The 117,675-nt window shown below is 37.0% G+C and overlaps 15 protein-coding genes, 1 long non-coding RNA gene and 1 pseudogene across 22 annotated transcripts; 7 read left to right on the forward strand and 10 right to left on the reverse strand.

The window, feature by feature from the left end:
- Positions 1-8,105: 8,105 nt before the first annotated feature.
- On the reverse strand, positions 8,106-9,659 carry LOC103953567 (fasciclin-like arabinogalactan protein 14). Its single transcript, XM_009365325.3, has one exon. The coding sequence runs from the start codon at positions 9,261-9,263 to the stop codon at positions 8,388-8,390; it is 876 nt and encodes a 291-aa protein (XP_009363600.2). The 5' UTR covers positions 9,264-9,659; the 3' UTR covers positions 8,106-8,387.
- A 5,655-nt stretch (positions 9,660-15,314) lies between these two features.
- On the reverse strand, positions 15,315-16,370 carry LOC103953566 (fasciclin-like arabinogalactan protein 14). The gene has a single exon (XM_009365324.3). The coding sequence runs from the start codon at positions 16,278-16,280 to the stop codon at positions 15,492-15,494; it is 789 nt and encodes a 262-aa protein (XP_009363599.1). The 5' UTR covers positions 16,281-16,370; the 3' UTR covers positions 15,315-15,491.
- Positions 16,371-17,466: 1,096 nt separating this feature from the next.
- On the reverse strand, positions 17,467-22,415 carry LOC103953652. 4 transcript variants are annotated; one of them, XR_007257628.1, is made up of 6 exons: positions 21,678-22,415; positions 20,754-20,850; positions 18,697-18,756; positions 18,003-18,262; positions 17,718-17,766; positions 17,467-17,608 (listed from the first exon to the last, which is right to left on the reverse strand). XR_007257628.1 is itself a non-coding variant. In XM_048582315.1 (4 exons), the coding sequence occupies exons 1-4, from the start codon at positions 22,133-22,135 to the stop codon at positions 18,182-18,184; spliced, it is 693 nt and encodes a 230-aa protein (XP_048438272.1). In that variant the 5' UTR covers positions 22,136-22,415; the 3' UTR covers positions 17,906-18,181. The 4 variants fall into 4 exon arrangements, 2 of the variants coding, with proteins under 2 accessions (XP_048438272.1, XP_048438265.1); XR_007257629.1 differs by lacking the exon at positions 17,718-17,766 and having other exon boundaries at positions 17,476-17,608; XM_048582315.1 differs by lacking the exons at positions 17,467-17,608; positions 17,718-17,766 and having other exon boundaries at positions 17,906-18,262; positions 20,754-20,847.
- A 13,827-nt stretch (positions 22,416-36,242) lies between these two features.
- LOC125476351 lies at positions 36,243-39,010 on the reverse strand. Its single transcript, XR_007257633.1, has 5 exons — positions 38,728-39,010; positions 37,991-38,036; positions 37,261-37,408; positions 37,096-37,164; positions 36,243-36,723 (listed from the first exon to the last, which is right to left on the reverse strand). It is a non-coding gene; the product is annotated as an uncharacterized LOC125476351 (long non-coding RNA).
- Positions 39,011-48,884: 9,874 nt separating this feature from the next.
- Positions 48,885-53,294, reverse strand: LOC103953565 (glycosyltransferase BC10-like). 2 transcript variants are annotated; one of them, XM_009365323.3, is made up of 11 exons: positions 53,081-53,294; positions 52,308-52,783; positions 51,400-51,498; positions 51,195-51,295; positions 51,016-51,087; positions 50,790-50,880; positions 50,307-50,387; positions 50,152-50,211; positions 49,918-50,040; positions 49,787-49,825; positions 48,885-49,622 (listed from the first exon to the last, which is right to left on the reverse strand). In XM_009365323.3, the coding sequence occupies exons 2-11, from the start codon at positions 52,719-52,721 to the stop codon at positions 49,494-49,496; spliced, it is 1,209 nt and encodes a 402-aa protein (XP_009363598.3). In that variant the 5' UTR covers positions 52,722-52,783; positions 53,081-53,294; the 3' UTR covers positions 48,885-49,493. The 2 variants fall into 2 exon arrangements, with proteins under 2 accessions (XP_009363598.3, XP_018504509.2); XM_018648993.2 differs by having other exon boundaries at positions 52,308-52,789.
- A 1,526-nt stretch (positions 53,295-54,820) lies between these two features.
- LOC103953564 (probable plastid-lipid-associated protein 8, chloroplastic) lies at positions 54,821-56,878 on the forward strand. The gene is given in 5 exon segments (XM_048582327.1): positions 54,821-55,109; positions 55,650-55,773; positions 56,095-56,172; positions 56,175-56,273; positions 56,460-56,878. Coding segments are annotated over 5 exon segments (741 nt in total). The 5' UTR covers positions 54,821-54,869; the 3' UTR covers positions 56,660-56,878.
- A 66-nt stretch (positions 56,879-56,944) lies between these two features.
- On the reverse strand, positions 56,945-57,806 carry LOC103953563 (protein FAM32A-like). The gene is made up of 2 exons (XM_009365320.3): positions 57,586-57,806; positions 56,945-57,299 (listed from the first exon to the last, which is right to left on the reverse strand). The coding sequence occupies exons 1-2, from the start codon at positions 57,725-57,727 to the stop codon at positions 57,055-57,057; spliced, it is 387 nt and encodes a 128-aa protein (XP_009363595.1). The 5' UTR covers positions 57,728-57,806; the 3' UTR covers positions 56,945-57,054.
- Positions 57,807-58,082: 276 nt separating this feature from the next.
- LOC103953560 (putative RNA methyltransferase At5g10620) lies at positions 58,083-63,507 on the forward strand (the record flags this gene model as incomplete). The annotated part of the gene is made up of 9 exons (XM_018648998.2): positions 58,083-58,205; positions 58,545-58,605; positions 58,714-58,745; positions 59,258-59,400; positions 59,594-59,660; positions 59,775-59,852; positions 60,005-60,150; positions 60,233-60,312; positions 63,371-63,507. Coding segments are annotated over 8 exons (690 nt in total), but the record flags the coding sequence as incomplete, so codon positions are not given.
- On the forward strand, positions 62,424-66,462 carry LOC103953562 (cryptochrome DASH, chloroplastic/mitochondrial). Its single transcript, XM_018648996.2, has 13 exons — positions 62,424-62,984; positions 63,371-63,510; positions 63,613-63,837; positions 63,929-64,054; positions 64,161-64,235; positions 64,383-64,499; positions 64,598-64,644; positions 64,758-64,834; positions 65,042-65,117; positions 65,250-65,319; positions 65,398-65,521; positions 65,774-65,823; positions 65,978-66,462. The coding sequence occupies exons 1-13, from the start codon at positions 62,567-62,569 to the stop codon at positions 66,197-66,199; spliced, it is 1,767 nt and encodes a 588-aa protein (XP_018504512.2). The 5' UTR covers positions 62,424-62,566; the 3' UTR covers positions 66,200-66,462.
- A 70-nt stretch (positions 66,463-66,532) lies between these two features.
- LOC103953559 lies at positions 66,533-70,286 on the forward strand (annotated as a pseudogene).
- A 982-nt stretch (positions 70,287-71,268) lies between these two features.
- On the forward strand, positions 71,269-74,707 carry LOC103953558 (uncharacterized protein At2g24330-like). 2 transcript variants are annotated; one of them, XM_009365313.3, is made up of 6 exons: positions 71,269-71,425; positions 71,549-71,845; positions 72,067-72,211; positions 72,899-73,008; positions 73,435-73,858; positions 74,053-74,707. In XM_009365313.3, the coding sequence occupies exons 2-6, from the start codon at positions 71,579-71,581 to the stop codon at positions 74,334-74,336; spliced, it is 1,230 nt and encodes a 409-aa protein (XP_009363588.2). In that variant the 5' UTR covers positions 71,269-71,425; positions 71,549-71,578; the 3' UTR covers positions 74,337-74,707. The 2 variants fall into 2 exon arrangements, with proteins under 2 accessions (XP_009363588.2, XP_048438278.1); XM_048582321.1 differs by having other exon boundaries at positions 71,269-71,845.
- A 3,638-nt stretch (positions 74,708-78,345) lies between these two features.
- Positions 78,346-85,435, forward strand: LOC103953557 (ubiquitin carboxyl-terminal hydrolase 26). Of its 2 annotated transcripts, none has more exons than XM_009365311.3 (15): positions 78,346-78,528; positions 79,218-79,315; positions 79,410-80,006; positions 80,130-80,385; positions 80,637-81,376; positions 81,493-81,601; positions 81,920-82,098; positions 82,346-82,630; positions 82,705-82,912; positions 83,276-83,347; positions 83,561-83,791; positions 84,148-84,411; positions 84,518-84,659; positions 84,777-84,996; positions 85,088-85,435. In XM_009365311.3, exons 2-14 carry the CDS (start codon positions 79,236-79,238, stop codon positions 84,869-84,871), a joined length of 3,258 nt encoding a protein of 1,085 aa, XP_009363586.2. In that variant the 5' UTR covers positions 78,346-78,528; positions 79,218-79,235; the 3' UTR covers positions 84,872-84,996; positions 85,088-85,435. The 2 variants fall into 2 exon arrangements, with proteins under 2 accessions (XP_009363586.2, XP_009363587.2); XM_009365312.2 differs by having other exon boundaries at positions 85,094-85,435.
- A 196-nt stretch (positions 85,436-85,631) lies between these two features.
- LOC103953556 (guanine nucleotide-binding protein subunit gamma 1) lies at positions 85,632-86,826 on the reverse strand. Its single transcript, XM_009365310.3, has 4 exons — positions 86,453-86,826; positions 86,234-86,286; positions 86,060-86,104; positions 85,632-85,926 (listed from the first exon to the last, which is right to left on the reverse strand). The coding sequence occupies exons 1-4, from the start codon at positions 86,672-86,674 to the stop codon at positions 85,845-85,847; spliced, it is 402 nt and encodes a 133-aa protein (XP_009363585.2). The 5' UTR covers positions 86,675-86,826; the 3' UTR covers positions 85,632-85,844.
- A 1,365-nt stretch (positions 86,827-88,191) lies between these two features.
- On the forward strand, positions 88,192-91,128 carry LOC103953555 (ribosomal RNA small subunit methyltransferase H). Its single transcript, XM_009365309.3, is given in 5 exon segments — positions 88,192-88,713; positions 89,040-89,351; positions 90,174-90,366; positions 90,510-90,568; positions 90,570-91,128. Coding segments are annotated over 5 exon segments (1,284 nt in total). The 5' UTR covers positions 88,192-88,362; the 3' UTR covers positions 90,939-91,128.
- Positions 91,129-91,891: 763 nt separating this feature from the next.
- LOC103953553 (peptidyl-prolyl cis-trans isomerase G) lies at positions 91,892-95,465 on the reverse strand. The gene is made up of 3 exons (XM_009365305.3): positions 94,936-95,465; positions 92,601-94,750; positions 91,892-92,153 (listed from the first exon to the last, which is right to left on the reverse strand). The coding sequence occupies exons 1-2, from the start codon at positions 95,289-95,291 to the stop codon at positions 92,608-92,610; spliced, it is 2,499 nt and encodes an 832-aa protein (XP_009363580.2). The 5' UTR covers positions 95,292-95,465; the 3' UTR covers positions 91,892-92,153; positions 92,601-92,607.
- Positions 95,466-98,916: 3,451 nt separating this feature from the next.
- On the reverse strand, positions 98,917-106,454 carry LOC103953552 (protein arginine N-methyltransferase 1.5). The gene is made up of 23 exons (XM_009365301.3): positions 106,209-106,454; positions 104,950-105,067; positions 104,640-104,749; positions 104,361-104,450; positions 104,194-104,259; positions 103,625-103,704; positions 103,432-103,507; positions 103,245-103,331; positions 102,860-102,944; positions 102,252-102,343; positions 102,110-102,145; positions 101,892-101,960; positions 101,551-101,619; positions 101,384-101,437; positions 101,193-101,267; positions 100,903-100,995; positions 100,721-100,824; positions 100,453-100,501; positions 100,282-100,368; positions 100,069-100,174; positions 99,811-99,898; positions 99,553-99,646; positions 98,917-99,389 (listed from the first exon to the last, which is right to left on the reverse strand). The coding sequence occupies exons 1-23, from the start codon at positions 106,344-106,346 to the stop codon at positions 99,306-99,308; spliced, it is 1,950 nt and encodes a 649-aa protein (XP_009363576.2). The 5' UTR covers positions 106,347-106,454; the 3' UTR covers positions 98,917-99,305.
- Positions 106,455-107,517: 1,063 nt separating this feature from the next.
- LOC103953551 lies at positions 107,518-109,525 on the reverse strand. Its single transcript, XM_009365300.3, has 4 exons — positions 109,348-109,525; positions 109,128-109,238; positions 108,300-108,514; positions 107,518-108,017 (listed from the first exon to the last, which is right to left on the reverse strand). The coding sequence occupies exons 2-4, from the start codon at positions 109,215-109,217 to the stop codon at positions 107,717-107,719; spliced, it is 606 nt and encodes a 201-aa protein (XP_009363575.1). The 5' UTR covers positions 109,218-109,238; positions 109,348-109,525; the 3' UTR covers positions 107,518-107,716.
- Between the last annotated feature and the right edge of the window lie 8,150 nt (positions 109,526-117,675).

The following is a 117,675-nucleotide window of genomic DNA, read 5'->3' on the forward strand; positions in this document are numbered from 1 at the left end:
CGTGATATATACAAAAACCACCAGTTGAATGCCGAGAATCAGGATTACCTGCATAGTCTGCATCTGAGAATGCACTGATTTGAGTAGAACCAGGCTTATATAGAAGCCCATGAGTGTGCGTGGCCTTCAAATACCGTAAAATCCGTTTGACAGCCATCCAATGAGTAGTTTTAGGAGAATGCATGAATTGGCACACTTGGTTGACAGCATAGGACAGATCAGGACGTGTGATGGTGATGTACTGTAGGGCTCCAACAACACTTCGATACACGTCGGGTTTGTCATATGATTCCCCCACATAGGCACTGAGCTTGTGACCAGAGGGGACCGGGGTGGAGATTGGTTTGGCTTCAGTGAAGTTGGTGCGAGAAAGCAAGTCTAATGCATATTTTGATTGACACAAATGCATAGCAGTCCCATTGTATTTAACTTCAACACCCAAAAAATAATGAAGTGGGCCTAAATCTTTCATAGAGAACAGCGTTCCCAATCGAGTAATCAAGCTGGATATTTGATGAGGACTATTGCCAGTAATCAGGATATCGTCGACATAAATTAACAAGATCAGATACACACCTTGTTGTCGAAACACAAATAAGCTGTAGTCACAAGAGGATTCTTGGAACCCTAGTTCGAGCAGAAAATCTGAGAACCTTTGGAACCAGGCCCGGGGTGCTTGTTTTAACCCGTAAATACTACGTTGTAGTTTACACACATGAGATGGAAATTGTTGATCAACAAAGCCCCGTGGTTGTCGCATGTAGACGTCTTCTGTCAGAAACCCATGCAGAAACGCATTTTGCACGTCCAACTGCCTGACAGGCCATCTATGGGACACAGCAAGACTTAAAACAAGCCTGATCGTACTATGCTTAACAACGGGACTGAATGTCTCACCGTAATCCACACCCGCTTGTTGATGAAAACCATTGGCGACAAGGCGAGCTTTATGGCGTTCAACCGAACCATCTGCACGTCGTTTCACCTTGAACACCCATTTATTAGGCAACAGATTCATTTTGGAATGATAAGGAACCAAGGTCCAAGTCCCACATTTTTGCAAGGCATTAAACTCTTGAACCATGGCATTCCTCCACTCCTGATACTTGATAGCTTGACTGAAACACGTGGGTTCAACAGGGAACTTGTCAACAGTTAAATGCATAACATATTTAGGATTGGGTTTGTGGATTCCGGACTTGGAGCGTGTAGTAATCACATGTTGGGAACCACTGGCAGCGACAGGTATCAAGGTTTCAGGAGTGACCCCAACTTGCTCATTGGATGGTGGGGCGGCTGGGGGAATATTAGATGATACTAGCAGGGGAGGGCATGATGAGTCTGCAATAGGAGAAAATGGTGGAGCAGGATGAGATAGGTCGGGGACACGGGGAATTGAGGTAGGGTGGATATCCTGGGTAAGAGATGGCTCGGCCAGAGGAAGGCTTCGAGGGGGAGGGACACTAGAGGTGCTAGGGCAATCAAAATTTAATACTAGGTCTGAGAACTGAGGAATACCTGAAGTGGAGACGTTATCAGAGGCAGATGTGAGTCCCCTAAAGGGGAAACAGTCCTCATCGAATAGGACATGGCGAGACACGTAAATGCGTCTTGTTGACAGATCCAAGCATTTGTAACCTTGGTGGTTCAGTGAATACCCTAAGAAGACACACGGTTTGGATTTCTGATGAAGCTTATTATGAGTATAAGGCACTAGCCAAGGGAAGCAGCGACACCCAAAAACCTTTAAAAAATCATAGTGTGGTTGTTTTTGAAAGAGTTTCTCATAAGGTGAGGCAAAAGACAGAAGTTTAGTTGGCATTCGATTGATCAAGTAAGTAGCCGTGGAGCAGGCATCATACCAAAATTTTTGTGGCATGTGAGATTTGGAAAGCAGGACTATACTTGTTTCAACAATATGTCGATGCTTGCGCTCGGCAATTCCATTTTGTTCAGGGTGTTTAGGACACGAAAAACGTTGGGAAATGCCATGGGCAGTAAGAAATTTGTGAAAGTCATGGTTTTTATATTCACCCCCTTCATCACACTGAAGGGTTTTGATTTTGAAATTAAGCATATTTTCTACATTGGCTTTAAATTTCACAAAGATTTGAAACACTTCACTTTTGTTTTTCATGGGGAAAATCCAAGAGTAGCGAGAGTAATCATCCACAAACAAAACGTAATAACGAAAACCTTCATTCGAAATAATGGGAGAACACCACACATCAGAATGCACTAGTTGCAAAGGAAATTGAGAAACTGACTCAGAAACTTTGAAAGGTAACTTAGTGCTCTTGCCTAAAGGACAAGACGCACAAAAACTTACATCTGAAGAACCACTAATGGGTACTAATTTATTCGAAATTAAGAACTTAATAATATTATTGGCAGGGTGACCTAGCCTTGCATGCCATGTATTCACTGAACACCGAAGTCCTACAAATGCAGATATTGGATGTTTGAATTGTCCAGTGCCACATGGAAATGGATATAATCCATTCTCACATCTCCCTCGGAAAAGCGTCTTCCGGGTCTTGAGGTCCTTGACAAGGAAAAAGTGAGGAAAAATTAGTAGGTAACAATCATTGTCAAGGGTGAATTTATGTGCAGACATAATGTTTTGGGAAGCAGTGGGACAGTGAAGAATGTTAGGCAAAGCAAATGAGCAAGTGGGAGTATGTAATGTAGTCGAACCAGTATGCGAAATAGAGGTGGCAGAACCATTACCTACACCCCCAATAGTGTCATTACCAGTGTACTCCTTAGGGTTAATCAGATTCTGCATGTCCGGAGTGATGTGAGCATTGGCACCCGTATCCAACAGCCAGGTACCAGACTTGTGTTTGTTAAGAGGAATGGGAGAGGACGCCATCGCAGTGAGTTTTGTTGCTGGAATACGGCCTTCAAACGCTGTATTCATGCGATGATAACAATCGAGGGCTGGATGCCCCGGTTTGCCACATATTTGGCACACAATCCGCTCGCCATTAGGACCCAGACGTTCACCACTGCATGGGACGTTGCGAGCGTTGTTGTTGGGACGAGGGCCAGTGCCTCGTTGGTTGACAGAATTCCCTCGATAGGACGAAGACGCACCTCTTCCAGTCCCACGAAAGCGACCACCACCGCGGCCCCTAGATGCAATAAATGCATTAACTGGAGCAGAGTCCACCAACGGAGCAGTGTGCTCAGCCATGCGACGTTCTGTTGTTAACAAAAGAGCCTCCAAGGTAGGATAAGTGATTGGTAAATCACGGGCTTGTGCTGCACTGACTGTCATTTCGAAGGCAGGACCGAGATTGTTCAACACAATCTGGACAAGTTCATCATCACTCACTGGTTGCCCAGCTAGGGCAAGGTTATCAACGATCGCGTTCATGCGATCTAGGTAATCCGCCACACTCAAATCACCTTTCTTGGTCTGCAATAATTCATTGCGTAAAAACAAAATTCTGTTTTGGGAAGTGGAAGCATACCTTTGCTCGAGGGCGTCCCAGGTGGCCCTAGCAGTCCTCTTGCTTGCCACGACAGAGAGGACAGATGCCGTCAAAGATCCATTGATCCAACTGAGGATCATTTGATCCTGTTGAACCCATGCACTGTACGCAGGGTCCAGAGTGGTCGTACCAGACAGATACTTGGAAGGTGGAATCAAGGTACCATCAACATATCCCATCAGATCTCGGCTTTTGAGAATGGGAAGGATTTGGGCCAACCACAGTGGGTAGTTGGTCCTATCAAGTTTGATGTTGACGACTGTAGAGAATGGATGGAAGGGGTGATTCGAAGTGGGGTTGGTGGTAGGGCTGGAAGTGGAGGAGGAAGGGGTGATAGTGTTTTCAGCCATTGGAGCGTGGGAAGGAGAAGGGAAAGGATCGATGTCGTTAGACGAAAAAGGCTCAATACCATGTAAAACTTAATCACTTGTAATATTCACTTCAAATGCATACCCCAACAATCGTGGGATGCATGTATTTATAAGAGTTTCATGATTACAGATTGGGTTTGAAAACCCTAGATATGAGTGAGAAAGTTGCTAAGTTACTAACATCCTTATTCAATTTATAGCCAATCACTTTAAGTTGATGCTTAATTAAAAGCAATTATATCGACTGTATAATATAAGAAATTTAACATACATACGTATGTATATGAGTGTATAGAACTGTTTTACAAGAACTTACGATGGCAAGTACCTTTTGCAATTGCATGCATGCTGGTGGATTAGCAAGTTTAATTCTACGATAAACTCAAGGGTCGTTGTTTTGTCCATAACCCTAAATTAATCCACATGGCCCAAATGGCCCAATATAACCACAACCCTAGATTTAATTCACAATCCTAAATCATAATTATAACCACGAATCTAGTCATGAAGAACGTGTAGAACAAAAACGGATCAGGAAAAAAAAATCAATATCTAATGATCCAATGTGTATATAGTGAGGATTTATTAACTTTGATTTTGCCTTGTAATGTATAATATGTAAAAGTGTTTAACATGCTGAAATTAGGGTTATGACGTTGTGTTGAATATGAAGTGAAATCACTCGAAAAGCCAAATTCTTAACATCTTCCACCTAGTTACCCCAGAGTAGTCAGTAATATGGAGTCATGAAAGTTTTCTTTTTGAATACATCGATATTTTTACACTAGACGAGGGGGAGTTCGGCAATGATACGCATTAGGCATCTTAATTTGGCTGCAAATTCTCTATCCATGAAATTCGAACCTAAGACCTCTCACTTCTAAGCGAAGAGGAATATAACCAGATCGTAGTATCGAGTGGCTAGTCATGAAAGTTATTTACCATGTCTTTGTGATGACTTACGACTTGTGAGAAATTAACCATGACAATATATGTGAAACAGTTATTAATTAAAAGAAGGATCGATTAATATAAAAAATCCAGCATCATAGGGGTTAATTTACAACTTCAACCAATTTAAGTAGAGATTTTTACGTGTGTTTGGAACACAGGCACATACGCCATATATGTCATTATAACAGTGAAGGGACATTTGGAAAAAAAAAAAAAAAAAAAAAAACTTTCCTCCAATTGTATAGTAACATAGGCGTACTACCCCATATTCCGAACGCATTGAAAATCTCTCCCATTTAAGAAACAAAGTCCCTCTTTGAAAAAAAAAAATTTATGAAAAAAATATATATGAAGCATCTTTTTGTGTTTGTTTCTAAAGTAATGCTACTCTTACCACATTTTTATACTACATTTGTACCACCTCTCTAATAGAGGTAGGGTCTACCAAAAACATGTGAGTTACATTTTTAATAGAAAAGTGGTACAATTATGGTATCGAAAATGTAATAAGAGTAACATTTTTGTTTTTCCAGCTTTTCCAAAACAAAACTTCTTGCAAAACTTGTGCCCTCCCAATGTCCCTATTCCCATAATTTTCCTTGAAGGCTATCTCCAGCCCAAATGTGGGAGATCCCAAACTTTAGTCCTGTATTTTCAAATTTTCACTTATACATATAAGGTTATTACCGTTAAAGTTGATTAAATTGAATTTGAATGGTTGGAGTTTAAAAGAAACAGCTAGCACGCTATCCGAATCAAAACCCATAAGGTACTACAGCCATTGGATCTCAACGGCATGACAATCTAGGTCGTAGAACCCTTGCTTGCTGTGCACTCGCTTGCAGAGAATTCCTCTGCCATCTTGTTGCTGTTGTGTAGAGCCTTGTTTCACGTGATGGAGCATAATTGTGCGGAGCGCTCGACCCACTGGAAACCTTATCCTTCTAGGGGGGATAAGACTCCAAATATAAGGGTGGATTGAAAAAATCGAAAATCGCAAAAAAAAGGAACAAAAAATTGAACCGAGGCTTAAAAAATCGAACCGAATTTGTTGAATCGAACCGAATCAAATCTAGTTAGGTCGATTTCGATTTCTAGAGTTCAAAAACTGAACCAAACCAAACTAAACCGAAGTTTTTCAAAACGACGTGGTTTTGTAAGTATTGTATTAATTAATAATCCTATTCTAGAAACGACATCGTTCTACCCCAAGTGTAACCCTAAGGCCTCCACGCGTATGCCTCTCTCACATTTTCCAGTTCTCACAGCCTGAGCCTCCTCTTTCTCTCTGTTTTCAATCACTCTCTCAAACTCTCTGTCTCTCATTCCCAGCGGTGACCCGCGACCCTTCTCACTCTTAATATCTCACACCTCACCGTCAGTCTCTCATCTCGCTGTCAGCTTCTTCTTGCTGTTTCAAGTCTCGCCAGCAAAAGGTTAGTCTCACACTCTCACTTCTTTGTGCTTTATTTTCTGTTCTGTTCAAATTGGTTATGATTGAACAAATAGTGCCTTTACAGATTTCCAATTATTAATTTTCATTTTCTGTCGATAAAGATTAGAGAAGGATTCATACTTTGCATTTTCTATTAATATGATTTTTTGGGTTTCTTTCTGCAACAAATAGTGGCCTTTACAGATTAGAGAAAGATTTGAGATATTTCAATATATTCTAATTTGAGATTTTTTTGGGAGGGTTTTAGTATTTTGCTCATGCATTAGCGAGCAAATTGTCATTCAAAACTTGAAATGGTTGAGCATTGATCTTGAGAACTTGAAGAAGTATGTGCAAGGCATGGAACTTTGAATGTTTACTTGAATTTATGATCTTAGTTGTAATGTTTATTTTAATTTGAATATTTATTTAAAGTTTGGACTTTGGAATGTTTATTTTGGGTGTGGAAGACTTGAACTTTGATGTTTATTTTAAGTTTGGACTTTTGGAAGATTTGAACTTTGATGTTTATTTAACTTTGGACTTTTGGAAGATTTGAACTTTATGTTTATTTAACTTTGGACTTTAGAAGACTTGATTGTAATTGAACTTTGAATGTTTATTTTCCTTGTCTTTGATTCTATTGGAAATTTGGAATGCTTATTTTATTTGAAATGGGACTTTAAATTTTTATTTTCATTGTCTTTAATTCTATTGGAATGCTTATTTTATCAATTATATTGAAATAGGACTTTGAATTTAACCGAACCGGACCGAAACTGAATCGGAAAAAATTGAACCAAACACAAACCAATAGAAAATTGAATCAAACCAAACCGAACAATAATTTCGGTTCGGTTTTCAGTTTTGGCAAAAAACCGAATTGAACGGAACCGAACCCATTCCTATCCAAATATCCACCCCAAACTCGAAATTCTATTTTTCCCACCCCCAGAATACATCCTTAGAGAGGATTTGGACCCAAATTTTGGGTTTTTTTTTTTTTTTTTTTTTGTTTTTTCCCATTCTTCCGTTGGAGACAGCTTAGTGAATTGTGATTGGTACCTCATCATCAATAATTAACAAAAGCTCAATGACTAGGCTCCAACTAAAATACCCGTAATTGAGTTCAAGTTTACAAAATTATATTTTTGAATGCCTAAATTACCCTAATAACATTGACTTTACTCTGTTACTTGTGAAGATGAATACCACTAGACCGTAGTACTAAGTGGTAGTCTGTTACTTGTTATCTACATTTCTTTTAATTATTTCATTCAATTAAATGTTTTCAAATAGCTTATGTGGATTTGCAAAAGAAAATATTTAAAGGTCATGATTCCAATGCATACTAATAACAAAAATTACATGATATTAGAGCTTTAATTCCTTATATATTTGTTTTCATATTTGTGTAAAATTAAGCATTTTTTGGTTTCTTTTCAAACGATGATAACAAATAAATTAGTATATCCTACAAATATAAAAAAATTTATTTCATTCAAAATTTCAAATATTTTACATATAAATATAAGTAAATTATTTTGCACAACATATATATAATAACAATAAAATTTCCTAGTAAATATATGTAATAATACATACATACACAATAAAAAAATATTGTTTGTTCAAAATTAATTAATTTCCTATATTTTGCAAAAAGAAAATATAAGTAAACTACATGCACACACACATATATAATAATAAGTTACCCCTACAACTAAAGGAATGTTGCCATTTGATTCAAAATTAATTAATTACCTATATTTTACATAAAAATTTAGGTAAATTATTCGCACACGTATGTATAGTAATAACAAAATATATCTTATACATACATGCAAAATAATTTACTTACAATGATTGTCAAACAAATAAAAGAAATAGAACAGAAACAGATGATCATAAGAGAGGTATAAAGTGAATACTTTTGTAATAATAAGGCATTTATTTGCCAGAATTATGGTGAGTAATTAAATTCATTAACATAACTAGGTGTTATGTCACAATTGTAAACATTTGGATTTTGACCGTCTATTTGAAATTTGAATTTGATTTGGATGTTTAAAACGAGATGAATTTTTGTCAAAGAAATAAGCGCTTATCTCTCAACAGCCTTTAAATTTAAGCTGCCAAAAGTGAAGCCAAACCCATGAACAGAACCGCGGCACCAACAGCCACGATCCCACGAGTGCGTGAGGCAGCAGATGGAGCAGGTGACGAGGGTGCAGGCGCTGGAGCACTATCTGACGACGAGTCATCATCAGATGGCTTTGGTGGCGAGGATTTTTCGCCTTTGTCGTCTTTGTCATGCTTTTTCTTTGATGGGGCTGGAGCCTTGTCAGATGATGACTCATCGTCTTCCGACGGACTGGGAGCCCCGTCATCACCTCCTTTCTTGGACTTCGAGGGGCTGGGAGCCTTGGCAGACTTTGGTGATTGGGCGGGGGAAGAGTCGGTGTTCTCGATGTCAGGCACGTCGATGATGGACCCGACTTGGAGAACTGAAATGTTGTAGGGTTGGGAAACAACCGACTTAACAAGGTTGACGTGATTGCCGCCATTATTGTTGCCCTTGTATGCGGATGCAAATGAGATATGGTTGTCTTTCACCGAAACGGTGATGAAACCTTGTTGGTGGCGAGCCTGACCGGTTGATTGGAACATTGTGGTGAGAGTTACAGACTTGTTTGATTTGAAGAGCTTTTTAAGCTTGTCCGTGTCGTAGTAATCCAAGACAACGTGAACGCTCAGGATTTTCTTGGTTAGGTCAGAGGATCCTCCGGAGAGGCCTCCAACGCCGCCATTGTCCACGGCGAGGACGGTGATGGTTTTACGTTTGTTGATCTCGTTAGCTAGCTTTGTCTCGGAGAGGAGGCTGTTGAAGTTGGAGAAGTCCGACTGCTTCTCTAAGATCTTGGTGATGTTGAAGGCTGACGAGGTGGAGAAGAGGAGGAAGAGGGCAAGGAAGAAGGAGGAGAAGAGGATGCCATGTTCCATCTTTCTTCTTTGCTTTTCTTTCTCTCTTCGATGCTTCAGTTGAAAGCTTGGTTTGTTGTGGGGAGGGAGTTTGTGGGATTTATATGGGGACTGAGTTTGATTGCTATAATTAGACAAACAACAAAGTAGGATGTTAGAACTCAAAAGGTTGGGAGTGAATTTCTCATTTGCCCGAATTACGTTTTGGATTAGTTCTAAGTCGCACCTAAAAAATTTGCTCAACTTTTTTTTATTTACTCACGAGAAGCAATCCAAATTTAGGGCATAACATTGCATTATTCTTAATACACTTCAACATACTCTCGTAATGTCCGGGCCCGTGGCTCTAATGGTATAGTGCATTTCCCTCAATGAGTCTACATCGATTTATAGTCGTAGTTTTGACTTCTTTTCTTTTGATGACCAGTAAATTTTGTTTCCACGTGTAACATTATTATATGATGTTAGTGATCTACATGTTGTAGAGCTAGAGTACGAGAAATTAAAACTTAAAGTATAGTATTAGATGTTGAGGTACTAGTTTATGAGTATAGAACTTAAATTGCTTTACCAAAATAGCAGCCACTTGCCACACGTGTGCAGCAATTAACTCTTTTATATTTTTCATTTTTTATAATATATTATTTACTGTTTTTATTTTATTTATTTATTTGTTATTATTTTTTATTAAATTATATTTTGAAAATAATGAACTTACTAACCACTCATAGTCACGTGGTTTTTATTTTTTTGTGTGAATCAATTTTTTTTTTTTAAATCCTAATGAGAAAATGATAATTTGGATATTATGAAGGTTTCACCTTGAGACATCGATCCTTTCACCGTTCTCCAACCTTTTAATCTTGTTGCTGGCTTCAGAGCGGTGCAACATTGAGGAGGGAGAGAGCGAGCGGTCAAATTGAATGGGTAAGCGAGTTTGTGTGCTCCGCCCCTGATGATGCCGAAACCGAGCTTTAAAAAAATCGCATGAAAAAATGTATACTTATTCATAAGAACTTATTTATATATATTTTTTACCAAGTCAAATGCAAAGGCGAAATAGGGTTTCTTATTTTGCGAGATGACTCTTCAAGTACTCTATAGCTCTGTCATTAGTTTTTGATTTTTAACTCATTTTCTTTTGCCATACATGCACTTGCACCCTCAAATTCTCCATGGAGTCTTTTCAATATATTATCAAATTCGCACAATTCAAATTCTCAATGCAAGATGAGTACGTAAGCCCTAAATTTCATTCATATAGTTATTACGGGAAAATTACCATATACCTTATGTAATGTGGTGTAACCACGTAAGTGACGACACCACCATGGCTAAATTTATTTACCTCTCCTTTAAAATCATGCGACGTGTCTATTTGCCACTTTGCAGGGTGGTTCTTATTTATGAGACGCTATTGGTCCCGATTTCTTTTTTAATATTCTTGCTAAAGATGTAAACATTGTTAAAAAGGAGGGTAGACTTAATCTCATAAAGGATTAACAAATAACAATAATGTGAGAGGGTGAGTTTAACCTCATAAAAGATTAATAATAATACGGTTCAAATTCACTTTTAGATGCATTTGATTTAATTAAATCTTTATGAAAAAGAATAACAATTAAAAAAAAACTTACCATTTCCAATCAATTGAACAATAAATTGAATTATTATCCTATTCCTCTTTGTCTCTTCTCAGCTACAGCAAAACTTGCCTTTTTATTTTTTTTTTTAACTTTAATGAAAAGTTTCTGGTACTGTTTACTTTAACGAAAAACCTTATTTTTACACTAAAAAGTCAATCATGATATTATTCACTTTACCCTTTATTTTGTCCTTATTGTTAAAACTCAAAATTTTTCAAGTCCTTTTCATTAGTTTTTTTTTTTTTTTTTTTTTTTTGCTGCTATTGGATTAGTGATCTTATTTTTCTTCCTTTCTGTTGGTAAAGCAGTTGGGTCGTTGATGCAATGGCATCAGTTTATCTGTTGGATCAGTTCTTATTTTTCTTCCTTTCTGTTGGTAAAGCAGTTGGTTCGTTGATGCAATGGCATCGGTTTATCTTCCTTTAAATTTTGGACGCACAAGTTTCACTTTCAATATATTTAGTTTTTCTCTGTTGATCAGTTCTTATTTTTCTTATTTCTCTGTTGATCAGTTCTTATTTATCTTCCTTTCTTTGTTGATCAGTTATTATTTTACTTCCTTCTCCCTTAGTGTAGAAGAAGATTTATTCTCTTTTATAAAAGTGGAGTTGTGCTATAGCTAATGTTCTAAAAGACACTAGACATTAGTCGGACGGCAAGCTGGGGCCTAGGCAGACTAGATGGATTTAAGTAAATTTGTTATATATTTGTATCAATAAGTGCCTATTTTACTTAAAAAACACATAATTGTATTGGGATATTGTTTGGGCCCAAAATAATATTGTTGGGCCAAGCAGCAGGATGTGCTCAGCCCAAGGCTATGACAAATACTATGGGCCGAATGATAAATACCGGGCCAAATGGCAGGGTCGGTCAAATCCTATCCTAAGTTGTCCGGATAAATAGAAAAGGTCGAGGAAGTCCTGGTGTGACCAGGATTCTCGACCGGCAAAGAATAGAGCCTCGAAAAGAGGAAAAGTTCAGAATCCCAGTGAGAGTAGGTTTGTTCGAGTTAAAGTTGAAACGGAACAAGGACTCCCAATCCAGATCTGGATGCAAATCGGTCTCAAGGAATGGGGTGCTATAAATACAAGAAATCATGCAACAGAAAAGGACCTTCAATCCAGCATACAATTGCCCTGCGCAAAACCTCTCAACTACCTTGAGATTTTTTCCTTTTCTTTTTCTGCCGATATACCTTCAGTTTGGATAAACAGCACTGTGGAGGCACCCGGCAAGCACCTTCAGTTTGGATAAACAGCACTGCTGCCGCAGAATCAGTCGATCGAGAAGCACCTTCAGTTTGGATAAACAGCACTGCGTCGAAGCCGACCGATTACCTATCTAAGTCTCAGCCGAGGAGGGTTTTCGAACCCTTGTTGGTAGAGGTCACCTTGCTAGCCTTCTCGGCATAGTCAGGTGTTACGAATTGCGTTACTCGGCGCACTGGACGCCGAGTGATTTTATGATTGGATACTCGCAAGTAAGTTTCAGGGTTCGGCATTCCGACGGCCGAACTACATTTACCATCAAGACATACATCACATTTGAGTACCTGTGTCCATATAGTTTGGTCTCGATTCAACGTGCTTATACTCTCACGAATATAATCACAGTGACCGAATCAAGCTCCGACGATTTGTGAACTCCGTAGAATTAGTAGCCTTGTCTTCAGGCTATAGAACCCAGAGACCGAAAGGGTTCCTTCCTCGGTCGCAATCGCAAGATAAAGAAGTCACCGACGCGCTCAACGTGGCATCAACCAACTTTACTCCTCGACCAAGCTCGGCCGACGAGTTGGCACGCCCCGCATTCAACCGAATGACGTAGTTAGCTTATTAGTTACTCTGCCTGCGCGCCACGTAGGTTTTGTAATTTTTAGAGTCAACAGATATATATATTGCATACAATATAACATACACATTGTAAAGTATTAGAATATATTGAAAACATAGGGAACAAGCATACAATGAGTGTTCAACATAGTATCCAACAAGTTTATTATATTTTATTGAAAAATAAAATGTAAAATGAAAGTTATTGATTTTCTGTCTAAGTGGGAGTTGTGACTTAGGTGGCTTTAGGCGGGTTAGGCGGATGCTTAAGTAGGTCTAAGCACTCTTTCTTAATTTTCAAAACGCCTAGGGACTAATTAGGACGGTGGCCAGCCGCCTAGCTCCTAGGCGAAGATAGATGGGGATTTTTAGAACAGTGGCTATAGTCGAGAAGAGAGGAATAAAAATAGGATAGATAATTAGCCACTTAGTACTAGGTATAGTGGTATTTCTCTTCATTTGTAAGTAAGAGGTCTTAGGTTTGATTCTCGCCAAAAGTGAATTTGAATTATATTATTACTAGCACATTGTGAAGCTAAGCTCACCACAGTTAGTGTAAATAATATCGTTTGTTAAAAAAAAATAATTCAATCAATTAATTGTTAATTGATAGGATATCGAGGAAGGAACAAATGGTAATTTTATTATATAAATCATTTAATTGTTTCTTTTTTTTTATGAATATTAATTAAATGCATAAAGTAGTTACGGTTAGTTAAATAAACACGTGACACAATTTTGGAGGGAGGTACCAATTGAGGGTTAGGGGAGGTTTTGAGCAAAAATACACTCAATTTATGTGTTTTATCCTTCCAAAAAAAAGAAGGAATATGACACACCCCGACTCGGAAAGTCCACTAGAACTTCGAATTGAGCTGTGCTGGCCACCACCCGGAATGTGACATCCCACATCGCCCAGGGGAGTGATCCTTATATGTATATTCCCATCCCTACCTAGCACGAGGCCTTTTGGGAGCTCACTGGCTTCGGGTTCCATGGGAACTCCGAAGTTAAGCGAGTAGCGCACGAGAGCATTCCCAGGATGGGTGACCCATCGGGAAGTTCTCGTGTGAGTTCCCAGAAACAAAACCGTGAGGGCGTGGTCGGGGCCTAAAGCGGACAATATCGTGCTACGGTGGTGGAGCGGGCCCGGGAAGTGGTGCCGCCCAGGCCGGGATGTGACACGGAAGGTGACGAAACCATAGAATGTGATGATGTGTGAAGTGTGAAAAATTTAAATCTAAAAGTGCCTATATACACAACTACGCGGTGAGCAGGTATGGATCTATTTCACATGTGATACAGAGCATAAAACAAGTACAGTGAACAAAGATAATAATTATACCATCAATATATGCCACCAAAACTGGGAGTGCCACATGTCCTCGTTGATACAGAACCATGCTACAAGTACCTGGAGGGGTGTGTCAGTTTGGTATTAGAGCCTAACTCTGGCCGTGGTGTGCCGACGAGGACATCGGGCCCCTAAGTGGGGGTGGATTGTAAGATCCCACATCGCCCAGGGGAGTGATCCTTATATGTATATTCTCATCCCTACCCAGCATGAGGCCTTTTGGGAGCTCACTGGCTTCGGGTTCCATGGGAACTCCGAAGTTAAGCGAGTAGCGTGCGAGAGCACTTCCATAATGGGTGACCCATGGGGAAGTTCTCGTGTGAGTTCCCAGAAACAAAACCGTGAGAGTGTGGTCGGGACCTAAAACGGACAATATTGTGCTACGATGATGGAGTGGGCTTGGAATATGATGGATCCCAGGCCGGGATGTGACAGAATATGTATACTTATCACGTAACTTAATCTGCGCAACACCAAGACCTTACTAACATTGATTCTCCCTTCTCTTCCTCCTCATTCTTTATTATTTTCATGCTTTTTTTTTTAAATTTAGTTGGTACGAAAAATTTAATTGATATGGAAAAATATAAGTTACACCTAATTAATTAGGACATAAAGAATAAACAATCCTATAACATATTTCATATGAATTAATCATATTAAGAAACAAGAGTGGTTACGTATGGAAACAATCTGAAAAGAGCTGCAAGCAGTGTCTCGTAAATTGGTTGTACCTTTTTGATCGGTGTCTTTGTCCTTGGACTCATCCTCTCGCCCTTGTCTGATGCCTTTAAGAAGCAAAAGCAACGTTTTATTGTTAAGTTGAGGAGAAGAAATTTGAAGAAGAAAAGTGACTTGATAAAGTTGGGTAAGCGGCAAAAGCAAATTCCAAACGGCAGCAACCCTAACTTCTACTTGGTTGGGCAGCTCTCAGACATATATGGAAATATCCAGGCTTGCTGAGAGAAAGACCGCTCTGACTACGTACAATTGTGACTATTGCTGTACTTTGCTTCCTCGTATTTGTGCTCTATTCCCTTTATTCATTTCATTAATCCCTGAGGAGCCACTCCCTAATCCCAATTCCCATCGCCATTCCCATCCAATTAATTGGACAGAAGCTCGTGTTATTGTGAAGACTCATAGTTTTAGTAGTATGTTTGTTATTCCTCGTTATTTTGTATATTGGTTTTGTGAATACCGAAACCGAGATTCGAAAATATCACATGAAAAGATGTACTTAAAGGGTATCTGATGCATAATAAAAGGAAAACAACAGCTTCTTACATGAATATATGTTCCATACATTTGCCACGCAAAACCACTATTGCGAACTCTTTAAGATAAATATTTTTCGATCCTACGTTCTCTCTCTTTTTTTTTTTTTTTCATTTCCTCAATGATTGACGACTACTTAAGCAAACAAAAGGGAAGCCAAGCTCATGATCACCACTCCGGCGCCAACAGCCATCTCACGGCGTGAACCAGTGGTAGAGCTTGATGATCCGGCTGGTGCATCAGCAGATGGTGAGGATGCAGATGAAGCATCACCAGAAACAGGTGGGGATGAAACCTCGGAGGAAGGACTGGGAGCATCAGAGGATGATTTCTTTGATGGAGAAGGAGCTGGTGAGGCAGAGGACTTTGGTGAGCTGGCAGGGCTCGAGGCAGCAGAAATGTCAGGAATTTCAATCACATTTGAGATTTGAAGAACTGAAATGTTGAAGGGCTGAGAGACAACGGATTTCACGAGCTTGGCGTTGAGCTTGCTGCCCTTGACAGCTGACCCGAAAGCAAGCCCTCCCTCGTCTATCTTTCCGAGGTTGATGAACCCTTGCTGGTCCTTGGCCTGGCCAGTGGACTGGAGCATTGTGGTTAGGGTTGACACCTTGCTGGAAGTAACTAAATTGGTCAGTTTCTTCTGGTCATAGTAATCCAAAACCACGTGTGCGCTCAGGATCTTCTTGATCACATCTTGGGATTTTCCGGAGATGCTTGAGATGCCTCCATTGTCCACTGCCAACACTGTGATGGTGCTGCGCTTGTTGATCTCGTCTCCGAGCTTGGTCTCCTTGAGATAGTTGGTGAAGCTGCTGAAATCCGACTGCTTCTCGAGAAGCTTGACGATGTCAAAGGCCGAAGCCGAAGAGAAGACAAGGAAGAAGGCAAGGCAGAGGATGACGGAGTCCTTTGCGTTCTCCATCTTTATTGTTTATCTTGCTTTGCCTTATTTCTTGCTTTGGAAGCAATGTTTTATTTTTATTTTCAAGCCCTGGTTTGTGAAGTGGGGATTTGGGAGCTTTATATACAGAGATTTATTGGATAATTAGACGGAAAATTTGGATGGTGGAGCCTAAAGGGTGGGAGTGAATTTCTCTTTGCCATACAAAAAAAAAAGCCGAAGTTTTGACTGGTTAATTAGGCATATTCAACAAAATATTATGAAAAAATAAAAAGGATAGAAGAAAAGATACCAAACAATCACGTGGAAATCACACACATAACATGGCATTCGTTTACTCTTAAAATGCATTAATGATAAAAGAAAAATGTATACACGGAGTCACGGGTGAATCACGTGCAGATTGACATTCGCCTAAGTTAAGAAATAAGCAATCAACTTTTTATAAGTTACACTTGTATTTCTTTTCAGAAACATTCAGTTGATTTGAAAGGATCGTAAATGTGGCACATGTAGCGTTAACTTAGAATACATTAAAAAATAAGCATATTATTTAAGAGAGAGTTCTGAGTTGTTATTTGGGGTTTGAGAGTTGAAGCCTAAGTCAGACAGTTGTTTAGTTACAATATAAACAGAAGGGGGTTGTAGAAAAAAAAAAAACAGAGAGGAGGGTTGGAGAAAGACAGTTAAAACCCCAAAAACTGATCCTCCAAACTTAGTATCTCATGGTTGTCTTCTCCAAATATAATCCCTCTGCATAAAAAAAACCCTTCAGAAGGCTCTTTACCTTCATCAAACAGCCTTCACAATATTCAAATCGAAAACCATGACAACTCACAAAGCCTCCCCCCTGCCCGTCCCCGTCCCCGTCTTTGGTCTACTCCTCGTTTTCATCAGTTCGGCTGTCGCAGACGCCTTGGACGTCCCCGCAGATCTCCAATCCAATATCATTAATCAAATTAATGGACAAGCAGGGACAAAGGCAAATGCACCAAAGAGTGGTGATCCTAGTGCATTAGCCAATTCCTTTAACTCTGCTCCGGCCCCTGGTGGTAAAGACAAGTTGGACAAAATGATTAAGCAATTAAATGGACCAGCGCCAGCAGCAGATGCAGCGAAGAATGGAGATGCTTCAGCAATAACCAACATGTTCAAGTCTGCTCCAGGGCCTGCTGGTGCTGCCGCTGGGGCTGGTGATGCCTTGACGAAAATATTCAAGCGTGGTCCGTCCCCTGAAGCTGCTGGGCAGCAGTCAGCACTACCACCTCCTGAGGATTCTGCTTCGACTCCGCTGGCTTCGAGATTCCTATGCATTGGGATGGTAATGGGGTCCCTCTCATTCTTCGTGGCTTTTTAAAGAAAGAAATTAGTATTATAGCATATAGAGAGAAACGGAGAACAGGGAAGTACGTGGATGATTATCAATCGTTATTCGTTAACGGAAGCAGAAGATCTTACAACGTTGTTGGTCATCTTCATTCCCGAAAACTGAAAGACGGAGACATTGCTGTGCAATGATTTGCAGAAAATTTTATTACTTGCAAAACAATAAGACTTTATTTATCTTTTATTAATTTTGGGTGAAATGATAAAAGGATCTAAAGCTCTTTTCAATAATGCACAATGGAGCATAAAATCACAGAAGATTAGAAATTTGAAATCGAAATATTATGCTGTCAAGGAAGTTCTACTCGATTAAATTCAAGCATTAACAAAAACAATATGTTATCATCAGTAACCTACATTCGCTTGTATGCAACGTCTAATCTTTCGAGCCTTTTCAAAATATATCCAGATCGTTGGCCTCACCAGGTGCAACTATACGATCAAATGTAAAACACCAAATGAACTTGGTTACCCCCCAAAAAGACAGTTACCCCTACTAACAAAAAACTCCTCTGGCATGCCATGTATTACATTGTTCATTTGATCTTCTCAATTATATCGGCAATGACGTCCTCCATGTTCAGCTCCTCCATTTCTGAAAATGGTCGTTCCATGTCCTGCAAAACAAAACCCATAAATGACAACTTCGGAAAAAGTGATTACTTTTCAATAAGCTGATAACATGTTAAAACTGATCATCTTATCTCTGCACCAAAACAAACCCGTTTAATGAAGGTCACCCTCTCTTCATCAGAATAAGTGATTCAAATTATCATCGAAAAATCTTACAGAATATGATGTTTCCTTTTTGTGAAAAGGTAAGCATCCTGTTAAGATTCATCATCAATATGGATTTAAACTAATTCCCATAGCAATTATCATCAATCATTTTTAGCCTTTTTTTTTCAAACTGAAACTTACCTTTCTTGAAAAAACAGTGAGCTATTTTGCTCTCCGATCAAATGTCTTTCAGAATGGAAAAGACTTATTGACAAAACATTATTGCAATTTAAATCTTGTAAGAGTAGAGTAACGTTGGTGTAAGAATTACCAGAAGACTGATGAATGTCTCGCCGCCTTCCTCCCGTATCTCAAAGCATCCTTTTCTTGGCTATTCACAATAAAAGAAGGAAATAGTTACTTTCAATATCCTGTAGGAGGACTGCAAGTCTACAAAAAATCAAATATGGATAACTATCTGTTTGGACCCAAAATTAAATCATCAGCTCATGCAATCAAAGTCGTTGAGTGAGCATAGCTTCCAACTGTCGGATGAAAAATGAAGATAATTTTGTTGTTGTTAAAGGATAATATTATGATTTTTATCATAATAATTATCTTTTAATATAAATTATCTTGGTATATTCTTAAGCAGGATAAATAGGATATGAATTATATCCCTAAGCAAGCGGAACAGTTCAAATTGAGTTGGGATGTCTGGTGTGTAGACGTGTAGATTGGAGGATTTGGATCCTCACAGGATCCTTGGGGATTCTAAGGATCAAGGAACACGGACTATTGATAAAAAATCGTGCGGTCATAATTTTTTCCTTTTTTATATTTTTCATGCAAAACGAGATTTTTTTACTTTTAAAAATATAAAAAACATTTAATTAGAGTCCCACTATTTTTTATCAACGGTTCATGTGCGTTGATCCCTAAAATCCCGAGGAGGGGATCCGATCCAAATCCTGGGTAGGATATGCTGCAAACTGATAATCAAGAATGGGGATCAGGATGCATGCATTGATGGGTTTAAAGGTGATGGGATAGAAGCCTAGGTAGGCTAGGCCCTTGGTCATGATGTGATAATTCCACTAAAGGTGATGAGATAAGAAGCCTAGGTACGATAGGCTTTTGGTCATGATGGGATAAGCTTGGCAAGTTTTTATTTCGTTTGAAAAGTCAGTCAGCTGAAAAATAGGCATTAGCCTATTCAGTTTTTCATTCTGCGAGTTTGAGTTTGAGTTGGCTTCTACGAAATTATTAACCTTGCCAAGCAAAAAGTATGGATGCTATAAATACAGAGTCGCGAGCAACGTTTAAGGCCCCCTCAAATCAATACACAAATTGTCATGCACAAAGTTTCTTAATAACTTTTAAGATTTTATCCTCTTTCCCTTTCTTCCTGCCAATACATTTTCAATTTGGATATACAACAATGTGAAGGCAACTGGCAATATCTTCAATTTGGATAAAGATCACTGAAGCCGAAGAATTAGTCGACCAAGGAGCATCTTCAGTTTAGAAAAACAGCACTGCTTCGAAATTGACCGGTTATTTATCCAAGTCTCGATCGACTAAGATTTTCAAGTTCTTGTTGGTAGAGGTCATCTCATCAACATTCTTGACTTAGCCGACCGAGGAGCATTTTCAATTTGGATAAACAGCACTGCTTCGAGATTGACTGGTTATCCAAGTCTCGATTAACAAGGATTTTCGAGTCCTTGTTGATAGAGGTCATCTCATCATCCTTCTTCATGAAGTGAAGTGTTACAAGTTACTAGGCTCGGCATGTTGAACGCCGAGTTGTTTTATGATTGGATATTCACAAGTACACTTTAGAGTTGGGCATTCCGACAACCAAACTACATGTGCCCATATTGTCTGGTGTCAATTCGACGTGCTTATACTCTCATGAATATAATCACCGTGATCGAACCCGACGCCAACGATTTGTGAACTTCGTAGAACTAGCAGCCTTATCTTCAAGCTCTAGAACCCGAAGGCTGAGACATGTTCCTTCCTCGACCGCAGTTGCAAGATCAAGAAGTCAACAGCGCGCCCAACACTACATCAATATATTTTACTACGCGGCCGAACTTGGCCGACGAGTTGGCAAGTTCCGCACACAACCGAATGACGTAGTTAGCTTATTAATTACTCGGTTTGTGCGCCACATTGGCTTAGTAATTTTTAAGGTCAACACTATCAAACAATGTTTATCCCCTTATACTTTATGGTTTCGACGATCACTTGTAAACGTACTCATTTCAAATACATAAAACTAATGTTTTGGGTTTTTCTACTAATTCAGCGTTACTATCATGTTTCCATCCAAATAAGCTCGAATCCATGGAAAACATTAATATCCTTAAATAAGTATACCTTATCAGGGTTTAGTAGAACTTTGATGCCAGGAACACCTTTCTCCAAACTATCTTTCACCTCATCAGCTCTTGTCTTGAATGACTTGCATTGCCTGCTAGAGAAATGAAACAAATCAGTTAATAAGGATGCTATGATGAAACTGCAGGTACGTAGCAAAAGCCAAACTACCAAACAAAGAAAAAAACACCAATATGGCAGCCTAGTACACAGAAATCTTGGTAATGTTGGGGGAATGGGGAATCCATGCGTACACAATAAAAACCAAGGACTAACCGCTTAAAAAACAATCGTCACAATCTTAAAAAACAAAAAAGGCGGCGGATTGCGCAAGACTTTAACTAATGTGGGATTTGGGAGAGCAAGACTTGCACGATAATAACACTGTTTCTAAAAGAGGCTGTTTTCGCAATCCAAACCTGCGACTAACGAGTCGCTTGGGCCACTTCATAACCAACAAATAGTTTTCATTTTCCAAATGGGAGCAAAGGTTCCATAAACTTTTATCCAGCAATGAAACTACTCCAACAATATAAAATGTAACGGCTGGATTGTGATACATATACCAAAAGCCTCTCTCAAAACTACAATCACTTATTCCAGAAACTGATGGAATCAAAAGCCTCTCTCAAAAGAATGTACTATAGTTTGATTCAATCACAAAGAATCCACTACACTCCTGCAACACCAGTTCATGCTTTCTAGATACAAAGTTAAACCACTCGCCCCTCGAATAGCTATTATAACAGAAAGTCAAAATGCTCCAAGGCTCAAAGCCAATATCATAATCTGAACGAAAAAAAAAATATATAAATAAATAAACAAGAAGCACAATTATGCGAAACAATATTTTCTTGCATATCCCAAAAGTTTCTCGGCAAACAAACAGGATCAAAGAAAGATAGAGGGATAAAATTGGCTCACCAGTGCTCAATCACAATGGTCCTCTTGTCCCACTCGTTGCCAGTATGCTTCGTTGCTTCTCCGTCGTCCTCCACTTTCTCTTTCCCTTTCGCGTTCTTGTCCTCCAGTTTCTCTTTCCCTTTCTCGTTCTTGTTCTCCGCTTCGGCCTCTGCCTCGCTCTCGACGGAGTTCTCCTTCTCTTCCTTCACAGCCTCCCCTTCCGCTTCTTCCGCCGCCGGCTTCACTTTCTTGGCCGGCTCCTTCTTCTTCTGAGCTCCCTTGGCCTTCTTCCTCGCCGGCGCCACTGGCCGGGGCTCAGCCGAGCTCCCACTGGCAGCTGTCTGAGTCAAACTCCGGGTCACTCGCTGAGCGGATCCCCCCCGAGCGGTGTCCCTAGCCACCAGCGCCTCCAACTGGGCCCCGACCCTTGCCACCTGCTCTTTCTCTTGCGCAGTCAGCTTGCGTTTCCTCGGGGCCATTCCAACAAAATCCAGAAACCTTAGCACGCTAAGGTAGCTCCGATCGAGAGAGAGAGAGAGAGAAAGAGAGAGAGAGGGAGAGAGATGAAACGCTGCGTCTTAGCTTCTCGCACGAGCAACGAAACGCGAAAACTGACTGAGTGAATCGCTCTGGCTCAGCCTGGTGCCGTTTTGTACTTCTTGGTTCGGAGATAATATTTCAGTTTCCCGCGCTTTTGCTGATCGTGGATTTTAACAGACGGTGGGGAAGTGTTTATGGGGTAATGGATGAGTATGGGCCGTCGATTGAAGAGCGAGTACGGCGTCGCACTGGGTTGTGACTTTGTGATGGGAATTGACAAGGCCTTTCCAGGTCAACCACGTGTACACAATTCCTCGCTCTCCCGGACAGTTAAGGCCATTTCCATCCAATTCGGCCTTAGAAGGCCGTTGCCGTATGATGGAAAATAACCTGAAATGATACGAAAACCATATCCAATTGATGGCTAGATCAAATGATTTGTGGGCACCATCTGGTCAAAAAACGGAGAAAAGGGCCAATTGGCTGGCCCAACCTAGCCAGCCCGGGGGGAGCATTTGTTGACGTCAGCTAATCGTTATATTTGATTTTTTTTTTTTTACAAAATTAAAAAAAAAAATTTAAAAATTCTTTTTTTTTTTCTATAACTTCCTAAGCCATTAAACAATATTAACAACATTAAACAATATTAAACAACAATAAATAACATTAAGTAACATTAAACAACATAACATCCAAGACGTAAAGTTATTGAGATTCCATCTCGAAAAATTATTGACAATCCATAACGTAAAATTATTGAGGTAATTTAATTTAAATAACCATAGTAATTCAATTAAAATAATAAATTATGTTTGGCCCTTTGGCCCCTTCGGTTGGAGATGGTTTTTTGTCATAGGGCTATGTTTGGCCTATGGCCCTCTGGTCCCTCAATTGAAGATGTTAAGAAAAATGGTTTGATACTATTAATTAAAATATTAATTTCTTAGAGGGTTATAGGGCCATAAACTCTCTTTGGCCCTTTTTCGGTTAGAGATGGTCAATGTGACTAGCACACGGAATGGTACACTACTTGTCACTATACAAATAGTGGGATATGTGTGTTAAAAATTTAATAACTTTAAAAATAAAATTTCACACCACTTACATAAAAACATGTGGTTTACCACTCGTTTTCTTGTCACAATAAAAAATTCTTAGTTAAGTGGGGTCGTCCTCGCACAATACGAATATGCTTACGGCTCACCAAGAGATTATTGTTTTTCTTAAAAAAAAATTTATAATTAGCAAGAATATACATATTTTGATTTTTTATTTATAAATAATTCGTTTTTATTATGTCGTTATTATATTATTGTTGTGTTTGTTTAGTGCTATCTTTTGTGGACAATACATGATAAATATGTTGTCATTATTGAAAATGATATTTTTGTAAACCAAATGACAAAATATACTTATGTAGCTATTTTCCCTAAAATTTATTGCATTTTGGTTCTTAGTCGTCGGTATGGCATTTTTTTTATAAGCTTTTGAGAATTTTTTTATATTCGTTTGCTTGCAAAGGGTGTAAGTAGGCGAGTATCAAGCATTACAACAGACAGAACGACTACAAACCCAAAAAAAAAAAGTCACCACTATTAGCCTATTGGTCTGTCTTTTCGTGGACTATGGGTGGAGATAACTGGGGAGAGAGAAATGTGTGTCGAAGTCAGTCTCTGTTTTTAAGTGCAAAGGCTAATTGGATTATTGGAATTATGACTTCGAATCATAGCTTCGAAAATCAGGTGAAAAATGTACTTAAGGTGTCTGATGCATTCTGAAAAGAATAATGTTAAGGAAATCAACTCATTTGTGTCCTTAATAAGGAATAAACATATTAGTTAATACTCACGTGATAGTTCAATAATCAACAATTACATCATTTTGTTTATAAAATTTATTTTAGAATTTTGATCTTACTAACATTACCCTTTTGAAAAAACAAAAAAATTAAGAAAAAACAGTCATGGTCATTCACGAGAATGGGAAGGAAAAAAATGTTACCTCTATTAGCCTATTAGTCTATCTTATTGTTTGGTCAAAGCCTGTTTTTTTTCTTTTGAACAATCGATATTATCTACATTAAGAGGAAGGGTATGGGCTTAGCCTCACAATGGACTAGCAATAATGTAGTTCAAATTCGCTTTGACGAGAATCGAACTTATAATCTCTCATTTACAAATTTTCAAATCCTCTATCAGTCAAAATGTTGTGCGGAAGCGTCAAGTATGAAACCAATAAGCTAATTTGGCAAAATATGACAAGACAAATAATCTAAAATGACATAAGGATTTATAATTGATCAGCGTAAGCCTACGTCCAATTCATAGACGACAAGAAAATTCCACTAATATCAAAATGAAAATTACAAATAGAGTTCAACTCTCAGACCTCAAATTCCACATACACACAATAACCTTCACTCGTACAAAGAACAAATAGAGAAGATAAAAACTTATACGAATTCACTTCTTTCCCAAAAGCACAAATTGTAGCACCGTTATCTTTGATTGAGTGATTACTAACGAAGGAGGAGAGCAGCGGCTCTTCTTCAAATGGGAGAGCTGAATGCTCTCTCCTCTGCTCTCTGCACCGAGAAAAAAATAGGCTACACTCTCTCTCCTTCTCCCCGTTTCTCTCTCTGCTTCCTCAATCAGAAGGTAACCTATTCCCCAAAACAAGGAAGAGGCATATCATGATGTCCCTAGCCTATACCTTTTCCCCAAAAGAAGAAAGAGGCATCATCATTTGCTAACAAACATCATCATTGCTGCCTTTTACTATTAGCCACAAAAGCCATGCCAACTATACTAAAACTACACCTCTCTCTGACTCTCACTCAGCCTTTCTTGGTCTCCCTCATGTAATTATCTCTTTCTTTCTCACCACAAATTATTGGTAGTTTTTCTTTAATGAACACTTATTTGTACATTCATTGTGAATAAGCCATATCGGCCACATCGTAGTTTTATTGTGGGCCAGGAGACCTCTAATCATGGTAGACTACCATATATGGTTAAATAGCAATTAGAGCCAAGGATGGTTAACTAGGTATCAGGACTTTTGAGGAAGCATGGCAAAAGGAGTTTGAAGGATTACCATCTTCATACAGGCCAATGAGATTTTAAGTTAGAATAATTTTGTTGATATAGATAACTTTTCTTTATTAGGTCCAGATTTGTATGTTTAATTTAGTGGTTACGTTGAATTGAGTAGTGAATCTAAATATCTCATTTTGATTTAATGGCTCTGACTATATGATCATCTGGTGATGATGATTAATATTATGATGGACGTACATGTTAAAAAAAATTATGAATTTAACATGATTCAGTTACAACTTTTTCTTACGTATATACGGTCTCACTTCAGATTGCTGAAGCAGCTAAGAATCATTCCATGCACTTTTCTGAGATCGGGCAAATCATGGTGGACACAAAGGCGCTACTTTCAACAATTACTTAGGCTACTCTATCCCATACCCATCGCCAAGCAAACAATATCGCACGTAGGGCTTGCCCGTTTTGGTCTCTTGGTGAGTCATGCGTGTGATTGGGATGATCACCCTCCAACTTTAATTTTGGATTTAATTATTGATGAGAGTATGGAGCCAATGGCCTTGTAACAAACCAATGTAATGACTCTATCAATGAATTTGTAATACTTTGAAATTTTTAAAATATGTGATTATGTGGAATTTTTTTTCAGAAAGTGAAACGACTAAAATGTCCCTCGTTGACTAAATGTAATTATACAAGGACGTATTTTAACCTTATATATTTTATCGTATTTATTGGCATATTTGAATAGAGCTCAATCTCACGAACACGTAAGCACAAACCGTTTGTGAAACGAAGTTATAACAAATAAGATATGAACAAGTGAAGTTAGGGTTGAAATGGTCATTGGATTTCTCCAGATAATTATGAGGTGCCACGTGTGTGGCATTAGCTAGGAGAGAGAGAGAGCACTGCCCAATCAGAAAACAAGGAAGGAGGGAAAGGAGAGAACAAGGAAATGAGGGAGAGAACCGGGTCCTCCCTTTGACTCGCGTGACCCAACCCGTTTCCTTTCTTCTCTGGTGGTTTTCGTCGGTTTTTCGGCGAACCACATCAATCAAACCTTGGGAAATCACTGCATGGCCTTCCCTCTACCTAATCCACCCCAAATTTCATACAAAATTGGCCTTGAAACTTCCGGAGTTGTCGTTCGTGCACCTGTCCCCAATGGAAGAATGAGGACTCCATTTTTTTCTCCCTCCATAGAGCGTATGAATTTCCTGAAATGTATATAGACCAAAAGAGGGAATGCAAGGATAGGAATAGGAATTATAGTACCATTGGAAGAAGAGGCGCCTGTGGGAACATCTCTACTGACAAACCATTTCAATAGTGCGGGTGCTACCGTGCCACAAGGCATGACCATGGAAATAATTAAAAAGAGAAAGTTATGTAGTAATAGATGCGGAACCCTAGTTTCGCCTGCTTGTTCCCCCGGGGATGGAATGGCATAATCACAAGATGGGAGGGAAAATGCGGGTGCATTAGATGCTTCATTTGTTTCTGTTCGCTCGCCCACAGATGAATTCGGAGATGCGGATCGCCTTCCTTTAGTCAGTCTTAACAAGTCAATGGGAAGGAGATGGGTTGCCAGTAGCTTCCCTTGCCGGTTCAGGAACGACGAAACGCCCGTTAGCCTGCAAAAAGATGGAAAGCCTTTCGATTGCTTTGGGTAGCTCGGATCTCATTCATAAGACTCAAAATAGGTTGACTCGCCAACACATGCGTTCTCCTTCTTGTTGAAAGGGAAGATGATCCTTATATGCGTGGAGACCGATACACCGTCAACTCCAGCTCGGCGCTTATAATAAGAGAAATAAATCACGCAGACTCAAGCTATCAAACAAAAGACTTTTTATAATATATTTTAGGTCGATCATGGATTCAAACTATAACAAAGAAGACTTATAGTCAATCTGATCCGGGACTGAGATGCAAAGACAAAGGAATACGGTAGAAGGAGTACAACAAGTAATCAAAGGAATGCAGGCGTTGGTAAGCGTATAGGGGCTAGAAAGAGAAGCTAAGGTCGGTAGACAGAACATGCGGCGGGTTTAAGAACGGCGATCGGCCAATTTCGAAAGCCTCACCGTCAACCACCGCCACAAATAGACTCTCCTCAACCTCAGGAACAAAGCCCATGCATTGGTTAGGGCGTCGGAGCTGTTTTGGAGTCGAATCAAGAACACCCAATTTCAAGGGTTTTCGGCGAGTTTGAGTGAAATTGGGGGTTTTCCCGGCCAAATTGGACTTCGGCCCAGGTATAAAAATAGCTCCACTCGTTGGGATCTTCTTTTCTGTAAATTTTGAGAATTTTTTTGAAATAGTTGAATTTTCAAGCTAGCCGGGACGGCCAACCATCAACAGGGGCGGCGTGTGCGGCGGCGTGTGGCCAGAATGTCGTCATTGTTATGTTTAAGCTAAATTAGATGCCTTGAAGTCAGTCTCGATATTTGTATGATGTAGGTTAATCGTTCGAACCTAAATTCATTACGATACCGTACTTGATCAATTTGTGAATCAACGATCCAACTGTTGGATCATCACCAAACTTTGATACACTGTAATACGTAATATTTGAGGATCTTAGGAACTTACGGATCAGAAATCCGATGTACGAATCTTCCTGAATTAGAATTGTAAGTTCGTAAAATAAAATGTCGACTGCCACTTGATTTCGTAATTGGCCGAGATCTGACCGTTTGATCATAATGAAATTTTAGTATGTTGTTCTAGAAGCGTAAGACGAACTACAAATGACTTGATCCATTCGTTTATGGTACGTAGGCAATCTAATCAGGATGTTAGATGTATCCATAAACTAAACAAAATGATTTTTTTTTTGGTGTGGTTAGTTAGAATTATAATTAACCATTATTTTTATTGTGGCCTACTTGTGTGTTTGGCTTCCGAATTAAAAATTTTGGGATGTTACAGAATCTACTATCGTTTCTTTGAAAAAAAAAAGGTTTAGGGTTTTTTTTTGTTTAGATGACGCAATATTGTTCAACTTATTTTCATTGTTATCATCAATAGTTCAAATCACATAGATTTTTTGTTCTCTCACTTCCACTAAAATTGTCATTTATTATTTACTTTTAAAAACTTCCATTTTTCCAATTTGTAACAGCAAAATGAAAACGCCTACATATGAGGGAAAAAAGGGGAAGTTTTGAAGCGCCGCTTAATAAAGAAGGAAGTTCTACAGCTAATTAGTATATAAGGACTTAGAAATTTTGGACAATGAGCAGTTTATACTACTGTTAACTTGCAAAATTTATCACCCTTTGACATATATTTTGTTCCTTAATTATTGTAAATAAAGTTGTAAATAAATTTCTAAATGTATGTAAATAGTATTGTCTATGGTATATATATTTTTAGAACTTTCAACATATTTTTTGCAGTTTGAAAATCTGCACCATTGCGAGGGCAACTTTTGCTAATGAAAGCTATATTTTTCCTAAGCTAATTTACATAATTGTCACATTATCCAAATCTTCTCATATCAAAGTTTGGTGAAAAGATTAACAAATTGGGACAAAGCATTATCCATTATCCAATGAAAACGTGTCTCTGTGTTTATGTGTGAGAGAGAACAACTTATCCAATCAGAGAACGCAAGCACTGTTACAACCGTTTGATTGGTTTTGATTGGAAATGAGTGACATGAGGAGGTCCCCCACGTGAGGGGGAGAAAGATCAAAACCGCAAGATGTGAAGGGGTTCGCGCGGACATGGGACAGTAAGATGTCACATGCCACGTGTCATAATGGGATTGTTGATTCACTTGAGCTTTTCATTTGACATGGTGCGTGTGCACGTGCATGCATGGCACTGCCTTTTCATCCAAGAAACGAATTTGATGTTTGTGTGGTTTACTGGGAAATTAAACGAAAAGAAAATTATATCCTGTCCATAGAGCTAGCAGCCTGACCACACCGCTTTTATAGAGACTAAAAAACCGTACCAGTAGGAAACAAGATATGACGGAACCAAAAATACAAGGAAACAAGAAATGGCATTTTCCCAGCACCGTGTGCAACAACGAATGAGGAGATCAAACTTACTATATAGTGTGGTTTGTTGGAAAATTATGTAGTCAGATTTTGCCCTCACAATTTCCTTACAAGGAGGTATCTTCAAATGCTGGAGGGAGTTCTCATAATAACAACAATCAAGTCTTATCCTACTAAGTGGGGAGGGAGTAATAATTCTAATATTGTAAATAAGTCTACTCAAGATAGTTGAGTTTGTTATGAGACAATTGTAACAGTTTTGTAATTAGTTAGTGATTAGTTAGACAAGATGTCATTAGTTGTTAATACAAGTAAGTTAGTCACTAGTGTATACACACACACACACACACACCAACATGTAATCTTATTCCTTATGAAATGAAATCATAATTTTCCTATTATGGTATCTCTCACCCATGTCTAACAATCTTCGATCCTCTTTCTTCTATTTCCCACTCATCTTCTTCTTCGAAGCTGCAACCCTAGAAATCTAGCAATGGCGACTTCTGGATCTCCTTCCTTTGAATCTGCCTCTCAAATTCATCTTGCTTCTATGAATTATTGCCTTAATTCCTCAAATCCTTTGACAATTTCTTTGATTACGATCCATAACATTGGATCTATGGTTCCAATCAAGCTCACCACAACGAATTATCTCACCTAGAATGCTTCGCTATGATCTTCCGCCGATACAACATCACCGGAATAATTGATGGAACGATGACTGCTCCGCCCAAATTTCCTCTTGATTTGTCTGGAAATCGCACATCTACTCTAAATCCTCATTATGTAACCAAGTTTGAGAGTAATCAGAACATTCTGATTTGGATCAATTTTACACTCTCATATTCTCTCATTCCCTGCACTGTTGGAGTCAATTCGGCTCGTGAGCTATGGTCAAAACTGGAATCAAGACTTGCGATTGCTTCGCGATCACACATTCATGAGCTTCATTCTCGTCTTCACAACATCACTAAGGGTGACTCTACGGATGTGGTCTATCTTCAACAAATTGAAGAAATTGCTAATGCTCTTGCCTGCGTCGGTGATCTGGTTGAGGTAACTGAGTTGATCTTTGTCACTTTACATGATTTTCCCTCTGAGTATAAATCTTTCATTGATGCAATTCAATTTCGGCTCGATTCCACTACCATTGATGAACTTCATGGTTTTTTTCTAAGCAATAAACTTCAGTTGAATTGAATAATCGTAAGAAAACCACTCCTTCGGCGCCGATTCAAGCCTTTAATTCTTCTGTTGGACTAGGTAATATTGTAAATAATTACACACACACACACATACATATATACACCAACATGTAATCATATTCCTTATGAAATGAAATCATATATATATATATATATATATATGTATGTATATACTCATATATGTGTGTATACACACACACACACACACACACCAACATGTAATCATATTCCTTATGAGATGAAATCATAATTTTCCTATTACGGAGTTCTCTTAATCAATAAGATAAAATCTCGGATCTTAATCAACTAAGTCACAAGCGTGGTTAGCTACAAATTGAGGGGAATGGATTAACAAAAAATCACCATCCAAGTGAAATGCTTACGTTACTAATGTGTTAGTAATTATGATATTACGATCATTCGTGGCTAAGTGAACCCTCATGATCCGACTCCAAAAACGAAGCCAAGGAACCAAAATCAAATTAAACGTTTCAACCACGTTCATTCAAAAGAAAATAGTGTTATAATCACCAATTTTGTCATCAAATTTATTTATTATGAGCTCAGATTTAAAAATATAAAAAAAAGGTCACATTTTATACATATTTCATTTTGAACTAGTCTAAACCCCATACCTCGATAAAACATTACACCAATAATTTGATGTGAAAGCCAACTAGTTTGGTATTTGACGTGGAAGCTTACTAGTTTGGTTTAGGCCTAGTACAGAGATACACGCATAAATAAACATACTTGTCAAGGGCATTTGACAATCTTTCCCTTTAAATCAAAAGATACTACTAATATCATATGAACAATTTATTTTTGGTTCCAAGTTTAGGTACCCACACTTTGGCATCTGGATGCATATAAAACTTTTGCACATTTTGCATAACAGCAGAAAGTAATTACAAGTTAAATATAGAATATAAAGCTATAAAAGACATGAGAATATATATATATATATATTTTACCCATTGGTTGACCGAAATGAAATTTACTTTAACTGATCACAATCCTTGCAACACAAGTTTTCCAGATGCTCGTGTTCCTTTTATTGTTGTCGTTTGTCTTTCCTTTTATTGGACCGCCTTCTTAGTGACGGATGAAGAAGAATAAGGACTCTATAAAATGATTTTTCATGCTTTATGTTTTGTAAATTTGTTCTCTGAAAATAAAACACCTTATTTTTAACTTCAATAATTTAGTTTTAATTTTTAAATACAAAACAAAACATAGCAGTACAAATAAACATAATTAATTAAAAATAAAAGGCAAATCAAGAAGATGGTTAAACCTTGTAAGTTGTTAGGTGTGTTTAATTTTAAGTATGTTTTTAAATTTTAAGTATGTTGAAAAAAAAACACTTGTAGTATTTTAGATTTATTTAGATTCAAATTAACTCAGGCTGTTGATTTACTAAATTTTATTCAAATCAGATTCACTAGATTTTGCCACATAGACAAGCTTTAATTTTTAATTTTTTTAAATGTTGAAATCCAACGGTCACTTGGGTGACCCTCACCGGTGCAGTTGGACAGCTGCAATGGCACAAGCTAAGGATATTCTTGCAAGAGCAAATGAAAGGGCACAAGTCCTTTGCCCAGTTGCCTTCCATTTTTTTGCACCGTTGCACTATCATTATTTTGGACCAAGGATAGTTCAACCCAATTGTCCTAGCAATTGGACTATGGGTGAAAATGCTCTAAGGAGAAAGAAAATGTGTGTGGAGGTCTTTTTGTTTTTTAAGTGCAAATGCTAATTGGATAATTGGAATTATAACAGTCGAATCAAAGCTTGGAAAAATCATGTGAAAAATGTACTTCCTTCGCTATTGGAACTAGGACTCCCGCTCCGTAAACTACACTCGCTGCCCCCCGGGGTCTCGTCTCAAGGGGTCTGTTGCATTCTGAAAAAACAAAATGGTTAACGAAAAAAAAAATCATAATTATTCATGAAAAATGGAAGGAAAAAAAAAACGTCACCACTGTTGGCCTATTAGTCTGTTTTTTTTTTTTTTTTTTTGCATGGTCAAAGCCTATTAGACTGCCTAATTTCTCTTCAAGTTCTCTATCGGTCAAAAGCCTCTCTGACCCTACGCAACGATGTCTTTCTTTCTTACCACAAGTTATAATAAAAATAAAGAAGAAAATAATAAATAAAATACAAACTGACTACTCACTTCCTTTATCATTGCTTTTCACGACTGCGATTATAAAGCGTCATCTGCAAAAGTTTTTTCTTTTCTATTTCTTGTCTTCTACTAAAGTTGTTTACTCTAATCGTCGTGTTGTATAATTAAGGTGAATTGTGGAAATTGGTTAAAATGTATTTTGACGACGAGGGCATGGATGGGCGGCTCGGGATTATGCATGTATTTTCAAGGGTGGTGGCGGCGTTGGAAACTTTCCATGCGAGTCCAGCTTAATGGCGGAAGCGGTACGCGCATATTTATTGGCTTGTACTGACAAGGTTTTGATGAGATTCAGGAAGAATACTCAAAATATCTCGCGTGGATGTGATTAATGGCAAAATTCAACCATATTTTTAAACACTTTTGTACATTGTTTTGAGTCAGAATGATTGTTTAACACTTTAATTTCTGATGTGAACATTGTTATTCAAATTTGATGAAATTTTCTTTTCCCTTACGCTAAAAGTTTTGCTTCTACAGTAAGGTCATAATTTACTAGTCTAGTCCAAACCCCTCTCATCAGACTTTGTCACATATCATTTTCAAACATGGTAAACCGAGTAAATTTAGTAGTCTAGTCCTAACCTATCTCCTCACACTTTGTGACATATCATTTTCAAACATGGTAAAAGTTCTTCTTTATCAAATGGTTTTTATTTATTTTTAGATAGATATTGATCGGTAGGCTTCTTTTATACATCACGACATGCCATCCTCGTACCAATGGCTATAAGTAAAAAGTCGTATGCAATATTTTTTGACATTGTTGCAAGGAAAGGAAACTAAATCAACCTTAACTTATTAGCAAGAAAAGGAGCCTAAATGTTTTCTAGGAAAGAGAAAACTAAGACTAGTTGCATTTTTATATTTATTGCACTTATCCTATTAGGCTTAGGAAAACATAAACATTGTCCAAATATTTTTATTTTTTGTTACTTATTTTTTCATCAAATATGAATACCAAATGACATTTGTGGCATGTACCATGTCATTAAAACTTCACTACTTAATTCCATCTTTGATTTAATTACTTTAGTTTGGGAAGAAAAAATGCAAAAGAAAACTTAAAACTTAATTATATTGAATGGCAATTCAAAACTATAATTCAAGTCACGAAAGATTGTCAAATCAGTCCAAATCAAGCTCGATGCACAACTACGCAAAATTCCAGTAGCAGGCGTCTTCGAAATTGCACCAAAATCTCATGTGAACTGTAATGTACTCAAAATCAGTTTTAACGTGTTTATTTTGATGTGAGAGAAAACTAAATTTAATCAGCTCATACTTGAAATTAAAACCGAAGGAAATTTTTTAAACAATGTGACATTTCAATTACACTGATATCAGTTAGATCAAAGAGGGGATGTATTTTGTTTAGCTTCAATACTCTTTCGTTATTGCTCAAATTCAACTATCAACTATGCTTTCACAAAAAAAGCAAAAAAAGAAACCATGACCTATGCACCCATCATCATTACTTAATTTGTATCCGAATGAGCACTGCACGTTGATTCAAAATAAGACTAAATAATGAATCAAATTTGGGATTATTTTTCACAGGAACTAGGAAGTGGCTTTTGGGAAAATTATCGAGTAGGTTTTCGAAGGGTACTTTTGGGATTTAAGAAAAATGCTACTATAAATTGGCATGCAATGCCATGCATCAGACATCAGCGAAGAGTTTGAAACCCAAAACTACAGACACAAGTTTTCTCTCTCTTTCTCCATTTTCATCTACGTACCGGCTCAAATCAAGGTATCTCTCCTTTAGCAATGGGTTAAGTTATATTCAAAGTCATTGATCTTTTTTCTTGAAACTTTTCCTCTAGTACTAAAGATGTCATTTTTAGGGTTAGGAAAAATTTATGGATTTGTTGCTTTTGTTAATGTTTTGTTTTTCATTTATTTCCTTTTTTTTATATTTAGTTGTATTGATTTATCTTGTACTTTTGTGCTTTGAATGAACTTGTGAAATATGGAGATGGATCAGCTGCTGCTGCCGCCGCGTATCGATCATGAAGTTGCTGACCACAAGATGGAAAAGATTGAAAAAAAGCTTGAGTATCTCATGAAGCAGCGTGAAAGGTTAGTTGAGTCAATGCAACACTCTTTAAATTTAGCGGCCACGGCGTGCGCCATTTTTGTGGCCATCTTGGGGTTTGTGGTACGTCACGGTAACAAATCGGAAAGGATAAAATGCCGTCTCCTGTACTTAGGCGTTGTCTTTGTAACCTGTGGCGTTGCCCTTGCATTTGTGCTCCTACATTTGTCTGCCATTTACTTTAAAAAACATCAAAAGCTTTTATTGTGAAATTGAAGAGAAACAATTTGAAGAAAAAAAGAGATCTACTAAAGTTGGGCAAGAGGCAAGGGAAAATTCCGAACGACGATCCAAAATTTTACCTGATTGGGCAACTCTCAAAAATGGAGATAATCAGGCTTGCTGAGAGAAACACAGCTCGAGCTAGCAGATTTGTGATGTGTTTCCTATTTTACCTCCTCCTAGTTTTTATCGGCTTTATTTTCATGTTCACTGATCCCTGTAAATCCGCACCTCCAAACTCATACATCCCACAAGCATCTGGAATTCCATTCCCACCCCCATTCCCATACAATTAGTTAGACTTGAGTAGTATGTTTGTCCTTCTTGCAGAATATATATAAGTTGGGTGTTTGTATAGGTTATTAGGTTGGGATCCTTTTTCTTATCATGAATGATTATTTATGCAGAGGAATTGAAGTGTAATGTGGTTGAAACAAGTTAATTGATTGATGTTCGTGTTCCTTTGATGGTTGCTGTTTTTCTTTTTATCATGGATGATTATATATCCGAGATGTTCGTGTTCCTTTTATTGTTGCTGTTTTTCTTTCACTTGTGTCATGCGTATGTTGGGCCACCTTCACAGTGACGGATGAAGAAGAATAAGGATTCTATAACTCTGTCATTAGTTTTAGATTTTATCTCTCTCATTTTCTTTAGCCATCCACTAACCTCGAATTTTCAATTAATGGAGTCCTATTAGTGTTATTATATTATATCAAATTCCAAGAAAATAACCAGACTTTAAACAAAATAAAATAATAATAATTAACCAGATGTTACACTACAAAAAAAATGAGCACTGCACACAAAAAATTATATGTGCCTTTTGAGGCCAAAAAGCACCAACATTTGTGCTCATAGACCAATAGCAACAGTGCAGCAACTAAGTTTGTATATGTGCCCTCTATGGGCGTCACCATTACTTATAGCACACAATATGATGTTTTGTGCCCAAAGCTAAGCACAAATACAACCCTTATTGTGTCTTACCTCTAATAAAGGCTACTGAATGTATGGTGTAAGATGGGCACAATTGCTATTTTAAAGGCTTAGATTGCTGTATAAATGTTAAAGCAAGGGCACAACTTTAAAATTGTGCCACTACTATATTTTAATAAATACAATAAAACTCCAGCACAATTAAAAATTTGTGGCATAATTGGATATTTTTATTTAAACATGGAAATCATCAGGTTGCTCATAGAACCTAATTTCCACCTAAATTTAGAAACTTACAAATCATCCATTACAAACTAAACATAAATCAACATTAGCACTAAAATAGTGAAGTTAATATATTACATAACCCATGTTCTCGGCTAAGACCGATTCATGCAACCTAACAATACAACCCATCCAAATGTTAAACCAAAAAATACATGTTATCCTATGCTGGACATACCCGGGATTCTCTATATACAACAAAATATAACATATCCAAGCTTGTATCCCCAAGTCAAACGTACTAATGGTTAAACTAGCAATATATAAACAAAATACACATCTACAAGGGCTGCTTGATGACAACTAACCAGTATTCTCACTTTGGCAGTCCTCATGCATCATAGCACTAGAAATTGGAAGTCCACACTGCACATTCTTGTCATTTCCACCTTCGAAACGCGTTGAAATCTGAGCGTGTGAGCTTCCACACCCTTGCTGCTGATATATATATCTTAGAATGACATTCCACCCCCTCCTGCCAATATCCTTTTAGAATGACATTCCTACCCATTTGCAAAACAAATTACAAACAAATCATAAGAGTATCTTCATTCAGAAAACCTGACTTCTAAACATGTCAATGTCCAAAATTCTCCCATTTTCAACATGCATTTTTCAAGAAGAGACATACACTGGCACACATACAATGAAAATCATATGAAAAAAAGAGCCAAGAAATCACATAAAAGTATCAATCTTTGAAATTTTATTTTCCTTTCCCCCATCACAGCCAAAAAATAAAGGGTAAGTCTACAAATATCAATTTTCATGCCTGTGATACATTACAATCTAAAATCACACACATACATCATGCATATACATACATCAGAGGAAAGGAAGCAAATATTTTCAACAAACGCGATGTAATTCCTTACCTGAGAAAGGTTTGGCCCGGTGATGTGTACTATCCAAACTTTGCACATCCAGAAAGTGAAAAATATGACCTACCAAGGAAATCAGAGCATGCATGTGTTAGGTTTATCATTTGTCTGTCAAACTGTGCAGTAGAGACCAAAATCAAAGATATTGGTGTGTTTTACCTTTGAATTTTCCAGTTTCCAGACTGATTTGCAGTGGCGGACTGCATACGAAGTTGCAGGCCTCCTTGATTTTCTTTTGCTTAGCAGGAGAAAATGAGGCTCTGGGTTTATTGGGGAGATGATCGAAGCCTATGGAAAACTTATACAACTACAAAATGGAAAAATTAAGAATAACAAACAGTATTAGGCATAAAAAAAGACTAAAATGTAGAATCAATCCAGAAACTGGTAATGCCTTATTCAAGGGTTAAAAGGGGAGTTAAACTGATTGAAATACAAATAGACACTACTCGTGACATGATTAGGGCTAACGAATATGATCAATCATTCTAACATTCTTCCTAGGTTATCCAATCTAGATGACGAAAATGGCTAATTTTGTTGACCAATTAATCGGATTAGCTAACACTTCCTAAAGAGATATTCTTCATGCTTCACATCTCTTAACTGGACCTGTAATAGAATTCTAGCATAGTATCCCAAATGGTATTGAATTGGATGACGAAAATGTCGAACTTCTAAATAGCTCATCATATACTTGTGATTTGTGAATGAAGGTTTTGGATTGTTTTGTATTCATGAATAACGATCACATGCTTGATAGTTATCATGGTGAGAAATTACCAATCACATATTTAAAATCTAGGCACAAAAGTTTTAGAAAGATAAATAAAAAATCCATATAACTAAATAGGCTTTGAATATGCTATCAGGGCACATGATTATATACCTAAAAATGGCAACGAACCAGCTTCTTCCTCCCACGACCCAACTTTCTGAAATTTCAAAAGAAAATAAATCCATTAGCAATTGAGAGAAATTTGACATATATACAAATCAAAAAGCAGAGGAGCAGAAGGTTCAAATCCTAATTTCAGAAGCATGTTACCTAGGAACATAACATACTAAGCAGCAAACTATTAGCAAAGTTAACTTGTTTAGGGTAATAACAGATTATTCATTAAAAGAAATCCTTTTTCGTAGACATGTAACTATAATATTAACAACGATCACAAATACGAATGAAATGTTTACTTTGTTTGAATTAATCCAAAAGACACGATTTTATCATGTCAGACATGCTAATGAAAACCCCTTTTAAAGAAGTCAAAATGAAATGCAATCAACTATAAATCCGTGATCAATGTGAACTGAAAAATGAGTAAACCTAGTGACATGCAGGACAGAGACCTAATACTGTTAAATACACTGCAGAAAGTCCGAAAAAAATCTTGTTGCAGGCACAAATCAGTTAAAGAGTTCAAAGATAAGCGAGCTTGCTTAGAAGAGAATTATCTTTACACCCCGAGTACAAAACAAAAGCAAACCAGAATTGTTTTGCTTCTTCAAGCAGTACATAGAAATGCATTTAAGTTAGACCAAATCCAGATTAAAGCAAGTGTTACAGCAAAAGGATTCTAAAAGATTATTAATATGACTATAGAATGGAGAAATAATAATACATACTATTCCATTGCCAATGGCTGACGTATTTGATATTAACAGATCTTGGTTTCTTTGAACAGATTTGCAGCTTGCTTGTAAGAGTTTTTGTCCAATGACAATACTTTCTGTAATCAGAACCATATAAATCCACAGAAACTAAAATCAAGAAACGACAACATAAACAAAAAAATAAATTCAAAGAGTAAATAGAAGTACAGTTTATAAACTAAACTTTACAAACAAAATGACATTTACAATAAGAAAGAACAAAACAATAAACTCGATCACAATCGAAAGGGGGCAAAGAGTGGCAACCTTGCACAATTCCAAATGTGACTCTTATCTGGGTTTGGTTATGCTTCTATCAACTGCTGCCCTTAACTAACGAAATAAGCAATCTCTTAACGTAGCACATTTAGTCATCAATCCCTTACACACACACACACACACACACACACACAAAGATATTATGTATTACATTCTAATTTTTCTTTACTTACATTTTCATTCTATTTCTTCAAGTGTGTAAATTTACACTAATTCTCCATAATTTTCAGTCAATTCCATTTTAATTAAAATAAATATTGAGTATATACGCACTTATAAACACACAAAATTCAGTTTTCCATACGAAAACACATACGTCAAATCAATGTTCCTACTGTATTCATTTAATCAAATGACGCATCAAATATAATAATTAAATTATACCTCTAATTTATAACCTTTTTATTTCGCTTCATCTGCAGCTAAACCCAAAATTTAGACAGTCCCCAATATAATTCTATCAAATACCAGATAGCAACACCATGTAAAAGTTATATTGGGTGTCCACACCCACACTTATACTTTACAAATAAATTTGAACTTTGAATCACTTGGGCTTCAAAAATATTTGCACATAAATTTGAAAGAAGACGAATAAATTAAACAAAAATCACAAATTTAAAGCCAAATAAGCAATCATTTACTGAAAATCTTCACAAATAAGCATCTAAGGTACAATATTAAAGATCATAGAAAATAAGAACTTACAGAGATTATCAGGCAGTTTCTGGTTTTTGAATTTGGGATTAAATGATTCAAATAAGCACTTGAAAGAATGATTGATAACAAAAATCTAAAGTCAACACAACATGCAGTCATCTACAGAGCTCAAATACACATTCACTAAACATAGTCCACCATCAATCCACACATATTTGGTTAAAGGAAAAAAGCGAGTTTAACCTGTTGTGTCACCACAACATCTTGAGGATCATCCGTGAGGAGCAGAATGCAAAGTTTGTACAAAAAGAAGTGTTGTTTTCAATGTTAGGGTGCCTTCAACATATGAGATACATACACCAAAAAAACATTATTAGTGATCCCTATGCATATTGTTTCTCTGAGCATTCCAATTCAGCAGTCCTAGAATCTTAACACAGTGGCACTTGGCTGTTTCTCTTACTCTATGAACTGTTTTTTCTTTAAAGCACATTCTGCTGATAAATAGATTATTCACAAAAATTGTGAAATACAATTGTACATTAAGTGCTAATAATTTTCATAAATTGGCTAGTTACATTTCCTTACAACTTGAGTGATGTCTAAATGATGGATGAGGTTATAGTTTATAAGTTTCACAGTTACATTTACCCACAATTTAAGTGGTATGTTTAAACTCCAAATGATGCACAGGTTATCAACCAGTTACATCATTATTTTAAAAATTCACATCCAATAAGAGTATAAATACACCTAATTGGTAATATCTTAAGAGAGAGATACCTAGCAATGGGTTGACTTGCAATGAATGGCAATGGGTCGACTTGCAATGAACTAAGAACTCAACTTTTTCTTATGATTACGTCACTACCTTCAAGAAATACATTAATCAGTAAAATCAGAAGTGACAACACAAAAGAAAATCCCAAGTAAAGTTCTCATTAGCAGTGAAATTATTAGTACTGCACTAAAAGATTTAGAGATAAGGAGATAATGATTTAAACAATATTATCTTAATCATCGTTCTGATAAAGAGAATACGTTACTTGTCCAAAACTACCAATCAGGACCACGGATCAAAACTAATAGTCAAAACCTTTCATAATACTAAATTATTGTTCTTTCTTAAGATTCCAAATACTTGGATACACAATCCCTTTATAGTTGATATGGACACTTGACCCTCATCAGTCTTATATACTCCCCTCGTGGCCATGGGACTTTTTTATGAGAGCATTAGATAGAAGGGCATGCTTTGAGTATTCAAAATTTTCAATTTCTCAGTTTTCTCTAAATATCATGATATGCCGATAATAGTTAAAGATGAATGAACAAAATTAAAAAAAAAAAAAAAGAAAAAAAAAAGGGGGTTAAAACCAAAGGAGAACCGAAATAGAGTAACGAAGAAAGAAAACCATAAATGGAACCCAAACGCAAAGAGAGCGAGAGAGTTAAACCCAAAAGCTTAACCCAATCTCATTTGCATACCATTTGACCATATTAAGAAAAATATGAAATTTGCACCCCCATTTGACCATAATAAGGATAGAGGGCACTCACATCATTGTAGTAGTACTCTTCCTTGTTATGCTTTTCCCCAAAACTGCCATAAAAAAACCCAGAAAGCATAAAAATTTAGAAGCAGAAAAGAGAAGTTTCGAAATTGCCATTGGAAATGCAGAAGGTACAGATGGAAACTAAATTGAATTATTATGCCCTCTCTCCTCCTTCCTCCATATACTGGTAGTTACAGTCAATCTATTTAACTTATTCCCAACTTCATCAAAACAACCAAGAAGTATAAAACAGCAAGGTTAATTCTCACTTTCTTTAATCAAAATGAATTCTACTTCTTCCCATCTATTTGCACATCCCTTCAACACTCTCAATTGATATTAAGACAAAAAACAAATTGTTGCAAGAAAGAAGTGAGAGGAGACATCGAGAAGGGAAGCCGAACAGTGAACAACCTGTGTAATTTTGTGAAGATTGGCAAAGAGATCCTATAGAGATGGGAGAAAATGACACTGAAATAGGAATCCAAACCCAAATATCATCCCAGAAACAAAACTTCCCCCTTTCCAACTGTGAAAGAAAGATTACAAAAGAACATGGAAAGGACCTGAGCTTGTCTTTCCATAGGCATCCCCACAACCCTCTAATAAACTCGAATAAGTCACATCATGCAACATATATTTATTCCATAGTCCATACAACAAAATTCCACATAGAATTAGTTCCCAAGAGTAGCGAAGAAATTATGAATGTTATTTAGTCATGTTATCAAAGTCGTTGACTTTTTTCTTGCTATTGCCTACCTCAAAAGATGCATAATTAGAACGAACATACTCATATTTTTCAATCCGCATAGAGGGATTATCAACAAATATTCACCTAAGTAAATCATTTATTATGGTTATTACTTATTATATATGCCCAATGCCTAGTCTATCATGAATGTAGCTTACATTTCGAGAAAAAATATGCTAAGAAATAAATTTTTTTTTGTTTATAAACAAAAACTTATACTTCAGCTTCATCAAAATTGCAGGATCCATTAGAGAAATATTAAGAAAAATAACATAAAATGGTAGTTCATAGATTCAGTTGAGTTGTAAATGTTAGTATATAGCATCCAAATATATTGGAAAGATAAAAGTAAATAGTAATCAACGAAATTTTCCTAGTAGAACTTCGCCCTGGAAATTGCCGAAACCAGCTTAATTTACAGGAATCAAACAGAGGATAAGAGAAAATTGGTCCGAGAAAATACCATGGTTGCGAATGAGCTGACGACAACAAATGGAGAGACAGCGGCGAAGGGCTGGAGTTTCTGGAACTCTCATCGTCTGCTGGTGTGGAGTAAAACCTAAAACACTAATGTGCGATTTTTAGTAGGTTTTTGGGTAGAACCAGAAAATCAGCCCTACATCTCTCCCTCACTTTTTGTCTGTCTCCAATCGCTCAATCCTACCCCTTTTTGGACAACCATACTTCTCCCTCTCTCTCTGTCTCTGTCATTTCAAAGTCCCATTCTTTATCAAATTCAACAACTGGATTTTGACCCAAAAAAAAAAAACTGGATAATTCACACAGATTGAAAAAAAACCTACTCACATCGAGACGGAGATATTTCGGAAGCAGCGCAAAGTAGTCATGTGGAAGATCAAAGCTGTTCTGCATAGGAAATAATAAAATTGAAAAAAAAAATCAAAAACTTTAAATTACAACTAAATTTATTCATTTCTTAATTGAAATCCAAAAAAAAAAAAATGCAAAATTTAAGCAATGCAGAGAAAACCCAGATCCTATCCCAAATTTGTACTCGAAGCCTTTTTACAAATCCCCCAAACATGAATCAGAGAATAAGTAGAGGATTGAGTATGGGGGAGGAGAGACTGCAAGAGAGAGAAAGTGTGTGTGTTTGAGCGCAGTGGTGCTGTTGCAGACGGCACAAAGGGATAAACCCAAACTTCAAAGCTAAAAAAAAACCCAGAAATCCCCAACAACCTAGACCATAGATTTGAACAATCAAGAAGCTGCTGAACCAAAAATAAACCTTCAGGGGTTTCTCTGGCTAGAAAAACCGCCGTCGGCAGAGATTTGCGAGCCGATTGAAGCAGAGATTTGTGACAGAGAGGTGGAAACGAAACGAAAAGTTGAGAAACTTCTAGCCGCTATAGGGTTTTCAATGAAAGAAATTCGCAAGAGTGGAGCAGTTTTCCAGGAAGAAAACCGCCGTGGATAATCGGCGAGAGAAAGATGCAAACGTTGGACATTTGATAAAAAGAAGCGGAGGAACAGCGCGAGTGAACTTGATCTCAGAAAGCTCTCGAGAAGCAGAAAAGAAAGAAGATGAGTGCGACCCGTGAATTCCTTTTCCACGATGACCAACACGTGGACATCAGGGGTAAAACTGTAAATTCAATGTTCAAAACAGAGGAAAAAGCTTGAGAATTAGCAGCAGCCAAGGGCATTTTTGCCACTTTACTGTCCGTGAACAGTACACCGAGTTTGGGTTTTAGTATAGAAATAATGTCTCATAACCTTTGTGTTGCCACGCTGTGAATTCACTGAATTCTGCGGTACGAAGCGGACGAGAAACATAATTATAACCTAAAAAAATATATACTAGGAGTAAATCTACAAGGGCTAATTAGAAAGAAAACATTATTATATTGGAATACGACATAAGTTGATAAAAGGACCCAAGAGGAGTCCAGCATAGCATAAGATAGTTATATTTTCATAGTACACCAGTGAAATATAACATAATACAAAATATATTAATTGTCCTCGTCATCGCTGCTTAAAATCTCAACGGTAACATGCTGCATATTTTATGAGCTCAACTGTGGGACAGACAGACCTCTAGGACGAATTTGTGCTTGATAAGTGCGTGGTTCTTCAATAATAACGACAAAATTGGTAGATTGTTCAGTTGTTGTTTCAGCAGAAACCAAATTGACAAGATATTGTTCTGTCCTACCTGGGTTTGCCCATGCTGGCAATACACGTCCTTGAGGTGCACGTACGCATCCGTTATTGAAGGGTAATGCGTAGCCAAGGCGACCATCAACAAAAGTAGTAAGAATGTACTGATTATTAAAAGGACGAGGCATGCGCCCGGCATTAACAAGTTGTCGTGGACATTGAACTGGAGGATTCGTTGTGGAATTTTCTGTTGTAATGTTGGAAGCAATATACGAATGTGATGCTGGAGATTCAGTTCCAATTCTAACTCCACGACGTCGCCTGTCCGCCATTGTCAATGATGTAGAACTTGCTCAAATTCAAAAGAAACATATGTGTATGAAGCAACCTTCTTAATTTCCATATACAAATTAGTAAGGGAGTGTGTGGACGTTTTATAGTAGAATAAAGGCACAAATCCATAATTGTGCCAACATATTCTTTTGCTATAGAGTATTTATTATTTATTAATATTTATTGGACACAATTTCTAACATTTGTGTCAGAAAAGAGGAATTTATAATTATTAAAATATATTCTCTATTTGAAGACCCAATGAGAAGTAGAGTGATTTATTATTTATTAATATTTAGTGGACACAATTTCTATCATTAGTGTCATAAAAAGGAATCTACAATTATTAACTCATTTGTCTATCTGAAGACCAACTAACTTTTGCACAGAGACCAACCCTAAGGGCACAATTGTTGGTTATGTGTCACTGCAGGTAGGACTTTAAAACCAAAAACCATATCACCAAGTATAAAAAACAAACCTGCAAGAAGATAACAATCCAAAAAGCAATTCAAAAAGATACGAATCTAACAAACATTCATTGCACCTGGAAATGATCCTTTGTAAATCTAAAACATGCCACTTAGTACTATGGTGTAGTGGTATTCTTCTTTACTTGTAAGTGAGAGATCTGAGGTTCAGCTTTCGGGAAAAACAAATTTGAACAACATTATTGCTAACTTATTTTGAGGCTAAAATATTGCACGGTAATAAACAGCTTCATACCATTATTTACCACAATTTTATAAATTTTAATTATTGGTGTGTTAGTGGAGGTAAAGACAAACGAGAGAGAACATATAGTGCCTTTGACAAATACTTTTTATAGACACAAAATATTTTTTGTGCCCATTTTCAGTAAAAAAGTTGTCATGTGATCTCACTCGACACGATTTCCGTGCCCATTACTGTTTTGTGTCTGCTTTTTTTAACATTGGGCACAATAAATGGTGCCCTCTATGGAATGGGAATTGTTTAAGCTTTTTGGTGGTCAAACTGACACAAAATTCTCAATTGTGCCCTTTATTTTGTACCCAAAGCTCATTTTTCTTGTAGTGTTAGCACTCTATTTGGATACGTAAAAAAGACTCGGAATTCGCTTTGAAGTCGCAAATCTAGAACGGAAAAGCAATTTTTTCCACCATATGCAGCCAGAGAAGAATTTACATATATACACGATAGGAGTACACAGTTTTGTTTCCAAACCGAACAAAATCAAAATGTTTTCTCCATTATATGCGGTCGGAAAAGAATTTACATACATACAACGGGACACACAATAATGTTATAACTCAAAAGCATTTCATATCAAATTATTGGTGTAATGTTTTAACTACGAGGTAAGTTGATCTTGGGTTTGGATGTATAATTCCAAATTTCCATTAATTTTTCTTTACAGAAAATTAAAAAAACCTGAAATTGAATGGATTGCTCATTCAAAATCAGTAAATTGAAAAACATAAATAACAAAAAGAAAGGCCAAAACAATCTACAAGAACCGCCAGCAGCCAGCAGCCTATCAACCCACCAATCTAAGCCATATATCTCAAAACATGGCAATGTACAATCAAGAGAGAGATACATACCACAACTTGGAGCTTTTGAGGAAGTGACTGAATGGCCAAAAAAAGAAAGAAAAAGGATTTAGACTTTTGTGTAATTGGAGAAAAGCTGGACCAGTTTCCCCAGTGTTTCTGGATAAAACTTCAAGGCAAATAGAAAACACGGTCGCTTCATCCCGTTCCACAAGCACGGTGTAGTCAGCATTTGCTTCTGCAGCACGTAAATGCAAATTCACCAAATGAAGTAGCTGGTGATATGATATGAAATATCTTAAGGCCTTGATTGTTCATCGATTCCTTGCATTTACATACACAAGTTACAAAATATTAGACCGAAAAATGATATGCTAAATGAAAGCGAGCCTACTTCGATCTCCTGCACGCTAAGGTTATCTAGACGTCTTTTTCTCAAGGAAGTTTCCTTTTCGGGGAGTTCATGAAGAAGTCTCTATTTATCACAAGGAGATTTTCTTACTTTAAATTTTATGAGCACAAGTTTAACTCTTACGAAGGAGAGTTTGCTGTCTCATTAAATTAATGAATAACGAAGGGAGAGATATTCGTAGACAGGTGCAATATAGAGCAAGATTGTGTCTTGCAAATTTTGCAATACATTAACTTTGTGCCAAGCAACTTCAAAAACGACGTAGTTTTAGGGTCTAGTGGTTATCAATTGAGACTCTGAGAGCTGACTTGTCAAAGGCTTTCATTTTCATCATCCTACTTCTACTGCTCCTACCTTTTGAAGAGGTACGAGGGAATCTGGGAAAACACCCCTTGTACGTGTAAATATACTAGAAGATTATAGCAAAAAAAAAAAAAATGAGGAAGGGTAAGGGTAAGAATGTGTTTAATATAGCACCAAACCAAATATTTTTCGTTTCATGGTGCAGTACACACATTAAGTTATAGTATGCACACGCATTGAACTCTCACATTTAGGAGCAAAATGTGTAATTAATTCTTGTTTAGTTATAAAACTAAGGAGAAATTAGGTTCTCATTCTTCATTTTACTAATTTATTGATTAAAATCCTATTTCTTTTCAATTTTTTTATCAAGGTCCTTGAGTATTAATAGCATCATTAATTATTTCAATAATAAAATATTTTTTATTTCTAAATATATTCATTTAATGTTAAAAATGTTACAATTAGTATATTTATAGGGAATTGTTATTAGCACTCCAAAAATCTCATTTGGCACTCCAAACTTTCTATAATTAGAAAGAAAAATACACTTGTGGGGAGTGTAGAATGAGATTTTTGGAGTGGTAATAACAGTTCCCTATTTATATTTATGACTAAATTTTTTATCATATATTTTTAGTTTTAGTTTTTAATTTGTAATTCTTTTCAGTTTTAATTTGTACCCATATATTAATTTCTTTTTGTGCCCATATTTTTTAAAGTTTATTTGTATTTGTACCCATATATATTTTTTATTTGTACTTTTTATTTTGCTAAATGTACCCATGCTAATTATATATACCCATTCATGTAAAACTTTTTAATGTTAAAATGTACTCATTCTTAAATATACCAATTTGTTATATGTAAAATGTACCCTTTTTTTATATAAAATTTATTCAATTTTTTTCTAATCCATTTTTAAACTTATATGGGTACATTCTCTTTTTATTTATTTATTTTTTTTAAATTTAAAATGTATCCGTGTCAAGTTTAATCAAAGAAATTTACTAATGTTATTAAGCCTAATATCTTTTTTTTTTTTGTGATTTTGAAGAATGTACCCATGTTTTGATTAAGTTTTTGGTTAATTTTGATGAATGTACCCATGTTTATATACACACACAATAGTATATTTATATTTTAATATTTTTAATCCCACAAATTATGATTTTTTATTTAAAATCTCATTTATATAAAAAAAAACTAAAATTTCTAATTTTTAATTTAAAAAATATAGTAACGTACATAGAAATAAATTATCACATTAATTTCAGGGACCTCGATCAAAAATTAAAAACCAACAAGGTTTCAATAAAAAAATATTCATAACTAAGGACCGCATCCAAAGTCTCCCACTGTTAGGGTTATTTTGTGAAGGACCAACATTGGAACCATTGATAATAACAAGCACAGCGCTGCAAACGCTGCTAGTAGTAGTACTATACTATTGAGACCATCTTAGGGAGGGTGGAGCTGTTTCGCTTTTGCATTTGATGGCGTGGTGGTAAAGCAGATATAACAGCCCAAAAAAGCTAGGTTTTGCAGACTACTTAACTAGTTTCATAACCTTAACCTACGTACTAACCTAGCATCGAAATTTAGTAGTAGGCGGCATCCCCTGTGAGTTTTGAGTCGGTGGAACCATTCAATCCCGTAGCAGATCAATTCCAACGAGCCTTTCAAACTAGTACTTTTTGTAATCGACTCTCAAACTGACTTGTAGTCACTATGAGTAGAGTAATTGGACTGAACGAAGATAATAAAAAACCACCGTTGGGGTGGGATTAAGGTTGTCAAAAGAAATAACACAAATAATTAATCTGAATAAATCAAGACAAGCAACAATGAATTTTGTAAACTAAATGAAAAAGGATTTAGACTTTTTTGTAAACTAAATGATGTGTCACCAATAGGAAAGTCCTATTAATATTATTTTCAGTTCATGGAGTCTTATTAATATTATTTTATTATAGGAATTTTTTTAACCTTAATATTTGAAAAAGATTAAATTTAATAAAAATTTGATGTTAGATTACATACTATTATATCAAATTCAAAGAAAATAACCAGACACAAAAAAAAAAAAAAAAAAAAAAAAAAAACTAAACAAAACAAAAACAAAAAGAAGCAAAACAACCGGACCTTAGCACTTTATTTGGATACGTAAAAGAAACTCGGAATTTGCTTTAAAGTCGGAAATCTAGGACGGAAAAGCAATTTTTTCCACCATATGCAGCCGGAGAAGAATTTACATATATACATTATGGGAGTACACAGTTTTATTTCTAAACGGAACAAAATTGAAATGTTTTCTCCACTATATGCTGCTAGAGAAGAATTTACATATATACAACAGGACACGCAATAATGTTATCCTAAATTAGTTACACAATAACATTTTGTTCCTCTCAAAATACCTCTCTGATATTCTTACCAAAACATTTCACTTCGGATTATTGGTGTAATGTTTTATCGACGAGGTAAGTTAATCTTTGGTTTTGGATGTCAATAATTCCGAATTTCCATTCATTTTTCTTTACAGAAAGTCAAAAAACCTGAAATTGAATGGATGGCTCATTCAAAATTCAGTAATTTAAAATACATAAATAACAAAAAGAAAGGCAAAAACAATCTACAAAAACAACGGCCAGCAGCCTATCAACCCACCAACCAAAGCCATATATCTCAAAACATGGCAATGTATAATCAAGAGAGATATATACCAGAACTTGGAGCTCTTGAGGAAGCAACTGAATGGCCAAAAACCAAAGAAAAAGGATTTAGACTTTTGTGTAATTGGAGAAAAGCTGAACCAGTTTCCCCAGTGTTTCTGGATAAAACTTTCGGGCAAATAGAAAACACGGTCGCTTCATCCCGTTCCACAAGCACGGTGTGGTCAGCATTTGCTTCTGCAGAAAGTAAACGTGAACCAGTCAACAATAGTAGAAGGGTCGTCAAATTTATTCACCAAATGTCGTAGCAGGTGATATGATATGATATCATTTAAGAATTGGTGACAGTAACATTGCTGACTACGTATGGTTACGACTGGAAGGGTACTTTGAGATTGTACCTTGTCTTCGCTTGTAATATGCGTGCTCTCAGCAATGGACTGAAATGGATGAGAAAATATCGATACATGAGAGACGTGAAATGAAGAAAATGAAGTGAGGGTTAAAGAAAATGGACTTCCCTAGATCATACCGTGATGTTCCTAAGGAGGTCATAAGTAACATCCTGAGTTCTGAACGCTCTTGGATGCCACTTCCCTTCAGACCAATCGACATATGTTACAGACCAGTTCGCGAGTCCACCAGGATCTTTCATCTGAAAAGCATTAATGATGAAAGCAAAAGATAATTGGTAGCAGCAAAGAAATTACGAATAGGGTGAAATGCAGTTTGAACTGCGACGAACAAGAAAGTTTGATGTACTAACATTAAAGAAGGTTGGCAAGTAATGCTCATCTGAATAGCAGTTACGCCCGTCCATGTTTGGCTGAGAAAGTCAAAAAACATCATCAGCAAGAGATTGGAAGGAAGTTTTTCTCATGAACGTCAACAAAAGCACATCATAACAAAGAAGAGATTTACCCTGCAGTAAAGCTTGAACTTTGTATAGTATAGACTGTCTGCCATCATGACAATTGCATGTAGCCGCTTCATAGAGAACCACTGAAATAAAAATGTCGATTAAATCCAACCCTATTGAACTGCGTGTGCACAAATCTAAATCTGATCGAGGAGCATGTTTTATACCAAAACTCCTCTTGTTGATCCAATGTTTCGTCAATATAAACAAGAACAACAAACCGATCCAAACATTGCAATCATTCATACACTTAGGACAAGAAAGAAAGGGGAGAGGAGCTCAGGTGACTTAGAAGGAACAGGTGAAAAGATTATATAAATCAGAAATATACTCATAGCAACTGATCTTACAGAAGTTTAATTCACTGTAAGAGACATATTTACGCAGAAGATTTAAAACTGTTTCCAGAGCTACGTATCTTACGCAGAAGTTCCAAACCAAATAAGTAAGCTCAAAGTTTTTCTGGAAAGTATATGCTGAATTACCTGTGAACCCTTCCGGAAATCCCTCTTTTCAACTTCAGGCAACATATGTTCTGAATACCGGCCAGTTCCATGTGGACCAGGATCCACAAAACTAGACAGAGAGCAAAGTAGATGGAATAAGAAAGCCCCAATCATAAGTACACCAGAATAAGAGCTTCAAAATAAGTAGCGGGAAAGAATTTTGAGAATCACATCCGTTTTTCTTTCTTAAATATACTTTTCTTACCAATCGATAAAGCTGACGTTGGTGTACATGAGATAGTTATATACATAATCGAAGTTATGCAGTGGTATGCAACTGAAACAAAAACGTAGAACGAAATCAATGAAAGAAGTAGCAGACTTCCAACATAAGAACCTCATTGAAAATGTTCACAATTGTAAAAGTTGTTTCAATGCAATGACCTGTCAGACAGCAAAACAAAATGTTGGTTGTCAGGGTCTAAAAGTGCATTTGCCAAAAGTCTCTTCTCTGCCTCAACCATCGAAAATTTTCCCCAAACGACCTGAGAATTTATTATTAATGGCATCTTTAAAGAAAACCATGTGTATTGATCAGTTAAAAAAAATAATACTGAACTGTAAGCATTCTCAGAGAGGCTCTGCGTACCTGTTCACTATGTATGTCTCTGTCAGCAAAATACCGGCTCACATGTACGGGCTTTTGCTTTGACGCATGCACATAAACGGTAAATTTGTCTTCGTGGCCCTAGAAACCATGTCATTTTTGTTAGACATTGAACTTTACTTTAGTATGTATCCTTTATATACTTTAGGCTTATCCTTAACATGGCCTGAGGTCTTAATTCCAGTTCTCACTACTAGTTAAACAACTCAACTTTCATCAACTTCTAGTATGAAATGGGACGTTTACCAGAGACACATAAACTAGCTATACCTTAGAAAAAGACACACACATGTATAGATTTAGATATACATAACAAAACATCTTGGCAACTAATGTTAGCAGATATATTCCACACCAACCTTATATAAACGGAGATTCGAGAGGTGGTAATAGATTAAGATGAATTGGTGTTGTTTTGTGTCCACACAGAAACAAGGTGTTGAAAACTCCAAGCACATGTTTATCCTATCTGTTGAGATATATACGTTTTCGATAAATCCCTTAACATACTAGGAAATCAAAAGCAACTATCATTTCCTGAGGCGATCTAAAGACGGGTCCCAATTTGACAGTAATTCTAACTGGATAAACCGAAACTATAGTCACATGAGATAACACTGCAGAGCCGAGCATTAAATCCACCAAATTACTTAAGCATTTCAGTTTCTAAACCTCTGCTGTTAGTACTTCTCAGTCATGGCTGCCGTAGGAAATGCCTAATATTGTAGCGCTAGACTACTAAATTTCTGAATGTAGTTCAACAAATACATCTATCCATACAATTCCTTGATAAATACATGAAAGAAAAAAAAAACCTAAACCTGATGAAATCAAAATGGATAATAAAAGGGAAATAAAAAGTAAAGAAATGCATAGAGCCATAGCCTTACTTGGAAGAAATTTTCCCACAACTCCTCGAAAGGTAAAGTTCCGGGGGTCAAAAACATGAAAGCAATTTTCGGGTTCTTCGATTGAAGAGGAGGCGTCTTGAGAATTTCCCTAACTACAACCTCCGACGCAGTCTCATCATCGGTCAGCTCCCTCGCAGGGCCAGGAGGAGTCCTTCCAAACATACTGCAACCACTAGAAGAAAACAGATAGCAGGCGGCAGAGTTTTTCGGAGGGTAGAAGTAGGCAAGGATCAGAAAAACACAGATGAATGAAACCAATGCAATAATCCATGTTGGTCTTCTCAACGCTGGACGCGGCCTTGACTTAGACATGATCATGATATCTCTCATCAGCTGCGGCCGCCATGCTAATGACTTTTTCATCTGGACCGAAGGCAACACAGAACCTCTCATTCAGTCCCTTTTTCGCATTCTTCGCTTTATTCCCCTTGCGCTCGATGTAAACTAAGAAGTTGCTGTAACTTGCAACACAAATAACATCATTTCAAACGCATTTTTGGATCAAACAACAAAAAAGAAAACTACTGTTCACAATTTAACGAATACCCTTTTGAGAAAAAACCCCCAGAAGCATCACATTTCATCAAACATCGATTCATCAAAATTTTGATGCGAGTGAAAAAACAGAAAAAAGCCACAAACTTTGAAAACATAACGCAAAGATCAAACCTATATGTTCATTCTGGAAACGATAAATGGTGAGGGTGGTGAAGAAAAAAGGAAGAATCTTGATGGGTGAGAGAAATAAAAACCTGCGTGTGGTGAGGAAATCAGCTTCAATCAGTCAAAATTGTTTCAAATGCAGGTGCAGGTGATGTTTCAGCTTGTCAGAGGGGAAGCGGATTCGGCGTGGGGAGAAGTATGAGGCGATGGGAAATGGCGATGTGAGGCTTTGTGAGTGTATGGTAAAAGGGGGAGGGTGTGAATCTCTGGTTCTGGACAATTGAGGGAATTGGATGGTTTTTGGGCGATGAACACTTCAGCCAGCGAATTATGGCAACTTTCCCACGTAATATTAAATTATTTTTATTTTTTTTAATTAGGGGTTAAGTAAAATTAGGGAAAGCTTATAGCTGTCCATTCCATAAATCTATAATATTGTCAAATATTATCCAAAAATGTGTACGGAGATATTGTCAATTTCATTCCATTACCTTCTCAGAACCAATCAGAATCTTTACCACAATGTTTTGGAAGATGCTCGAATTAGGGGTACCGATTCTCGTAGAAATTTTTTAGAGTGCCTGAAATCAAGTGAGGTATTTCACGTATCATAAATAAATAAGTAGAGGGTTACATGAATAAGTAGTGAGCGATTGGGATGATAGTTGGTAGGTAATACTACTCAATGGATTTAAGCTCACGCCAGAATCCATACTATGATTTTAGTGCATGTAGTTGGTGAATGTAATGCTAATTGTTGTAGTTTGGGAGTTACATGTGCTAATTCCATTAAAAGTTTAGCATAATTGAGTAATTAATTCATTATCCCTTCAATCTAACAATTAGTAAGTTAGAGGTTTTAAATTCGATTTTTGTCAAAGCCGAATTTGAACCACATTATTATGGCTCGTTTATTGTGAGATTTAGCCCACTCTCTCACTCTCTTAGTATAATAATATCGCTTGTTCCAAAAACAAAAAACCAAAATCATATATGTTATAACGTAGTTAAACACTTACTAAAACTAAATAGAATTATGATGATATTGACACCCAAATATAACCAATTCATCAGATGTCATGCCTTTTTTTTTTTATAAAAGAAGAACTAAAGTTTTATTCGAAAACTCAAACTCAAGCACAACATGAATAATTTTTTTCATTTTTATAAGAAATGATAGCGGTTTTATTTATCAATAAATAATCAAACAATTCTTAAGAAAAACATCCTCAAAATAATTTGGAGTCTCCTCAAACCAATAACTGATAAAATTGAAAATAAGATCAACTTAGCCATACTATACGCTACTATAATAGCGGTTATACGAATATGATTGACTTTAGTACAAGAAAAGCACACAATATTGGAGGGCAGATTGTCTGCCCTCCTGATTAGATGTCCTTCCCATCTCCTCTTATTTGTACGGTTACGGTTAAATCACGTCAACATTTTATATTCTTATTATTTTTGTCTTATTATCTCTATAAAAAAATAATATAAAGTGTTAACTTGTGCAGAAATAAGAAAACACCCAAACAGGAAAGTACCTCCCCAAAACGATATTATGCATTCTTTTAAGAAGGCGAGATTTTTTTTCAGTAAAGAAAAAACAAAAAAGAGCAAGAAGGCGGGATATACATACACTACAAAATTACAAATCCAAGAAAATAAAAAATTGTTGGAACGCTGACCAATTAGATAAGGCAACGAAATAAACCCCTCATACGTGGCATCACCCCCCACCAATAGCCAAACCCAAACCGGCCCCATCTCGATTCGCATTGCCTACGTGGCACTACCTCCCCCATCATCAGATAAGAGATAGCTGTGTAATCACTTCCTCCATTTTCCCCATTCGAAGCTCAGAGCTTACCTTCCATGGCCGCTGCCGTAGCCTCATCACTAGCCCTGTCAGCCTTCACCTTCAGAGGAGGCGCCGATCCCTCGAAACCCAAATTCCTCAACCTTTGCTCAAAGCCCACAAATTTAGCTTTGACTGTTTCACCCCAATCTCACAGTTGTCGGCGCAACACTTTGAGAATATTGGCCTCTGTTTCCGTCTCCGATCCTGGAGTTCGTACCGGTCCCGAAGAGCTCTCTGCGTCTATTCTTTCCAAGGTACGGCCTTCACCCATCCCATATTTTAGTTTGCTTCTAATTTATTTAGTTTTGGATTCGGAATTTTTGTTTGGTAGCCGAGAAAATGTGATCCCATGTTTTACTTTGATGTTTTTGTGATTTGTTGTTTGGTTGCTGAAAAAATGTGATCCTATCTTTTAGTGTTTTTTCTGTTTTTTGTGATTTTGGATTCGTTATATGTTGTTTGGTAGCTGAGAAAATGTGATCCCATATTTTAGTTTTTTCTTTTTTTGTAATATTGGGTTCGTAAGTTATTGTTTGGTAGCTGAGAAAATGTGTTGTTTACATAGATTCCGATATTGGGACAGTAACTTAGCTTAGAAAATTTCGTACTTTACCTTCTGCGATTGCTTCTTTGCTTTGAAATTGATATTAGTTTCTCGGTTTCCATGCTTTTGCCATGGAAAATTTTCAGGCTTATATTTGTAGATTGATATGATAGTATTTGCAGTTTGATTAGGGGGAGATATGCAAAGTTTTTGAATACTTGGCTCATGAAATGTGAATTATGATAATTAGGTGACGAATTCGGATAGAGGAGTTCTGCTGAAAGAGGAACAACAAAAAGAGGTAGCTAAGGAGGCTGAAGAATTGCAGAACTACTGTGTTAGCGAACCAGTGAAATGCCCTCTCATTTTCGGAGGTAAATCCCGTTAAGGTGTGAACTTTATTTCTTGAGATGTACATCACATCCTCAATTTTGCGTAGGAATACCTTCTTTTCTTACCAACCACAATTCCTTGAATAAAGCCTTGATGTTTTTCATCACGTCGAGGGATTGCCTTCCACCTAAGTCATAGTAGTTTCATCGAAACCAGATTATCCAGCTCTCAAATCGTTACAGAAATCGTGTACGACCATTTTGTTCAGTGCTAACAAAAACATGATATGCATTTCTCTGTTATTGTTGTTGCCTGTTGGTGGTCATAGACTCGTATGATGAGTTAATCTAGTGCTTTCACAGACTGGGATGTGGTGTACTGCTCGGTGCCAACATCACCCGGGGGTGGCTACAGAAGTACGTTGGGGCGTCTTTTTTTTAAAACAAGGAGATGATTCAAGTTATTGAAGCTCCTGACATTGTCAAGAACAAAGTCTCCTTCTCCGTTTTCGGGTTCTTGGATGGAGAAGTCTCTTTAACAGGTAGGCTGCTGAGGTTCTGTGCGTAAACGTAAAACCACTGTCTCAAGTTTTTCTTGAATTTTTCCGTCATATTATCATGCTTCCTATGCTGCTCTTTTGGTAAGACTGTCGTACATTCTACTTGATTCACGCACTGTTCTTTTCTTTTTTGCATCATGTGTTAACTTCTCGTATATGCATGAGCAGGAAAGTTGAAGGCTCTGGATGATAAGTGGATCCAAGTTATATTTGAGCCCCCAGAACTGAAGGTTGGAGCCTTGGATTTCAGATACGGCGGTGAAAGCGAGGTTAAACTCCAGATTACATACATAGATGACAAGGTCAGGTTGGGGAAGGGCTCTAAAGGCTCTCTATTTGTTTTCCAAAGACTCGGTAGTTCCACCTGAAAAGACTATCGGTAGGCAAGAACCGTCCTCCCTGTAAAATGTAACGCTTCAGCGCTGCAAACGGATGTGTGATATCAACGTTACTTCTGTGCATCTCATCATCTTACCTTTCTAAGATTATCCATGTTACAAGTGTTCATAGTTTTTTCCTTTGTGTGATGTTTTCACTCTATTGAACATAAGGTCTAATGATCATAGTTAGCTTCTTGTTCAGATCAAGCGATAATCTACACTAATCTGCATTGACAGAAAGTGGCAAGAGTTTGAACTCATAAAGCAAATAGGTCGAAAAAAAAACTAACACTTTCTTGAGGCCCAAGCAATAGAACCCGATTCCAGGATAACAAAGTTTTATATCCACCTGATTGACAAAAATGAAGAACACGATGCTGTTGCTAACCAGGGCCTACTTTAGGAATGTCATAATGCTCGCTCAGATTAGCCAGATACTGATTGAATTCCTGAACCCGATCGCGGTGCGATTTTCGAGCAATCTGGGAAAGCCTCTGGCGTTGAATCCTCTCTGCCTGCTCGAGGTACCGCCTCTCCGCCGGTGTCAGATGACCATAAGCAGAAGCAGCAGCCTGCGTCGTGCCAATGCCGCCTTCGTTCTCAGCATCATCTGTCACTGCTTCTCCACCTATCACCCTCCAAACACAAAAAAAAAAAAATTCAATTCTCCATTAGCAAAACCAGAATCACAACCTCTTAAACCCTAAGAAATCACAACATCTTAAATCCCAATCCGTTGAGGGGTTGTTTGGTATTCAAAAACATAAAATAACATTCCACTCCATAAATTAGAGTAGTTTAAAATATCGATTTGTCACGATTCCGCTCTCCGGATTACAGAATATTTTACACATTAGATTTAGGAAACAATAATAACAAACTAAAATAAAAAAGATGGAAGGGCAAGAACCTACCTGTGGTGGCATCAAACAATTGGTGATAAAATGCGCTCTGTTTCTTCTTCTTCTTTTTCTTTGAAATCGCACCGCCTTTGACGTCCAAGGCTTTGCCTTTCAGCTTCAGCTTCCCCACAACCACGTTATCGAACGCAGACATTTTGATTTGATCAAATTGGTCGTCGAAATTCTATGGAATACGGCAAATATATGCAGGGCAGTATGTTCCAGAAACTCCGCGATTTCTCTCCAGTCTTCCCCAACCGAGCCCCTGCACAGAAAACTGGTATGGGCCTGTATCAATTAGTTTGGGCCTATTGGTATTAATGGGCCTCACTTCTTATGCTCATTCCTTGCTCGTTTTATCAGCAACCCAGAAACTCGATTCTCCTCCAACCCATCCAATCAATAAAAAAAAAAAAAACAAAAAAACAGAAGAGGTTCTTTTCCACTTCTCGTTCTATCAGCAACCCAGAAACTCGATTCTGCGTCTTCTGCTTCAAAAGCCGTCGTGAATTGCTAGAGAGAGAGAGAGAGAGAGAGAGAGAGAGAGAGAGAGAAGAGAGAGTTTCCGTGTTTTAGTTCCGTTGGTGACCCTTTCTGGTGGGCACTGCCCAGTTGGATTTTTCAAGCTCAAGGTTGGTATTTTATCTAAGAATTTGGTGTCAAAATTTGGCATTTTCCATACCCAATTGCTAGTTTTTAACTTTTTACCAAGAATTCTACAGTAATTACTTGCAGCTATTTGATAAATTTTGGTCCTGAGATGTGTAGAATCTGTGCATGAATGCAGGATGCCATGATTTTATCTCTCCTTTTTGCCTTGAATCATTGCATGGACTAAACTATGGAAATGTTCACATTTCTCTGTAGAATTTGTAATGCAATTGCAATGTCCCTTTTTTGTGTTTTCATTGTCATGGTGGTTTTTGTACAATTGTTGGAGCCACAATTAGTATTCTTTGTCTTTCTTTCAGTTGAAATGGTTGTCATGCTTAGTGCCCGTCTCCACAGTCGTTACCTCTGCTCTTCCTTCAGGTTATTTTTATCTCGAAAGCCTTGTGGCTGCATTTATATTCTTCGTTAATCGTTATCTTATCTCAAACTTTGTCGATTTGTGAACTTGATTTTGCTTAAACTTTTCAGGTAGAGATTGTAAATACACAGGTCAAGCAGTGGTAAGGTCTCTCCAGCTCTTACTACAGTCTTTCTTACAACGTACTTACTTTTACGTATTGATTTATGCATACAAAGCGGTGAACCAGATACCTACCACAGGCCAAGCAGCTGGGAAGAAATGTAAAGAACGAGAATGGGTTTATCATAGTTAAATTTGTTGCATAGCAAAACAATCGGTTTTGTCTCCTGAACAAACTATCTATGTCTGAGTTTTGTGATCCCACAATCCATCTATTGTTTTAGCAAGGATTTATCAGTTTGATCAATGATCTTGATTTTGTCGAATCTTTTTTAGTACTTCGTTAGTTGGGTTTACGTTTGTGTTTGGTTGAACCCACTTATCGTGTTAGAAATGAAGTATCAGTTTGCTTTATCATTTGATTGTGTCAATCTTTTGAGCAATTGGCTTCTGTGTTTTGCATTATAAATTGGCAACAGATCATGACACCTGTTGGGCCTCTAGTTACTAGGTTTTCTTTCTGATTTTTAAGTTTTTTTTTATTTTGGGCAGAGAGCACTTCCTATACGCATAATATCAGTAGGGAAGAAGAGATCCCAAGGTGTACAACTCGTAGTGGATGAGTACATTGAAAAGCTTAAGCTCTACTGCAGCGTTGATGATGTTCACATACGGAACAACCCTAAAAACGCACAGTACTGGCCTTCTTATTTGATCTATGTCATCATAATCTTTGTACTTAACCTGAATAGATACATGTTTTTCTAAGATATGTAGAGGCTTTTTTCCTGGAATTATGGACATCGGACATATGAAGGAAATGTTTGCATTGTGGGTTTATGGATCATATCTTATGTTTACAGCTCAGATTAGTTACCTTTTGTGTAGTGATTCGAAGGCTCAGGTTGATCATGAAGACAGTGCTGTCATGGACCTGATAAGGTCCGATGATTGGGTACAGTCTGAACACCCCTTGCTTAGATCATTATGCAGACTCAATTGTATTATCAAAGGCTCAAAGATGTTATACTTGTTTCTATATTTTCATTTTGTAATCTTGTGCTTGTAGGTGGTGCTGTTGGATGAGCGTGGGAAAGACATAGGGTCGGAGAGGATGGCAGAGTTGGTGGGGGATGCAGGGAATACAGTACGAATGATTTCTCATTTAGTATTTTCAAGAATGATTTTTCGAATTCTTCCATTCTTATGTATTTATGTTGCTGAAAAGAAGAGGTAAAGTTGAGTATAATAACTTAGGAACTTCTTCCTGTAGGTAACACTTTGCTTTCCTTTCTGTAGGGAGCTTCAAGACTATCCTTCTGCGTCGGTGGACCTTACGGCCATGGAAAACAATTGCGAGAACGTGCTGATGTTTGTATCAAGTTGTCTTCTATGGTTTTAAACCATCAAATTGCATTAGTTGTTCTTGTAGAACAACTTTATAGGTAAGAATACTTTGTACTGCTGGCTTCTATGGGTTTAAACCATCAAATAAGAAAATAACGCATGCTTATCCGTTGACTTCAGGTCGTGGACTATTCTGAAAGGACAGAACTATCATCGGTAGCCTTTCATTTACTGGTCTGAACAGTGAACAATACCAACAGGTATTCCTTTTCTTTTTCATTACTACTTTTTTATTTAAGTATACTACTGATGGTTTGGATAGAGGGACTTGACAATGACTTGTTGCATTACATCTGAGATTACGTTAAAATGACATTTTGAAAGTCCTTTGTTTCGTGTTGTAGTGCATTTGTAATGTTTTGTTAATCGATTTGTAGTGCTTGAGTACATTTTAGTGCTCTTGTAAGGCATTTTTAACAATTGACTCGAAAGTTCTTCGGTACTTTGAAAGACTCTCATCCAAACATAGGGTTAACAAACCTTGTGTACGTATAGTAAGTGTTAGGGGAGTAATTTCTGCACTCCCCTTTTCACCTTCTTCACCCCTCTCCTTAATGTCCCTTTGATTCTTCTTTGATTTATTCGACCTAATGGCTTGAAAAAAAAAAGAAAAAAGGGAGTGTAGAAATCACTCTGCTGAGTGTGCTAGAACAGAAGAAATGCAAGACCAGGTTTATAAGTTACAAAGATGCCAAAAATAATACGATGATGATAAGAATTTGACGTTGAATGCTATGAATCGAAGAACAGAGTTCCAAGAAATCTTGGAAGATTTTACAGATGAATCTTGTCAGCAAGTTAAGATACGTAGAGAATAATGCAAAACAAAGGCTGCTGACTCGTGAGCTTGGATTACCTTTGTCCTAGTAGAGTGGCCAATGTTGTGTGATTTTCTTCCCTTGTGCCTCAAGTATTGTAGTAAGCAAATTGGGAGATCACGAGCAATCGAGGGTAGCTCCCAAAGTTGCTATATTAATATGTGATGCCATTCCTCAGAAACAGTGTGCCTTAAGAGACCCCAAGTGCTTTTGCAATTACAGGCAAGCCATGGCACCTACGCACTGCAGTCTGGTTGTCAAGTTCTTCAATGTTTCGTTACTGACTCAATAACGGTTTTAGTGACCCTCGTGGCAGTGAAATCTTCAGAAGCATAAACCCGAACTCGAAGATCAAATTACTGTTTCACTTCACAATTGTTGTAAAGGAGTCGAGCGAGGGTCGTCTTACCAATCCCGACCATTTCTTCGATGGTCGTTAGATAACAACAGTCTCGTTAACTCTCCTTTATCTTTCAGTTGGAGTATGAATAATATGCCAAATATGTTCTCAGCCCCTCCATAAGCGTCATGGTTTTTTCCTCTCCGCATAGCTTCAACGAGGCCAGCTGCCCCTAGTGAGCGTTGGCTGAGTCCGCCGCCCCTGGATCAGATTGTCTCCTCCAAAAAATATTGGATCGGGTTAAAAAAATTAATTTAGAATATTTGAAATCGGATAAATTTTAAAATTTTCAGAGCATAATTTGGAAATTCATTTACTTTACAAGGTTTTGGATATTTCAAATTTTTGTGCGTGCGCAATTTATTGCTTTGTCTTAATATTTGGTATAAACTTGTACGTAAACCCAATTAATTTTGTATTTATTATCTAATTATCATTTTAAGTTGAATATTTTGGATATTCTAAAGACCCCTAAAGGATGATATCATCTACAATTCTACATATGTATCAACTTGGATTATGGTTAAAAAAAAAAAAAAAAAAAAAAAAAAAAAAAAACTTCATAATTGGGAAATTTTCAAGATCTGCATGTGAAAAAGAGAAATATAATCTTCATATGCATAAGGGGCACTTTTATGTTTTTAGTTTGGTTTTGCCAGCTTTGCTCTAGATTTTATTTTTATTTTTTTTTCTTTGAACTATAACTCAAGTAATAATAATCCATTTAGATTTCGATCCCTTATTAATACAACTATAAACATATAAATTAGCTTTGTAGCAGGAGTTTTCATACAAGGGTCCATTTATTATGTTCCATACAGAGTCTCTAAGCCGGCCCCTTTATGGAGAAATTTTTCATTGTGACCGGAACATGCGTGATATATCATATGTTTTTATATAAGTGATAAAAAAATTTAATATTTAAGTCATTAACTTTTTAACACATATATCTTACTATTTGTATAATGACATATAATGTATCATCCGTGTTTCGATTACCCTAAAAAATCTCTCCCTGTTATGGGGGTGCAAAAGACACTGGATGTTGCCGTAGAATTTAGTTTGCCGCCATCAATAACGGACCTAACGGTAGGTTTGAAAGCAAAAGAAGTCAGCGTCTCTCTCCTTCCCTTGGCCTCCAAACCTCCACGTTTCAAATCCAACTCTCTGCACACGTGTCAGCAACCCCACTGCTCAAAACTCTCTCCCCCTGAGCTCAAAACTCGGCAATGGCAGATGGCATATCTTCACTCCTCGCTCGCACCCCACCGTCTGAAAAAGCTCATCATTCTCCCGTTATTCCCAAATCCAAAACCCACGATTTCAACCCAAAGACTCGATCTTTTCCGACCCATGAGTTCCTCCTCCAGCTCCAAACCCGAATCGCCCGCCCCGGTCTCCCAGGTTCCGGGTCTGGACCCGGTGGAAATGGAGCAAGTTGCGGACCAAACGCTGCAGAGGTACTCGGCTTCCTCCTCTGCCAAGAGAAACGGCAGAGGTGTGGCCGTCGTTTGGTTCAGGAACGACCTCAGAGTGCTGGACAATGAGGCTCTTTACAAAGCTTGGGTTTCGTCCCAGGAGGTTCTGGCTGTCTATTGTGTTGATCCTAGGATTTTTGGTTCTACCCATTACTTTGGCTTTCCCAAAACTGGAGGTACCATTCTTGTTTTGTTGAAATTTACATTATCCGTACACTTTTCAACAGTAATTCCAGTGATCGTCACACCGACATGTGTTGTTACTAATCCACTTATGTTACATTGTGCATCTGTTGCTTAAAGTTAATAATAGTCTATGTCGATGAATATTAACCATGCGATTAGTAACATTACGTGTCAATGTGCGTTAATGTCATGTGCAAAAATCTCTCCACATTTTAGTTTGGTTTTTCATAATTGTTGGTGTTACAGTGGGCCTTGAATTTTTTTTCTCGATGTTTTGTCTACCTCCAAATTTCCTAGATTATTTTGGTGTTGTATAATCTAAATGGGACATAGAACGTTGCTAACTGAGAATTTGGAAAACGTTGTTGTTTGGCAGCGTTGAGAGCACAGTTTCTGATCGAGTGTTTGGCCGACTTGAAGAAGAATTTAATGAAGCGGGGTCTTAACTTGCTCATTCAACATGGGAAGCCCGAGGAGATTCTCCCTGATCTTGCAAAAGCTTTTGGAGCTCACACAGTTAAGTGATTTCCACACTATTTGATTAGTATAATGAGCTTGTTATGATTTTCCAACTTATTAAAGTAGTAGTGTGTTGGTATGTAATCTAATCCTATTTAGGTATATGCCCAAAAAGAAACTTGCAGTGAGGAGCTAAATGTCGAAAGATTGGTCAGCAAAGGTTTGCAACGAGTGGTGTTGCCATCATCTTCGGTGCAATCCTCTAAGCCCGGTTCTGTAAACAATCCTAGGTTACAACTTATTTGGGGCACCACTATGTACCATATAGAGGACCTCCCTTTTGATACCAGCAGCCTACCGGACGTGTATACTCAATTTCGCAAGGTATGGAGATTGCTTTCTGGCTGGTTTCGGTTCAATCAATATCTGGGGGAGGTTTTCTCCACTGTGTTTGTTGATGATACCTAATTTGCAGTCTGTTGAAGCCAAATGCACGGTTCGTGGCTGCATCAAAATTCCAGCTTCTCTTGGTCCACCCCCTAGTGTTGAAGACTGGGGATGTGTTCCTTCATTAGATCAGTTTGGACTTCAATCTTCAATTGTAAGTATTTCCAATATATACTTACAGCGCTACATATAGTCTGATATAGACTCTGAGAATTGAAAATGATCATTTTTCCCTGTTCTCCCCCTCCATCTCGATGTAGGTAAGTAAAGGAATGAAGTTTGTCGGGGGCGAAAGTGCCGCATTGGGCAGAGTGCACGAGTATTTCTGGAAGAAGGCAAGATAAATTCATTTGTTATGCATATTGATGCTCCAAAAAACTTCCATGTAGTTTCTCTTTATTTTAACACATTCCATAATATAACGGAATACTGGTAAGAGTAATTTGGTCGTCTATCTTATTCTCATGAACGTTCACGTGCAGGATTTGGTAAAGCTATATAAACACACCAGAAACGGAATGTTAGGACCTGATTATTCAACAAAATTTTCTCCATGGCTTGCTTCAGGAAGCCTTTCTCCCCGTTTCATATATGAAGAGGTTGAAATTCTTGATTATTTTCTTACGTTCATTACATGACGACATGACATTGAGCAAAGTTAGACTAATTTTGCATGGTATCCAATTGATTTCTTAAGGTAAAGAGGTATGAAAAAGAAAGGGAAGCAAATGATTCCACATACTGGTAATTCTCAATCTCTCCCTCGGTTTCCAGGAACTAGAATGCAGTTATTTGGATGAGAAATGGACTGTCACTTTTGTTTATCCGGTTGATTTAATCTTTGTTCAACCCGACAGGGTATTGTTTGAACTGATATGGAGGGATTACTTCAGGTTTCTATCAGCAAAATGCGGGAATTCCCTTTTCCATTTAGGTAAGGATTAAATTCTTATTTGATTACTTTAATATTCAGTCACGCCGAAGAATAATATTCCAATCATGCCAAAGTTTGAGGCCGAAAAAGTTTGTTGCTGTGTAGCACACATGGAGCCACTTATTTTGACGTATCAGTGCAAAGATTTCAATTCTCGCTACTTCTGTTTCATTAGTAGTCGTGTTTTTAACTTTGGTCCCTTTAAAGGTGGCCCGAGAAAGGTGGAGCATAGATGGAGCCAGGAAAAGACTTTATTTGAATCCTGGAGAGATGGTCATACGGGGTACAATACTTTTCCCGACGGTTATAGAATTAAGCCTCTATAATCTTAAAAAATGTTAAATCAAGAACTTGTTCTCTCCTGGTGTTTGGTTCTCGCTCTGTTGTTGATATACAGAACTTGTTAAACCTCTAGGTATCCACTTATAGACGCTAATATGAAAGAGCTGTCAACCACTGGATTCATGTCAAATCGAGGAAGGCAGGTAATTCTAAAGTAAACTGTCACTATTAACGGAATAAAACTTCCTGTATTGATCTCGATGTCATCTACTATTGTACAGATTGTATGTTCCTTTCTAGTTCGTGATATGGGCATTGACTGGCGCATGGGAGCTGAATGGTTCGAGACATGTCTTTTGGATTATGACCCTTGTTCCAATTATGGGAATTGGACCTATGGCGCAGGTGATTTCACATTCATCTTTTTATTCAATTCAATGTATGCATGTTTCTCTGAAAAGCATAAGTATGCCTCCATGTCGACTTTCTTCTTTAGCTGCAAGTCACGGAGAATACTTTTACTCGGGATTGTTTAATAAGAATATGGAATTTTGACGATGTTGAGGAGGATTATATAAGCTAGTAACAAAGGATGCTCTTAACCTTGGAAATGAAGGTTTACTAACCAAATTTTCGTCGTTGGTTCATCCTGTTAAGGTGTTGGAAATGACCCCAGAGAAGATCGTTACTTCAGTATTCCGAAACAAGTAAGTACATTAATCCATTGTCTCCTTTTAATTTCTTAAAACAAGACCCAACTTTGAATGACAAATTGCACAGTGCAAAGTTCTTCACAAATTTTTATAACAACTATGTTTTGGAAGCATCGTACCGAAGATTTGTATTTTTTGCCTTTTGTAGGCGCAGAATTATGATCCTGATGGCGAGTATGTGGCATATTGGCTTCCGCAATTACGGTCGCTTCCGAAAGATAAACGGAACTTTCCCGGAATGGCATATATCAAGCCGGTTGTACCTCTCAAGTTTGGAAATGCCAGTAGTAGGCACCAAAACCAGGACAGGGGCTCGGCTGCTAGACGAGCAAATTTTGGAGGAAGACAGCCACGGGGGCAAAGGAGATAAACCTGGGAAGAAGAAAATAAAATAATAATAATAATAAATAAATAAATAAATAAACTATGTAACACTTTATCCAGTTGGAAATAGAGAATTTAGGAAAATTTCAGAATTCTCTATCTCACAAACTTCGAAATACTTTCTTCCTCTTCATAAACGATATTCGATTTTTTATACACTTATATTGGGAGAGGAGAATTCGAAAGCATGATTCTCGGTATCTGTAAACGGTCTTAATTTCTTTACAATGATATTCTACTTTATATTAATTTAGCATCGTCTTTGTTTATTTGCATTTATTTTTACAAATGAGCAGTTGAGATTTATCTCATAAAAAAAACATGGGGAGAATAGTAAGCTCCAATGAGATTTGGGCTTTTGACATCTCAGGCCCATACTGAATTGAGACCCATATTATTCGAGCCTGGTTGGCACTCCGCCCCGCCCCGATCTGTACATTCGGGGTCTTCAGTCGTCAACAGAATATGTGCCATTTGAATCCGCTTCCAAAAAACTCACGCCGTCCGGAGGTTAACGCCCCTCAGGAGAAAACCAATCCGAGGCAGAGCCAGCCTCAGTCTCAAACCGTCAGTAACGGAGTCAAGGAAGAAGAAGAAGAAGCAGCAGCAGAAGCTGCAGAACAAAATACTCCCCACATCGTCTTCTTCTCCTTCCTCAAAATCCTTCAAGTTCTTCACAGAACGCTCCAATGGCAGTCAGTCCACAATCCCTAATATTTCACTAATTTAATTTGTATATATATATATATGTTTTTATAACGACAATTGTTTATTTGATTGTTTGTTTAGGTTTTGCAGCTTGTCATTGCGTGCGGAGAATCGTCGCCGTCCCACATTGCCCTTCTGAGTTGCTTGAATCGAACCCTCGACTCCATCATGCACAACATTGCTCGCATTTTTGTCAACATTTTGTACTGCCAGGCTAACAACGCCAAGTAACTCATCGGTTTTTTGTCTTACTCATAGTCGGCTGTTTGGTTGCCGAGAATATTGAGTAGAAAAGAGGAAGAAAAAACCTGAAGATTTGATGGAGATGCTTTTATTACTTGCCATTTTCTAGTTATGTTCTTGATTTCCTGTTTGGTTGCCGAGAAAAAACTGAGTAGAAAAGTGGACAAGAAAATTAAGAAGTTAATGCACTGGGTATTAGATATTACTAGAAACCATATGGTGCTCTCAAATGTTGGAAATGTTGGGGAAAGGATCTACTTCCAACTACTTTTGAAGATTTCATGAAAAAGTGGGATGAGAATTACCATTTGAGTGCTCAACGTTGGTTTTCAAAGAAGAAGAATTCCAACGGTGAACAAGATCCGTACGCAGTTTTCAATGCGTTGGATGCAATGTTGAAGGACAGTTTGGAACGTCTGAAAACAATGAGGTCAGTTTTCGGTCTTTGTAATCTTTAGGATCAAATTCACAATCTTGTTTGATAACTAGGGAACTAGTGCTCAAGGATTTGATACATATTTTGTACGTCATATTCCATTACAAGCTTTTGTTGACTATGTGAAAAATTGCAGGGAAAGCATATCAGTGGCAGAGATAGGCTTTATAAGTTGCGCTTCTAAAGTTAACTACATAAGGGTTTGTTCAATTATCTTAAGGGTTTTATGCATGGATGGTAAGTTGGGAACAGCTTTTTGGCTTCAGAGAAAAATCATAACGAAAGGCTTTGTTCCTGATGTTTTGATGCACAATTATCTTTTAAACGGACTGTAAAACTGGTCACTTGGAGAAGGCAGATTGGCTAATTAGAGAGATGTTAGAAATGGGCCCTCCTCCCAATTACGCTACATTGCCTTCTTGATGATGTGGATAAAGCTCTTTATCTTTTCTCTACAACATACTTGTACATGCATTGTGCAAGAAAGGTCTTATGGAGAATGTGAAGATACTTTTTAACAAGATATTAGACGATGATAATGACAAGACAGCATCAGATTTAGTTACCTCAACTACACTTATGGATGGTTATCTTAAAAACGGAAATATGGTTCAGGCACTTCGTAATTGGGATGACATGCTCCAAATGAATGCCCAAGTAGATGTCGTTGCATATAATGTTCTCGTCAATGGATTTTGTTTGAGTCGAGACATGAACCTTGCTTATGGTTCCCTTTGTGAAATGATCAAAAGAGGATTGCTTCCTAATGTTATTACTTTTAATACACTTATAAGCGGTCTTTGCAAAGCAGGAAAATTAGAGGAGGCTTGCTACGTCCATGAAGTATGTCAAAAATGGGAGTTACTCCAAATGAAGTTTCATACAAAATAATTGTTCAGGGCCTGTGTATTAAAGGAGAAGTTTTCAGAGCTAACAAGTTTCTTCTTCGTATGCTAGAGAAGTCAATGGTGCCTGAGCCACTACTATGGAATTGTATTATCGATTGTTATGGAAGACATGGGGATCTTAGTGCTGCACTCTCTGTCAGGGATCATATGTTCTCTTCTGGTGTTCAACCAAATTTGTATACTTACAATGCATTGATCCACGCACAAGTAAAAGGAGGAAACATTGATCGTGCGTCTTGCTTTCAAAAAGGAAATGCTTATGTCTGGTCTTTGTCCTGATGTTGTCACTTGTAATTTGTTGATAGGTGCTGCTTGTAAATTAGGGCGCATTCTTTTTGCAGTCTGGTTATATGATGAAATGCTGAGAATAGGATTTGATCCAGATATGTTTACTTACACTGCACTAATCAGAGGGCACTGCGTGAGAGGTAACATGAAGGAGGCAGAAGAGCTTTTTATGAAGATACAGGAATCTGGTTTAACTCTCGATTATGTTCCATATCGTATACTTTTCAAGAAGTACTGCTAAATTAAGGAGCCTGACATGGCATTTGGTGTTTACCAGAAGTGGCTGAGTAGGGGTTTTGAGTTATCCTCCTTATACTCAGACCGTGCATTGAGCATGTTTTGCCGTTTTGGCATGCAAGTGAAATTACTTGGATCTAAATCCATAGAATCCATTCTGGTAATGGCAGTTTTCTGCTTGTGGCAAATGGGAATCTGTTGTTTGCTTTTCTAGAAGGTATGTGTTTCTACCAATGCTCCATTACAATTTGAGTGATACTTTTGTAGGTTTTTGTGTATCAATTAAGACTTTTTGGTAATTATGGTCAATGGAAAGCTGGACAAAGAAGTTTGTGTACTTTTACCAGACTACTAACATTTGAAGATGTATGTCTAGTTGGGTGTTGAGTTAAAACTTGATAGCTTATGTTGGGATGGATAAGAAAGTTCTTGGTCAAGTCTAGTCGTCGTCAGCTCAGGGCTTCAAACTTTTCATTTTATAATTTTGCGAGTTAAATCATCGCTGACTGTTCTTTGCAAAAATCTTACAGGATCAAAGCGGTCTTCTGCTTGATTGTCCTGCTGCTAAAACTTGGGGCCAGTTCTGATCTTTCCTTTCATGGAAAGCGGGATGCTTTAATATACTTGTGAAGATCGGATGGGCCCAACATCCTACAATTTTGACCACCATTATAATGACAAATCCTGATGCGATGGAGTATGTTCAACTGGACTCTGGCATGAATGCTTCACCTATAGTTGTTGAGGTTGGTTCATTCAATCAATTTCCTACCAACATATATTCATCTTACCTGATACATGAGTTTCAGATTTCTGATTATATAGTCATACTTCTTGTAATCTTCATAAGCATTTTACGTTATTTAGTGATCAGTGTCCAGTTTTATTGAGCCAAAACGTATCTGAATTAGTCTGTGCAATTTTATTGAGAATTATTTGTGTTTAAAACTTAAGGATAACATGACCGAACTCACACATGTAATGAGAACAAGATCGTTCTTTTGAATGCTTTATTTTCACGCGCAGATGATATACCGTATATACAAGAGATGGATACAGGATTGATTGCCTACATGCACGGTCCGCTTGTCTTTCATCTTTTATTCATCATTATTCAATACCCTGTAATTCTTCCAGTTTGGGAGGATATAGATTCCATATAATCCCTTCTGATAATTGGCAGTTTTCTGCTTGTGGAAGAAAAACTTTGCAGGTTGGAAAATTACCGCAAAGTACTAGATTTTTGCGTTAAACTTTTCGCTCTTCATGGTAGAGAGAATGTAACATATTGATCTCAAGTGTTCATAACCATGAGATTCTGAGTCATCCTTGCACAATTCTGAAGAAAACCAAGAGGCGATGGGATCGGTGAAACGGGAATCGGCAGTCGCTCCCGTGATAGTCAACTTTATTCCTTGGTAAAATTTTTAACAAACCCTTTATGCTAAGCTTTGTGTCCTTCCGAAGGTAAGGAACCTGAAATGCTTTCTTTTGGAAACGATTTCCTGGCTTCTTTGTTGTAGGATCTCAAAAGTAAGATTATTTTCCTTTCCTTCCTTCACAAGTTACCAAGACATGTTTAGTATGGGTAGGGTTAGGGTTATCAATCTCGTCCAAACATATCGTGCATTTACTAACACATAATGAAAAGTGAGTCTAACTTGCAAAATAACTTCTCTCATGTTATACCATCATCAAGGGCTTAGGATATGAAATTTATCCCATACCTGAAGGTGTTATACTCATATCATTGACTATCTTTCGATATAAGGGTGTGAAAAATAAAAATGAGTGTGTGAATCGTATTACTCTATTATTAATGCACGTTTAAAAGGATAAAAAAATATTTGATTAAAGAAACAGGACAAACAATTTTACCCTTTAAAAAAGAGCAAAGAATTTAAAAATTAGTTAATTATGTGGAAAAGTGGTTTGAGTAGTTAGGAAAATAGACTTTTTGGCGGGGGGATTTTATTAAGGTCCAGCTCAGCGCGGTTGGAGATCTGGCCAGGGGGTGGGTCGTGGAATCCAACGAACGGGTTACAGGATCCCTGCGGTCCGATGTGGGTCCCACTCACCGTGTTATCCGGCCCCGCGTATGCGTTTTTGCGGTGCGTCTAATTGAATAGTAGCGACCGAAAAAATTAAAAAAACCCCATTCGTGAAGACGCCCTTTCTCTCCTTCTTTTTCCCTCGACACTCTCACTCCATCGCCGATACTCTCTCTCTCTCTCTCTCTCTCTCTCTCTCTCTCTCTTCATCGATCAGAGCTCTGCGTTGCGTCGCCCTCACGGACTTCTCTTCTTTTATCGATTTCCATCATTACCCCCGACACCCAGAAAGAAGTTCCATCGATTCAACCTTCTCCCTATCCGCCATCGCCATTTTCAAAGTCCTCCTCCTCTCTCTCTCTCCTCCACAACTCTCATAATCTTCCGGATCTGAGTTCATCTCTGTATTTTGCTTAATCGACGTTTGATTTGCTATTCGCTTTCAATTTGTTATTATATTATAGAAAGAGATAGAGAATCCGAAAATTGGTGAAATGGCGGAGGATAAAGCCGTCGGAGTAGAAGGCGACAAGAAGGACGCCGCGGCGGCGGCTGCAGCGCCTGCGGTTGCGAAGAAGAAGCGCCAGGGAATTTTGTCCAGAATGTTCAGTGGGATCTTCCGACTACACGGCGACGATTTCGAGAAGCGGCTTCAGCACATTTCGAAAGAGGAAGCCACTGTCCTCGCTAGAATGCAGAGGCGGTCCATTACTTGGAGGCGCATGGCCAGAAATCTCATTCTCTTCTCCGTCTTCTTTGAGGTAATTGAAAATCTTTTGCTTTGCTTAATTAATCGTGTTATTATAGTAAAACCCATTAATTAGGGCTTTGTTAAAAATTCTTATTTTTCATGCCAATGCCCATTAAAGGTTTTGATAATGCACCATAACAATTGTCAAGTTTCTTCTTGGAATATAGAGTTTTTCAAGTGTGATGGTATCAGAGAAGAATGCTGGGCTTTGCTTACTTTTGTCAATTTCAGGTTATTGCAATTGCTTATGCTATAGTATCGACGAGAGCGACGGATTTAGATTGGAAGATGAGGACATTTCGTATTCTGCCCATGTTTCTTTTGCCTGCTATATCTTCTGTTACTTATTCGGCATTTATGAGCTTCACAAAGATGCGTGAGTGTCTAACTAAAACTTTTCCGCTTGCTTACTTTTTTATGTTCATTTCGTCATATGTGGAACACTTGTTTTGCAAGGTGTCTGGTTTCCGTGCTTATGGTAGAATTTCAGGTTGTGCATTAGTTAGAACTTGTCCTTGCATTGGTGGCTTCTGACTTTGTTTATTGAGTTTTTTTAAGCCTCGTCGTATATTCTTAGTGCACATGGTGTGCAGCTTCTCATCATAATTCATAAGGCATTTAGAGCAGGGAAAATGTATTCACAGAGTTCAAAGTTCAGTACTGTTTCAATTTGTACATATATCATGCCTGTCTTGATTTTCTTGATATGTTACTTTTGTAAATTATGTATGTTGTGAGTCTATTTATCAGCTTTCATACATGTCTGTATCGTATGAAGTCCATATTGAAGTATCAAACGTATGGGTTTAGGAGCTTAGTGCCATGTTGGTATTGTAATAGATCATTGACAGAAGGCTAGAAACTAGAAGTTCAATGATCTCATTAGTTTATTACTGTTGATTAAAGTGTCTGGTGAATAATTTTGATCATTCGTATATGAACCCATCTATTTCCATAACTCCATTGTCCAAATAGGATGCTGCAACTAAGTGGAGGGTACTTGTCTAATGTTGATACGCTGATATGCATCAGCAATTTGATATCCATATATTTCGATGTATAGGAGATCGCAAGGACACCAAAACCCTGGAAAGGCTTAGGGCTGAAAGGCAAGCAAAAATTGATGAACTTAAAGAGAGGACGAATTATTACAGTACTCAACAACTGATTCAGGTAATGGTTTGAAGAGAGTTTTGTTGCTATATTGCATTCATTGTATGTATTTATGTCTCATTACTGCATTCTCTTTGGTATTTTCTGTTAACTTGTTGAATTTTTATCAGGCGAATTGGGTAGGTCATGATGCCTGTTTACCCCTGCATCTCATATTATCTCATTTGATGGTTTGAATGGATAGAGTTTCTTAAATGTTATTGCAAATACTGTTTGGAAGAATTTCAGGAGATCATGTGCATTAATTGAAAATGTGTGAGACGAAGGCATCCTCAGATCAATTATTGTACACCTTTGCTCGATTTTATTTAACTTATCTATGTTTTTGGGGAACTCAGTGGTTTGTGTTTGAACAACAGGTAGATGTACCATGGTTGTCTTTATCTGTTGTCTTCGTATATGCTTAAGTTATGTTCTTTTATGCAGAGATATGATCCTGACCCAGCAGCAAAGGCAGCTGCTGCAACTGTCCTCGCATCAAAGCTGGGTACTGATTCAGGCTTGAAGTTTTATGTGGGAGATGAAACTAAGGGTAATGTCTCAACAGGGAAAAGCCATGATGCTGAACTTGTCCATTCTGGTGAACTTCGAAACCGTAAACCAGTACACACCAGATCTAATAGTACAGGGAGTGTTCCACTGAATCCTCTTGAAGAAGAGACACCTCGTTCTGCAAGGTCCGATGGTGCTCAGACTTCTGAGTATAATCAGCTAGTTGTTAGTCATCATAATCCTCAAGGATCATCTCCACAGGATGGAGGATGGATTGCTCGGATTGCAGCATTACTTGTGGGTGAGGATCCAACACAGTCTTATGCGCTCATATGTGGCAACTGTCATATGCACAATGGTAAGTTATCAACACCTGAATCCTAGTACTGTTACTTCTTTTATGCTTTTTTTAAGCAAGTGAAGTACAGTCATGATTAGAACCGAAAGTTAAGTTCGAATCATTGTGCAAGTTTCGTGTACTCTCCTCAGTGTTCGTTTTCTTTCATTCTTTTGGTTGAATCTAACAACGGTCATATGTTTCTCTCTATGCAGGGCTTGCTAAGAAGGAAGATTTCCCTTACATCACTTATTTTTGCCCGCACTGTCACGCCTTAAATCAGCCAAAACATCTGGAAGGGAGTACTTCTGGTTCTAACACCCCTAGTTTGGGCAATTTGGGAACAGGGGTCATCAGTGAGCCGACAAAGCATGCAAGTGATTCTCTGGATGACAGTGTAGTCACTAGTACCAGCCCGGTCAAAGCTGGTTCAGAGATTGAGGAAGTAACCGAAAGGCCGGCATTGGCCGATACAGTTCGTTTAGAAAAACATGAGTAGGGTTAAGATGTTCTTTTCTTCGATCTGGCCTTGTTTTCCTCTTGTAGGTTTCTGCTGGTGGATTTATATATGATTGTTGTGTTACTCATGTACAAGAAAATGTCAGAGGTGCCTTGCCGAGAAACTTTCCAGGCTTTGAGGTCATAGAATACGCAGATTGGTTGTAACTTTGAGGCTTTATGATCGTACAACACGCGGATTGGTTGTAATTTTGTGCATCTTTGAGCTTTATTTTGTTGTTTTCTGAGTTTGTTCAATAGTTGGAGCTGCTATACAGTTACGGTTCATATACAGACCAAATTCAAACTTTAGTGCTGTAGTACTGCAAGTGATACAAAAGAGTCTTGCTTGAGTGGTGAGGTTTTCGTACATTTTATTTGTTTATTATTATTTTGATTTAGGGGAGGATGAGAAAGTACTTTTACCGCTAGGTTTCTTTCTTTTGCTTTTTTATTTTTTTATTTTATTATATATATATATATAATATTTTTAACCAAAATATTCTTTTGTTTAATAGGGTGAAAACTTGAACTACACGAATACATACTTTTAAGAAAAGGTAAATTCAAGTCATATTTTACTTTAAATCATGAAATGTAGGTTAGAGTATTCAAACTCAGGTGCATAGAGTCAGCACATTTGCTCTAATTAATTTAGCTGCCCGTACGCATGCATTGTAAGCTATATGTTAAAAATGAAAACCTTGTTAAGTAAAAGGAATGCTCTTTTTCTTTGGAGTATCAATAATAGCTCAATCTATGAAATTATAGGGTTAACATGTATTTTTGTTCGGAATGAGAAATGACATTATTCCAATTTCTAATTGTCTTTTTGTCCTGTGTTTGAATTGGTGCAACTTTATGTGTCATATAATTAACGTATTTTCAAGAAATGTGAATGACAAATCCAGCGGCCACGTAGGTTTTAAATTTAGCACTTAATGATTTTCTCATTTCCGAATAAAGTTATGTATTTCTAAAAAATGAATGTAACAAGCATGGAAATATATTAAATTCATTCATAAGCCTTGTTCTTTACAAATCGACCATTAATTATGAAAAGCTTTCATAGGAATATAATTTCATAAATTGCCCAACAAAAAATATATAATCTCGTATCCTTCTTGACCTGTCCTTCCTTGAAACGAACACTATTCTAAAAAATGTTCATACCACCACCATTTAGTACTACGGTTTAATGATGTTCATTTCTACTTGCAAGTGAATAGTTTTAGGTTTGATTGTTGTAACTTTTTATTGCTAAACCGTTGTGTAGCTCGGATAAACCAATTCATTTGGGACCCTGCAGATCCACTCTTTTTCCTATTCAAAGATCAACCTGTGTTTTCACATCAAGAATTCATTGCAGATGAAAAGATGTCAATGGGGCTTCTTACTTCCCAAACAGATCTTCCTACATATATATAAACGCTGGTTTATCAATGATATGCAAGGAAGGTACTTCGAATTGTTAATTCATCGCCATAATGGCTTAGAACCAATACTTCATTATCTAATGGATTTTTTTTTTGTTCTAATACTCCATCCGAGAGTTATTAGTATTTATCAAAGTTGTTCCTATCTAACGGGACGTTATTGGATCAAATGACAAAGACATTGTTGAGAAAAATATGGCTTTTCCCGGAATTGGATTCATGTAACAAGAGAAAGGTTTCCCATTCCTTAGCTGGAAATATATACGGCCATAAAACAGGAATTAAGTGGAACATAATTGACATGGACGATAGATACGGCTGCATTTAGGAGTGATCTTCCCTCTTCAACAAGCTAGTGGTGATCTCACTTTCGAAAGATAGTCTTGATGTGACGGTATACACCTAGCTCCATAGTAGAGCCAGTCATTGGCTACTGGTTTCTTTCCTACCGGACCGAAGGCGGCCGAGAATGTTATGTCAGTGATCTCAGGTCAATGAATCCTTTCTTCTTTGATGAACTGTTGGCACCAGTCCTACATTTTGTCTCTGTGGACTAAGGAGAAAGGGGGCTTAGTGGGAAGAAGATTGTAACATGAGAGAAGCAAGGGGGTCAACATCTTTCAAATATACAACATCGATTTAGGCAATATGTGTCCAATCATCTAGAAATATGTGTCCAATCATTGGAACGTAACCTAGTACTCATCATCTAGAAATAATACCATCATCTAGAAATATGTGTCCAATCATTGGAACATAACCAAGTACTCATTCCAAATAAGTTTAGAAAAGGGTAATACTTGGAAAGACTAAATTTGTAAACTAAATTTTGTAAACTAAATAACATGTAAGTTGCTAATTGAATTATTACTTAAATATTAATAAACATGCTCATATCTTATTGATGACACATAATTTAATTTTATCTACAAATTTAATTTTCCTAACATTACTATTTACAAAAACAAAACAAAAGTTGGAACCACAATCTTTATAGAACAAACATAGAGATGGAGAGTTATTTTCATTTTCATCCTCACATTTTTGCTTTTTACATTTTAACCTAGAGAATCTTAGCTCATCCAATTCCCACTCATCCCTTGATGACACTCGTACCAAAGTTGTAATTTTACTGATGTAAATACCTCCCACAGGAAAAGGATCCTCGCATCATCATTTTCTTTGGGATACGGGAAATTCTATGATTATAATCATTTATCGTATATTGTGCAGTTAATTTTAATTAAATACTATTTATATTTAATTTTAAATTTAAATTTTAAATAATTTTTGATCGCATGATTAAGCTCATGATCATAAAATTCTTTGGATCTCCCAAAAAAATAATCTAGCAACGATCCTTCCCTACTACCAACTGTAAAATGTCTCCTGACATTCTGACTGGATCTTGAATTTGACAACAAAGAGTGAAAGACTCTTCTCCCTGTCTGCCCCTAGGCTCTCCCCCTACCTCCGGTCTCTTTCCATGGCTCGACCTTTCCTTTTCCAACCACATTTATTTTTGGGTTATTTTTAGTTCCGTCATTTGAAATTGGGAAAATTTAAAATATGTCTAATTTTATAGACTATATTTCGAAATAGGTTCAATTTTTAGTGACTTTTGACTTTTGAAATAGGTCCAATTTTTAGTTACTTTGGACCTATTTCAAAAAACCCCTTTACAATTTGATTTATCTTGTTTATGTTATTTTTATTATAAAAAAAAAAATCAAATATGCTGATGTGGATTAAAAAATATATTTTTAGAATATTTATTTGTCATTACGTTCTTTGAAACTTGATTTTAATCTCATTTTGTTTCTGAAACTCATAATCATTATTTTCCTTTCTAAAACTTAATATTTGTTTCACTTCGATTTATTTATTTGTATTCTATTAATTTTACTTATGTGACATAATTAGGGTCCACTTAAGAATTACGTGGCACACATACAAAGCTCACAAATCTAATCAAATGGTGCCACAAAAATTGAAACAAACTAAAATTGAAACATTGTGTAACATATTAAAAAAAAAAAGTAAGAAAAATAGCAAAAATAATTCATGGGTCTCATCCCTTCTCCCTCATTTCCAGCCACTTTATCATTAGTTTTATTGATGTTTTTCTGTTCATTTTTACTGTGGGTTAAATTTTGAATTTTAAGAAGTAAAATGAAGACTTTTGATTTTAAGGAGGCAAAACGACAGTAAAATCGAGTTCCAGAGAGTATAACTACAAAATAAGCCTAAAACATAATTTAACGAAATACATAGAAATAAGTCAAAGTGAGAGCGAGTATTATATTTCAAGAAACAAAAGTGAGATCGAAATTGACTAGGGAATGCAGCTAAAAATAAGGGTACTTTAACGAAAAATTTATGATACTGTTCACCTTAACGAAAAACCACATATTTACGTTAAAAAGTCATTCCGATACTATTTATTTTATCCTTTATTTTATGCTTATGGTTAAAACTCAAAGTTTTCAAACATTTTCAAATATTTTCATTAGTTTTCTTTAAAAATAAACCCTTATTTTTTAATTAAAAAATTAGCAAAAATACAAACGTAACCAAGCTGTTTGATTTACCAAAAATCGAAGACATTCGTTCCTACCTCGTACGCTGACCTAAATAAAAACCCCCAAATTCCCAGTTTATTTTTTTGTTAATTTGAAAAAAATTATTAATTCCTCAAATTTCAGCTCCAAAGGTCCAAGCTTTCCTCTTCTTCTGCTCCTCAGCCTCAGAACCCAGGTACCCTTTTGAGATTTTTCCCTCTTTTTATTTTTTTGGTGTTTTAATTTTTTATATTTTCTACTGCTATAACATGCTTGAATTTTGATTTGATTACCTTTTTTTGGGTTCGATCATGATTTTGTTGTGGTTCTTATGGTTTCTAGGTTTTTTTTTTCTCTTTTTGTTATTTTTTTTTGGCTTGTTTTTTGATTTCTTATGGATACTGCTGCCTGAAAATCATTGGTAGGAAGTCGTTTTGTATTTTCATATGCTTTGAGAATGCATGAAGGAAGTCTTTGCATCTGGAATTAATTAGAATGCAAGCTTCTGTTTGTGACAACAAGGACACGAGAGTATCAAAAAGTGTATTTGAAAAAAAAGCTTAAAAAAGAAGAAGATAAATATACATAAAGCCATTACCGCTCGAAATTAGTTTTGCAGGTGGCCTTTGAACTGTGTTAGGATTCCAATATCACACATTGAAGATATAGAACATGTTGGTTTAGTATGTGAGCTTTCGCGGGCACCCTTTTTGTGAATGCCAGTTTTGCAAGGGTACTGTTTGTACACTTTGACTACATCCTATTGCAAAATGAAATGATTATAGAGAGTATAATTTGTGATCTTCATTCCAGATTATCATGCACGTTCGCATATACTTTTTAGTATCCCTAAGAATTCATGTGCTGGGTACATGTCCATTGCAGGGTTGGTCGGTTTTTAAAATGAGCCGACCAAGTACGCGCAGTAAAAATAAAAGAAACAGACAAGGAGATAATGTTGACACCACTTCCGAAATATTGAGGTAGAAACGTTTTCCATTTTATGTTAAGAAGAGTTATCGGTTGCTTGATATGCACCATTGTTATGTGGCTCATATTATGGTTGGTATTGTGTAGGAAAATACATGCAACGGGTGAAATTACAAATGAGGATGTATATATGCTGTATAAAATTTCAAAGCCAGTTTGTCAGGGCTGCCGTGTGAACACTAAAGATAACCCAAATTGCTTTTGTGGGCTAATTCCACCTCCTAATGGAAGTAGGAAATCAGGCTTATGGCAGAAGACATCAGAGATTCTGCAAACTCTTGGCCCGGACCCTTCTCAGGACCTTCGTCCTACTGCCGATTCTCCTGCAGGCCTCACAAATCTTGGTGCAACATGCTATGCTAATAGCATACTCCAGTGTTTGTACATGAACAAGTCCTTCCGGGAAGGTATCTTCTTGGTTGAACCTGAGGTTTTGGAACAGCAGCCAGTGTTGAATCAACTTTCTCGGCTTTTTGCACAGTTGCATGCCAGTAAATTGGCTTTTATAGACTCCTCTCCATTTGTAAAAACACTGGAGTTAGATAATGGAGTCCAACAGGACAGTCATGAGTTTCTGACCTTACTTCTTTCTTTGCTTGAACGGTGTCTGAGCAACTCTAAAGTTTCAAAGGCAAAATCTATTGTTCAAGATCTTTTTCGTGGAAGTGTATCACATGTTACTAGGTAAAGACCGAAGCTGATTGGAGTAAAATTATACTTCTTCGTATTAAGGCCTTTTACTTTGTGCTAGTATTGTTTCTGAAATCTCTCTTTATCTTTATGTTATTTACAATTGCATGAGCGTAGGTGCTCACAATGTGGGAAAGACTCTGAAGCTTCTTCAAACATGGAAGACTTCTATGAGCTGGAGTTGAATGTGAAGGGTTTGAAAAGTTTGGATGAGAGTTTAGATGATTACCTTAGTGTTGAAGAGCTTCATGGAGAGAATCAATATTTTTGTGAGTCGTGTAAAGCAAGAGTCGATGCTACTCGAAGCATCAAGTTGCGCACGCTGCCTGATGTTCTGAACTTTCAACTTAAGCGATGTGTTTTTCTTCCAAAGGTAGTTATGATATTATTGGTAATGCATACTTTTCACTTTGTAATTAAAATTATCAATGGTCGAAATCAAGAATGATTGCAAAAAAGTCATGTAAGCTCAGTTTTATATACCACGCATGCTTGATTTTGATGCAGAGTAGAGGTTGTGCTTTTGTTTGTTATATGGTTGAATGTTGACGTTGTCATTGATTTGTGGTTAATAATTATTTTATTCTGTTTAATAATTTATTCTCTAATGATTTGTGTAAGTAGACGACAACCAAGAAGAAAATTACTTCCGCATTTAGTTTTCCTGGAGTACTTGATATGAGGAAGAGGCTATCTGAACCTTCTCAGGGTGAATCAATGTATGACTTGTCAGCTGTGCTGATTCACAAGGGAACTGCAGTTAACAGTGGCCACTATGTAGCGCATGTCAAGGATGAGAAGACAGGGCAATGGTGGGAATTCGACGATGAGCAAGTCTCAAACTTGGGTTCTCATCCGTTTGGAGAAGGGACTTCAATTTCCAATACCAAGCCTGTTAAACCTGAACCTGTTAATCCATCTTGCTCAGAACAAAAGAATGCTATTTTGAATGGTGATAATGTGGATGTCATTCACCAACAACCTTCAAAATCTATTACCAGTCATGTGGATACATTTTCATCTGGTGATGCATATATGCTGATGTATAATCTCAGGCGTACCCAGGAGGATGAAGAGAAAGGGCATGTGGAATGTAATGGCAATGATAGGAAGACAGAAGGTGATACTGTTTGTAGTTCTCTTCCATCTCATCTTTGTGATGAGATTGAAAGCTTTAATGCATCATATCTTGATGCTTGTGAGCAATACAAATTTAAAAAAAAAAAAGAGATGAATAATATCACAGAACGAAGACAGGAAGTGCGCTCAATTTTGTCTGAAGCTCCTGTTCAACAACTTGAGGAAACCTTTTTTTGGATATCGACTGACTGGCTTCGTCAATGGGCTGATAACATGATTTCACCGTAAGCATATGCTTGGTGTCTTTTCTTTAGTTCTTAACTTGATTTCTGCTGGAACTACAATGTCAGGGTTTCTGGTTCACATTTTATTTTTGGGCTTACATAGTAATCACTTGCAGTGCTCTTGACAACACATCCATCCAATGTTCGCATGGAAAAGTTCCACTTTCAAAGATTGGCTACATGAAACGGTTGTCAGTTAAAGCATGGACCAAGCTGTTCTTTAAGGTATTTGCATGCGTTATTGGAGTCGTTTAATGTTGTGTGAACTTTATCTGTTGTTTATAATTACTTACCCAGAAATTTGCATCATGATGCTTATGTTATGAACCCTACTTACTGTCAACTTCATACCTTCTGGCTCCAGATTAGTACTTTGACTCATCTTTTTCTGGTTTTTCTTGTGTTGGAATTATCAAATGTTCTATTCTTTTTTCTTTTTGCTTTTATTTTATTTTGGCTTTTCTTTCCCCTTCTTAGTTTTATTCCGATGAAATGTATACTAGTTACTGATGATTTTTCTTTTCTAACTGAATGCTGGTTCAGTATAAAGGGGGGCCGGAACTGGCCAATGATGACTACTGCATGGTTTGCCTTATTGATGGTGCTCGAAATGTAGTTTGCGCTGACAGCTATAGGGATAGAAGAATAGTAATGAAGCAAGTTGGCGAGGATGCACTTGCAGGGAAGTGTTCAGATGGAATGTATTATGTTTCTAAAGCATGGTATGATTGCAAACTGTTTTGTTGCCTTTTATCCTTCCTCCAGACCTCTTCATTCTTATGCTAGGGACTTTTTTATATGACTTTTCCTAGGGATTTTCTCATATGAACAACCAATGGATAATTTATTAACTATAGTGCATTACAGAGGAAGCTACTATGCTTTGTTTCAATACTTTTGTGCTTCTCATAGCTTCTGCTGCATAATATTTCTTTTTCTCTAATGTTTCTAACTCAATTTTATTTGTAGGTTACAACAGTGGCTTAAAAGAAAAATTCTTGATGCTCCAGCTGAAGCTGATGCGGGACCAACAACTTCAATTAGGTGTCCTCATGGGCAACTTATGCCTGAGCAAGCCACTGGTGCTAAGAGATTGCTTGTTCCAGAGAATCTCTGGCTCTTCCTTTATAAAGATGCTTTAACAGTAAAGCCTGATGATCATTTGGGTTGTTTGCCTTTTCCTTCAGACTCTGCACAGTGTTCCCAATGCAATGATGAACTATCTGAAGTTGCATGTATGGAGGATTCCTTAAGGTAATTAAAACTTTCACTCGTAGCGGAGAGCTGTTAAGCATGTATAATTGTGTTGACCAGTATCTTTGCTGCAGATTGGTGAGGCTCAAACAGCGCCAGAATCATGAAAAACTACTCATGGGGAAAAGTGTGCCACTTTCTCTGCATTGCAAATATTACTTAATACCCAGTTCTTGGCTTTCAAAGTGGAAAAACTACATTACTGCAAGTGGCAAGAATGTTTCCTCGGTGGAGAAACCTGAAACATTAGAGGGCATCATGAATTTACTCAAGTGTGAAAAGGTACTGTAGATGTTTCCCGGAAGTGCTTCTATTGAATATCCGGCACCTCTAATAGACTCTAGTATTTTTTTGGCATGCTTTTCGACTTTAATCATGTTCGTCAATGTCATAAATGCCGTCTTTATATAATTGAAAGCTGAATACATATTTAGCTTTACTTTGGGTGGGAGTGTGACAAACCTTACTATTGATCCAAGTTCTGTACCAATAATTGGAACTAGAAATTGTGTTGTGCATTTAAGAACTACTGGTCCGTGTCTTCTCAATAATAAAACTATCCTGGTCCATGCAGTCAATCTGCCTTATTTTTCATCAGTTATTTTGTTATGCGATTATTATAACCTCCCTCATGCTTTGTTTCAGCATTCACAACTTCTAGAAAGGCCTGTTGATCTGGTCCAGAAACGTGGTCTGATTTCCCAGAAGTCTCCTTCTGTAAGTATATGAATGCGTGTTTGTGTATGCGTAGTGATTGAACTTGTTGGTCCTTTTTTGTCTTTTTATCATTCGTAAAATTATTGTTTCTTATAAAAGAAGAGACTTTTCTTGTTTTTTAATTTTCACTGAATTTTGCTGATCAAAGTCGTACTTGTGAGAATGCTCTAATGTGGGAACTCTTGCTTCTTTTTTCTCATTTGTGGATTATAGGTGGATGGGTTAATATTCATTACTGAGAATGACTGGAAGTCCTTCTGTGAGGATTGGGGTGGTATTGAAGAGAAAGGCATATCTGCTGAAATAGAGTTAAGTAGTACTGAAGGAAATGATTTGGCAGGGTCCTGCGAAGAGATGCCAATGTGCGAGGAGGACCTCAGTACTCCAAATCACATAAATGGTGAAGTTGAGTCTAGACAACTTGTGATTAAGACTTGTCCTGAGGTAAAAACTTACCATTTTTAGTTTTGTTTTCGTGCCATGCATAGTGGAGGACACTTGTTATATATCATGTTTCTCTTGCGTCCTTTTAAATATGTCTATGCTAGATGCTCCAATATCTGGAACCTTTTGGATGCGTAGTCTTCTGGTCGGATCATTAGTTAACTTATTTAAAACCTCAAGTTGCCTTGAGATTTATTGTCTCTCTCACTGCCTCTCTTTTAGTAATCAATTTTGTTTTTATGATGACTTTAAGTGCCAGCAACATCGAATTTGCACAAAGATTGTATAAATTTCGAGTCTCATATTTAGAATTCGTAGTTACGAGATTTTCTGATTAGGTGTCTCAATTTTCCTAGATATGTGAGGACTGCATTGGAGAAAGAGAAAGCAGGGAATTAATGCGGAAGCTCGATTATTGCAATGAGGACATATATGTATACTTTGTACATGGAAAGGAAGCTCCAAAGTCAATTCTAAAACCATCTGAAACAAATTTTGATCCAGATCGCCGAGTTTCCAAGCGCTCTCGGAAGACAAGGACTGGGGATCGAATAAGTTTGAAAGTCTCTGGTTCCACAACCATATACCAGTTGAAAATGATGATATGGGAATCTTTTGGCGTACGCTTCTTGAAGCTAACACATAGATGCAAGCATAATGCACGAGTTAATTATTTATCAAAATTGTTTTGTTCCTATGCCATCTGATTGGTTTTAAATTATGCAGATTGTTAAGGAAAACCAAGGACTTCACAAAGGTACTCGGGTCATTGAGGATGAATCTGCTACTCTTGCAGACATGAATATATTCCCCGGGGATAGACTTTGGGTGAACGATTCAGAAATCCATGAGAACCGAGATATTGCTGGTAATTTCATGCTGTTATTTATTCGCATTTCTTTGATATGGTGCTTAAAAGTCATAGGAAGTGTGCATTGGTCAAGTTCAATAACCTTAAACATTAATTTTGACAATTGTTCCACAGATGAGCTATCTGACCAGAAAATGGATGTGCAACACACCGAAGAGGGTTTTCGCGGGACGCTGTTGACAGCAAATGTTTCATCCCAAGTTGTTTAGAAGCGCAATTTTTGCTAGTTAATATTTGAATGTAGTATCCATGTTTTTGTAGATATTGATAGAGGGGAGGTGACTTGAAGTTATCTAAATTTTCAATCGGCATTTTGATGACCTGCATTGTAGAGGTTAGTTGCGTATGCATGAATGTTCCCTGTGATTTGCCTGATTAATTGGGTAATCAGTTCTGATTATTGAACGTTCTCTCTTCTTTGGCAGAAGCAGTTGTCGAAAGCATGTATAATTTGGGTCACCCCTGCCCCTTGCCTGCGTAGTGGAACTGCAATATGCTGCCATTGCTCGCTGACACATGAGAAAAGGAGATGTGGCGTGCGCGCTGTTTCCTGGTCGGGCCTAACCACTGGTGGGTCATTTTTCTGTTGATAAGGATGTTACCGTGCCTCTTTTATGTGCTGAACAGTGCTGATAACAATGGCGTATATTGTCGAATGTACATGTTTTTTCGAGTGTTTGGGGTTGTGATGTTTTATCTGATAGCTAATAGCTTCCCGCCGTTAGCCACTGCACAAGTTTTTTGAAGTATATTATTAAGAGTTTCATGTGTTACTTCCTCTGTTTCAACTTCTGTCTTCATTCCTCTCGTGAATCATGCACTCTCATTTGTATTCTTGGATTGCAGCAACAAGAAAAAGAATTCGCATTCTATTTGTCTAAATTTTCTAATCACCAACCCCGAAACGCAATTTGGTTAATCAAATTCCGACTGTTGAATTGATCAAAATTAAATATCAATGAGATACGCACTGAAAACATATCATTTTAACAATTAGAATCTGAAAAACGATAATTTTGGCCAGTTTCATACATTATTTTTCTTCCCCATAGCTTATTCTAAACATGGTCAACGAAAATGCAGCATATGAAGCCTCCTCTGTTTTTTGCTCTGCTTCAAGAGTATATATGCATACAAAAATGAATGGGAAAACAGTGATACTTGAAAAAAGTTGATCAATTTTTAGATCCAGCGGCTCTGATTTTTGGAGTTATGGGCTCCTCGGAACCACCTATCCCACCCTACTTCACCTGGTCCTTTAGTCCTGTGTACACCACAAAACAACATGCATCAGATCACCCGTTGGACACGGATAGGGGGTGCAGAGCGAACGCTATTAACTAACTGAGCTCCAACGGCACTTAAAAAAGGCGGTTAGGATGAGAGTTCTCTCTTACCATGGAAGCAATGGATCAGAAGTGGATTCAACGGTGGCAATGAGACTGTATGAAATTGACAAAAATAAATATTATTCAAAAAAAAAAAAAAAAAAAAAAGATAGATGAGGGGTTGGAGCCGTTGGATGGAAATGTGAAAAAAACAGATGAGTAGTTGGGATTTTATTTTCTTACTCTTTGCAGACAATGGAGGATTCACCTACTGTCTCAAGGTGGTCCAGCTCTTTCTGCATATGAATCACACAACTTTTTTAAATTTCCGTAAATTCTTGCTTGTCCGTCGACGTCAGGTTAGTTGGTTAGGACAGCAAATCAAGTTCACATCTCGTCTCGAGGGCAGTTTAAAATATGTCTCGTAAAAAAAATGGAATTCACCGTGAAGAATATACTGACCTGGATGATGTCGATTTGGTTTTCGAGATGGGAAATGGAAGCAGCCAGTTTGTGCTTGCCAATGAAAGCGGGAAACTGGCCAGCTCTTGCTCTGTCTTCGAAATGAAGAGGCAGCAGCGCCACTCCTCCTCCTCCTCCTCCTCCTCCTCCTCCACCACGACCATCTCCGCTTCCTGTTGCCGGAGAAGAAGCGGGGTTTTCTTCTTCTACTTGGTTATCCATTCACAAATTCCAACCAAAGCCTCTCTCTCTCACTGCCTTTAGACCTAGAAATGATTATATTGTTGAGAGAGAGAGTGAGAGAGAGAGAGAGAGAGAGTGAGAGAAGGTGGACCTATTTTTTGTTCATGATTAAAAAGCAGTGACGGGTGGACATGGAATTAAAAACAAAAAATAAATAAGAAAAGAATTAGAGTATAAAAAAAAAGGTGATGAATTTATGAGGGATTATTATATAAAAAGGGAAAGAATGGTGTGAATAAGTTAATATATATTTAAGTAAAGTAGTCAAGTCAAAAGAAGAAAAAATGGATTATGAGCGGAGCAGCAGACAGCCTAACATGCCAACAACCACACCACATATTTCCATCCATCCATCCATCCTCATATTATTGATCAATTAATTTGTATGTGATTTTGAAAAACTTGTGTCGGAACACTCAAATTACGTAATTTAAAAAGTACTTTTCATAAAGAAGTAAAAAGATGATCTCTTTATTTTGATATTAACATTAACTAATTCAATTCTGATAATTTTTACGTAATTTAAAAAGTATTTTTTCATAAAGAAGTAAAAAGATGATCTCTTTATTTTGATATTAACATTAACTAATTCAATCTGATAATTTTTACGTAATTTAAAAAGTATTTTTTCATAAAGAAGTAAAAAGATGATCTCTTTATTTTGATATTAACATTAACTAATTCAAATCTGATAGTTTTATCGAAATTTTTGACATTTGATTTAGCATGGTAATAGATAAAGGATGGATGAGTTATACTACCTAATGTGGCTACAAGTCAAAACAAACACATAGCAGCTAGGCCGCCATCTCTCACACTGTCTCACTCTCTCTCTCTCTCTCTCTCCTCTCTCTCTCAAGTCACAAGTGCTTGTGGCTGTTTAGTTTGACAGTTGACATAGCAGCTTAAGTTAGACCTATTCAAAGTGTGATGTTTCAACAAATTCTATCAGCAAAAGCATTAAGTTTTCAACCCTTTCCTTGGTTTAGTGTTATTCTAATGCTATGCAGGTGGATTAGACCGAGGATTCCAACAATCCTTTGAATTTCTGGTAATGAAAGTAAACCACAGCTCTTGGGAATTCTTTTTAAAATTCTCCACCACCTGAGTATCCTGGATCACTAATAAAAGGTCATATATAAAACTATTGCCACCGAAACACTAAGCACTCGTATTGGACGGGTTTCGTCAACTAATTGATAATGTGATACCACCGAAACTATAATTTAGTTGCAACAAAAAATTTCTGTTTCAAAGCACCAAAATCTACAGCACAAGCCTCGTAATCCTCCAAATGGAATAGAATTCTCTCATTTCCTATTTACATCGTTTTCTCTCCCTTCTTTCATATATTGCTTTTTGTTTTATCGTCTTTATAAAAAAAATCAATATAAGATGTTGACGTGATTAAATTGTAACTGTTCAAATAGAAAGAGAGCAAAAGTGACAGAGATTATAAAAGGAAGAGGATCCTCCTCCATCTCAAATTCCCAAACCTAACATGTAAAAAATGAATATTACAACCCCAAAATTGAATTTTACATCAAATCGAGGTTTTAGGAATTCGGTTTTGGGCCAATCCAGCATGCATCCCAATCCCAATTTAGGGCTACAAAATTAAAATTAAAACCGCATAAATGTGGTCACAATTTGTATAGGAAAAGGAAATGGCAATAGCATCAGCACTATCGTCATCAACCTCAAAGCTCTTCTCTTTCGCCTCACTATCATTCCGCCTGAGAACCCTCACAACCACCGCACGCAGCGCCAGAAGCAACTGCAGCGCCGCCAGCAAGAAGAGGAAGGAGAAGCAGGAGCTGAGGCAGAGAGTGGTGGTAAAGGAGAAGAGGAGAACGCGTTCCGATAGGGAATTCCATTTGGAAACAATTAAGCGTTATGGAGGTACCGGTACCCACATTCCGGCCATGCTCGGCGAAGTTCTGGATGTTTTCCCGGCGTCCAAACAACTCCGGTACTTCGTCGACTGCACTGTCGGAGCTGCCGGGCATTCCTCTGCGGTCAGTAATCACTCTTCCACCTTCTTAAGTTCTTATAGCCTGTTTGGAATTCTTCCACAGAAAGCACTTTTGCTTTTGATTGAAGTGCTATTATGAACAAGTTGAAACTTTTATGAGAAATCCAATCAGAGTGCTTTTTGGAGAAGCATTTGCTAGTGATTCATGAAGAAGTGCTTCTTAAAAAATTGCTTCGACGAGCTAGAAGCACTTCTAAGTTTGTCTGCCAAACGCAGTCTGAAGCTCTTTTGGCTGTCAGAAAGCATTTTAAGCATTTACTTTGATGTAATTACGAGCTGGGTTTTGGGTTAATTGTTGATTACTGGCAGATAATTGAAGGGCATCCGGAAATGGAAGTGTATGTTGGGCTTGATGTCGATCCTGTGGCGCTTGAGAAGGCTCGAGCTCGGATCAACTCTGTTTTGCATGACCCGAATCCTTCGTCCCTCAAAGCTTACACCTTTTTGGAGAATTTCAGATATGTGAAGTCTCTGCTTTGTGATGTGGCTGAGACACTAGTTGAAACAGGGATTGATGGGATACTGATGGATTTGGGAATGTCGTCGATGCAAGTAAATGATCCTCAAAGAGGGTTCAGTGTGCTTGCTAATGGACCTCTTGACATGAGGATGGATCCTCAGGTAAGAGTTGTTCTGGCATTTTTGTATCTAATTTAGTTGAGGGAAATGGATACTAGGAAAAAGTTGCGTTTTTATGTTCTAATTATATATTTACGAACTTTAAGAGTGCATTTGTGGTTTCGAATCTTTGAGCTGGTAGAATGTTGTTATGAACTGTGGGCGATCTTATTGAGTCAATCGGTTTCTTGCAATTTTCATGGTAATAGTTAAACATTCTTAAGACTAATTGGGGAGGCTTTGATGCCATTTTCTTCGTACATGTGTTCCCAGGTCCAAAGACCAGTTTGAGGGTTGCTGATGTGATAGCTCAAATGTGATGCTTATTATAATGCCTTTTTTATCATGTGTATGAACGGCATACCAAGGGGTAGCTTATAGTTACGCCACATGTGTGCAACATGTGGCAAATTGGTGTCGTGACCGTATTTACATATACGTGCTTCCAGCAGGGTGTGTTATTGGTTATGCCATCAACGTAATGCGGGTTCAATTAGGGCACAGTTTGGGTTTGGAATGCTATACATGTTTAGGATGGGGGTCATGCAGGGTCGTACAGATATGAATTGCCCCAGTTATGTTACCCTCGTTATATACACCCATGATTCCTGTGTTCCAACTAAAGCTCAGTTATCAATTCCCTTTTCCAAATTAATGTTCTCTGCCAGCACTGCTTTTGATTCATTGAAGTTCTAGGTGATAGTTTGTAGGGGGATGAAAGTTTTCAAGGAAATATGACGTGGATGATTTCATGGTTTTTTTTGTGGCTGCATCATCATTGTAAATGTTTGTTTCATTTAATTGATTGGAGTAGGGCTATGACAGGCAAGTCTGAAAGCTGAAGACATTTTGAACTCTTGGCCAGATAATGAGGTAGGCCGCATCCTGCGAGACTATGGGGAAGAAAGCAACTGGTTCTCTCTTCAAAATAGAATTGTTAGAGCTCGATCACAGGGTGGATTGCATACCACTGGCGATTTAGTAGATCTTATAAAAAGTGCAACTCCGCTGAGTCGAGGTAGGCATCCTCTTTTTGTTCTATTGTGCTTGTACTTTGGCTTTGCATAGTATACGTCTATCAGAACCGTATTACCATTGATTGTTGCGCTCATGGATATGCCAAAAAAGTTTAATTACTAAGGTTGAATTCAATTGCAACAGAAGGACGGCAAGGTTGGATTAAAACAGCAACAAGGGTGTTTCAAGCTCTGAGGATAGCCTGTGAACGATGAACTGAAGACTCTGGAGGATTCTCTTTATGCTTCTTTTGACTGCCTTGCACCGGGTGGTAGGTTGGCAGTCATCTCTTTCCACAGTTTGGAGGACAGAATTGTGAAACAAACGTTTCTAGACATCATCAACGTCAAAGACAGAGATGTTGACGTTGACATGATTGAAGAAGCAGCGGGGAAGAAAGATTTGAGAAAGATCATGAGCGACATTGATGAAAACGAAGCATGGATCAAACAAACGGTACAGGGCTTGAGGGGAATAATTCTCACTAAGAGACCAATTACACCATCTGAAACGGAAGAGAGTCTCAACAGCCGAGCTAGAAGTGCCAAGCTTAGGGTGATTCAGAAGCTTTAATCATTTGATAAATTAAGTTTGAAGCCCTAGAACTCGGAGATTTCTACAGAAATATGTACCCGTGTCTGGCGTTTTCCCAATTTTTCAGATTCACATTTTATTTAAGTGGGAGCTTAGATTAGACATATAATTGTTGTTAGGAAATGTAATATTCAACAAATATGAAATATCTTACGGCCTTGATAGTTCATCGATTCCTTGCATTTACATGAACAATTTCTCAGGGAGTTAGTGAAGAAATCTCCATTTTTTCCAAGGAGATTTTCTCAGTTTAAATTATATGAACGTGAGGTTAAATCTTTTGAAGAAAAGTTTGTTGTCCCGTTAAATTAAAGAATAACAAAAGGAGGGAGAGTCGGAATGAGGATCCTCTTCGGATCCTTTTTGTGAGGATTCTAGAATTCCTTTAATCACGTTCGTTTATTGTACATTGTACGGTCAGTTTTCGTCAAGTGTTGTTTATATTCAATTTTAAATAAAAAAAATTGCAATAATTTCTAACCACACGATGTACAATAAACAAACGTGATTGAAATTTCCTCGGGATCCTCACAAAAAGGATCCGAAGAGGATCCTCATTCGGAGAGTCGTAGAGCGGGTATAGTACCTGTTGTATACGTTTTTGATGTAGAACTGTTAAAGTTTGTATACGTGTTGATTTAGAACTTTTACTACTCGGTTGTAGACGGTCGGGACGGATGGAAATTTTACCACTTCGTGCGTGTAACAAACCTTATTACAAGGTTTTATCAGAGTTGAGTCACCCTCCCCATCGCCAATTGGTTTTAGGATGGATAGAACCTGTGTGACACCACCCATCGCCAATTGGTTTTAGGGTGGATAGAACCTCTGTGACACCACCAACACCCGAATTCATTTTCTTACAAATAATAGATTCAAAGTAGTCCGTTGCATCCTGCTACTAACGAGGCAAGGATAAGACTATGCGAAAGTATCAAAATAAAATCACACCATTCCGGGGCTGGATCTGATGGCCAACATAAATATTAAAACATCACCGCATAACATAAACTGCGTTTCAAAACCGTGCTAAGGATAAGTCGCGTGATCTTCCGACAGATCCACCAAAAACACAACTCAAAGATACAGTACACTCACCAAACTGAGATTCCATCTCGATGACCAGTTAGCTCCCCGTGGTCGATGACTCCATTACGCTTAGCAAGCTTTGACAGGCCTTGACACGACATCAACCTATCACATTATTAACGTTAGGACTAGAACTACCGACATTAGAAAATCTATATTTTATAGTTCAAACACTTAATTTGGAAGACCATGGGTAGGGGATGAGTTGCAAGAGTCAAAATTGACTTGAAAGAAAGAGCATTTGGACACTACAAGCCCCACTGCTGTTGTCATAATAAACATAAAGCCACACTTTCTTGCATATAAAGCTATAAACCAGTTCGTTTCAACAGATAGGTTTACTACTCTCTTTACAGGATTTTTTTCTGCTTTGCAAAAAGCTTATTCACAACAGTAGAAACATGGAGATAAAAGCATGGCAATCTATGACAAAGTCGGTTATTCAGTAACAAAACAAATAGCTTTCCAGGTTGTTTTCCAGATAATGACAGCTAAATGTATTGGGTTTATAGTAAACAGTGCATGTTCAATGGAGGATAGTATATAACTTACCACAATATCAGCCTTGATGCCTGGAACGACCATCATTATGTCTCTCATTTTTGTATCTCCTCCTCTCGCTTGATCTAGAATCATCATATATTGCTCTCTTGTAATCAAGCTGTCTATCTCTTTCAGTATCCTGACTTCCTCTTTCTTCATCTACTTTTCCGTGCCTTCTACTCCCACGCTCCTCTTCAAAATCCTCCCCATGCTTTCTGTAGTTTTTATCATCTTCATTATGCTTTTCACTTCCACGCCTCCTCTCATTTGATCTAGAGTCATCATACTTTGCTCTCCTGCAATCCATATCCTTATTTCCCCGTTCTTCCTCCATTTTTCCAGGTTTTCTATTTCCAAGCTCCTCTTTTTTATCCTCCACCTTTCTGTACTCATTTTCCTCTTCATCTCTTTCATGCTTCCTTCCTTTATACTCTTCATCCTTGTCGTACCTTCCACGCCCTCCACGATCCTCTTCATCTCTTCCATTGCGTTTTTCACTTTCGCGCCTCCTCTCATTTGATCTAGAATCATCATATTTTGCCCTCTTGTAATCCATATCTCTATCCACACCCTTATTTCCCCGTTCTTCCTCCATTTTCCCAGGTTTTCTATTTCCAAGCTCCTCTTTGTTATCCCCCACTTTTCTGTTCTCATTTTCCTCCTCATCTCTTCCATGCTTCCTTCCTCTGTGCTCTTCATCCTTGCTCTGCCTTCCACGCCCTACATCATCCTCTTCATACCTTCCATGCTTTCTCCCTCTGTGTTCCTGATCATCCATGGTGTGGGTTTTAACTCCTCTTTCATAACCCAGAGTAACTGTTCTACTACCACGTTGTGGTTCAATATCTTTGCTGTAAATTTTGTCCTCGCGTTCTACAGTCACGTCATCATGCCCTCCTCTAGGCCTTACCAATCCTGAATACTGATCATCCCTGCTCGGACGATACCTGTCATCATCAATTGGACGACTTCTTTCATTACTTTCAACTGCATTAGATCTTAACCGTTTCTCTTCACGATCAGAATCTTCATCTGAATCATGCCTCCTACGAGGGTGTTTGGATTTCTCTAATTCCTTTTTGGATCTGTCCTCAGCACCATCATCACTGCTAGTAGAATCAGAATCATCCGCCTCATCCTTGCTACTTTTACTATGCTTCTTTTCAACCTTCTGCTTTTTACCATCATCAGCTTCAGAATCATCTTCATCTGAGTCATGCCTCCTTTGAGTTTTTTTGAATTTCTCAACTAGCTTTCTCGAACTGTCCCTCCTAGCATCATCATCACTGGTAGCAGAATCAGAATCAGAATCATCAGTGTCATCCTTTCTGCTCCGACTATGTTTCTTAACAACCTTGTGCCTCCTGCCAACATCAGCATCAAAATCATCTTCATCTGAATCATGCCTCCATTGAGGTTTTTTGAATTTCTCAACTTTCTTTCTTGCACCGTCGCTCCTGGCATCATCGTCACTGGAAGCAGAATCAGAATCATCGGAGTTCTTATTTCTTCTTTTCTCATTCTTCTTTGCAACCTTCTGCCTCTTTCCCAAATCAGCTTCAGAATCATCTTCATCTAAAACATGCCTCCTTTGAGGCTTTTTGAATTTCTCAACTTTCTTTCTTGCACCATCCCTTCTAGCATCATCATCACCCAACGCAGAATCATAATCATCGGAGTTCTTACTTCTTTTCTCATTCTTCTTTGCAACCTTTTGCTTCTTGTCAAGTTCAACTTCCGAATCATCTTCATCACTGCTGCTACTTCCACGATGCTTCTTTTTATCAACCTTGGGAGGAGGACTGCCACTGCTTTCGGTATCAGAAGAATCATACTTATGCCTTCTCTTCCTACTTTCTTCCTTTTTGCTCCGCTTAGATTCTTTAACTCTCTTTTTCTTATCATCTTTCTCATCTTTCTGCTTTTCCTCCCCATGTTTCTTCCGCCCATAGTCCCTGTCCAGAAATGCATGCTCACTTCTCTCTTGAAACTTGTCATCGTCTTCTGGACCATTCTTTCGACTACTTTTCAGTCCATCTTTAATATCATCAGTATTCTTGTCAGCTGATTCGGGCACAGCTAGCCCGAGAGCAGCTCTTAATGTTTCCATTTGCTTCTCCTTCCTAGCAGCAATTTGGTGGGTCTGCGTATCTGAAACCCTATTTAAGTAACAAAAATTACTGCTAATGCTAATCAACTTTTAATCACATTCTTACTTGGCAAAACCGCATTCGAAATCCATAAGATACGACATAAATTAGAAATACAAGACATTAACAATATCATTCAAAAAAGCAATATTTTTCTGAAGCTTTCAACAACAAAAACGAGCGTGCAAACTTACTTCTTATCGGAGACAACAATAGCGCCGGGTCCGCCAAGCTCCTCCGAAGCCGCCGCGGCTTCGAGAGTCATCCGAGCCTCGTCAAGCTTCTCGGCGATTTCAGCGTCGGTAAAACCCTGATCGATGAGCTTATCTTCGAGCACGACGAGTTTGAGCTCAATATGGCGCTTGCGATCGTGCTCGAGGATGTCTCTGTTGGGCTTCTTGGTGACGCCGCCGGTGCCCTGGTCATCGTCGAAACCGTGGGAGGAGTCGGCGACCTTCCCAGTCCTCGATTTGATGAAGAACTTGTTGGTCTGGATGTAGCCATTGGTCCCAGACCCCCTTGGAGTCTGTAACCCTATTCCGTTGTACATCTCCCCTCTGGGAACCCTAGAATTCGAAATTTAACGGATCTAAATCGAGCAGAAACAGAAATAGAAGAAGAAGAAGGTGTTTGGCGAACGAAGAATTGCAAGCGATTGATATTTGGGGGGAAACAAACGTAAACCTGGTTTGGTTACCGCCCTCTCTCTCTCTATCCGTACCACGTAGCGGAGGGCCAGATAAATATTTTAAGAGCAAGTCCACCTCCAAGCAATTGGGCAATTCAGTCCCCTAAAACCCCAAAAACTCTCTCCACCTCAGCCCAGTTAGTCGGGCTATAGACGGGCCCAACAATTGGCACTTGGTGAGAGTAAAATCTAAAAACTCTCAGTTATAATGAAGATAAATATCACTAGATTGTAGTATTAAGTGACAATTACTAGACCGTAGTATTAAGTGACAAAAAGGGTTATTTTTGCCATGCTCTCTGAAACTCCATTTCATTCTCCATTTATTTCTTGGACAAAATTTGCACCATTTTATCCTCTAAAACTCAATTTTCATCATCATTTTGTCTTTGAAACTCCATTTCGTTCTCCTTTTAATTCCTACCCGCACGATCATGTGCCGCGGTCTCTGTTTAATATTTCACCAAGAGTTTCGATTGTTAATTAACTATCATGTGCCGCGGTCAAGGATGAAAATAATGATAATTCTAGGGAACGTCGACACACATATATTACAATATCAGTGGAAATATCAATATCGCCAAAAACTTTGTAAAACTTACTACATGTAGAACTTTGGTAATAAATTTATGAGATATAAAAGTAATACACATATGTTGTTGGAAATTAGTTTTTTCTTTTTTTAAGAGAATTTTTAAAATGTCATATGAACTTATATATATATATATATATTTTTTTTTTTTTTTAATTTGCCATATGAACTAAAATTTTAAGCAATTTGTCATATGAATTTTCTAAAATCATTAATTTGTCATCGCATCCCAACTCCGGTAAGTTTTCCATTCAAAATAACGTTATTTTGAACTTTTGATCTCATTTTTCACAAGTTTATATATTTTGTTTATCTATTATCTTTATACAAAGATATACGTACACTAGGGATGGGCAATGAATTGGTCATTTTGCTGAACGTTCGAAATAATCTTGAAGAGGATTGGAGTAGGGAGTTGAAATGTAGGAGATAACCTTGAAAATAAGCTATGTGCAAGCACATGACTTACTTTAGGTGGAAAACTTAATGAAGTTAGGGTGAAATAACTAATTAATAATTTTCAAATTTGATATGACAAATCGCTTAAAATTTTAATTTATATAACAAATTAAAAAATAAATATAAGTTCATATAATATTTTAAAGAATTCTCCTTATTTTTATTATTAGTTTTATTGTGTGAACCAAGAATTTCCTTACCCGTAAGTTTTAATTTTCTTGCTAGGATTTGCTTTAGTTTTCCTATAGATAGGTTGTTTTGAAACTTGTAAAATAACAAGTCTTCACAATTTTATTTTCTGTTATTTACCCATCATGACTAATTTACTTTTCAGTTACTTTAGCTATCTTTGTATTTTGTAGTATTGTTCGTCTGGGTGAAGTGCTAATTTAGTTCCTAAATTGTCACTGCAGTGAAAATTGAGTCTCTAAATTATTTCTGTTGTAAAATAAGTCCATAGATTCATTAAAAATTGTTAATTTCATCCCTACTATTATATTCAAAGCTATTTTATCCAATTTTTTGTCAACTTAAGTCACTTGACACACTTTAGAGTGTAATACCGGTATTTTTCTCACCTATAAGCCCTTAACATTTCATATAGGTTGCGAATCTAACGTCTAACTTACCCTCCAAAGTTGACTACATACATTATTTTTTATGAAAAAATACCAACATGCCCTCTAATGTGTATTACATGCAAGTAACATGACTTAAATTGACAAAAAATTGAATATAGTAGCTTCGAATCTAATATTAAGAATGTAATTGGTAGATTTTTATAATTCAAGAACTATTTTTTCTGAAAAAAATAGTTTAAGAACCTAGTTTTTACTTAAGTGATAATTGAGGGACTAAATTGACAATTCACTTTGTTGTCCATTCGTTTGTTCCATGCACTATGATTTTCAACTTAATTTCAAAAAGTATAGTTGAGCATAAGCATTTGAATGAGTAAATTTATCGATATATGAAACACATATCGTGGTAATTTTGATTATCTTCATGGTCTGAATGTTGAAGATATTTTTGTCTTTTTAATTTTAAGTTGTGGATTGTTTGACACCATATCATCGTAGTTATTTAAGAGATATTGACAATATTGGCGATATCATGATTCTTTTTAATCTTAAGTTGTCAATTTATGATGAAAATGTGGACCATACCTTGAGAATATAGTTAATTGTCGTGTCTAATTGTCTGGAGGCTTTTCTTTCACCCCTAAAATATCTTCCAACACCCACAATTGCAACCAAACTTGAATTCGTTATGGGGTTTTTCCTGTTTACAATTGGAGGCATACAAATAAGTGTATATTCTGCCATCGATCAAGGAGATCTTGTATTGGGAGTTATTCAGTTATACAATCCCTTGGGGACTCTCTGTAAACTTGTATATTTATACCTGATTATGTGCAATGAAGCACTTGAGACTTCCATCAATATTTCTACTGTGTTTGCTGTACTCTTTCTCTGAATATGTATTTCTACAGAGACTTTGGCCTCGCCTGTTGGCCCCTTCCTTCCAAATCACGCCCACTTTAGTGTCAGAATATATAATTCTTTAGTGTCAGAATGCTGTCGAAAGACTTGAGGTCTCGTGTTCGATATTCGATGTTAATGTGGAAGCTAGACTTGTGGGAAGAGGTTGAAATGCCTTAGTAAGTCTTCCTAGGCCCCGGAAAGGATAAATAGCCGTAACTTGCCACCAGTTATCTCGTTTAAAAAATAAAAAATAAAAAAAATAAAAAAGGAGGTTTTAGGATTATTAATATGGTAAAGGCTATCTTGCCGTATTAAAAGGGTACACCCTACTAACTTCGCTTAGTATTATTATTAATTATTAGCAAATGGGCACACAAGTGTGAGAAATTTTTTTATTTTTGTTTTTTAAATAGAAGAAGAGAGGAAGAGAGGAAGAGAGTGATAGAGAATGTAAGAGTGAAAAGTTTTTTATTTTATTTTTTTTATTTTTTTAATTAGAGATATGTTAGAATTACATGTATGTGAGACTTTAAAAACAAACAGTAACATTTAATTGTGTGAAATTACATTGCTACCCTATATTTCTTATTCTTATTCTGCTTTAATTAAAGGTTTAAACTGGTAATTTCATAAGATTTTGATTGACAATGTGTGTTTTATTAATCAGTAGAAATTAATAAAATTTTATTCGTCAACTAACTAAAAGAAAGTAAAACAGGCAATTTAATCTTCTGTCACAACATACAAACATGGATGGTAATGTAATTTTGCAAACTGAATTTTTTTTTTTTTTTCAAACCTCACTGACAAGCCATTCTAATATATCTCTAATTTTAAAAATAAAAAATAAAAACCTCTCTCAGACTCTCACTACTCTTTTCTCTCCTTTTCATTTCAAAATCTAGAATAAAAAATGTTCGACACACACAGTAGGGAATGTGCAAGTTAAAAATAACAAAAAGTAGGTAACTAGACTCATCTCTCTTGAAAAGACAAGTTTTAATCATGTCAAATAAACTATAAACACTGCTTAGATCCTGTTTTTCTCTCCTAATCAAACAAACTATTTTCTGAAAACAAACAACAAAAGGTTCAATCTTAACAGTTAACAGTTGGTATACATTGCTATTGGCTTACAAATATTTTCTGCGTACAAAGGAACTCAGGTGAAACTTTTTGCCCCGATCGGCGGTGCAGGCACCAAAACTAGTTCACACCTCTATGAATTTCAATCTGCATAGATGTTGAAAGTTGTAGGAGAGATCAACCGCTGAACTCGTATTACGAATGGAACAGTATTAGCTTCCGCCTTGGCATGTAATGAATAAAATCGCAGGGCTACTAGAGCCCAACCCAGTATGAACGTCCGTTGCTGTTGTGAATAGGCGAACTGGAGGGCGAAGCCACGCACCATTCGTACCAAACCTGCATCACCATCACCGATCCCCATGAACTCATTCAGAGGCTTATTTTTCATCAAAAACCGTAAACATGTAAAAGAGATGCAGAAGCACACTATTCTTTTGCTCAAATAGTATTATCCCTTGGATAATGACCTCAATTCCTTGTAAATAAGAAAAAATATTACCTTGGTAGGACGACAACACCGCCAGAAATGTACTTCAAGAGAAGCGCCAGGACTAAGCGTAATTGGTGTCCTTAGCGGGAAAAATATTGGGAACCTGAGGGTAACGATAAACAGCACGTAAGCCATACAACTACTGTATAAGTTTTAGCCATCATGTGAATATTTTCTTCGAGAACGAACAATCGCAAAGAAAAAGCAAAGTACAAATGTTGACAAGCAGCAACCTAACAAGAAAACGGATAGGGTGGGCTGCATTACCAGCTAAACATGTTTGGTGTTGATGTTGATGGTTCAATACCAAGATGAACTTCTCTGTATAGTGTTGCATCAAAATAGCCAGCAAATCCTGAAGGTGTAGAAAAGAGTGAAATTTTAGTGACCTGAAAAATAGGTCCAATGAGTCAACAACAGCACAATCAAAGTAGAATTTAGCCATGTTAACAAAATGCATCGCACTGACACTTTTTTTCATTCAAGAATATTAATCACCTAAAGAAAAACTATGCCGCCACATACCGTGAATCATGGCTGAGCCAGTATCACTTGTTATTCCAAACTGCAACTTCGTGTACCGGTTATTGCTTTTGTCAGTTGAGCGATTTGGATGATCAAACGTGAACACCTAACAACAAATCCAGTGTTTGTGACTAAATGATTGCTGAATAATGACTCCCTATACAATCAGGTTCATAAAAGTAATTATCAAACCAGTCCAGCGAAAAAACTCACAGGTTGAGGAGGAGCAAGTCTTGCAATGTTGTGCAATTTAACAACATAAGCAGTTTCGAAGTGTGCAATATCTTTGTGCGACTTAACCTGAAAGATAACCACAAAACTTTACAAAAGGAATTCTCAAACAGACAGAAATGAACATCATAGGACACAAAGACACGGGCATACATCATTGTAAAGCTTTGAAGCAGTCACCGGTTGGATAAAACTCGTGTACCTGAAAACAGGCGCATAGGCTTTTTAGAGAGGACGCTAATGGAGAAAACACCAAAAATAGCTTTCAAAAGGAAGTATGGATGTTGAACGTGATACTGTCCATGAAATCTGGACAGTATCACGACAACATAACCCAATGTCAATACTGACTTTTGCACAGAATCATAACAGGGAAGCACCTTTGATTAAAAAACTACAAACTAAAGAAAAGTATACGTACGATGAAGGTATTGAGATTCCATCATCCTTCAAAAGTCTCTGAGCTCCATCAAGGCACTCAGGAGACAGCTCGTTATCACCAAAAGAACCCAACAATTCACTAACCTAAAGCGTAATCAAAGGCAATGTTAATAAGGAAACCAAAAAATAAGAATATGGTTATTCATAAGATTACTTGCATACCAAAATGTCAGCTTTCTCTGGAGCATCCCAATAACGCATATCACATGATATTATGGAAACAACGTTTTCCCACCCCTCCAGTTTAACCAAGCTCTGCTCCAACAAACATAGAAATGTCAAAATACAAGATGTGGATCATGAAAAAACAAGGAAAGTCTACTTCAAACAAATACCCACAATAACACTTTTTTTTGTGTTAATGTACAGCATGATGAGTTGCACATCCTAGAAACATGATTTTACAACTTAGCAGAAAAAGAAACAAGATAAAGAGAGAATCTGCAACTCACATGAAGTGTAACAACTGCATTTGGATTTTTTTCGACAGCATAGACTTTAAGCTTGCACCCAGTTTCTTCAGCTGCCTACATATGAACAAGAGGAATTGGATCCACATCAATATGACCTGCTACATGTAATATCAAGTCTGAAGATAAATAACATAGTCCAAAAACAAGTACGCAGAAGGAAGAGAAGGCACCTGCAATGATGCCCTTACAAGAGGTCCACGTCCTGCTCCTACAACCATCAATACCTTAACACAAATGCAAATATCACATATGCAATGTTAGGATATTTTGTCATCAAACTTAATAAAACACCATTCATGAGAAATTGGGAAAGCAAAGTGACAAGTGAGCAGCTTACAGTAGTTACTGAAGATGCCTTGTCATCTGGAACCCTGTCCTGTAAAGCTTTACAAATTGCTCTTTGGTACTAACAAAGATAAAAACAAACTATAACAATTGTGATCAATATAAAGTAATAAGCATTACTATGTCTTTTTCAGAAGAAACCTTGGTCCCTCCAAGAAGAAAAAGAAAAAGGAAAAATAAACACAAACAAGGTCCAATGTTTTGTTGATGTATTTAAATATGATTATGATTTAACTTAATTATATTGTTGACATGCAAATTGCAGATTAGAAAATAAAAAAGTAAAAATATCTGAAATGACCATTATGCAGTTATTTGCAAATGCAGGCATACCTGAATATATTTCATTGTGTCCTTCTCAAATGTCTCATAGGTTTGAGCTTCTAGATTATCCATGAGAGGCTGCATTAGAATAGCAGAGTTAGCCTAACTTGTATTTGATTACAAGAGGATGGAAAATCACATGTAAAAATGAAAATGTAGGAAAAGAGTGATTAAGGTATGTACTAACCAAAAGACAGTAATACAATCACTTGGGAAATAACCAGTACCTGTAAGGGTGACTGCAAGTAATCCCTGTAACCAATCTGCCATAAGAGACTTAAAAGGGTTAGAAAAAATTAAGAGCAGGGAAAAAAATTTCCAAAATCCAAATACACACCCACATAGAAAGAAAGAGTGAGGGAGAGGCACCTCAAGCCGTTCTTGCTCCGGAAGGGGATCCATCCTCTGGTAGAGATAGCCAACATAATCCAAATACGGCCTCAACGGATGTTTCTGGACACCTGGATGTCAAGAATAATATAAGACAATAGGACATATGCTATTAAGAAACTCAACTTATATGGTGTTAAACTGAAAGTGTTTTCTTTGTCTAGGTATCTTCTAGCTTGCTTCTTGATTTTGTTCCGTGTCAGCAAAATTAATAAATAAATGTTTTCCCTTTACATTGTTTCCTTCATATTTGTATTTGATCTATATGAAACCTGAGGTTCAGAATTGAACAAAAATCATTTAGGAAATAAAAGTAGCACTTTAAAAGACAACTTGAAGCACTTGAAAAATAACTAAGTTACATATACTGGCTTAGCTTTTCTGCGTCAAATAGTTCAATTACCATACAAGTTTCTATTATTCAAGACAATGCACTTGTATACAGAAGGTAGGTCTTACCATCAACATACATAAACTCATCAAATACACTTTATTCTTCAACCACAAGCTTATTTTAATTATCTTCACCTTCTTGCAAGTTTCTATTATTCAAGACAATGCACTTTTATACAGAAGGTAGGTCTTACCATCAACATTATTATCATTATCACTGGCAGCTATATGTGAATTTATCTTGGGAAGACTATGCACTGGTTCTCCTGATAGAACTATCTGCAATTAAATTTTCCATGATGATGAAGATTAGAAAATATTGCAAGAAGGTGACCATAAGATTTAAAACAAATTAATGATGTCTATGAAGAATTTTTGCAACTACAAAATCATACTTAGATTGGAACTTGCTTGAGATTGTAAGTAACTTCTGAGCAATAACCATAGAAAAAATTTGGAAGGAAGGTAAACCATAAAAAGAAATGTTTAACCATGGGTTGCTTATGCTGCAATGCACAGAAATGGAAAACAAACCCCAACGGAACATAGAAATACCATTGATAACTTCTTCGTAAATACCTGCATAGAATGATTGAAAAGCCCATGAACAAGATTCTGGTGGCGCTTTGACAGACATGGATAGCCTCGGGAATTTGTTAGAAAGCACTGGCAATGAACAAGACCACTATTAGAAAACTAAGCAACAATTGAACCAACAAGTAATCAACTTAAGGTTTCCCTAATACACCAATTAGCATATAATTACATCAGTACTGAATATGGCTGCTCTAACAGATTCCCCAAACCAGCGTCCAAGAGAGTTTACAGAAGGTAGTGAACTCCTGAGGAAAAAAGACAGTTGTTCAGATTAAAATAAAATGAAAATTACTTCAGGTACAATCAAAACACATAAATACAAATCACACAAGTTATAAGAAAATGGTCATTGTTACACTTACAAAACATCAAGAGCAACTGATAACTGACTGTGATGTTCACATAGCAGACGAAATGAATTCCAAATCTCCCAAGAATCATCCTGCCAAAAAAAAGTTAAGAAAAATGAGTTTTATCATCTGGTATGTCAAATTGTCAATCATCATGCCATTATTTTGCACACATAAAGAAGGCCAAGTTTATGCAGAAGGTTTAAACCCCATATAAGTTTGACTACCCAACTGAATGCACAATAAAAAAAAGGCAACTCTCCACATCCAACCTCCCTCTTTGGTATACAACATCTAACAACAAAGCCTTTACACGGACTACAAAGAAGACCAAGTACTACACATCCCAACTCGTTATGCGTAGTAGATTTAGCACAAGAGTTATCATTTTGTAGGGTCAATGAGAGCCATATGCAACAGAGGTTGAAAATCTATGTAAAGTGCAGTATATATTGGCCAAGAGTCATGATATACGTTGAAAAACCAGTCGCTGGAAACTACGAGTTCCACCAAAAGAAGGAAAATAATTATCAAAATGGTAAACCTATTTTGAAAACTTAATCAGAAGGGACATCACTCACCGAGGTATCAGTGTTCACATCCATGGTTTCACTGTCTGACTTGACCAATGGAAGCCGCAACCACAACTACAATAGAACATAACAAGAATGGAAAACCCAATGAGCTCCAAAAGTAGATTACACAAACAGGTCCAAATATGTAAACTGATTTGGATTAACTATGGTACCTGCGTACTGCTTAGGCCCTGTAAAAGCTGATTTACACATCGAGCATAATTAGCACAGGATTTCCCCTTTGGAGCTGGAAGAAGGCATGCCTGCACCAAGCAATAGATGACAATTAAAAGCCAGCAAGATAGTAAAACTCAATAACCATTTTCCAGAATCAATTATGAGCGAAGCACACAGAAAATTATTCAGCTTAGCATGTGGCCTGAGATAGCAATTCAAATATTTCACAACACTGCAGTTCCAATAATAAAGAAACAAATTTCAATGCTATCAACCTGCAGGGACAAATGAGAAGCCCATGCTATCTCTTGCTTCAAAGTAGTTTCTGAATCATACCGGAGGATCTCATCTTCTGAATCTAAGTCAATCCATGAGCTAACCTTTCCTGAATAAATTCAAAAAACCACTATGAGCGGTCTTAGGAGACAAGAAAAAAATGTGGTTGAAAAGTAAACAAGCTTATCCCATCAAATCCATTATTATCCAGCCAAGTTCTTAGTAAACATAAAACATAAGTTGAGTAAAGTCCATTAAATTACCATGAGAAGACAATGTAACACAGGAAAAGTCTAGAGAAGTACATACCAACGACATGACCGCTCCACTGGGAAGGACTCAAAACCAAGTCTGACCCAGCAAATGGAAGAACACCAGAAACACCATTGTTTTTTTGCATTAAGCTTGGTCGATAAGCAGGATCCATCTACATCAAAAAGTTGAAAAAGAATCACTACCCTTTGTCCAAGTTGTGCATCAGTGATCAAAGAAAGCAAAAGGGGAAAAAATGATCATACACAGACAAACACTTAGCAGTACAAACGATTTGCTGAACAAAAGTCAGAAAATTAACAACACATGGATATGTAATGCATTTGACATACATGACACTCGATACCAAACAAGCAATAAGATAAAAACCTTTGTAGCTCAAAGGAAAGTCCTCATAGCCACCAAGGATAAGAAATACGAAGATGGCACAGATTTAACAATGTAGTAATAGCCTAAAGGTGAAACCAGAGGTTACAGTTCACCATGAAGGACTACCAACAGAGCCTTACTTTCGGTGAGCTTACTGACCATTCACACAAAACAGAAGCCATCTCTGGCTATATGTGACTGGCTAATTAGCCACCAATTGCAAAGAAATTTCCCAAATGCCGACAAACCAAGTCTGCCAGACAACATAGAAACATTAACTAAGAAATTCATACCCACAAATAATTGACAAGGAAATAATCAATATTTACGATCATTTCAAATGGAAATTGATATTAATGTAGTTAGTGGCTGTGGAGTGAAGCTCTATTGTCGAGCAGCTGCATAAGCAACATCCACCAACATGGCATTGCTATCGGTGAGCTTACTGACCATTCACATCATAAAAAGCAGCTAGAAAAGCCGATTATGTGACTGGCTAATTGGCCACCATACAAGAATTACAAAAAACAAGTTTCAATTCACTATTTGTATCACTCCTCGACATAAACAACTATGCAAGTCATACCAACAAGCAATTGACGAGTGAATCATCAACATTTCTAATATTTTTAAGTCGAATTTGATACTAATGTAGTTAGTGGCCGTAGAGTGAGGCTGCATAGTCGAGCAGCTGCACGAGCAACAGCCACCAATGCAGCATTGCTATCGGTGAGCTTACTGACCATTCACATCAAAAGAGAAGCTGAAAAGCGATTACGTGACTGGCTAATTGGCCACCATTACCATACGAGCATTAGAAAACACAAATTCCAATCAACTTTTCCATTCATTCCTCAATATAAACAGAAGAATCAAATGAAATACGAAATTTGAAAAATAATTAGGAAAAAAAAAAAAGAACGGACCAGAGGAGCGAGGACGAAATCGAAGGAGCCATGGGAGAGATTGAAAGCGAGGACGTGTGGCATGTCATCGTTGAACTCGGTCTCCACGCCGCAGTACCGAGACTCGCTCTTGTCGCCGGCTCTTTCCCCGAGTGGCATTTTGCTCCACCGCAGAGGAGGAGGAGGAGGAGAGTGGAAGTAGAGTAGGGTTTTGGTGGGGTTTTTGATTGATTTGATGTCAACGGAAATGAGCTGCGTCTACATAGGGTTGGCGGAGCTTTAGTACTAGGGTTTTTGGGTAGACGGGTTTGACGGGATTTGTTTAACGGATAAGATTGAATTTGAATTTTGTGGCATGAAAAGCCCAGTGGTAATCTGGGTTGTTACTGCCCAGCCCTAATAACGGAAGCCCAATTCTGTGTTCGATTTCTCATTGCACGCATGTCATAATCAGAACCGTTGATATGGATTATTAAACGATCGAAATTTTAAGAGGCATTTTGATGGAGGCGCCTTGTTTTTCAATCTCATTGATTAAACATCTGTACCTATTAAGAATTTTATTAAACATCTTCCCTACAATTTTATTAGAGGGACGATTGATTGTATGATCAGTTTGACTACCTATGATATGAATACATTTGGTTTTGTGGTGCATTTAGATATTTGATACATTTTGTTTTTTTTTTTTTGTACATTTAAAATTTAAACATACAAAAGTCGGTACGTTTATTTTCAAATGTACTAGAAGTTTTAAATACATTATTTAAATAACTATACGTCAAATTTTAACAAAGTAATGAAGTTTTCTTATGAAAGTATTAGTTGACTTTTTTTAATGAAGTCAGAGACTAACTAAATAGAATAACAGAAACAAAAAGTTCTCTCTTTTTCTAGAAATAATAAAGAATTCGTTAAATTAAAATTTTAAATTGAAAGTCACGAATTTAAAATTATAAGAAAATAGTTGTTAGCCAGCTTAAGTAAATATATTTTAAACAAATAAAAAAATGCTGAGTTGTCAACTAATCAAAGTATTTTAATCCAATTTTGTAAAGGAACAAATGTTTAGTCTAACAAGTTTAAAAAAATATAGCGAATTATAATCACTTCAAATTTTAATCTAACTAAATCGTTTGGTTATTCATATGTATCAAAAGAAACGAACAATAGTTACCAAAATAGCTGGTTTGTTCGATACAGATGAATTAGTACCGAACGATCACCAATTCGATCGATTGTTTGCACAAAGAATCTTTAACTCGTGGTATGAGAAATAAATAGCAACTACTAACTAGTGGAAAGAAAATTTGAGGAAGAGTTGGAGAGGTCAATATAAAAGGTTCATCATGCTTAATTTTAGCAAATCCACAACCACAAACAGATAGTACCAAACAGTCTCGAATCGTATCTACATGCATTTCCACTACATAAAGCTGCTCAACATGCAAGCTTATGGACATAGATATGAAATAGAAGAGCACGTATGAAACAGACATCATGGCAGCTTCTCGCGCCGCTAGCACACTTCAAGCACTTCCTTTAATATTGGCATGTCCATCGAAATCGATTGCAGAAACCTGTCCATATTCACCCTTAACATCCTTTTCTGTCTCCTCAAAATAGTCCTCTCGAGCATTGTCGGCTAACATGAGGGCAACCAACCAAAAGAGCGACGCATCAAGGGATACAAAAGCACCGCCACCAAGGAGACCGGTCTTAGCAGTTGGACAGGTTGTTTCGAGATTGCGATGAACATTTCTTGAGAGATGAAGTTGCTCAGTTATTGTAGGCCATAGCAACAGAGCCGCAGCTAGTCCTGCTGTAAGCCTGCGTAATAGAACCATCTCCAACGAAAAGCAATTAGAAAGAGAGGGTGGAGCAGCTTTTACGGTCACAGTGGTGGCATAATGGAATTTATCTTGGTCAGCTACTCTAAACTATTTGATGCATCCTACGTGACATAAAAGCTAACAGAACCAGAAATGGTAGACGAAATATGTTTATTTAGGCAATGAAAAGCAGATGACTCGCCGCATCATAGAACTTGTCAGAGTTCAAAATCTAATATAGATACATACAAAAATGCAACGTACAGAAAAGAACACTCACAGAGAAATGTTGAAGAATACGACGAAACTAGTGCTTCGGAACAAAGCAGCTTGTGGGAGGGACTTCCCTTTGTATGGGTAAAACAACGACAAGAATCCAGCGACTGTAGACACCAGGAGGAAGGCAAAAGACAGAAACCCGAAGACAACTGATAGATCTGTAGGATACTTGCAGATCACAACATCTTTCCCAGCAATAGGAGTTCCAACTGCTGGCTGTCAAGAGATCAAAACAAAGAATCTAATTAGTAGCAAAGAAGACATGCAACTGCTTCACAATTAAAGAAAGGAAATATACGAATAGAACTCGTAATATTTTTCTCTCTAATTTCCACACACTAGGATAAATACCCTACAGAAATGTTTCCTTTTGTTTCTTGTTATTAACCAGAATCGCTCGATCATATAAGTGCAAATCAGAATTTATTTCACCACCAGTAACTTGAAAGTCAAAACTAAAATCTTTGCGGTTTGAATTCCAACCACGAATACACAAATAATTCGTCTTTGTTTTACTCAAAATTAGTAAGGGACACTCAATTGTCGAACAAGTTTCACTCTTGTCTACAGGTGATTCACCTGCCGAGCAGACGGCAAAACACACAACAAAGGACACAGTTCTTTACAATATTTGCCAAATTTCGGAAAGACCCATTGAGTGTTCAGTGTTCTAAAACAAATTCACCAATTTCACCTATCAAAACGTTCAAGAGGCCACAATTATTTCCTTTTAGTACAGTCAATAGTCAACACTACTACGGGAGGCTACAATTTTAGAACACAATATACACAAAATAATCAGGGAATATATCACAAAATTCACAATTACCTTCTTGTTTTCGGCAATAACTCCGAAAACGAATGAGAGAACACCAAAAAGTGCCACTGTCAAAGACATCTGCTTCACGGTCACCTCCATAGCCGCAAAATCACCACTACCCTGAAACCAAAACAATTCAAATTTAACAAAATTGAAATCATAATTCCAACAAAACCCAACAAAAATTCGCCCAAACCAAAATCGAACCAGAACCCAGCAAAAAAATTACCTGAGAGAAACGAGGTCGGAGGGAATCGAATCGAATTCTGAACCGGATTTACACTGGTAGGTTTGGGATTCTCCGTCTGAGGGAATCGGAATCCAGAGAAATGGCCCAATGGGGATTTTGCAACTGTGTCTTATATATTTATGAGGAAGACTTAAAAGTGAACCGAACCGGTCCTGGGATACCTCCTTTATCTCCGGTGCCAGCTGGGAGAGCGAGTTTGCTTTTAGACTACTCGTTTGGCGCGTTCGTTTATCTTTCTTGCTGCTAGTAACTGTCACCGTGATGAATCTGGACGGTATGTAGGCCGTTTTAGTCTCCTGTGGGACCCGGACTGTTAGTTTTGGAAATATTGATTGGCGATGTTGGTGATGATCGGACGGTCAGAATGCCATGGAAATTGTGGGAAGTCTTTTATTTTGTTAATTTTGGAATTGTCTGATATTTTTATATTTCAAGATTGCGTATGGGATGTTGAATCATGAATGTCAATTTGGCAAGTTGTAATGAACATTAAATATCGTAGACTGTTTAGTAAGTGATAGTTTATTAATATTTTAAAAATCATTCCGTTCACACAAATCATCAGTGAGTTGTTTTCATTTATTCGAAGCAATTTTCACATTCGACTTACATAAATGTGAATACAATACATATTTGAGATAAGTATGATGTTAAAATTGGACTATCCAATACTTCTGTGAGTTTTTTCGACCTCCGAAACAATGGAATGTTGTGAGGCAGCCACCCGTTAGTCATTTTAAAATAAATAAATAAAAAAATAAAAAACTGATTGTTCAATTGTAATTGTGTAAGTTTGTTGTTCGTGAATGATTTTATTGTGAAAATAATTATGTAAATTCCTTATTTGTTTTAGAAAATAATCACAAACAACTAGTCTATATATAAAGAAATAGGGATCGCAACTTTTAACAATCACCAACCAACACGGCACAAAAGAATGATATCAACGTCTTACACTGCATCTAAAGAAACAATGTGCTACAAAATATTATTTTATAAAACAACATCTAAATAAACAATATTGGTAGTCTCGAAGTTCTCCAAAAACATGCTAATGAATATGGAATTCTACTACAATGCTACGTAACATTAAATGCTAAAAGGATTAAATTATCTGAATTCATAAGATTATATAATCCAAACCAATTCACGTAATCCAATACTCATAACATTTGATGCTACGTATCATGAAGGAATTTAGCATAAATGTTCCAAAATTTCAACTCAATCACAAAAGAAGTTCACCATTGTTTATTAAACAAATGCAGCAATAATGTTTGAATCTCGATCAACTTAGAAAATGCTATTGATAAAACGAATTAAAAAAAACAAATGAGAGATAAGATTGACATACGCTATAGAATTTCTCACGAATTAGGTATATCAAGATCTTCAGATGCACCGATCAACCACTCACATGTACAACGACATTTGTTTAAGACTTTGTATTTCTTAATTATTTCTTGGATTTTACATATAAAGGGCACTTCCCAATACTTGGGAACCAAAAATCTCCACAAGAATTGAGTGACTTGTTCAAAGCAAATGATGGCCAAGACAAGTTGAAGACTTTGCATTGCTTCCTCCTGCTTTTTAGCATCACACATTTGACCCTTTTATGTTATGGTATTTATAGAATAATAAAACACAAGAAAGGGCTAATGAAATTAATTAATTAGTTAATTAATTAAAGACGAAAGTTTATATTATCCATTGAGAATTTGAGAGAACTGCTTGTTGATCAACATGGACAGTTGCTTGCTACTGAAGAAAATGAGATCAAATCCACAACTACAAAAGTATCGTTGTTTTGACACACAAAAAGTCGTCTCTTGCATTGTTAGTCAGCATGAGGCAAGCCAACCACAGTAGGGACGAAATGAGAGATAAAAATGCTCATCCGTAAGGCAACCACTTGTGCTGCTGGTATTTCGATACACGTTGTTGTGGTGCTACTGCTCTGAAATCGTTGGCCATAACAATAATGCTGCTGCTAATTCGATCGCACCCCTATGTTCATATAACCACCACATTGGCTCAAATTCGACGAATGTTGCACTTAAGAACAATTGATTAATCACGTTACATTTTGACAAAAATAAGGCACGAGAAGCAATGCAAGACGTTTTTACATCTTCAGAACTCGCGTTGTTGAAAAAAAATGATGGAATTAAGCTTATTGTTTTGGAGTTGCAACAATAACCTAACCCACAATGACTAAAGTGAAACTTCACCACATCAACAAGCACTAGAATTATACTATTGGCCTTCCTAAAAGCACTTTTAGACAAAGGTTTCACTAGTATAAGAGCAGTTCCACCCCTAAAGACTTTGCGCCAGCACCTAGCGCATTTATCTACTCAAGTGAACAGTAATGTACCCCCAATGAACAGTAATAGGCCAAAGCATCTCCACCTCTAAAAAAACGCACTAGCACCTAGTCTAAAAATGTCATGGCACAAACGATCTCCATCCTTACAAAATGCGCTGGCACCCAGCCCATTTAAAATATTTTATATTTTTTTAAAGAATAAATAAAAAAATAGTTTTATTTTCAAACAAGATTTTTAACCAATTTCGGATGAAATTTCAAATAAAAAACCAAACTAAAATAAAATTACATACTCATCAAATAAACTTAAAAAAAAAACACACTAAAATAAAATTACATAAACTCATCAAATACACTTTATTCTTCAACCACAAGCTTATTTTAATTATCTTCACCTTCTTCCAATCCCCACTAGTGCTCAATCAAGTCATTATGGCGGGTTACGTGCTAGTATGGCTCTTGCACATCAGTGTACTATTGAACGATCAATTCATTGTAACGTCCATCCCGTTCCAACGGCTCGTGTTGCACGGGATCTTCAATTCGGTCATGAGCACAATAGATACGTGTTCTTGAGTTATTCATCAGATCCAGCTCATATTCATCGACGACATCATAATCATACTCATCTTCCACAATCATGTTGTGGAGAATAATACACGTCATCATGATGGATCAAAGAGTCTCAACATCAAACATTTTAGCAGCATACCTGATAATCGCCCAGCGAGCTTGCAAGATACCAAAACAACGCTCCACATCCTTCCTACACCCTTCTTAACATTTTGCGAAGTGTTTTTCTTTTTTCAGTCTGTGGATGTGGCACTGTTTTGAAAACGTAGACTACCTTGGGTAAATGCCGTTTGCAAGGTAGTCTGCTCCGTCATATAGTGCCATTAACCCAATATGTGCATCTGGGTGATTTTCCTTGCAGCAGATCGTCACTAAAGATTGAGTAAGGACATTTAGGTTATTCTGAGCTCCTGGAACACCAAAAAAAAAATGTCAAATCCATGTATCAAATGAAGCCACCGCTTCCAAAATGATACTTTTGACTCATTTTCTGTCGCCATAAGCTCCTTGCCACGCACTTGGACATTTTTTCCAAGTCCAGTGCATGCAGTCGATGCTTCCAATCATGCCAGGGAAGCCTCGCATCTCACCCTTCCTCAAAAGTCTTCGCATGTCCCTTGGCGTGGGTGTCCATAGGTACTTATTGGTGTACAGGGCCTCAATTCCAGAGCAAAACCGCATCAGGGACTCCAGAACAGTTGTTTTTCCATCCTCGCGATCTCATCCACTTGATCTGCAAATGCTCCATATGCAAGCATTCGCAAGGCAGCCGTAATTTTTTGCTCTGGAAGAAGACCTAGAACACGAAAAGCATCCTCTTTTTGCACAAAGTATAGATCATGGTTTGCAAATAGCACTCATGATTTTGTTGAACAAACTTCGTTGCATTCTGAAACGACGTCTAAAAACATGATCAGGGAATACGCTATTAGGAATAAAATAATCTTCCAAGAGATCTTTACCTCGTCTTTCCCTTTTTCCATCGAAGTTAGCGGCACGTTTCGGTTTGGCTATCTGACCCACAGCTTCCTCGAGATTAATCAATTATTCTTGTTGTGCCAACAATCTTTTCTGTTGCTCCACAAATTGTTTATGCACTCTCCTTGAAGAAGACATTGTAAAAAAAACTCAAAATTTGAAAACAATGAAGATGGATGTAGGGATGTATGGTTTATATGGACAAAAAAAATTAAGGATGAGCTTTTTGGTATTTTTTTCACACAAAAAGTATATGAAAGCTTTGGTAGAAAGTGTAGAAAATATTGAAATGTGGTGTAAGTTGGAAGATGAGGGTTAAGTATTTATAGAAAAGAAAAAATAACTTTCTTAAAATTTTTTTATATTTTTTCATAATTTTTAATAATTTTTAATATAGTTAATTAATCTGGACCATTGGATTTGAAAAATATTCACATCCAAGAGCCAAGGCGTTGCCGCGTGGCCAACGGTCATAATTCTGACCGTTGGGCCTTTTTTTATTTATTTTATTTTTATTTTTGGTGAAAACAACGTGGACCGTTGATCTGTGATCGGCCGGTCCATTTTAAAAGTCAAATTTAAATTTTTTTTATCATTGGAAATCCAACGGTCTACAAAAACTAGCCGTTGGAAATCCAACGGCATTGAGGATGGCCACATAGCTCTAATTCGGGTGAACACAAGTGGGCTAACAAGTGGGCCTCGCAAGATGCACCCTTGTCTCCTACTTACGCCCAATTGCGAGTGTGCTACACGCACCAGCCAAATGGGTCGGCCTCTGAGTCTGTTCGAAATGGGTTGGTCTGTTGCCTGGATTAGGCTAGGTGCCAGGTTGTTTTGCGGGCTAGAGCAGATTGACAGGGTGCTGGGCTGATTTTTGGACAGCGTGATAGGCAATTTTGTGTTCGGTGGAACTGCTCTAAAAGATAAAAGGGAGTGGCACTGGTGAAGGACTTACATAGTGATGTTGAAGAAAGTAACAAATAAAGTGCTTTGGAGAAAAGCAGTGGATGGAACTGGTGAATGACTTACATAGTGATGTTGAAGAAAGTGACAAATAAAGTGCTTTGGAGAAAAGCTGTGGATCCATTGTAGGGGTAGAATATAGAGAGGAATCCAGTCAAAGAAGATGCTACAAGAAATGCGAAGGACAAATATCCATTTGCAACCGTTGGATCAGACGGGTACTTGCACATGAATACCCATTCCGGCCCATTATGGGGATACCAGCTGCAGGCTACAGAAACCCAAACGATAGTTGATAAGAATTTAAAAGTAAAAAAATGCAAATGGTGGATAATATTATCTACTGCAGTGATTATCTACTGTCACTTGATGTGATTCCCTGCAATTTTTCCTAGTTAGGGTTCAAAAAGCATAGTCGAAATGTGTTCGGAGCCTAATGATTCGAAGATTCGTGCAATTAAAGAGAAAAATTCAAATACTTTAATTGTGTAAAGTGGGCTAGTAAAATGAACTAATGAGGATCATATGATTTAAAATGAGTGGTTTAAATCATCATGTCCGTCAACAAAGATTCAAAGAGAATCTCAAATTCTTAATTCCAAAAAGCATGACTACTCAAAGGGAGTAGTTAAAAATGAACCAATGAAACCCATTTTTATCATAGTCACTTCCATTGTCCATCCCACCCAACGACAAAGAAAATCAACACCAAGTAAATGTTTGGTATGAAGCAAACTATTAAGGCAAAGCAAAAGCAAGAAGCCTTGATTTTATATGAATTATCGAAGTCGAAATGGATTAGTCACGGGGGTTGGAGAGAGGGAGTAGGGATGGTTGTTGGAGTCGGAGGCGATGGGCAGTGAGTGGGTACTTGAGTATTTTAATTTTTAGTATGTACTATATGGTCATTGTACACAATCAAAAAAGTTTAAAACTAATTAATGGGTAAAAAGAGGTTTAGGGAAAGTGTATTTAAGTAGGATTTTGAGGGATTTTAATGAATTAAAGGGTATTTAATTATGATTTTAAGTGATTTTTTGAAATTCAATGTGTATTAAATTAGGATTTTAAGATAGTTAATTAAAATCCTTAGAAATCCGAATGTATTCAATTAGAATTTCAAAGCAGTTTATAACATTTTGGGTGTATTCAATTAGAAATTGATTTTAAATAATTTGAAAAGGTTGAGGAATTCGAGGGAATTTGAGAAATTTCGTAGTGTATTTTAAGTATCCACAAATTCCACATTTCTCCATGCAATTTCAATGGAAGTGAATCAAAATTTTACATGGAATCTTTACTAATCAATTAAATTCTATAAAATTTCATGGCTTTATAAATTCATTAAAATCTCTCAAATTCTTAGATACACCCTTTGTTTATTTTGGGGAAAAAAACATTCACTTTATTAAAAGATGGAAGGTAGAGTTTGTGATACATGTTAACAAATAAACTATGAGGGGATGTTAGAAAGTAACTAGTCAAAATTCACAAATCTCACCTTTTTTTTTTTGGTCAAGAGGAAGATGTTATTAAACACCAAACACACACTTACAAACAAACAAATGTCCAACTTACACTTATAAACAAACAAAAAGAAGGCCTAAAAACAAAGAAAAAACTGAAAGTGAGCCCAACAACAGTAAAGCCCAAAAACAACAGAACTTCCGTGAAGCATCCGCTGCTTTCTCCACCGTTGATTCAAGAAGCATCCAGCCATCCAATTCTCCATCCACCGCCAATCATCACCTCCTCATACGATACCTGCGCATAGCCATAAAGCAAGAGACAGTCGGCAACCAAGAGAGAGAAGCCAACCACCTGTATGAAGCTCTGGGGAATTTTCTAGTAAAATAATACTCCTTTTTCACCTAAATGGGCAATTGGGATAATACTTAGCCTTCAAAACTCAAGCAACAACAGAATTAGGCTCGTTAATAAGCCTCCACCCTGCTAAGCTAGCATAGCAAGGTTGAACGCAACGATATTTCTAGAACGAGCACCTCATCGCTCTAACACGCATAAAATTTGTTCAAAATAAATCATCAATAATTTCTTCCAATATCTCGACTCTTAAAACATACAATATTGTTAAAGTACTAATGATAACTCAAATTTTATTTGAAAATGCCCTACATCTGCACTGAAGGTCGTATTATGGTTTCAAATGTTTGCTACCAGCTACATGTCATTCCAATTTTACCTATCATGAGTCATGACCCTCATATAAGTGTGACCACTGCACTACATGAAGAAAGGATGATCCACACAAGTTTGACCATTATATCCATCTCATTTATTTTGTATTTGGAGTTTAGTGTTATTTTTTATTCCTACTCACTAGTACTACAGTTTATTAGTACTCTATTTACTTATAAGCAAAATACTTTAAATCAACTTTTCTTGATGACAGATTCAATATCAATTATATCATTTATTGAATTTAGATCATTTATAAATCTCTGTGTTCGGAGTCAAAATTAAGGAGATCTAGACCGTTGAATAGAGAGATATCCAAACCATTGGTTTGTGAGGTGTGTCAGTGAAATAAGTTTAAAAAAATCACATAATTTAAGATAAGTGGTTTAAGTCTTCTATTATTTGAATTCCAGACACAGAAATATGAATCTCGCATTTGTTAAGCTTTATACCAAATCTTCAAACCATTGCATCAAGAGGGACAACCAATTTAAAGGTTGGGACGTTACGTATACCCACCGAGCAAAGAAATAGTAAAAGGGTGGGTCACACTCGAACGTGCGAATGTGGGATGCCGAAAGTGTTAAACAAATGAAATACAAAAACATAAAAAACAAAAAAAAAAAGGGGAAAAAAAAAAGGAAAAAAGGAAAAAAAAGTAGCACAAACAATGCATTCCATAATTGGCAAACGTGCGAATGTGGGATGCCGAAAATGTTAAACAAATGAAATACAAATACAAAAAAAACAAAGGAAAAAAAAAAACAAACAAACAAAAAAAAAAAAAAAAGGAAAAAAAAAGTAGCACAAACAATGCATTCCATAATTGGCAGAAGCAGAATTCATATTTTGGTCAAGAGTTCAAAACGCAATGTCGTATGTTTTAGTAAAAGATAATACAAATGATAAACACAATCAAGCTCTGAAGCCCTCCACAAAGACAAAACGCCTAGCCACTCATGGTTTTAACTTTTTAGTATATAATCGACTATTATAATAGAAACCTTAAGCCTTGGGTTTACTTGCATGATGAATTCCTATTCATACAAGTCATATAGGAGGAGGGAAAAATTCAATTCAACTAACAAGGAGAATTTATATTGAACAGGTACACTGGTATAGTGACGTCTCATATTAATCAAATATAGATATATATGTAATTTTTTTGTCTAAATATCTTTATTTCATTGACACAGAACGTCACATTACAGTGTATTCGTATCATATAAATTATTCTTCTAGCTAAGACTTCAATGCAT

This window comes from the organism of the source record quoted next, unplaced genomic scaffold (genome assembly GCF_019419815.1).
Source record: "Pyrus x bretschneideri cultivar Hongxiangsu unplaced genomic scaffold, Pyrus_bretschneideri_v1 Contig1, whole genome shotgun sequence".
Lineage (NCBI taxonomy): Eukaryota > Viridiplantae > Streptophyta > Magnoliopsida > Rosales > Rosaceae > Pyrus > Pyrus x bretschneideri.

Excerpts from the sequence above, each read along its gene's own strand:
- LOC103953563 (XM_009365320.3), bottom strand. The coding sequence starts at position 57,727 with ATGTCTGCGTTCGATAACGTGGTTGTGGGGAAGCTGAAGCTGAAAGGC. Across the intron at positions 57,300-57,585 it reads ATTGTTTGATGCCACCACAG|GTGGAGAAGCAGTGACAGAT; the intron begins GTAGGTTCTTGC and ends GGAGGGTGATAG.
- LOC103953556 (XM_009365310.3), bottom strand. The coding sequence starts at position 86,674 with ATGGATAACCAAGTAGAAGAAGAAAACCCCGCTTCTTCTCCGGCAACA. Across the intron at positions 86,287-86,452 it reads ACCAAATCGACATCATCCAG|AAAGAGCTGGACCACCTTGA; the intron begins GTCAGTATATTC and ends ATTCATATGCAG. Across the intron at positions 85,927-86,059 it reads TCTGATCCATTGCTTCCATG|GACTAAAGGACCAGGTGAAG; the intron begins GTAAGAGAGAAC and ends TGGTGTACACAG.
- LOC103953562 (XM_018648996.2), top strand. The coding sequence starts at position 62,567 with ATGGCATATCTTCACTCCTCGCTCGCACCCCACCGTCTGAAAAAGCTC. Across the intron at positions 64,835-65,041 it reads GAATTCCCTTTTCCATTTAG|GTGGCCCGAGAAAGGTGGAG; the intron begins GTAAGGATTAAA and ends GTCCCTTTAAAG. Across the intron at positions 65,522-65,773 it reads GAATTGGACCTATGGCGCAG|GTGTTGGAAATGACCCCAGA; the intron begins GTGATTTCACAT and ends CATCCTGTTAAG.
- LOC103953557 (XM_009365311.3), top strand. The coding sequence starts at position 79,236 with ATGAGCCGACCAAGTACGCGCAGTAAAAATAAAAGAAACAGACAAGGA. Across the intron at positions 80,386-80,636 it reads GATGTGTTTTTCTTCCAAAG|ACGACAACCAAGAAGAAAAT; the intron begins GTAGTTATGATA and ends TTGTGTAAGTAG. Across the intron at positions 83,792-84,147 it reads TGATTAAGACTTGTCCTGAG|ATATGTGAGGACTGCATTGG; the intron begins GTAAAAACTTAC and ends CAATTTTCCTAG.
- LOC103953566 (XM_009365324.3), bottom strand. The coding sequence starts at position 16,280 with ATGGAGAACGCAAAGGACTCCGTCATCCTCTGCCTTGCCTTCTTCCTT.
- LOC103953552 (XM_009365301.3), bottom strand. The coding sequence starts at position 106,346 with ATGCCACTCGGGGAAAGAGCCGGCGACAAGAGCGAGTCTCGGTACTGC. Across the intron at positions 100,996-101,192 it reads ATGCAGTTGTTACACTTCAT|AGCTTGGTTAAACTGGAGGG; the intron begins GTGAGTTGCAGA and ends TTGTTGGAGCAG. Across the intron at positions 100,175-100,281 it reads GACTTGCTCCTCCTCAACCT|GTGTTCACGTTTGATCATCC; the intron begins GTGAGTTTTTTC and ends ATTTGTTGTTAG.
- LOC103953567 (XM_009365325.3), bottom strand. The coding sequence starts at position 9,263 with ATGGAACATGGCATCCTCTTCTCCTCCTTCTTCCTTGCCCTCTTCCTC.
- LOC103953558 (XM_048582321.1), top strand. The coding sequence starts at position 71,579 with ATGGCGGAGGATAAAGCCGTCGGAGTAGAAGGCGACAAGAAGGACGCC. Across the intron at positions 71,846-72,066 it reads TCTTCTCCGTCTTCTTTGAG|GTTATTGCAATTGCTTATGC; the intron begins GTAATTGAAAAT and ends TGTCAATTTCAG. Across the intron at positions 72,212-72,898 it reads TATGAGCTTCACAAAGATGC|GAGATCGCAAGGACACCAAA; the intron begins GTGAGTGTCTAA and ends TTCGATGTATAG.
- LOC103953553 (XM_009365305.3), bottom strand. The coding sequence starts at position 95,291 with ATGTACAACGGAATAGGGTTACAGACTCCAAGGGGGTCTGGGACCAAT. Across the intron at positions 94,751-94,935 it reads ATTGTTGTCTCCGATAAGAA|GGTTTCAGATACGCAGACCC; the intron begins GTAAGTTTGCAC and ends TTACTTAAATAG.
- LOC103953551 (XM_009365300.3), bottom strand. The coding sequence starts at position 109,217 with ATGGAGGTGACCGTGAAGCAGATGTCTTTGACAGTGGCACTTTTTGGT. Across the intron at positions 108,515-109,127 it reads TTATTGCCGAAAACAAGAAG|CCAGCAGTTGGAACTCCTAT; the intron begins GTAATTGTGAAT and ends ATCTCTTGACAG. Across the intron at positions 108,018-108,299 it reads GTATTCTTCAACATTTCTCT|GCTTACAGCAGGACTAGCTG; the intron begins GTGAGTGTTCTT and ends TCTATTACGCAG.
- LOC103953652 (XM_048582308.1), bottom strand. The coding sequence starts at position 22,135 with ATGGCCCCGAGGAAACGCAAGCTGACTGCGCAAGAGAAAGAGCAGGTG. Across the intron at positions 20,851-21,677 it reads ACCATTGTGATTGAGCACTG|CAGGCAATGCAAGTCATTCA; the intron begins GTGAGCCAATTT and ends TCATTTCTCTAG. Across the intron at positions 18,757-20,753 it reads TTCTACTAAACCCTGATAAG|CCAAGAAAAGGATGCTTTGA; the intron begins GTATACTTATTT and ends TATTGTGAATAG.
- LOC103953565 (XM_009365323.3), bottom strand. The coding sequence starts at position 52,721 with ATGAGAGGTTCTGTGTTGCCTTCGGTCCAGATGAAAAAGTCATTAGCA. Across the intron at positions 51,499-52,307 it reads TGTGGGAAAATTTCTTCCAA|GGCCACGAAGACAAATTTAC; the intron begins GTAAGGCTATGG and ends CATGGTTTCTAG. Across the intron at positions 51,296-51,399 it reads GAGACATACATAGTGAACAG|GTCGTTTGGGGAAAATTTTC; the intron begins GTACGCAGAGCC and ends ATAAATTCTCAG.